Consider the following 144,179-nt stretch of genomic DNA (forward strand, 5'->3'; position numbering starts at 1 on the left):
AACTCAACTCTGTTACTGTGTTTACCTCATAAGTTGTACAGACAAGTTACGCTAAATAAAAGCTAGCCTAGGTCTGGTATGATAAAGGCATGTAATAAAGCCTGTTAACATAGTGCTTTTCCCATACCCCATAAAGCAACCATTTAGGCTGATAGACAAGGATTGTGACCACTCACCAGCGTGAATTACCCATCAGGATAAACGCTCCACTTGTAACCAGGATGTTTGTAGTAGTCCGATGGCTGTCACTTTAATAGTCCTAAAAGTCTGAAATGTAAAAACTGCTGTGCCTACAGCCAAGCTCTGGTGTACGGGCAATCCTTTTCTCTAAAGTGGAGCAAGACTTTTTACACAGGCCTGTCTGACAAATTTTGAGGCTTAGCTGTGGACGGCTGTGGGCAAGGCTCCTCCAGACTCTCCCAGACTTCAGAGCCAAAAGCGGAACCCTCTTTGACCACCCCCAATTCCCTCCGCCCAGCCACGCATAGAACATTTGACCACCCCAATATATTCTTTTGTCTTCTTTCAAGCCTTGATGACAATGGTTGTTAAGTCTGTGATACTAATTACAAGGCAAAATGCAATTTCATCATGGATTTACTTTGATGATGTCTGCTTCAAAGGACTCAAATACCAGTTCCACTCCAACAAAAATAATTACAACTTGTACCTTGGTGTCACCACAGTAATGTTCTCCTCTAATGGCATTTTTTAAAAACAGAGTGGAATATTTATAAAAGTATTGCGACAGTGACACGATTTTTGTTGTTTTGGCTCTGTACTCCAGCACATTGGATTTGAAATTAAACAATAAATATAATGTTAAAAAGCCTTTTTATACATAGTTTCAGATGGCAGAAAGAAATGGGACGATTGACTGTTAGTAGTTTCCTGGCCAGCTGTGGAAAGTCAATACCTGAAAACGCAGAATAAATAAATCCGAAACATAGCCAAAACAGCGAGGTGGGTGTGTCAAAATCAATTGCTATTGTTAATTATTATTACGAAGCAAGAATGCACTGGTGAGCTCACCACTGGCAAATAACAAAGATATTTTACAGGATACTCCCAGCACTGTCGTCGACATATCTTCATTTACTGTTTATTATGTCAAGGTGATAACTTTATATAAAAAAAAAACTATACTAGCAAAGGTTTTATTACAAATTCAACAAGAAAAATAATTGTTTTGTGTGAACTGTATATTGTAGCTTATTCAGGGTCGATGTTTTGGCAATATTCCAGTAAAGGAAACAAAACAGACAGAAAAAGAACTGCGTCTTTGAATTTATATTGCTTTTTATCCAGCAGCAATTGTAATGCCTTTGTTCTGGAATGTTTTTTCTGTTTTCCTCCACTCTTTTATCAATAAAAGCTCTTCTTCTTGTTTCCTCTCTTTCTAAATGACTGCAGTGGTGCAGTGTTGGGCTACACGGGTTGGTGAGACATCAAATCAAGGACGCACCATGGAACGTGTACAATGCCAGCCGAGCAAACGGTACATTTACAGTACGTACCGTTCCAGCAATCCGCAAGCATACCAGTCCTGTTATCTGTGCCTCAGAAGGGTTGATTGTCATTCTGATTCATTGCAGTGGATGATGGAGAGGGTAAGGCCAAACAATGACAGTATATATCGGCTTTAAACTGTTCAGGTTGGTGTTTTTATTATTGTGTAAGCCGGTATCTCTCTGCGAAACAATCTCTTTTATTTCCCATGCAGTTAAATGGTTGGCATTTATATAGCGCCTTTATCCAAAGCGCTGTATATTTGATGCTTCTCATTCACCCATTCATACACACACTCACACACCGACGGCGATTGGCTGCCATGCAAGGCGCCAACCAGTTCGTCAGGAGCATTTGGGGGTTAGGTGTCTTTCTCAGGGACACTTTCACACAGCCTGGGCGGGGGATCGAACCGGCAACCCTCTGACTGCCAGGCGACTGCTCTTACTGCCTGAGCCATGTCGCCCCTAAGGCAACAGTTCAGTTCAATATCGTAGCATTCCATTTGGCAACTTTTAAAATTCCCTTTTCCATTAAAAAGAGATTTCACAGCAAAGATTTTTTTTCACTGTACCCTTTATAATTTAATCTCAATGTGACTTTTTAGTCAAATAAAGGTGTATATATATTCACTGAATTATTCCTGATACAAGATTGTGCCCTGTTACCTTTGCCTTAGATATTAATGCTAAAGTTGACTGTGACCGCGATGACAGCAATACAGAAGCAAATCGAAGCCAAATACATGACCAAGCTCTGTTTGTGCAAATATCTCTCAGAGCTCATCCTATTGTGCGAAGGGTCTTATAATGTGATCGCATCGACTTTTGGAGGGAAAGCTATTACAGGGATGACTTATCTCAAAATGATAATGGAAGCAACCGGAACCCCTGTGCTTGTAATTTCCTGTCGCAAATATGAACGCATTGCGAAACGGCATATCATTCTCCAATTTCCTTCTCGGCTTTATGCGGAGAAACTGATAGGTTTAATAAATCGCTCGCAGATCTGAGAGGAGTTCAGTGAAAGGAAGTACACTTTAAGTCTCACAGCACCTGCTGGTCTCCCACAATTTTGGAATAATTCTCACACTGCTGCCACACTGTGAAGTCACACCAAGCCGCACTGTGAAGCCCCAAGGATTTGACACCAATCACATCACAAACCAGGCATTTGTTTTAGCCCCAAATGTAAACTTTGAAGAATAGTTGAGTCAGAATAGGGGCAATATACACTCACCGAGCACTTTATTAGGAATTTTATTCATTCAATCTTCTAATCAGCCAATTGTATGGCAGCAGTGCAATGCATACAATCATGTAGATACGGGTCAGGAGCTTCAGTTAATGTTCACATCAATCATCAGAATGGGTAAAAAATGTGATATAAGTGACTTTGACCATGGAATGATTGCTAGTGCCAGACAGGGTGGTTTGAGTATCTCAGAAACGGCTGAGCTCCTGGGATATTCACACACACTAGTCTCTAGAGTTTGTAAGGAATGGTGCAAAACAAAATAAAAAATCCTGTGAGCAGCAGTTCCGCAGACAGAAGCGCCTTGTTAATGAGAGATGTCAGGGGAAAAGGGCCTGACTGGTTAAAGCTGATAGGAAGGTGACAGTAACACAAATAACCACACCATTACAACATTGGTATACTGAAGAGCATCTCTGAACACACAACACGTCCAACCTCTAAGTGGACAGGCTACAGCAGCAGAAGACCAATAAGTCTAAAAAAGAAGTCTATAATAAATACCTAAATAAATGCTCACTGAGTGTATATACCCACCCAACTCTTCTTCCAAACCAAGATGTTATTTTATTTTTGGGGCTCAATCATGGGTGAAAAGAAACTTCCGGAACAGCATCTGCTGAGCGTGAGGAATCATTTATTTTGGGTGACAACAGTTCTAACACTGCCGCACATCATGTTGATGTGAAGAGCTGCTTCAGGGGCCTGCGCTGTGAGACCCTGGGAGACCCTGGGTTGCTCATAGTCTTTCACTGTTTCCAGGTGCCTGGTAGGAGATAGCACCTGTGATCCATAAGCAAACCGAGCCACCCATTAACGCACTGTGCCACAGCTAGCACGCCCCAACAGGATTATATCAGCACACCCAGCCGATGCTAGGGACCTTTTCTCCACAGTGCCACCGGTAATAGGTCTTTTAACCAACACACTCTCCCCCAAGTGATTGCACCGCGATGCTGTGCAGCGCAGCGCTATACCTGAACGTTAATGCAGGCATGACAAAATAATAAGGCATTTTGAAGCTAGCTAAAAAAAATGTTATGGTTTGAATATATGTTATTCAAAGCATTGTACAATTGATACTTTTCATTCACCCATTAATACAGACACTCACGGCAATTGGCTGCCATGCAAGGCACCAACCAGCTCGTCAGGAGCGTTTGGGGGTGTCTTGCTCGACACAACAAAATGCTCCTGACGAGCTGGTTGGTGCCTTGTCTAAACGTGAAGTGACTGCCAGACAACTGCTCTTACCGCCTGAGCCAATGTCGCCTCGTTAGCTATGGTAGCTGCAAAGCATACAGATGGAATGATGAGGACAAACTTGAGCCAGCAGAAACTTTATATATGAAGTGCACTCTGAATGCAGAGAACTCACTGTACTGTTGTGAGCTACAGTGCCAAAATCTGTCTGCTGAAAGGTCAGAGCATTCGTGTGACACACAAACTCTGGGCTGTCTATGCTAAACTCTAACGCTGCAGAAAAACATTTCTGTGTGTGTGTGTGAGAGATAGTTATGTATTTGAGGTTATGTATGTGGGTGGCTTTTGGTGAATGTGGTTGTCTGGATCTGAACTTGCACAAATGGTCAGAGAGGAGTAGCTCTCAAGTTCGACACTTATGGTTATTAAATTTTTTTATCATTTTGTTAAATTAATAAAACCCAACATAATCATATACAGTATATCTTTAAGGTTTGGGCAAGAGCTCACTGGACCCTTGACCATGACCACCTCCAATGGTACTTTCGCTTTATACAGAAGAAACACGCCAGAGAGCTTGTCACTAACAGTGTGATTTCGAGCAGACACTCTTATCCAGAGGTACTTAGGCAGATGACATTATTTGTATATTATATTTTTACAGCTAGATACTTTGACTGAAGCTATTCCGGTTAAGCACCTCATTGAATGATGCCAGAGCAGAAACCAGCTGGGACTCAAAGCAAGAGCTTACCCACTACACTGCATTCACGGCCAACACCGATAAATTAGTCAATATGTATTTTAGTACTTATATTGAAACATATAATCTTACTTCTTTTACTTTTTTTCTAAATAAGATAAAAATATTGCCAATGAGGCAAGACACTGACTCATTTCAAGATTTTGTGATCTTGGAATTATAAGGTTTTATCTGCAGTTTCAGTAGTTTTGAGATACTGAGCTTCAAAGCTGCCACATCCCAACACAGAAAAACTGTTGAGTGAAATGAGTTCTTCATCAGTTGAAATGAGACACCCAAAAAGTACTCAATGTACAATGTCAAAATCCTATGAAATTGCCCTATGAACAACATATTTATGAGTAATTCTTGTCAAAAATGTCAGTAAGAACCTCAGAATTCCAAGATCTCAATCTGCGAATGGGATAAGAACATTTTACTTGTCAAAGCAGTAACTTAAAACAAGCAGATATTTTTTACTTGAGAGAGAGGAAAAAAAAACTTTTTTACAAGACAGACATTACTGCAGCATTGCCTGCCTGTATGTTCTGCCATGGCTCAGAAAAGTGTATGGTTATCACTGTCAGCCCGGCTCATTGCCCCCTGGTCGTGTGTCAGACTCTGACTCGTTGCCTCCTGGTCGTGTGTCAGACTCTGACTCGTTGCCTCCTGGTCGTGTGTCAGACTCTGACTCGTTGCCCCCTGGTCGTGTGTCAGACTCAGACTCGTTGCCTCCTGGTCGTGTGTCAGACTCAGACTCGTTGCCTCCTGGTCGTGTGTCAGACTCTGACTCGTTGCCTCCTGGTCGTGTGTCAGACTCAGACTCATTGCCTCCTGGTCGTGTGTCAGACTCTGACTCATTGCCTCCTGGTCGTGTGTCAGACTGTGACTCGTTAATGGGACACTTGCTTGCAGCGATTCCCTCACTTCTTTCACCATGATGCAGGGAGAGGTACTGACTCACCCAGCCCTCTGTAATGTGATGCTGTGATGTTTTTTTAACATGCGTTGCTGTTTGCACCCCACACTTCTGACAGGATTTGGGTGTCCCTCATTTAACATTGGGATGATGGAGTAGAAGAACCCTGGAACACACAAGATAGAGAAACAGCTATATGCCATCATCTATATTTCATCAGACTGGTGAATTTATATGTACTTTCTGGTTATATGTTTTTATAAACTGGGTCAATCAGGTCTTATAGAATCCAACTCTGACTCTATTTAAAGAACATACTGACTAATTTTAGCATTTTTAAGAACAACAGGGTAAATCAGGTGTACAAGAACTTGCCGGTTTCAAACAAAACATCCCTATTAAAGACACATCAATTTCCCCATATGAACCTGCACAATTTATTATAATTATTGTAATTAGTTTTCATCCACACTTCAGTTACATGTTGACACTGTGAAATTTCTGTAAGCGTGTTCTGGGCCCCCCTCCCCACAGAGGCTTCACACAGAGAGCCTGGGATCAGGCATTACCCACAGCCACATGGAGAAGGGCCTGGAAGCACACACACTCCCACTGCCGTCCCTGCAGATAATGGCCCCTCTAATATAATGGTAGAGAATGCCATCCAAATATTCCCATTTCCTCCAATTATTAAAACAAATCACCCATAGTGTGCCAAAACTGCCAGTTCCGATTTCAAAATCATGCACAGGATCTTCTTTTCGCTCCATCAATAATGACAAGTTGCTCACTAAAGCTCCATTGTTGTAAAACTGTTTAAAATCTGGTGGTGTGCAGTCCTATGCTGTTAAATGTACTCTATTGTAAAATATAATTATATATAATTGCTAATTATAATCAACATAATGACCTGGCAATACTTAACTGACTGCAGGGTGAGGAACACAAATCAGTGGTGTATGAAAGTACAATATGCAAAAAGAGCATTGCTTTGTTTGCTCTAGTCAGCCTCCGATGTGTTTGAGCGTACGCATGTGTGTGTGCCTGTGTGTCTGTGTGTGTGTCATAATGTTGTGACCATACATGACACTGTAAATTTTAAATCATCTGTTGTTGGTAACTCTGTTGCTAAGCCCCACGACACCTTTAAGGTGGAACTTTTCCAGGTACCATCATCTATAACTAAATTTGTCTGTAAATCGGCCCCGGACAGTTTGATGACAGGAGTAGGAAAACAACATTTATTTCCCCTGCTTTAGAGAGACAATAAGCAAGCGTACTGACAATGATGACACAGCAGTGTTCAGCTCAGGAGGAAAGGGTTTGTGCCATCCCTTATGTGAGCAATGCCAGCTAGCAATGTATAATGCTAAGAAAGTCCCTGTGTCTGTGGCATTCTCCATAAGATAAATGCACCAACACACCCCCCTCAACACATGGGCTCATGGGAAATTAGACTGTAGGCCAGCCGGTCTGCAGTCAGCCATGGAAACACCTCAGCCTGGTGTTGTGTACAGGTTACTGTACCTACAGCTCAAGAGATCAGGAGAAACACCTCAGCCTGGCGTTGTGTACAGGTTACCATACTTACAGCTCAAGAGATCAGGAGAAACACCTCGACCCGGCTTGTGTACAGGTGACTGTACCTACAGCTCAAGAGATCTGGAGAAACACCTCGACCTGGCCTTGTGTACAGGTGACTGTACCTACAGCTCAAGAGATCAGGAGAAACACCTCAGCCTGGCGTTGTGTACAGGTTACCATACTTACAGCTCAGAGATCAGGAGAAACACCTCGACCTGGCGTTGTGTACAGGTTACCGTACCTACAGCTGAAGAGATCAGGAGAAACACCTCAGCCTGGCGTTGTGTACAGGTTACCGTACCTACAGCTCAAGAGATCAGGAGAAACGCCACTGGCTCCAACCCAGATGAGCAAACCTCTATCTCACGTGGAGCAGCCCCCGCCTGCTGTGTGGGGATGTGGTGAGTAATCCATCCTCATTAGTTTTAAATCAATGTGGCGGCCATGACACACTGTGATGCCCCAGCAGACAGGAAACAATCTCAGCCTTAAATAAATAAAACATTCCCACCCTTCTGGCAAAAACATCTCAGTTTATATGTAGTCACGATAAAAAATATCATTATTTTTTAAAGGATGCCACTTAACGTGTCAGATAGACATCAATTTTATCCAAAAGTGTGCCTGAAAGCTTTTTGTTTACGGAACTGGAGATTTCGAAAATGGCCATTACTCCACCATCTTTATATTTTCGTGTCAGATGTTAACGACAGCTTTGACAAGGGAACGGCTTGTCATTTGTCACACGTAAGTGTGATGATATTCAATATATTATTCTGTTGTTAATCAAGAACATTCATTTATGAAGATACCACCCCCAGTCTGGTGTTGTAATCATCAGAATCTTAACGAGTAAGCATGTGATTAAGTGTATCCCAAATTCAGAGTATCATTTTATTTAAATGTGTGTGTGTGTGTGGCCATACTTATGTGTCTGGATGATTAAAAACATGATTTGTAAAGTAAAACTCTTCTCTGATTTCTATCCTGTTTTATCTATGAGTAGTTCAGTAGCCTTACGTTGCCCACAGACCAAAGCAAGTGAGTTATAACTTTTTATTTGTATTTATTTTTATTTGACCTTTATTTAACCAGGAAAGACCCTTGAGATAAATAATGTATTTTTGGAGGGGGCACTGGAGCACACTGAAATGTTATCCAGAGGTTATCTGTTTGATTAGAGTGGGACGCTGCCACTTGCATCCTTCAACAAAGTACTTCACCTGAATTACGTCTGTAAAATATCCCACTGTATAAACTGATTGTGTGTACAAATTCAGCTCCGCAACACTGGATAAGAGTGTCCGCTATAAACACAACATTCATGCAATTGGTCAGGCCTTTATTCTGTAAACAGCATCCACTGTTGTTTAAAGTCAAATAAATTATTTATACAGACGACAGGTGATATCTGAATACCAGCATACCCCAAGGAGCCCCGTAACTTTCAAATGGGAAATGCAAGAGAAGAGTAAACACAATATGATTCATGGCCAAATCCTGGCATCATACTGACAAGTACTCAAAAAGAGGAATAAACAGGGAAATGAATAAGACAAATCCCTCATGTTTAGCCGATACCATCTGTTAAAATAAAATAATAATAATAATAATAATAATAATAATAATAATAATAATAATAATAATAATAGTAATAGTAATAGATCTTTAACTAAAGTTATAAACAGTAAAATATAAAGTAAAGTACAGATAGTACTGCATAAAGAGAAGACAAGAGCAATAAAAAATGCCAATTTAAACATGGGATAATTTTTCAATGTAGAACAAACTAAACAGATCCAATAGTTAAAGCAAGGTGGATTCACAGGGTGTGTGCTAGCACCGCAAACGTGTGGTCTCCCTTTCAATGTGCGGTCTCCCTTCCCAATTGTGGTCTCTCTTTCAATGTGAGATCTCCCTTTCAATGTGTGGTCTCCCTTTCAATGTGCGGTCTCCCTTTCCAAGTGTGGTCTCTCTTTCAATGTTTGGTCTCTCTTTCAATGTTTGGTCTCTCTTTCAATGTGTGGTCTCTCTTTCAATGCGTGGTCACTCTTTCAATGTTTGGTCTCTCTTTCAATGTGTGGTCTCTCTTTCAATGTGTGGTCTCTCTTTCAATGTGTGGTCTCTCTTTCAATGTGTGGTCACTCTTTCAATGCGTGGTCTCTTTTCAATGTGTGGTCTCCCTTTCAATGTGGGGTCTCTCTTTCAATTTGTCGTCTCCCTTTCAATGTGTGGTCTCCCTTTTAACGTGTGGTATCCCTTTCAATGTGTGGTCTCTCTTTCTATGTGTGGTCTCTCCTTCAAAGTGTGGATGGTTTTTGTTAGCAGATAGTGGACCAATACACAAGTAAAATTTACTAGTGATTTCACACGAGGTAGGCACAGCAAAACAAGTGTTTAGCAGGTAAGAAGAGACGCATTCAAGGTCAGAACCACAGACAGCCACCCAGGGCTTAAATCTATCCCATTAGGCAGGGTGATCGAATGTTGAACGCTGTGCTTAAGCCCAGCAGCACTAAAGTGGATATTTCAGCAGAATCAGCATGAATGAGTCAGTCATTTCGGACTCTGAGTTGAACTGTTTCAGTGCAGTGCAGCTGGTGGAGGCATGATTGGAATTTATCAAAGGTGCTATTTCCAACTATTACCTCCAGGGGTTACCCAGCGATAACCTTTTCAAGGATGTCAGGTGCAAAAGGCAACGGAGGAATCGCTCTTTAATTTGGCAGGCCGGAGGGATCAAGGATTCTTTAAAAGAGGCTGGATTGTGGCTTGCTTAAAAAATCTGGGATACAAGCATAGGTTGTGACCTTGTATCTAGCAGGTGTTGGATGGTAACAGGAACTGTGTGAGTGCAATGCAACTGGTAATATTGGATCTGATAATATGTGGTAAAAAACCTTCTTTGACCTTGTCTTCTATGTAATGCCCTAGTCGTAACTAGGGCCATAGAATCTGCAGCTGATGGACACTCACTGAGCACTTTATTAGAGACACCAAATTCTTCATGCAATTATCAACCAATCTACCAATCATGTGGCAGCAGTGCAATGCATAAAATATTGCGCATTAATGGGATGGAGCCAGCACATGGAGATCTATATCCAAAAGAATAAGATATCCATCAGAGATAGAGAGGATTCTGCTCACAGCAAAAACTACGTCAAGGGTGTTGTCTCGGTCATGCGTGGGAACCAACACATATTGGCTAAATTCATTTGTTGTCTATGTGGACATTAAAATAAAAAAAAGTATGTTTTTTATTTTAAATATTAGGTTTAGGGCAGAGCTGCCCCACCCTGTTCCTGAAAATCTACTATTCTGTAGGTTTTCACTGTTTTCACTTATTCTGTAGCCCTAACAAAGCACACTTTATCCAACAGCTAGAGATCTTGTTGAGCTGATAATTAGTAGAGTCGGGTGTGGCAAATGAGGGTTATTTTATTCGTCTGAAAACTAGCCTGAAATAAAGGCAGTAATATTATGGTGTGCATGTCATTTCAATATCTAGACTGGAATTATGTGCAATTATAAACAGCCAGGGCAGAATATACAGCATACAACAGTTCATTTTTTCTCTCTTCCCTCCACAAAGGCAATTCAGTCACAGTTTGTGCAGTAATGTACTGTAACAAAATAATGGTACAAAAAATGCTTATCAAAATAAAGCTCAGAAACACAACAGTATGTGAACTTACCCTAATGAATGAAAACAGCAGAGACCTTTTTACTGAAATAATAGACATTCAGTGAATTTGGGAATACTGTCTGTGGATTCAGCAGCAGCAGTGTCAGGCCTGTACAATCTGGAGAAAAATAACCTAAAAGAACTTTGTTGATTAAGGAGGTCTGGCGGAGAAATGTACTCATGCTACCATTGATGGACTTGTGAAAAGCACCAACTGTTTAAGACAGAGGCAGAAGACGGAAAGATTATTTCCCATGTTCATAAAAGGTTCCAGTTCTCTGAATCGTATCAGCTGTTTCAAGTAAGCATTGAAAGAAAGAGGATCACTGGCCTTTTGACATTAGTTCTCATCACGAGCAGCAGCAAACAGTATAATCTTGTCATTCACCCCCATGATGTCATTGTTCTGGGAAGATTAACTTTCAAGCACCACCTCATTGAAAGCAGTCCTGTTGAAACTTGCCTGAATGAAAACAAAAAGACAGGTGAGTGCTTAGATATAAGAACTCACAGAATCATTCGCAAAGTTTAGTCATTTAAACTGATGAATGACATGAGGAAAGTCTCATGAAGTGATAAAATAAATGTGCCAATGGCTCAAATGTGATGATTTGTGAGCTGCTAATCCAAAATTCACCTCTCTAAAAGGAAGCAGTGCTGACTGCCAGTCAATTCCAGACATCCATTAAGAGTCTGCAGCCAAATTGAAACTGACAAAATAAAGGTGGCAGTCATAAGTTCCAGCTGCCTGCATTTTGCAAGTTATCAAAAACTGAGTGAAATAAGTTACACAGGTACACACAGATGAGGGTACAATTTAAAGTTACTAAATGCACAAGGATTGGAAATAACGTTTTCATATTTGTAAACCAGTTTCCTTCAAAAATACCTTCATGATTCAGGTACGGACATTCCAGTGGAATGGAATAATTGCAATGGAGTAATAAAAACAATGGCACAGTCAATGACCCACAGATGAGTCCATTTCAGAGCAATAAGCAAACAGAACGGGCCCAGAACAGACACTGATGACACTGGACTCATATTTTGTACATATGTTGGTGCATATTTACATGATGTAGACTGGGTTTTCATTATCCAAACCTCAATCTGCATCAAACAGACGACTTGACACAAGACGTGGTAATTTAAGAAAGTTTATTGAAGAAAGTCGGTGGTGTGTACTGTCCAGTTTTAGAACGTCTCCTATCTTCAGCCAGCGTTTCCGAAACTAATCATGTCGGGTCAATTGCATTGAGTTTAAACCGCAGGTTCAACGGGAATAGTTAAATCTTAGTCCACAGCTTTGAATATCTGCTCCAGTTGAAATGCAGATCTGTGGTCTAGAGGTTTAAACCACAGGTAAGCATGCTGCAACTTACCCGTCAAGTCTTGTCTCAAGTTGACAGTTTGTTCTGGACTGGTTTTCAAACACAGGGCCACAAAACCTATTATCTTAACCAATCAGGAAGCAGCATGGGGGATTGCCATCTCTTCACTAGAAGAACACCCAGTACTGCTGCAACGGCATTGGGCTCAGTGTCAGACATTACATGATACCAAACAATAAAAATAGAGAATACAACATTAATGTTAGCTAGCTAAACAAAATACACACATTAAGGTCACTAGAAGAAACAAACAGTCAAGCACGATGAGTCGTTGCTATGGAAACATTTGTTTATTTGTTTACTTGGTACTTTGGTGTGGAAAATGTGCCTCATTTCTAATTTGGAGAATTTAATTTGGGCATTCTCTCAGTGTTTGACAGGGCTTAATAGCCATTCCAACAGCTCATTATACTTGGCCTATCTGGATTAGCTGGAGAGTTAACATAAACTGCTGTGGCACATACACATGCAGTAATGGATAGACTAGAGGAAAGCCTCAGCTGAGAATCAACACCTGTGACCATACTGAAAATCTCTGTCCATCTGTGCTCCTGCAGAACAAGAGTTTGTCTTCACTGACTCACGTGGGAGTGGTGCAAATTCCACACCAAACAGGATGAGATAATGAGAACTTGAAGCGCAGACAAAGGAATTCTGCTCAAGGCAGATGACAGCTGATAGAGGCCCCGGCATGGTGAGGACAATGTGGGAATTTTCTTGCATGTGGCCATTTTGATGTGATTTTCCAAAGGTTCCCAAGTTCACGCAAGGCAGGTATGGAAACAAAGGAGGACTGCAGGTGTGAAAACGGATAGGGCGGATTCGGTGCACGTGGGAAATATAAAGTGCGGAATGGAGTGTAAGGTTACTCCCACAGGCACACACACACATGCACAAACAAGCGCACAAATAAATACACATCACCGCCTGGTTACAGTCACAGCTGTCGCATTGTCAAAATAAAAAACTGTACAAAAAGTCATTCAATAAAGGCAGGAGCTCACGTAGAAAAATAAAGCCAGGAAAAGGCTGTGATGGAACAAGGTTAGCTTCTGAGGGACTGCATGTTCTTTTAAGTGGCATGACAAGATTTCTATGCTCAGGGGGTCTTATTCCATTCACTTCAAACGCCCAATACCTTTACAAACCATGGCAACCATGGGAACTCGTCAAGTCTACATTCAAATAAAAGGGAAAGATTTTTATTTTTTTATTTCCCCTGGCGTATTTTATCAGCCCAGTCTCATGGTATAGACTTACCTCTGGGCACATTTACATTCTCACATGTACACTTTGCTGCAGTTTCAAAACAAAATGTCCGCTAGGGGTGGTGAAGAAACTTGTAGAAATGTAACATTACGAGAATTTTTGTAATCCTTACGTATTAGGTAGACTAGCGTCACGTGGTGGCTGTGCGAATATAGCAAAAGAATGTACAATTAATGAAGAACATTTTTTTTTATAGAAACTATGATTGCCTTTTCTCCAACCCACCAGATCATCCTGCTTTATTGGTTTACATTTTTTATATATTTTGTTGCATTTACACCAAGCAGTCTGGCATGTTATTTTACAGTGTAAATGTCGTTTTCGAAACCCAGATAGATAATGGGCGGATATTTGATTTCGAAGCTGTACCTGTGAGATCATGATCAAGTGTAACATTAGCTTGGGAGGTAAGAGCAGTTGTCTGGCAGTCTGAGGGTTGCAGTTTCGATCCCTGAGCCAGGCACCTAACATCTGATTGCTCCTGATTCGTTGTTTGGTGCCTTGCGTTGCAGCCAATTCCCATTTGTGTGTGCATGGGTAAAGGAGAAGAATCAATTGTACAGCGCTATATAAATGCAGACCATTTTCCAAGTGCCCAGTGGTATGTATTGGCCATGAGACTGGGTGGGGTCAACATAAATGATGTGGAAGTGGACAAAATTTTGACCCATTTTGAATTACCTTTGATAGAGAGCTATTAAAAACAATGGTCAACAACACAGGCAGGACATTTATTTGGTCTCGTCATTAGACACAGGATTCAGTACAGGGTTTGAGTGCCATTATTTCAGTAGTGATGACTGGCTTCTTCACAGCAAGGAATACTGCCGTATGCTACAGAGCAGCATTCGAATGGTGTGCGGAAAAGTAGAGTCTGAGCCAAATAAAATGAGTGAGATTTTAATACCGTAATTTATTCAAATGTGCCTGCAGTGTTTTTTGACTGCAATGCACGGATCAAAGGATATTAAAATAGTGGGTCTGTGTCTAATTCGATAATAAGTATCGCACCTCTTTCCCTCTCTTTGTCATTATTAAACTATTTTTTTTCCTGACCCAATTTGGAAAGTTCAATCATTTTTAGGCCTGCCCAATCACAGTAACATCCTCCATCAGTTCTAAAGAGCACTTCTCTGGTGCGGCTGGCAGCTAAGCTGCTCAGCGATTGTGTTGCAGGTTACGCTTCATGAGGAGAGAACACAGGCCCTGACCGAATCGTTTCCCGCCCCGTGCGGTGGAATGGGGACGGCGCTCTTGTGTGAAATGCTCTCTACCGCAGGAAGTGACACGCTCGCGGTTCAATGCCACGCCGAGGAGTGCGTCCCCGGGCTGAGAGGCAGCCGTGCAGCCGGATGTGCCTCTCAGTGGTCCTTGTTACCTTCAAGGACCGTTAAGTCGTGATTTGAAAAAAAAGAAGTGATTTTCGGATGTGTCCGTGAATCTCTATGGTATCAGTGCATCTCAAATCAATTAATGTGTCATTTTAATAATTTTATAAATGTTAATAAAAATGTAATATCTCCTAACTATTCACTCCAAAGTGGGTTGAAAGTGGACCTTCCTCCCTTTTAAAATACTGAATACATATGCTAACTATAAAAAATAACCTATAAATACATTCTCTTGTGTGCCTTTAATTGAATAAAAATATTAATCTTATACTGTGGCCACTAGTAAGCTAAGCTTGTGTGTCATAGGATCTCTCTAGAAATATAAGCTCACATGAGCAAACTATAATAGAATAAGTAATAATTGTAAAAAGATGTTGTTTTCAAGTAGTTTATTTCAGATAATATTTATTTTATTTGACACAATAAAATTGCATTTAAGAAAATATCATATTTTAGGATGTGAACGGAAAAAAACTTATTTAACTTATTAAAACTTAATACATATGCAAGATCCACCCTGAAGGGGAAAAACAGGAAATAAAAATAAAGTCGTCATGAAAATACATTCAAAGTATAAGCAATTATATCAGAGCCTTTAATTATATCAGCTCTGTCTGTGGTTTATCCTTTTAGTAGAAAAATATTTCTTCACCATCTCAAATCTGTCACCTTCCAACTGCTGTACAAGAAGACACTGGTCTCAGAGAATACAAACTAAAACATTCTCTGTAAAAAATTATATCCTGGGAGGGACAATTCTGATACTGCTCAATGGCTAAAGGCTCTTTTCACAGTAATATACTGTAACTGTTTTAGGGATAACTGTAGTGTATGTTTGTTTTTTTTTTTACAGCATGCTGTTAACTTTAGCTTGACGTATCTTTGTAATAGAACACATTAAATAGATGTAGTTTAGTGAGATGATTATGCTTTCATTTGTCTTGCTAATTTGCCAGTTTGAACTGAAGTATGTGATTGGCCAGGAGTGGTGTGCGTGCTGTCTGTACACACATCTTGTGAAGATATCGCCAATTAATTTGCATTGTTTGAAGTCAGGGAATCACCCTGGAGGCAACGCTAACTTCCAGCAGACACAATGTACGATCGGCTCCATCATAATCAGTTGTTGTGACGGCCATTTCAAGACTTCTTGGTCTCCTGCTACTGTAGCCACTTAGAGTTATGATGCGTTGTGTGTTCAGAGATGCTCTTCTGCATGCCACTGTTGTAATGCGTGGTTATTTTCGCAGCATTCTCTGCAAACTCTAGGCTGATGTGCATGAAAATCCCAGGAGATCAGCCGTTTCTGAGATACTCAAACCACCCTGTCTGGCACCAACGGTCAAAGTCAAATTTCTTCCCCATTCCGACATTTCGTCTGAAAAACAGCTGAACCTCTTGACCATGTCTGCATGCTTTTATGCATTTAGTTGCTGCCACATGATTGGCTGATTAAATATTAACAAGCATTAACAAGCTTGGGGACAGGTCTACCTAATAAAGTGCTCACTGAGTGTATGCAGTAGCTAAGCACTGCATTTTAAGGAGTGAGGGGACATTTAGCCATATATATACACATATACTGCACATGTGTATAGTAAAATGACTATAACAGTGTTCAATCAAACAGCTTGGCTATTCCTCTTCCTGTCAGATTTAGCCTAATTAAATAAACATGTTGTCATTAGGGCTCAGCTCATATGCCATGTTGGTGGTGTCGTTCAATGTTGGGGGAGGGACTTAGAGGTAAACATTTCTAGGTGGTTAAGAGGCTCTTCCTCCTTTTTGCTTATTGTATGACCCAATTACTCATATTTTTCCTGTAGGGTACTTGAGTCTTAATGTTGATAACCATACATTCCACCATGCTGAACCATAAACTACAAATACATCCACTAAAAACAAAAATATCTTAAAAAATATTTTCACTGCAAAATGATTTCTGTGACACAAGACTAAATCTAAAAAACATCTTCAAATTCATCTGATTGCAGCAGATGTCTTAGTTTTCACTGAATTTTTTAACATTCATTTCCCAAATTATAATATTATTTTCCTGTCCTATTTATGTCTGATTGCCAGTAAACTTTGTTAAAGATTATATTTTACATTCAGTTGTTGTTTACGATCACCTGAGGGGAAAGAGACAATGCCAAAACCTCCACCAAAGTCCATGGGGCAGCTTACATATTAGCTTACTATTTCAGAATTACATAACCTCGGTTAGTACAAAAAATTAAATCGCTTGTTCTTACGTCACTTTGCTGTGAACTGTGTAGGAGGTGATGGTACTATCTGGGTGTACTCTGTACTACCAGATACACATGCTCACACACACACACAGACGCACACACCCACACAGAGAAAAGGGGCTTGGCCAAAGATTCCAAACAGGTTTGCTGCCAGGCTTGGACTGTGAGCAGGTTCAGTCTGCCTGTATTTGCATGTGAAAACTGGTATCCACGCCCTGCACTGAATTCCCAGCCCTACTCATGTAGGGACACCTCCGAGGAAAGTCCTTTGTTAGTGCGTTAGTGAGGCTAAAAGCACTGCTACTTTAACAAACATATGTGAAAATATTTAATTTAATTTTTTTTTTTAACTTAGACATTGAAAAAGCCACTAATCCAAGATGTACTGGGAATTTCCATGAGGATTTGGCTGTTACTGACAAACCTAAAGTAAGTCATTTGAAAAGACGTTATATGAGATATGGCTTCAGTGGAGTATTTCTCTTTTTTTCTTTTTTGGGAGGGGGGAGGGGGTCTAAGTATTTGGGAAGTTTTGGGAATCTTTGAGAGTCTTTCTGTGACGGGCTGTAAATATCCCACTGGAATGTGCAGACGGGTTGTGAAAATCAGAATGAAGCATCGTTGTGTTGAAACGTTACCTACACTGTGGTCCACAGTTTATTTAATGCAGCAGAATGCTTTCGTAAAGTAGAGTAGAATTTACAAGAAAGACAAAAAAAGGCAAGTCTTCTAAAGAAAGCTTGGAAAGTTATGTCTTTTTACAAGTTTTCTGCATATAAGATGTCTTGGGAATACATTTGAATGAATACAATTGCTCTACAGCCTGAAAATGTAAAATGTTAAGAAAAAGAAAACCTTTTTAAAAGGTTGACACGTTACACTATGTAGGCAGTTTGGTTGAATATACGAAGGAGAGAAATAGATTTCTTGCCAACACTAAACTATCTTTTGAATGGGGAAAAACAACTTCGTTCTTGCTGGGTTGACCTTTAAAATTGTACTGAAAAAGAAAATTCAACAGAATAGCAAAATGACTGGCAATAAGTGGGAGGTTTTGTTATATTTTACACTTCTGTTAAATTAACTAGCTTCTAAATGGTGACATTAGAGTAGGGAGATAAATTAATATTTTATATATTTCTGAAGTCAGCCGGCAGCAGGCATTTGTGTAAGCAGTCATGAAAATCACCAGCTTATATTTGTTTTCTTTTTAGCTATTGATTTTGCGAGTGCAGAGTTCACGTTTACAATGATGATGAGACGTATTTCAGCTTCTAAAGAACTGATACTGGACTGATAAGCGGAGATTCTTGGCAATACTCAGTCCTCTTGAGGAAGACAGTTGTCTTAATTCTGGCTCATTTCTGCTTGTTCTTCTCAGACTCTCTGCCGCTGAAACTGGCCACTCTCACTCTGTCCTGCAGTGAACATTATGTTACATTGAGCAGGAGGGTAACACGCAAGTCCCCTTTCCTGGTATCAGAGTCTACAATGTCCTAATTCACACTCTACCGCGTGGCAGATGTTGTTATCACGGCGTGTTCGAGATCACAAAACAACGTCGGTGTGAAAATGACAAAATGACAATGACACTCAGAAACAATTAGCGCTTCGAATGCTCTGAACAGATTTTAGGATTTTAAATGCGCGTCAGTCACCATCCTTTAAATCTGGCAGGTCTTTCCCAAGGCCCCGTGACATTTCAATACCGCACTTTCCGGAACCTCTCCACCCTGCACCTGAGGCGCGGGGTGTGTTTACAAGGTCGCCATGACCGAAACGAGTCTGGCGTCAATATAAGTCCGGACATGCCGTCTGACACCCAGGGAGGAGGATGACAGTTTCTGTGCGGGTTAGCAGCCGTTAAGGCGGCGTGCGTCTGCGAAGGAAATGACACTGCCACACCCTCTGCTTACAGTATGAAGCACGGTGCGTGTGACGAGGTAGAACTCACCTCAGGAGCTGTGGTCGGCCATGGGGAGCTACAGGTGTAATCCTGTCACTGATGACCGACTGTGGAACCTGTCTCTGCTCATTCAAACTCGAAATGAAACTCTGTGTGTGAAATGTACCTTTCATACACAGGGCAGCTCAAAGTGTTCCACTAGCTTCGCTAGGCAAAACAGTAAAACCATAAATCAACCATAAGTCAAATACAAAAAACAGCAATAAAATACTATAGGAATAAAAGACCATTGTAAGCCCTTACTCTACTGTACTGTATGTACACTGTATGCATGTTTGATGATCACTGTGGATAAGAGCGCCTGGCTAAATGCAAATGTATGAGCTTTCTATGGATCGACACTAACTCCAGTGTGGATTGACGCTAACCTTCCAGCACAGTTTCGCTCAGAGTGCACTGTCTAGCCACCCCTGAAGGCGTGTGTTGATTGACATGGGTGTTCCACAACAAAGCATTCTCTGCTGTATAGATTAAGTTGAAGAACAACTTAGGCTATAGCCTATTATACTCAACTTGACTGACTACTTGGTCGATTGGTGGCTGACTGTAAAGGCGACAATAGTTTTGCACTGCAAGTTTTACAATTTTACTGTTCCACTTATACCACTTACTGGACCTAATTTTGGACATGTACAAATCCCACAAGACACCATGCTCAAATCTCAGTGTGATATTGACACATTTTGTTAAAGATTTTGCCGTGTTTGAGCCCATGCATGCTGCTGACACACAACCAGAGGGTGACTTCCTGTCAAACTTCATGCAACTTTCCAAGGCTATACCAGACAAATGCTGCGTAAACAGTGTGGATGAACCACCAAAAAACAACAACAAAACACATGTTCTGTGCTCCTTCTCACCCAAAAGACACAGCACAGGAGAGCTCTGTGTGCAGGCGTATATGGAGCCCACTTCATAAAACATGTTATTCCTGTTGCTTCCATTTTGCTTTGTGTCCACCACCTCATGAAAGAGTCTGATCGACACCATTTGTCACACAGGTTCTATACTCTATCGCTGCAATGCCTGCTGGGAAATTTTCGAGGCATTGATGGAAGAGCATGTAGAGGAATCCACAAATAAAAAGCTGTGCTCTGTAAACAGTGCTGGAGAAAACTTCAAATTTAACACTTCCCGTTCTCTGTCGTCCCTCTGAGAAAGCACAAAGCCATTATTCATATTTTTAAAAATAAACGTGTTGTTCTTTGTCTTCCCAAAAGATTTAAATATGCTTGTTACTGCAAGTTACTGCTTGTTGGATTTGAGCAGCTCAATATAGAATTAATGGTCAGCTCAAGAATTCATCAATTTGAAATGGTTATTCATGAAGATTGTATGGATACAATGTAATTCAAACATTTTATTACTAAACTATTTGATTGTCTCAAGGTTATTGAGTATGAAATTGTGAGATTTCCATAAAAATGTGAACTGGATGACATCCCTTACAAGAAAGTTAGGTATTCTTTCTAGAATACCTTGATGACAGTGCAATGAAATATTATTCACTCACTGTTCCCATAGAATACTTCCAACAACAACAGCAGAAACAACTTCAAAATACAATCTGAAAAAAACAAAAGCTGAAAATATTAAAATTCTCATTACTGTATACATTACATTATACATACTTTTTTACATTTCTGGGGTCCTTTAAGGAAAACACAGTCGCAGTTTGTGATCAGAGTGATGAATCTAAATAAGGAAACAACTCTCCTGGACAGCCCCAGTTCAGCACTCTCCTGTGTTAATTAGATGGTTCCCAGCAGGCAGTAATAGCTGCAATATTTAAAAGTTATATATTTTATTTTTAAATGACTTGTTCTCAACTTTTCATGAAAATTCACTCTTAATATTAATCATTCTACTAGACTAGTAAGAGTATAACAGTATATAGTCTACAATACTGCATATACACCCAGAAAACAACAACTGAACCTCTTGACCATGTCTGTACACATTTATCAATTGAGTTGGCATATGATTGGCTGATATTTGATAAATATTTGCATTAACAAGCTGGTGGACAGGTGTACCGCACCTAATAATGTGGTTACTGAGAATATGAGTATTAGTTGTGCAGGTAGCAGTTGAAATTATACTTCCCTCTAGGGTCTTTCAGCGCACTTATCCCTGGGTATGGGTATGCACTTTGCACTTTGTTGTATGTCGCTCTGGATAAGAGCGTCTGCCAAATGCCATTAATGTAATGTCATGTAATATATAATATTTCATCCATGGACCCTATACTTCCATACCATGGGGATTTAGGTCATCTCTAGCATCTGACTTGACACGTATGACTATTTGTTGCCAGGTCGCACAACACAGTCAATGTCAGGACTGAAGTTAATACAATCCTCTTTTTTCTTTCAGTAAAGCCTGTGTTATTCCCTTTTTAACTGAACAGGTCTGAACAAGCAGGAAAAGGTGCTTTGGACAAGCTTAGCTCCTAAACAGTATTCTTTCAACAGGCATATTTGTAATCCAATTTGGTTTTGTGGTCAGGGCCCATACCCAATGGGGTTGGCCTTATAGGGCATACAATTAAACTGCCAAGCAGTCATATCGCTATACATGATGGTCAACAATTCATGCAGCAAAAGTGACACATTCTAATTACTGTATACAAGCTAATGTAAGGGTGACATTGAGTAAACGGAGAGTAGGGATTGCGTTCGTACTGCAGGCGACGTGATGACATCCAGGGGCAAGCCGCTGATGTTTCACTGCTGGTGTTTCCGCAGGTGGGGTGCAGGACATCAGCGCACCGATGGAGTCCCAGCTCTCCCAGCTCTCCTCCCTGAACGGAAATCCCCAGCAGGAGGACTTTATACAGCCCCACTATAAGGAGTCCTACCGGATAGCCATCGACACCCTGGTCAGCAAAGGGCAGGAAAAGTACAAGGAGGTCCTCAAGGCGGAGCAGATCGGCGACTTCCTGTCCGAGCAGGAAGTCCTCTACATCCAGGAGAACACCAGGTTTCCGGTCGCCCCCAGCAGTACCAGCGAGGAGGTCAATGGCTGCCTCGATAACACCTCTTCTTCCGGGACATACTGGCCCATGCACTCTGATGTGGAGACACCTGATCTGGATCTGGGTTGGCCTGAGTGCCTGAAAAGGAGTGCGGGCACCAACATCGATCTACTCTTCCACCCGCCCCGGACCAACAGCCCCACCATCAAAGAGGTCATCCGGAAACAGATCCAGGAGGCTCGACAGGTAACGTGCCCATGCTGGGTGTGTCAGGCAGCCTTGAGATCCTGTCAGATGGTGTGCATCGTGTTGCTTATCTAGCTTGCCTCATGTCTCCAGCATGCTGTGAAACTCCCATATCACCACGTCCTAAAGGTGTTCTTTCGGGTTGAGATCTGGCGCTGCAGGACTTTGGAGTAAATTGAAGTCACTGTCGTGTTCATGGAACCAGCTTGAAATTATGCATACTTTATAAAGTATATACCTTATATATAGAATATATAGTATATACATAAACTCAGTGGCTGCCTAATGCAAAAGCCTGCTCCTCCACACATTGAATTAGCCTAATGATGAACAAGAAGTATGATCTCAGCACTTTGACTGTGTATGATTGTTGGTAGATCAAATTGTTTTTACACATGTTGCTGCAGGAAAAGACTGGGGGCTTGCTACTAAAACACCTGTCCGACAGATCAGAAACACTCTTCAGGAGGCAGGTGTGCCTGTGTCAGTGACTAATGTACTATTACTTCACCAACAGAGCCTCAGGGGCTACACTGAAAGATGCAATTCATCAGTTAACCACAAAAACAAGATGATCATTTTACAGTTTGTACCTAAAAGAGCCTGTAGAGTCCTGGTAGAAGATCTTGTGGACAGATCAGACCAAGACTGACTTGTGGCTCACTTGTCACTGTGACTGATGACAAGAGCCTCCACTCTGATAAAAGTGAGCAAGTGTGGAGGCCAAAAGGAACTGCCCAAGATCCAAAGTGGTCACTGAGTGTGTATGGGTCACATACTTGCATGCATATGCTATGCAACAACAAAATACTAAACAGGACTGCTTTCATTTGCATAACATATTGTTGAAAACATTATGGTACCCTGATGGGGACTATGTACAAAAAGTGCTGTCATTTGTAATGGCTGTAATGGTGAGACCAAAGTGTATAAAATACCCTTAAATAAAGGTAAGAATGTGCACTTTAACCACATGTGAATGTCCCAAATGCTCTTGAGCTCACTGTGTGTTCAGTAGCTCAATAATATGAACCATATTATTGGATCTACAGTAGCAAGACCCTACCCTTTTGCTGCAACAACACCATTGTGTAAAAGTCATGAGTCAGGTTCTTGGAATGAACAAATATTACCCCGTTAGCTTTTTTATTTAAAGGGCACAATTCAGCTATTACTTGTCTTTTAGCTTTTGTTAACCTAAGTATTATTAAATTTATGAACTACTTACTTTAAATGGCATATATATCTAATGACTTACAACATTTTCAACATTTTCACCCAGATGCAAATGATAAAAACCGGACTGTCCAAATTAAAGTTGGTGGTAGTAAAACACAGGTACTCATACTCAAACTACAAAATTATATTTTTGATATGAATCATGCAGTGGAGAAAGCTTTCATCGTGGATATCCAAATTAAACAATTAAAAGGTTCATTCTGTGCATATGTACTGTATTCTTTTTCTCAGTTTAGTGATGTGGCCTATGGCCAGGTATTGATTGGTGTAGGTATTATAAAATCCCATTTGTATGTGTAACAAAGCAGTTTCAATGATATACCGAAATCTATTAACATTAACATTCTCCCTCACTTATTTCCACCACAAATGAAAACTTTGCTGTCTTTGTTATGGAAATGTGTGCTTTCCCTAAAATACATAGATAGGGCCCCTATCATAGGGGAAGTGTGTGAAGTCGTTATTTTTAGTTTTGAGAATGACTCATTGACGGTGCACTGCACCAACTAACCCCCAGTGATTATCCAGAGCAGGTTGCGTTCACAATACATGGAACATCTTCTCCGTTTCCTTTTCAAAATCCTCCTCGCAAGCGTGTTGGTTTCTGAATATTTTAATGATCCATAACTGTAAATATTGTTGCAGTAATAACTCACAGATTAATATCACTCATGCAATTATCCCTATTGTGTAGGCTAGTGTGTCCATTAAATATACAGTATAATGTACAGAAAAAAATGTTGCAGTGGCAACCACAGCAAATATTGAGCAGCGGAATGAGGAACCGCATGGATATTTTAAACAAGCATATTACTCAGCTGTATTACGACCTCAGCTGAACCTCCTCTGCTGTTTAAAAATCTATTACAGGCTTTCGACAAGATAACTACAACGAAAACGCACACACCCCCGCACACATACAGTGAGGTCCGTGAGTATTTGGACAGCGGGGTGATTTCTCTTCTTTCGGCTCTGTGCTCCAGCACATTGTATGCCGAATTAAACAATGCATACGAGGTGGTAGGCAGTCCCGCAGGGGTGGCTCTCACTTGGCTTTGCCTCACCCTGGAGCTATATGGGGGGGATTGAGTCAGCAGTGTTCATTGGTCAAGCACCCCCTGCAGGCCTTCCGGGTGTCCGTGGCTTTCTCTCTGTGTAGGCGTATGATTGGGTTTCCTTCGCCCCTGCACACTTGCACATAATGAATTCATTGGATATGAAACATTTGGGGTGAGATTGATGTGGAAGTGGCGAGTCCGTACCCCCTGGATCGGAAAAACAAAATGCTATGCTGCTATTATTCTCAACTAGCTATGTTGTACCCCTTGTACGAGTATCAGTGTCAGCACTTCCCTTGCGTACCGCCATACGTCCGTAGACACAGATTTGACATTCTGCCAACACACACACAAACATGCATGCAACAGGTTTAGCCGTGCCAAACCAGGTCACTTTTCTTTGACATCAACACAATCATTTACAAGCAATAGCTGTAGCTGTGTTACCTGTGCAGCTGTTATCTGGTTTTATTATCCCTTTCCTCAGGTCCCTGTTTAAGGTCAGCACTGATGGTAATTCGCCCATCAATTTATTTGTTCTTTTTTTTTAACAAAACATACAACAGGGAGAACTAATGTACCTAATTGTTTTTATAATTCCAGACATTCATAAATCTACAAACAGAATGCTCAACTACCACATGAACAATATCATTAGGCAGGTCTCTAGAATTTTGCTGACAAAACCTCAACTGATCAGCAAAACATGCATTTTCAGCTGCCTTTCCTTCCAGTTTTCAGATAGAAAGCACTACAATACGCGGAAATGACTGATATTTCATCATTAAATATTTTGCCTGCAAAGACATGAGAGTTTAAACTTTCTGTGAATAAATGTTACACAATTTAATATTTAATGTTTTTGTTTTTGACCCTGCTGTGGGGACAATCTGCCGTTCTCCTATGAAGCATGCCAGCCTGCTGCTTCTTCTCCCTCTGAAGCCGCACCACAACATTTGCTTCATTTGTGATGTACAGTTGCTATGTGCTGTCGGAAATAGTCAACACTGACACAGACTTTTAATGTCTTATCTTGAGGCATAAATGCCTGACTCCTTCAACAAAACACTTGCGCTCTCTTTGTGAGCATTCAATGCCAGATGAGCAAAAATGGGTTATGTTTGGAACGCTACATTATTGCCATTGAAATTGGTTAGATACTTTAGAATGTAAAATTAGTGCTTCTGTTTGGGGAAAATTGGCTGATTAACAATGACGACAAGCATTAAACGGCAAGCTTTCATTCTTTAGCTATGCAATTCCATATTCAGTCTGAAAACATGGAGAGGAATGCCACTACATATGTTTTTAGTATCGCTGCGGACTTTCCTCTAGACGCGGTGATTTTTAAATTGCTCATTTGAACAGCATGGGTTAGGGCTTGAGCCAGTTTGTTTGTCTATTACCTGTTAATCACTTCTACTGGTTGCATACCTGTAGAGTGATTGAACATTTGTCTTAAATTCCACAGCTATTTAAGCTATTTATCAGTAGATTAGCTTTGATTTGATATTGCTTGTGAGCAATTGTAGGCCATTTAAATAGGCGTGTCAGAGCGTCGCTCCTTCCCAGTTTGTGATGTTATGTTTCACCCCATCCCAGTCTGCTCTCTCCCTCGAAGACCCCCCCTGCGACGTGGGCCTCCACGGCGTCGGAACCCCTCGAACCTCAGCTACCCCCCGCTGACCCCCTGTGAGGACTTTGCTGTCACAGGGGGACTATGGAACTGCCAGTCTGCCACTCGGAAGGCTGACTTCATCCCTGCGTATGCCTCCCTCCAGTCCCTACAATTCCTTGCCCTCACAGAGACCTGGATCACACCTGACAACACCGCCACTCCCGCTGCCCTCTCATCCTCCTTCTCATTCTTGCACACTCCCCGGCCTTCCGGCCGTGGCAGTGGTACTGGTCTTTTAATTTCCCCCTCGTGGAAATTCTCTGTTCTCCCCCTCTCTGACCTGTCCATATCCACTTTTGAATTCCATTCTGTTGCAGTATCCTACCCTACTAACCTTTTCATTGCAGTTATCTACCGTCCTCCAGGGCCCCTGGGAAACTTCCTTGATGAGCTAGACACCCTTCTCAGGTCCTTCCCTGAGGATGGCACCCCACTAATTCTCCTTGGAGACTTCAAAATCCACCTAGAAGCCTCCCAGGCTGCTGCCTTCCTACCGCTAATCCACTCCTTCGGCCTCTCCCTGCAACACTCTCCTCCAACCCACAAGGCGGGCAATGTCCTAGACCTTGTCTTTGTGAGGAATTGCTCATGCTCCGATTTCACGGTTACCCCTCTGCATACATTTGATCACCACTTCATCTCATTCTCCCTCCCTCTTCCTCCCCATCCTCCTCCCCCTCCTCCTACCCACACTTCCTCAGCCCGCTGTAACCTCCACTCCCTCTCACCCTCTTCCTTTGCCAGCACCGTCATCGCCTCACTCCCCCCTCTTGAATCCTTCTTCAAACTCCCCACTAACTCTGCATCTGCCACCCTCCTTTCATCTCTCTCCTCCGCCTTTGACTCTCTCTGTCCGCCTGTCTCAAAGCCACCTCGCACATCCCCTCCCAGTCCTTGGATATCTGACACCCTCCGTACCTCCAGGGCCAGCCTCTGCGCAGTGGAGAGGAAGTGGGGGAAATCCAGAGATGCTTCAGACCTCACGACTTACCAGTCTCTCCTGGCGGCATTCTCTTCCGCTGTCACTGCCGCCAAAGCAAAATACTTTCAAACACAAATTCAGAACTCCGGTTCTAACCCCCGGAAACTTTTCTCTATTTTCTCCTCTCTCCTCAATGCACCGCCTCCTCCTCAGTCCTCCTTTGCTGCTGATGACTTTGCTGATTTCTTCGATGAGAAGGTCACAGTCATCCATAGATCCTTTACAACCACCGCCCCCCTCACTGTGCCCTTCCCCCCCACTAGGCCCGTCCCTTCCTTTTCCACTTTCTCCCCCCTTACAGACTCTGATGTTTCTCAACTCCTGCTCTGCCACCGCCCTACAACCTGTGCCCTTGACCCTATCCCCTCTTCTCTTCTCCAAACTATCACACCTGACATTCTCCCATTTGTCACCTCCCTTGTCAACTCCTCCCTGTCTTCCGGCTGTTTTCCGGCATCCTCCAAGAGGGCCCACATCACTCCGCTGCTAAAAAAAGCCTACTCTGGATCCCTCCATCATCCAGAACTACCGCCCGGTATCTCTTCTTCCTTTCCTTTCTAAAACTATAGAACGAGCCGCTTCTACTCAACTTTCTTCTTTCTTTTCTAACAACAACCTGCTAGACCCCCATCAGTCTGGCTTCAGATCGGGCCATTCGACAGAGACTGCGCTCCTCTCCGTCAGTGAGTCACTCTATGCCGCATGAGCAGCCTCCCTCTCCTCTGTCCTCATTCTTCTAGATCTCTCTGCTGCCTTCGACACTGTGGATCACTCCATCCTCCTGTCTGCCCTGTCAGCAACTGGCATCTGTGGCACAGCCCTGGACTGGATTGAGTCCTACCTGTCTGGTCGCTCCTTCCAGGTTGCCTGGGCTGGTTCGGTATCGACACCTCGGCCCCTCGCCACAGGAGTTCCCCAGGGCTCAGTCCTAGGCCCGCTTCTTTTTTCTCTTTACACTTGCTACCTTGGCCCTGTGATCACTGCACATGGGCTATCCTACCACTGCTACGCGGACGATACCCGACTCTTCGTCTCGTTCCCGCCGTCTGATACGCAGGTTTCAGCCCGTATCTCTGCTTGCCTGAGGGACATCCAGAGCTGGATGGACAACCACCATCTAAAGCTCAACCCAGGCGAGACTGAAATGATATTCATCCCTGCTAAAACCTCTCCCCATCTGGATCTCTCCATTTCCCTCGGGGATACCACACTCACGCCGTCACCCAGTGCAAGGAACCTCGGCGTGGTGATGGACAGCAGACTGTCCCTCTCCGAGAACATTGCGATGGTGACCCGGTCTTGCAGGTTCTTCCTATACAACATACGGAGAATCCGCCCCTTTCTCACCCCCTACTCGACCCAGCTCCCGGTCCAAGCGATGGTTCTGTCCCGCCTGGACTACTGCAATTCCCTCTTGGCTGGCCTCCCAGCGTCCGCCATCAGACCCCTCCAACTCATCCAGAATGCAGCAGCTCGTCTGGTCTTCAACCTTCCCAAATACTCACACGTCACCCCCCTGCTTACTTCCCTCCACTGGCTGCCTGTCATGGCTCGCATCAAATTCAAAACATTGGTGCTAGCCTTCCAAGCAGTTAAAGGGTCTTCCCCAGCTTATCTACAAAAAATCATCAGACCCTACACCCCTGTCAGACCTCTTCGTTCAGCCTCCACATGCCGCTTGGCACCTCCCCCTCTCCGAACCTCCACCTCACGCTCACGATTACTGTCTGTTCTGGCTCCACGGTGGTGGAACGAACTCCCCGTTGAGGTCAGAACTGTAGAACCTCTCCCCACCTTCAAGCGCAAGCTGAAGACACACCTCTTCAAGCAGCACCTCTCCCCATCCCTCCCTACCTCCCTGTGAACCTTAATTGTTGTCTCTGTGACTTGCTTTGTGTATCGGTATTTTTAGTTGGCTAGGTAAGCAGTGTTTGGATAGTTAACTTTGGTGACTTTTGCTCTGTTTGTTTCTTTCTTTGTTCTCAAAAAAAAAAAAAAAAAAGGCCCTCGTCCTTAACTTTGTTGTACAGATAGCAGTTGAAATTGTACTTCCCTCTAGGGTCTTTCAGCGAACTTATCCCTGGTTATGGGTATGCACTTTGTTGTACGTCGCTCTGGATAAGAGCGTCTGCCAAATGCCAATAATGTAATGTAATGTCCATAAGGTATGAAGGAAATTCAAGGGATCTCTTAAACTTTTCAATTTAGTCTACTTTAACACTGAACAGAGGCGGCACGGATGATGCAGTGGGTAGCACTGCCGCCTCACAGCAAGGAGGTCCTGGGTTCGAATCCCTGTCGGCCGGGCCTCGTGGAGTTTGTATGTTCTCCCCGTGTCTGAGTGGGTTTCGTCCCACAGATCAAAGACATGCAGGTTAGGCTGATTGGATTGTCTAAATTCCCTGTGTGTGTGAGTGAATGGTGTGTGTGCCCAGCGATGGACTGGTGACCTGTCCAGGGTGTATTCCTGTCTTTCGCCCAATGTATGCTGGGATAAGCTCCAGCCCCCCTGCGACCCTGTTCAGGATAAGCGGGTTAGGATAATGAATAAATTAATTAATTAACACTGAACAATTACACCATTGAACTTGCACAGCAAAGTATTTTCAGCGTGAACCTGTAGTACCATAGTGTTTTCACCGTGCACCTGTAGTGCCTGTAGTACCATAGTGCTCTTCGAGCAGGAGTGTCGCTCTCCAGTCCTTGTGCTTCAATACATTCCATTCCATTGCATTTTATTTGCAGATACTCCTGTTCAAGATGAATGACAACAAACAAACAGAATGCCAGTGTTATTTTCAGCTCCAGTGACTCATATACTCATACACTGATGAGCTAAAGAGTCCACACACTGTGTTTACAAGCCCTGCATTAACTTCTGATTGGAAAAGAAACCACATAGACCCAGGGATGCTGCAGCCCTCCAGGGCTGGAGCCTGGCACCAGTGCCTCTGAGTGGCCTCATCATTTGACTTGCTCTTCTTCTGTTGTTTCCTCACAGGTGATCGCTGTTGTAATGGACATTTTTACAGATGTGGATATACTCAAAGAGCTTGTCGACGCCTCTGGCAGGGGAGTTGCGGTCTATATTCTTCTGGATGATTCTGGCCTCCAAAGCTTTCTCACCATGGCCGAGAAGCAGGATATTCATATACAGAGACTGAGGGTAAGATAGAATTCATTCAATCATTCATGCTTTTCTGCATCGAGAATAAATACAAGACCCAGGACACTCCTTTCTTTTATTGTTTTATTGGACAAGCACATGATTTAGATAAGCCTTCTGATGGATTCTGGTCTGTTGTGAGATGACTTGAGGCGGCATGTGGTCTGTCCTTGCTATAAGATACACATTACTATGTAAATTCAGTTCCACTGTCTGAGTCACTAAGGTTCATGTTCAACACTGTGTCATTCAAGTGAAACGGCTGCCTTAAAATTGCTTAAGACCTTATTGCACAATATGTCACTACAACTTTCACCCATTGTGGATTACTTCTCTGTGTGGTTCAAGTACGGTGATGATGAGTCAGAAAATGAATGTTTCTGAACCAAAGTTTTTTTTATTCCTTGGAATGTGAGAAATATTTGAGCAGAAATATTTGATTCAAACACATAGATCTCAATTTCAATATCAGGTCCCCAATTTTTACATTAATGGCATTTTGGCAGATGCTCTTATCCAGAGCGACATACAGTTGATTAAGCAGGAGACAATCCTCCCCTGGAACAATGCAGGGTTAAAGGCCTTGCTCAAGGGGGTGCGGATCTTATTGTGACTACAATGGGATCGAACCACCGACCTTGCGGGTCCCAGTCATGTACCTTAACCCAGTCAAAGGTAAAGGTAATCCAAAATGTCTAACCTCTAATGAGGGAAGTATTGTTTGCCAATGACTTTAGGACTGTGATGTTACCCCCCCCCACTCCTCTTCTCATGATATAAACTGTTTAAGACAAACATGAACAGAGATTCATGTTTTGATGGAAATGACTCAGGACATAGGGCTTTGCATGTCCTTTAGTTCAAAGTACACACAGCCCTCTTTCACATTTGCCTGGAACAAAAAACAAAGCACAGATCACGCCACATAAAAATCCACCCTATCTCTCTCTATCTCTTTCTCTCTCTTCTTTTAATAGATGCCAAATGTAGTTTTCAGAAGTATTTTTACCTTAATTAGACTCAGACATTGGCTGTCTTTTTTCATCCTACTTGTCCAACTGCAATCCCGGTGCAGATGATACAGCTAATCTTGTAGGCGTGCAGACGTTTCAAGTGAGGGAGTAGTAATTATTGGTTATCTGAAGGTGAAAAAGTCTGCACCACACCCAGGAAGAGCTTTCAAAATACAGCTAAGAGTATAAGCTATTTTGACGGGTATAAAATGCAAATTTCAGAATTACCTGATTTGCCAGGAGTGATTTAGCACGCTTGAAATTGTTGTTGAACAGCTTTTCTATTCAAAGTGGAAATGTAATGCATTTTATGAACGTACTATGGTTGATTTATTGCATATGCACGTACACTCAGTGGCCACTTTATTGAGTGCACCTATCTTGTACTGAGTAGAGCCAAACTTTTGCCATCAAAACAGCCTGAATTCTGTATAGCATGGATTCAACAAGGTGTTGGAAACTTAGCCCTTTGGTCCACGCTGGCTTGATAGCATCACACTGATTTCTCAGCCACACATTCACACTGTGAACTTAGTGTCCCAAAGGTGCTCTGTGGGACTGAGATCTGGACTATGCAGACTATTGGAGTAAACTCAAACCACTGTCACAGTCACAACCAGCTTGAGATGATGCGCACTGTGGCATGGCACATTATACTGCTGGAAATTATTTTATTATCCATTCAAAAAGTATCCATTCAAAAAGTATCCATTCAAAAATTATCTATTCAAAAAGCATCCATTCAAAAAGTATCCATTCAAAAATTATCCATTCAAAAAACTGTGGCCATAAACAAATACGCATGGTTAACTACAATGGTTAGGTATACTGTGGCATTCAAATTATGCTCAATTAAGGGGCCTAATACTGTATGAGCCAAGAAATCATTCCCCACACCATCATACCACCAACCCCAGCTTGCACCATTAGACACCGCCAGGATGGGGTGATGGATTCATGATGCACATCTGGTCATGCACTGGCAGTAGTAGTAGTAGTAGGTACTTTATTGTCCCCGTGGGGAAATTGGTTTTCGGTAGAAAATCATTGTTGGCGGCGTTACATAAAAACAGGCACAGCACATAGAGACAGACATATAACATCAACAGATCAGACTTCTGCAATAGAAAGACAGGCTTTTACACGTTACGCTAACTACACCCAATGCAGTTACCAGCTCCACCTGTAAGGTGCAGTTGCCAACTGAGCAGTGGCAGAACTGCTAATTACTTTTAAAAATAAGTCCCAAACTGTGAGAATACTGAAGTGAAAATATATTCCATCAAAATGTAATGGCATTATGTGCAAGGTTATATGCCAAAATAAACACCACCATCCTCAGGGTTCCTGTATAACAAATGTCAAACTTCATCTCATGTTTTAAATTGATCTGCCATCTCAGTATTTAAATATCTTGCAGTGTATATTGGTATCCTGTGTTCAGCAGTGTTTTTTTCTTCAAGTTTTTCCAAAATATCTTCAAAAATCTTCCATCTGTCTACTTTTTCCCAGACACAATGTAACTTCTGGAGGGTGTGCCGTTCTCATTTAAACCATACTCTGCTTAAGGGTTAGAAGGTAAATGACAGAGTGGTAATCAGTCTTATAATTGTAGTAATTATATGGGGGAGGGATTAGTACTCAGGGATGGCCATTCAGATGCCTGAATGAAAATCAATAGAATGCATCATGAGAAACAAAATTGAGAAAAACTCAAATCTGGAGTGGGACTGAAAATTCTAGATATGTAATACAAACTACAAATTGCAAAAATAATGTTGAATATGAAAGCCTCACTACTTCTTTATGTATGTCATTTATGCATTTTTTTTTAGACTATACAATCCATCTGTGCAAAATGTTTACCAAAATGTTGGTTTCGCAATAGCCTCTTCTGACTGCCTTATTGGAGACGCAGCATAACTGGGGACACTGGTTTAGTAACCTTTAAAATTTATACTGATGATTTCAGGAACACAAGGCAGTGAAAATGCAAGAGAGTATGTAACCAATCAACTCTGCGTAAGCTTGGTTTTAAGGCCTGGGATTAGCAGGTTATTTATTATGTGGCTGCATTTCCATTTTATTTTAGGAATTTATTGTAATATTAGGTCACTAAAGGATACCAGGCTTCTCTGTCGTCTAAATTTATTAATAAAGCTGGCTTTCATGCAATTGCTTCTGATAAAAACAAAAAATCTAATTTCAAAAAGATAGAAAATAAAATTTCAGGTGTGGATTCCTATAAAAAACATTTGCTTGCTGTAAATGATTATGTGGAATATTATGTGTGACATAATGCATGGCTATATAGCACTCTCATTTAAAATGAAAATGAAAAAACTACTACATGCTAATACTACTACTACATACTAATGACCCATTGGCAGTTTACATCTGTGTTTTTGTGTTGTGTTTAGAGTAATTTTTTTATTTGGTTCCTACAGTATCTTTTGAATTCCAGTCGAAATGTTGACCATCACAACCCCGACTTCAGTATGAATCTGATCTTTAACTCCTTAAGTATCACCCCATTTCTTAACACAAGCTTGCAAATAGCATACCCAACAGTCTCTGAAAGGTAGCCCTTTAGGGCAGAATTACTCTAAGTATTACTAAATAAAAGTAACAGAAGCTCAAACACAGTGGAAGAGGAAGATTTTTTTCTCAATAAAATTTTCAGTTTTTGTGTGAATACAGATTATTGTGACGGTGCCTGGCACAATTGGAAACACAATAGAGCCACAGCCAAAACAATTGACAAATCCCCTTTTAAATTTGATGACAATATCACAAAAAAGGGCATTCTTTATCATTTTTTTAAAAGTTATGCCTAGACAGTTTTCCAAAAAGGACATTTGGAGACTCCGAAAGGACATATGGAAACTAAATGATATTATGTGTCTTATGATGTCTAAAATCCTGTATTTCGCACAACCCTGGCCGATGAGACTGACTGGAAGGGGTTAACCATTTGTTTAAAATGTTAAAATATGTGCTTTAAATGGAATACTCATGCATGCAATGTTTATGATGAGATCTGCTGACAAATACAGACTAAAACCTAGCTATATTTTCTGTTGAAGAAATTGCATAGAACATCTTCTGAAACCTGCAATGCAAGCACCTAATACCTACATCCAGAGGGTAATTTTACAAAACAGTAATTAACTGGGCGGTTCAGGTCAAAAGCTGTGGTTTTGAGCATTCATCATGCAGTGGTTCTTCTAAAGTGTTTTTTTTTCTTCTTATATTCAATATTTAGGATAGTCTATATAGACATTATTAGGTATTTATTTGACTAATTTTTTTTGACATATTGGTCTTCTGCTGCTGCAGCCTATACACTTAGAGGTATGACGCGTTGTGTGTTCAGAGATGCTCTTCTGCATATCACTGTTGTAGCACATAGTTATTTGCTTTACTGTCACCTTCCTGTGAGCTTTGACCAGTCTGGCCCTTCTCCTCTGACCTCTCTCATTAACAACACGTTTCTGCCCACAGAACTGCTACTCACTGGATGTTTTTTGTTTTTTGCACCATTCTCTGCAAACTCTTGAGACTGTCGTGCATGAAAATACCAGGAGATCAGCAGTTTCTGAGATACTCCAACCACCCTGTGTGGCACCAACAATCATTCCACAGGCAAAGTCACTGAGATCATATCTCTTCCCCATTCTGACATTTGGTCTGAAAAACAGCTGAGCCTCTTGACCATGTCCGCATGTTTTATGCATTTAGTTGCTGCCACATGATTGGCTGATTAAATATTTGCATTAACAAGTTAGTGTACAGGCCTACCAAATAAAGAACTACTACAGGTGTATAACTACAGGTGATTTTGAACATACTGTAATCAGAATAACATGAAGGAACCGGACTGTATGGCAGTAGGAGCAAGTGTGGCTTCACTGACGGGTGTACACATTGAGATAAAGGTTTTAGTAGCAGATTTCGGTAAGCGTATTACCCATATCTATTTTTCATTATCAGCAGGGAAAGCATGGGCACTAGTAGATCCAGGGGACCCCTAGAGGTGGTGTGTGTGGGTGTATGTGTGTACTGTCTGTGTGCTCGAGGACCCTTTATCACATTTCTTCCCCTGCAGAAATCATTTCTTGATCCGTCTCTGTCAACCAGCACTGCCAGAGCCTGCTGCTCTAAAGAAGCATAGCTATGGTCACAGCACAGGGATTTAGAAATAATTGCCCCTGCTTTCATATGTTCCTCACACGTGTATGCGGTTTTAATCATACATGAATATGCATTTCTAAAGAGACCAATATTAACTGTTAGAAGACTGGAGACACATTAGAGCCTAACTGATCATAGCAGGGGAGTGTACTGTTCTATATGAAAGGCAGGTGAAACCCATTAAAATGTTATTTGCGTGTGGGAAATTGCCTTGGGATACAAACCATGTGAAAGTTCGCCAGAGATGATAAAAAGATGCCGAAAAAGACTATCTATAATGAGTAAAACCTCTAATGACAATAACATGTTATAGTCATAGGGCAGAGTAGGTATTATGAAAATTTCACAGGGAGAATATGGCTGTACTATGTCCCTGTATGATGTCTTCTTAACCAAATTAGCCATTGCCAAGGTTACTGCATTACATTACAGTCATTGGCATGAATTTGAGGCAGGACTATGCATTGCTCCCTGTGCTTCACTTATTACGGGAAAAGAGGACATGGCAATCACAAAGAAAAATCATTTAAGGTTAGGAAACCATGGCAGGCTACATTACCTGGCAGCAACTTCTGAAAACATAACCGCTTATCTGGAAGCCAAAATTGCAGGGTAACATGTCATCCTCTGACAGCCTACAATGCAAAAACATTGCTTGTCCTCAGCAACACCTGTAAGACCTGAGAAGTATATATGTGGAGTTAGGACTACTAACTAGTAGTAGACTTATTTTGAAGAAAGTAATTAGCATTAAAATGGAAAGACAGACAGACCTCCATAGAAGTATAGTATAAGAATAATGAGTTTGTTTCTGACCTAAACATAAATGTAACTACTGTCAAATATGCACCTGGCAGGCCTGACTCCACAAACAGGTTCCACATTGCAGGTGTTATGCTTTAGATAAAACGCTCAATAGCCTGAGAACTCAAAGGCTTACTCACTCATTATCTTACACAATAGTTTAATGACTACTCGAGAACTATCCTGAAACTCCATGGGTGTGAAAACACTCAACAAAAAGGAGACTTCAGACAATGCTTTATCCGATTAGTGGTGCCAAACAGGGGCCAAGCAGCTTGTTTGCTTACATGTTTAACACTACTTTGGTTTGGTCCTGCCGTGTGGGTATATCCCCTGGTGTAAAATCCAGCTATGACCAGCCTGAAATACTAGCTAACAGCTGTTTCAAAACATAGTTTGAGCTGGTCAAACTATGTTGAGTATAGAGCTGGTCTACCTGGTCAACCAGCTACCAGCTCAAAACCTAGCTTGAGATGTTTTTTTTTTCAGCAGGGTCTCAAGATGTTTTTTCACATGGAACCTTAACAAGAAATGTCAACTTAAAGAGTCATGTGTGAATGAGAGCAGGAGTTGGTATTCTGGAAGAGATGCTCTGCCAGTTTAAGGCTGAATAACATTAATATTGGCTAATGTGTGAAAATGTGATTGTGAATATAATTACACTGCATTAAGTTGATAAAATGATACAAAATATAATTGCAAGACATCAAATTAAAAGCACTTTAAATTTAAATATGAATAGATAAAATTAATTGCATTTTTATTTCATGTGTGTGTGTTTTGAAATATAATTAAAAAGTGTATGACACATCAATGATACATGATAATAATCATAATATAATCATAATAATAAGCATAATAATAATAATAATAATGACAATATTACTACTACTACTACTACTACTACTACTACTAATACTACTACTAATAATAATAATAATAATAATAATAATAATAATAATAATAATAAGCCAAAGGCTTTAGCATTTATTAATTCAGTGTGCACATTCTGCCAGTTATTTTCTTACCATATCAAAACCCTACCCATGACCAATGTAGATTGTTGATATATTCAAATGAGGGCCAAACCACTTTAGTACATGCATGCTCAAGATATGGCACTTGGATAATTATTTACATAGGCCTCATGAATACGTTTCAGAGGACTTACAATTATAAAAGGCATGACGGAGCTAGCATGTACAGTTGTTTGCATTTCCTTACATAATAAGTATTATTAACACAAATCATAAAGAGGATTGTTGAACAGGCCCCAAAGTTTCAATTCTGTTTCTTAGTCTCCTATACTGTACACCCTAGCCTCAATCTCAATATTTTAACTGACAGGTGTGACAGATACTTCTCCTGCTTCCAAAGACTGTGCCAAACTGAAAGCGTATTAATCTAATGCTTTGCCAATTTTAGGTAGCAAACTGTAAAATAAGGCCTTGCTTGGTAATTGAAAACCATTTGGCAATTTTTACAGTTGTCCTCTTTTGTGAGGACCATGGAAAATCGTTGCTGCATGGACGCCAAGTGGGAAAAGAAGCAGTGATTACCGAGTGTTCTAGCTGCTTGCCCATGCAAATGCTTTACAAAATGTAGCTTTCCTACATTTCTGAATAAATTTAACCAGATTGTACGCCATGGAGTGGGCTTTCTCTCTGGCAGTAAAAGTAATACACCCTTGACTGGAGAGTCTCCTGGGCACTCCCTGTGCTCTCACACTCTTATCAAAGACCATAGCCAACGTGGCCTTACTCCATTAGCCTCCCCGTCTTTGTGTGCCTGCCTTCCACTGTAGCACAGAGTGCGGCAGGTGAATTCCTCAATAATAAAATGATGAAAGGAATGATGTGCGTCTCACACTGAAACCAGGGAAGAACCTCAACCAAACAAGGAATATGTTGGTAACAACAAATACGTGTTGATAAACACTATAGCGGTAAATGGCAGGTATCTTCTCGTTATACTCTGTTAAAGTAATCCTGGAAGCAGTCAGAAAGAAATATGTCCCCTGAGCACCGACTTACTCCGCGATTGGTACAGTTGTTTTGGTCTCTGTCATAGAGGTGACAAGAAAGCAGCTCCTATCTTTGTTTTACTGGTCGTGTACTCTTGTCCGCTGTAAAGGTCCTAAGCACATTGCCCTTGTTTTTGGTTGCAGAGCATGAGAGTCCGTACAGTCAAGGGACATGAATATCTCTGCCGATCGGGAGCCCGGTTTCATGGGGCGATGGAACAGAGGTTTCTGCTGGTGGACTGCCAGACAGTTCTGTTTGGCTCATACAGGTATTTACACGACCCTTCTTAAACACTGTCAATCTCGCTTGAATATAAAATTGAGCCTCAAAATCTTAATTTTTCAACTGCCAAGAAGTCTAAGTCTTGTTCCTTGAGTTGCCAAATTCTAATGAAAAATGTGACTTTGCTGTTTATGCTGTTTTGTTGACAATCTATCATTACGAATTGACGAATGCCCTTTTGAAAAATGTAAAATGTCAACTTGTGCTTGATGTGTTCAAGCAAACAAACATTTGAAATATTACTTCCCTTTGAATGTTTGCTGGTGTGTATGTGCGTGTCTGTGTGGTGTGTGTGTGTGTGTGTGTGTGTGTGTGTGAGAGAGAGTGTGTGTGTGAGAGAGAGAGTGTGTGTGTGTGTGTGTGAGTGTGTGTATGCGAGTGTGTGAATGTGTATAAGAGCGTATAAGTAATAGTGAGTGAGTGAGCCAAAGAGGAGTTTTAAAAAGTAGGAAATTCATATTCATCATGTCAGAAACATATCTTACAGTACATTTTCTTTTGTGTTATCTTTTTACCCCACATGCTCTTGGACATTCTATTGAAAATCACCTGTCAAATCCTCCTTAGACACATTACTCTGTACAATGCAAAAATCACAGTACAATGCCCTCTTGACAAAATATCACTAAATGGGAATAATGAATTAATGACACTTTAACAAAAGGATTACTGAAATTCTCATTTTCAATAAATGGATGAAATTAAGGCTCCATTAGACTCCACTGGAGTGAGATTAATCTCTCTCTTAATCACCCTCTCTGCCTCACTCTTTCTTTCTTTCTTTCTCTCCAAGCTTCTCGTGGTCGTTTGAGAAGATCCACCTCAGTATGGTGCAGGTGATCACAGGTCAGCTGGTGCAGCTGTACGACGAGGAGTTCCGGACCCTTTTCGCGCGCTCCACCGTTCCCACCGTGCTCACCGCCACGGAGGGCCGGGCTAACGGGTACGTCCCGGCGCCGGGGTTCAAGGCCCAGTGTGGGCAGGCCTTCGAGAGGGCCGACCTCCTGAGACACACCCTGGACACGGTCTACCTGAGGGCCTGCGGGAAAGGGGGCGGCCAGACGAACGCTGCGGGAGACCGGGAGGAGGAACCTCCGGACAGGTCGCTTCACGAGCCGAGGCCCGCCTACGACCCCGCCGCCAACGCCCGAGTCCGCCCCCAACACCTCCCGCAGCCTGATACGCTGGGCTTCCTGAAGAGGCACAGCTACGCGGGCGAGAGGCAGGAGGCCTCCTTCATCCCCACCAACCCAAAGTACGGTGCCAGCAACTGGAACGTGTCCGGAGAGGGGGCTCACAGGCACGGGTCTCCTGGAAGAAACGAGCTCCTTTCCAGGGGTACGGGGGACCCCCTGCGGCAGACCAAGCTGGGACAGGTGTACGGGAGAGGCAACGGCAACCTGCGGCAGTCCTTCCACGGCAACGATAAGCACGTCCTCTCTGCCCAGCAGAACCTGCCGAGCCTGGAGCGCACGACCAAGTCCTTCCTCCGCACCTGGCGCATCGAGTCGTACCTCAACAGCAATGAGGCGCCCTTGGGGGAGTCCACCGACTACCTGGACCAGTACGAGGCCCTGGACAGCAAGCCCGGCTCCTACATGACCTCCCGGCTGAGGTCGTCTATCATCTTCACTCCCACCATCCCGGAGCAGCCTGAGACCAACAGCAACTCGCACAACTCCTCTTCCGCAGCGCCCTTCAGCTCCCCGGCACCCACGCCCTTCTACTCCTCCATGCAGTGGCCGCCCCCGCCGCAGATGGATGGCAGGATGAGGCAGGACGAGTACATGTTGAAGAGACGGAGCCTCCAGATTCTGGACGACCCCCGAAATACTCTCGGCATCCCGTACCATAACGCTTACACCAGCCTGGGACGGTCCAAGGGGGGCCTGTCGCCGAAGACCATGGATGCCCTCCAAGAGGACTTGTATAAACGGCACAGCGTGGCCGATCCCAGGATGAACCTCCACTACGGCGGTGCTGAAGAACATCCGCCCAGGCATGGGTACGGCCTGGCAGGGCGGGGCGTGGGGGACAGACGGATGCTGGAGGAGCGGGGGGGTGGAGGGCAGCATCCATCCAGCAAGCTCAAAGAAGACAAGAGGTCCATATCTCACAACAATGTCAAGGAGGCAGGGGGTAAGAGCTTCCTGCCCCCAATGTGGCAGGAGCCACCCTCCAGGACCGTGTCGGTTTCAGCCCTCGGCATGGGCGAAAAGGAGCCCGCGCAAAAGTCCCCCGATCTGGGCTCCCAGCGCTTCTTCAAAAAGAGCACCAAGAAAATAAAATCACTGCTCAACATACCGGAGAAAAAGGGCAGTTCATCACACAACAAGTCTGGGTCCAACCTAATGGTGGACTCCAGCTCAGACAACCTGCTCTCCGAGGACCTGACCCCGGCAGGGGGGAAGGAGAGGGCTGTTTACCTCCCCGTGAAGGAAAACCACTTCTCCAACAATGCGGGAAAGTTGTCCACTCCGCGGTTTACCACGGAGGACCTGGAACAAAACGGTGCCGGCCCTTGGCGGGAGGCGCACTTGACCAGAGTCCGGAAAGATCAGTCTAGCCTGGGTGTGGAAGCCAGACCCAGAGGTCAGAGAGAGGATCAGGCATACAGCCGCTTCGAGCCCTTCTGTGTCCTGGACAAAAAGCAGCCTCCTCCGGATGATTTAAGAAAGCTCCCCGCCAACACACAAGCTCCAGAGAGGTCAAGGCCTGTGCTCAACCACACTAGAGAGAGCCCTCCCCGGGATCAATACAGTACCCCAGGGTCTCCCAATGACAATAAGCTGGGCCGGTTCATACAGCGTGTGGGGCACTTGCTTCATAAAAATAAGTAAGGAGCCAAATAACCCAGGACAAGCGTTACAGTGGTGCTAAACAGTCTTGCACCCTGTTTAGGGAAAGCATCAGGAGTTTATCTCCATAAAAGCCATATAAATATATTTATTTTCAGAACTATTAATGTTTACATTGAGAAAAATAACTATACACCACCCTGCTCCCAGTTTATTGAAAAAGAAAGTGTAAAAAGAGTCCATAGATTAAATCTAGTCTATAGTTGGCAGTGTTTCTAGGTTAATAATGGAATAATTTCCTTTGGAACACTGCCAAATAAGAAGGTAGGAGGGCTGAAATTAGTTTTATCAGTTTTAACAGGATCTGCCATGGTATCTGTACAGTAAAGCTCCCTTCAGTAATCTCTGTTGGGAGTCTGTGGGATGAATGAATGAATATATATACTTTTAATTCAACCTGTGGCGTGAATTATGCGTGTAAATCCAGGTGCTCTGTACAGCAGTACCATGGCTTCATCTCTGTAGAACTAATATTATGCTGGATATATATGGAGATATAATTGTATGAATCTTTTCATATACTGTGGATTTAATGGCTGATTTGATTGAAAGGCAAAAAATATGTACAGTAAAAGGCTCCATTCTTTTGAATGCATGCAGCATGGCACAAATTATGGAAAAACTGCATTCATAAAGTGATTATGGCGAATAAATACTCCTCTTATGATCGAAAATCTTATTATTAGCCCGAACATGTATATCTTTGTCCAGTAGTTTTCTTTTGGTGGGATTGTGTATTATTATGATTCAAAACTACTGATGGTGACATAATGGCGTTACCACTCGTGGTCAAGAAGATAGCAGTTTTGAATGCACGACTCTGAGAAACAACAACAGAAGAAGAAGGGGCACAGATACGAGTTTTAAGAGAACTAAACATCTTTAAGCGCAGTGTTTCCATAATTTGAGCCAGTGCTGCACATGTTGAATCTCAGCTCTCACACTGTAGGAAGCCTGCACGCACCATGCACCCTTTACCCTGCTGTATCTCTACTGCCACTGTACAGTGTGTATGTGTCATGTCTTCTGGGGTAACGATTAATGTTTGCTCAGTGCGTATGTCACGGAAGATATACTTTCAGCAACACACTGTAGTTAGACACGTAAGGATCTAAAGCAGTGGCAACCAACCAACCCTTCCCGGAGATCTACAAAACAAAACACACCTCATTCAACAGCTACAGATCTTGTTGAGCAGGTAATTAGTCGAGTCTGCTGTGCCGAATTAGGCTTGAAATGAGGACATAGAACGCTAGATCTCCAGGAACAGGGTTGGTAACTAATGATCTAAGGCATAGAATGATTGGATGTCAGTTGCAGCATACTACTCTACCTCTGTTAGTTTTGTTCACAAGGTTTTAAGGTATTCGTGCTTCAAAATCCTCCAGAGAAAGGAATGGCCAGTCAAGAATATTAAAATAAATATCACATAAATATATTAATAAATGTTCATCACAGTGAAAAACCATCAGTAAGGCCAAACACAGTAATTACACAACAATTACAAATGCATGAACATAATAAACTGTTTGCCAAATCTAATTTGGACAAATGTAATTATCCAGTTAATTTGCCTGATAGCAAGGAGACGCTCAATTAGAAAAGGACAATTAGTCATGTTTGCCATTGGCTAGCAAAGTCTGACAAATTATGTCCAAATCCTTTGATCTTTAATTTAGTGTCATATTGGAATAGCAGCCACACTTCAAATATATGAAAGGGCAAATATATAGAGGGACTGCTGTGCAGATGAATCGAAGGTGATCTCCATTTGTAACTGTCTTTATAAAGAGGGAGTGCTGTACTGATGTTAATATGATTTCACAGACATAAACCTAATGGGTAACTTACATTGTAAATTTTTACTCTACCATTCTTATGGTATGCTCAAAAATTGCAATTGTCAGGAAAGCTTACATTTGACAAGTTCCATTTATTCAAACAATTTATTTGCTCAATCAAATTAATTAATTTAAGTAATGACTGTTCAAGTCTTAAAACTAAGTGAGTAGTACTTTTTTGACTAGGGTGAGGCTTGCTTGAATCGTTTGAATCTTGACTTGAATTTCAATTAAATAGAATTGAATTACACTGAAAAAAAATTTCATTGGATAAACCTAGAATTTTATTCAATTTTTACACCTATATTTTTTTTAGGTTTTCTGAATTAAAATTATTTAGGTTCATATGAATTAAGTAATTTAAGCATTTTTCATAGGAATCAAAGGAATTCCAAGTTAATAGAGGTGAAAGCAATTGTGCCATTAACATTAAAGTAACACAATCTAGGCACGTCTGATTTGTGTTGGATTAACTTAACTATAAAATTAAATATTTTAGTTGTTTTACTCCAATTGTTTGAGCTGAGATTATTGGGTTTAGCAGTGTAATAGACCCATAGTTGGAATGTTTAAATAAGTCTATGCTCTTCTGTTCTCGAGTGTGTTTAACTTGTGATTCCAGAAGCATGAACAGGTTACTGCATATTTATAATGTGTATTGTATTCACAGCCCCAGACATCTGATGTTTTTTTATTTTTTTTATTTCTTTGCACATTCTTTTATTTCAGGTTTCTTTGGGGGAGAATTTGAAGCTTTTTTATTTTGTGTGATGTATTTTGAAGGTACAAGGAAAAGAGAAAACACTGAAAAACTTTGTTTGCACTTTCTGAAACACTGGGATATGTGGATTGCCAAAATTACTCTTGTTAAAAAAAAGGAAGGCCATGTTTTTAATCGTGGTAATCTTGTATTGTATTTGAAAGCTGATAAATGATTGCTTAAACATTGCAGCTTTGGGATTTGGGCGAGTTATTTTTCAGATAAATGTGAACATTCTTCTGAAAATAAAGAAGGTAGTTCTTGTGCTGCTCTACAGCCAGTATGCTTATTATTTAAGCATCATAACAAGAAATACCAGGACGGGGAGTGAGTCGTCATTTTTCAGATCTGACATGATAATTACAGTTCAACAACCCGGCACGGCTTTGAACGAACACATGTCAAGACTTTCATTTTATGCAATAAAATTGCCTCAAAAAGAACAGTTTATTTCTGACTCACATCAGTTTCTCGGTGTGCGTGGCTCTCACCTGCACAAAGGTCGGTACCACAGTTCGCCAGACTGCACTTGATGAATATGAATTGTTCGGCAGAGGTGTTACCCCAGTTGGGCCATCTTCATTTCATCATGCTTTCAAACAGAATCTAACTATCTGCTTGACAGAGCGATTGTATAAGTGCCTTTGAAGGGACACTGCGGTTTCAACAACCCTGCAACGGGCAGGGCGACGGTGAGTCACCAATGTCTTTGAACCAATCAAAGGATTTTTCTTACGGACATCAAAGCGCAATCGATGGTCAGCCCAGAGTTGAAGTGTCATTTGTAGCTCCAGCCCCCCTCAATGACCTCGGTAAGCACTCGCTCAAGTCCGTAGATCAAACTAGGGCAGGGCTGATTAAGCAACCTGAAAGGTCAGCTTCTGGCAAGTGAAAACTGGACGGGGTCCTGATCAGTACTACCGAAGGTTTATTCATTTATTTATTGTCGACCAAAAATGAAAAAAAAAAAAATGATATGCAAAACCATAAGAATAATTACAGAAAGGAGAAGATGCCCGGTGCTTTTAGGAATGCCATACAACAGTAGCTTCCGACTAAGAACCTGGGACCTGGAAGGTTGATAGTTCAAGCCCCCTCATAAAATCTGCACCGCTGTTGGGCCCTTGAGCAAGCCCCTTAACCCCACATTGCTCCAGGTGAGATTGTGCCCTGCTTAGTCTAATCAACCGTAAGTCGCTTTGGATAAAAGTATCAGCTAAATAACAATTATTCGTATTGCTCTGGTTAAGAGCATCTGCCAAATGTCATTCCACAGTTCCAGTCCATGGTCCAAGCGCTGTATCAGATCCTGATGTGTTGGCCATGGTGTGAAAAGAAGCAGTTGTATCATCACATCCTTTAGAGAAGAGCATATGCCTTTCTGCATTCTCTGAAATTGACAACAGAGACAGCAATGAGCATGATTGCATTCTGAAATTAATCTTATTGAACAAATGGGGGAAAGGTATGAAAAAGAATGCTATGCAAAAATATGGTGATGCAATGCAAGCATTGTTCAAAATTGGATGGAATATTTCCCTCAGAGAGAAATAAATACTATCTGGACTTTTAATGAGCAGATATTGGACTTACAGACATACAGTACCACACATGCCAGTACAGACATACAGTACCACTCATGCCAGTACAGACATACAGTACCACACATGCCAGTACAGACATACAGTACCACACATGCCAGTACAGACATACAGTGCCAGACATATGCTCCATCATATCAAACTTAGTAATTATACAGATGAAAATAGCTATGAATCCAACAACGGTACTGTAGCACTGTAGGTATAGCAGCTCAGCATAGCCTCAAAATAGCCTCCAGAAAACATTAATGAAACTCCCTACATGTCAAAACACGTGATTCCAAGAAGCTAAGAAAACCTGTTTTCATTGATGAAAACGTAAATCTTAATACATATTATTTAACTATTAAGCATCACAAAGATAACAACTTCCTTTTCTTCTAACAGGTTTTCTCATACTGCCTAGAGGTTATAGTCATACAGTATTTAAAAAGAAAGGTATAATAAATAATCACTGCGAGTACAATAAGGCTTTACTGCTTGGACCCCTTCCCCAAAAAAACACTGTGAGAAAGAGCAGTGCTCTTGAATTTAAAGGCATAATTATACATTCATAAATGTATAATGAATAAATAGTTTAATAAAATGTTTTATCCATATATGTGATAGACTAATGCAAACTGTCCCTTCATGCACTGAACACCTTATATGACCATAATAAGAATTGACTATCTATTATATCTGGATTCACTTACCACTCTGCTCAACATCAAAGGTTGCAACAGTGCCCAGAGGGATGTACTTAAGTGTCATTTTATTGAAGTACAAGGATTTTCTGACACACTCAAGTATAATCAACAGGAAGCTTAGTTCCTGTGTGTTATGTTTCATTTTAATTGGTCACAGCAGTCCAATTTCACAATGCACAATGCTAAATAGGATTAAAAATGCAAAAAAAGATGAAAAAAATAAGTCCAAACTGCTGTAATGTCCTGCCTGGTCGACCCCTCAAATTTCCTGAAGACAGCCGCATGTCTAAAGCTCTCTCCACCCTGGTCCTTTTCTGCGACATTCACTGTCTTTGTTTTTACTCCCTGTACACACACTTCAATCACCTGTATCCTCATCGCACCCTAAGTGTCATGAAGAGCCATCTCTATGCCAAATACCCCTTTTTGTACCAGAATCATTAAACAATGTTCATAATTATATATAATCTACCTTGAGTCATTTGCAGTTTCAAGAAAACATACGTCAAACCTTTTCTGTCTTTTATCATCAACTACAAAGGCAATTACTCTGAATGCAACCCAGATAACCCTGGTATTTATTCATTCATCATTAATCTTGAATGGACTGATGAAAGAGAGGCTATGTTTGCAGTTTCAATCCATGAGGCTACATGAAAGGCTTTGCATTCTCCCCTGTTTTCAGGTCTTGGCTGAAGCCTCAGTTGTCGCACTACTGAACTGCCAATAGCGGATGACTCATATTTTTCATCCACGTGTTATACTGACTCTTACACTGCGCACAAGTGTCCATACAGTCAAACTTTAATTTTACCCATGAGGCATGCCATACGCAACATTGATTTTACAAGTGCCATAGGTTAAAAAATGTTTGAAATGTTTTTATGTGACAGAAACAAAAAAGTACAATGGAATGAAGGTGATTCTCCTGTCTACAAGACTGCAATGCTGGTCCAGGCAGTATAAGTCAGTCTCCTTCTGTGAAGTTACAAAAGGTTATAAACATTTCTACCAGTTACAGAATATATTGCAGCTTTTTCTTCTGCTTCCTGGCAGGTAAAATTGCAGTCACGTCCTGCATTTTCTTCACGGTGCATTGCGAATGGTTTCTCCACAGTCATTTTCAGACACCCACTTTCCACAGAACACCTTTATGAATGAATAGAGCAAGCCTTGTTTCAAACCTCATTCATCAAGGGCAGCGATGAGTTCACTGTTATACAATATTATAACAGAGGACTCTCCACTGGTTCTGAAATATCCTGAGGTTTAAAGTACTGTATAATCTCACTTTCTTTTGTAGTCACAGGGCTTTGAGTGAGAGAAACAGTACATTATCAGCTTTCTGATGTTATTTACTGGTGTTCACCTGGGGCCACTACAAACAACAAAACATCAGGGGCCTGGTCCACAAAACAGGATTACTGAGCAAACCAAATAGCTACAGAGTACAACCTGAACTACTTCTACTGTCCATGTTCCAGATTTGGACAGGATCTGGGTTTTAGTGCAGTAATCCTGCTTTGTGGAACAGGTCACTGGTGTTTTGCTGCTTGCTATGACCAACAGATTGCATCCATTTGAGTGAAAAGTGTTTATTCTGCAGTTGTTCTGATCCTGTATTAAAGAAAGGGTTCCACACCCTTGTGGAACCCTCTCTAGCTTACATTTTCACACATGCCATACAGGGGTTCATAACACCTAACAAGGGTCCCCCTATGGAGACAAGTCAAATAACCTTCTGAGAGTGTAATGGGGCATATATCAACGACTGAATATATCAACTACACCCCCCCCCCCCCACAAAATATGTGATTGAATTTGATGGAAGAGGTTAGGAGGGGGACATGGAGATTGATGGAATGGCAGATGCTTTACTGAGGAAGAGAGTGCCCTTCAAGGGTACCATTTGTCTGCATTGGTTGCAAAGAAATTGAATGAATCAGAACTCACCCAGGTAGAACAGTGACTAAACCCCATATAACAATGAAGAATGAGGCCAATAATAAACGTTTGCCTGTATGATTTTCTATTATTAGCTCTTTCCCTTTCCGGTTTGACTTTAAAGGATATAAGAATGAGTCATTTGATCAACATCATAAGTTATGTATAATAGTAATAATAATAATAATTATATATATATATTATAGCTCTTTTCAAGGACTCAAAGATGCTTACAATGCATACATAAAAACATAAATACAAATGAACGCAGCGATACATAAAGAGATGCACAGAAGAGCCATGGATGACAGAGGGGGGGAGAGAGTGGTAGGCAGCAGAGGGAGGGGTGAGCTCACAAGGTAGATGTAGAGATTTAATTTAAGGGAGAGGTGAATTGTATGCCTGAGGGAATAGGTAGGTTTTAAGATGGGTTTTGAAGATGGAGAGTGAGGGAGAATCTCAAACAGATTGAGGAAGGGAGTTCTAGAGGCAGGGCGCAGTACGTGAGGCTCGGTCAACAAAACTACATAGGTTGGTTGGAGGGATGTTTAGTAGGCCGGTGGAAAAGGATCTGAGGGTACGGGCGGGGGTATAGGGGAGGAGGTGAGACCGGAGCAAGGCTGTGGAGGACTTGGACTGGGTGTTGGTGAGCAGACGGGCAGCTGAGTTTTGGACCATCTGAAGTTTATGGAGGGAGCGAGAACTGACGCTTGTGAGGAGTTACAGTAGTCGAGGCGGGTGGAGATGAAAGCATGTATATTCAGCAGCAGGAGGGCAGAGACCATGTCTGAGTTTGGCGATATCGAGAAGGTGGAAAAAGGAAATCTTGACTATGGAGCTAACAGGGGCATTGAATGAGAGGGAAGGGTCAGGAATGAGTCCAAGATTACAAACCGTGGGGGTGGGGGAGATAGCTGTATCGTCGATGTTGGGTATGATAGGTCCGGTTTTATTGAGGGTTGATTTGGAGCCAATAAGGATGAGTTCTATTTTGTTGCAGTTCAGTTTGAGAAAGTTATGATTCATCCAGGATTTGGGATTTCTGATATGCAGGTTTCAATGTGGGCCAGGGGTGGATTTCGACTGGATTTTGTGCTGAGGTAAATCTGGGTGTCATCAGTGTAACAGTGGAAGTCCAAGTCATAGTGCTGTATGATATGCCCATGGGGGAGTACGTAGGAGATTAATAGCAGGGGGCCAAGGGCTGAGCCTTGAGGGACCCCCTGTGTAACAGTGGAAGTGGTGTAGGTATGGTCAGAGAGTGTGATGAAGTATTTCGTGTCGAGAGAGCAGAGCCCTTGACACCCAGTCAACGCTGCCTTTGGAGGAGGATGGAGTGGCTCACTGTGTCGAAGGCTGCGCTCAGGTCTAATCGGAGAAGGATGTTCAGGGCCCCCGAGTCCGCAGAAGTAAGTAGATCGTTAATGACTTTGACCAGGGTGGAGAGTGCTGTGGAGAGGGCAGAAAAGGTTGAAATACAGTAGATTATTGGACTGAAGGTGGGAATGAAGTAGAGTAGCGTCGACACGTTCAAGGGCCTTGGAGAGGAAGGGGCGAGTGCAAATGGGGCAGTAATTATTGAGGTTGGTTGGATCTACATGGGTTTTTTTGGGGGGATTTTTTGGAGTAACGGCTGCAGGGAGACAGGCCTTGGATAGTGTAATAGGGGATTGAGGGAGGGTTATTTTGGAAGCAGTCGTAACGTCAGTGATGAGCAAGGGGTCTACAGGGGTGAAAGCTGAGAGGCGGCAAGGGGGGATGGTGGGGGGGGGGGGAGTGAAGGAGCTGGTCATGGTGAGAGCAGTAAGTGAGCTATTGATTTGAGAATTTTTTTTAACGGAGAAAGGACTTGCAGAGAGGTAAGGGGATGCATCTGCTTTGGTTTCTCGGGGTTTAAGCAGTTTGTTTACTGTTGAAGGGTGTGAGAATTCCTGTTGGTGTTATTTATGAGATGGATTTGGCAGGGTGTATGTTATTTAGTTATACATTTATTACATATTAATAATAAGTGTGCCCTCCTGCCAGTTTGAAAGTAATGATTCTATTAGTTTGGACAAATTGCCTATAATAAGTCCTTTGACTGAGTGTAACCTTACTTTCTTCTGATGTGATCAAGAAGAATGAAGGAAAACGAGCAAGGAAAAGAAATGTAAATGTTAAAGAACTGAATGCACCTATTTTTCAATAGTGCTTGTGCTTACATTGTACAGATTCATACAACTCCTTTTGTTAGAAAACCACTTTGATGGCCTTGCCTCAGCACAAAGACTAGTTCCTGGCATTGAGCACATATCTTGAACAGTTTATTAGGTAAAAGCTTGTGCCTCAGTGCAATACTAGCCTTAAAATATACACTCATTGAACACTTTGTTAGGTATTTATTAGACTTATTTTTTAGACTTATTGTTCATCTGCTGCTGTAGCCTATCCACTTAGAGGTTTGATGTGTTGTGTGTTCAGAGATGCTCTTCTGCATACCACTGTTGTAATGTGTGGTTATTTGTGTTACTGTCACCTTCCTCTCAGCTTTGGTCAGTTGGGCCCTTCTCCTCCGACCTCTCTCATTAACAACACGTTTCTGCCCATGGAACTGCTGCTCACTGGATTGTTTAGTTTGTCGTTGTTGTTGTTGTTGTTGTTTTTCACACCATTCTCTGCAAACTCTAGAGACTGTTTTGTGTGAAAATCCCAGGAGATCAGCAGTTTCTGAAATATACAAACCACCCTGTCTGGCATCGACAGTCCACAGTCAAAGTCCCTTAGATCACATTTCTTCTGAAAAACAGCTGAACCTCTGTCTGAATGCTTTTATGCATTTAGTTGCTGCCACATGATTGGCTGATTACATATTTTAATTAACAAGCTGGTGTACAGGTCTATCTCATAAAGAGAATGTCTTAATATTTGATTGTGTTACAATTATCTGACAATGTCTGTATTTAATTAGATGATGGAAAAAGCTTCAGTATTACAATTAAGTATAAGCATTAAGTACGACTATTTTATACATTTTATGGAATATATGTTTTAAGACCTGTTCATGATTTGACTAAATTGAGGAAAAGGTGAATCGTGATTTCAGCATGTTTTTTAATGCAGGGGGGCCACCATTCATAAACTGCTTGTATCTAAAGCTGACTCATGAAACACAGGGCCCGGTTTAGGAAGAAAACAACCCCAGACCCCTGGACAATGGAAAAAAAGTAATATTGTCTGATGAGTCATTCTTTTTCCGGCATCTATACAGGGTTATATCTGGAGAAATCCAAAGGAAGCCTTCAACCCACAATGTCTGTTGTCGAACACTTTACCCTGATAATATGCCCATGTTGCTTCATTCATTATCCCCACTACACAGAACTGGTGGGACAGCATTCTAAGAAGAACTGAAGCTGAAAGGTGAAGGTGGCTCTAATTATTAGTTACTTGATATTCATTCATTGTTCAGTGTTTTTATTGTATTTCTTCAACTCCTATGGATTTTTCATGAGGCCTCTGCATGGTGAGATACAGTATGTGCAGAATCTCCAGTTGGAAAACGAAAGCGTCGTTCATTGTTTTTAGCGGAGCCAGTAAGATGACTTTTATTGTATCACTTTTAGTAAAATGTCTCTGATAACTTCTGGGACACTGTGTGCAGTTTTAAGCTGCCACTACAGCCAAGCGTAATTAAATTGTATTGACAACTGGCAGCTACTGTTAGGAACCAACGTAGCTAGCTAGCTAACATGCAAACATTTGGGCACCCCCGGTCAAATTGCATGTTTTGCTGATTCACTGTGAAGGCATTCCAAAATGGTAGTAGTAGTTCACAGAAGCATTGTTTTCATCATTGAATCTTAGTTTTATTGAAATGTCCAAACTATTACCGGCTTCAATTTCTTCACTGACTCTGGGATATTAGCTTTTGGGATTTGTTGATATTTATTTGAATCCAATCTTCAAATATATTCTTCTTATTTCCCATGACACTGGCTGTCATAAAAGCCCCAAAGCATAATATATCCAGTCCCATGCATATCAGTTGGCAAGGTGTGGTGTTATTTTCTGCTCCTGTTTTTCTCCAAATGTATCTTCAGAGGTTGGGGTCACAGAGCTAAATGTTTTTATATATCAATCCACAGCTTACTGAAGTATTCCAATCCTCATGTTGACTTTTGTGAGATAACTTTTTTCATTCCTTTATCTTTGTCTTCCAGATCTTGACTTAGCTTCCACAGTTCCCCTTAACTTCCATTTCCTAATGTTTCTGACAGTGGAAATTGCACGCTGGAAGCCTTTAGATATCATCATTTGGCCTCCTGCTGCTTTGTAATGTAATGTGAATTAGCTTTACTTTCAAGTTCTCAGACAGCTGCTTAGATGGACCCAGGGTTGTTGAAAGACAGCACAAGAGCCTGACAGGTTAGAGGAGTCACTATATTTATTAAGCTCTGTACTTTTCATCACCTGGCTTAATTTAAAGCCGAATGGGTAAAGTTTTGAAACCTTTAAAAATGCCACATTTCCCGTTTTAAAATTGAAAAATGAAATACTAATTTGCAGAAAAATGCCATGTTTAAATTAAGGTTGTATTAGCTTATTTTTATTTTGAAATTCAACAAAACAGGGGTGCCAAAACGCTTATGTGCGTAAGCACTATGCAGTATAGCATCGCTCTCTGAATCCAGGCATTTGGCCCTCTGACCAGTTTCACTGCCATGCAGGAGAGCAGCCCCGAGTGTTTCATCACACACATCACTCAACGATTGCTGCGATTATCCAATCACTGAAAACAAGCCCTCAGCAATCATCAGTTTCCACTGCAGGCAATCTGGAAGACATCAGCTTGCCTACAGAAGGGCTTCTTCCCTTCAGCAGAAGAGTTTGCAAAAACTGCGATGCCTGGTTAACTTTTTTTCTTTTCATTTTTTCAGACATGGGAATTGTGGGAAACCGCCCGCGGTGTGCATGAACCCCGGGATCTCTGCCTGCTGTTCCTCTCGTATTCCCGCTGGGTAAGCCCTCCTCGCCACTGTGACAGAATTTGAGCTTTTCCCCAGTTCTCCCTGCAAGGGTTGATTTGTTTAATAATCTATTAAGTACATTCTTCATCGCTGTCACAGACATCACAGACAGACTTTGCAGTGAACCGTGGGAGCTTCAGGCAAGGAGAAGACAGAAATAGCTGCAAACTACCTCCCAAGGTAAAGTTCAAGAGGCCAGCGCCATATTGATTTACAAATTGTTTGATTGACAGGGATAAAGCGCCTACTGTTACTAAAAAACAAAATAAATAAATAAAATAAACAAAGTAAATGAACAAAGTAAAAAAAACTGCAGACCGATGAGTAACTCCAGTCCCTCAACTCCAGTCTGTGAAGCCAAAACGAAACCAAAACCAAAAAGTAAACCTGGTTGGTCTTCAAAGGCTCAGCTGGTGCTGCAGTAGTCAAGGCAGCTGCGGGCCACAACCAAGAGTAGCACGCCCCCAACGGAGATTCGATTTCCGGCCAGAGTGACCTTCAAAAATAATGAAGCAAAAATAACTAAATGGAGACCCGATGGAAGGTGTGTAATCCAGCTGGAAACACTCTAACCTTAGTCACTATGTGGCGAGCAGAAGGGCAAAACGAAAGTCGAAGTCGGGCTGAGCGAGCAGGATCAAGGAGAAATGCACTGGGGCAAACAAGCGCAATGCTAATGCAAGAATCACAGTGGAATAGGTCAAGGCATACGCAAAATCCAATCAGCAAAAAAATCTGAAGGGGCTTGGTGAGCATCGAAGGTCAACACGGTCAATCAGGCAAAGTCAACAAAGTAATCACAAACCCACAATCCACAAGCAAAGGTTTGAGCTAGTCTCCACTGGTGAATGCAAATGCAGTCTTTTTTACAGAAGAACTGGCAACTGTAAACACAAAAGCTTGCGACAGAGGTCATAACACTATGGGGAGCAAATGCGACATTAAATATTTTATTTTTTCTGCACATTTTTTATCACAAAATATCCTTTTTTTTCTCACATTTAACAAGAAAAATAATTATTTCTTACATTTACAATCTTTGAAATGACAGGTGTGAATGTTAAATATGCTATCCCAAAATTATAAATGTATGTATAAGTATTTAACTAAATATGTATCTTATTGTATAAAAGATTTTGCTAAAAGTATAAAACATATATGAATAGAACATTTAGATACATGTATGAAACAATTAGCTAAGTGTTTTATAAATTTAGATAAATACTTTTACATATTTATGCATTCATACATTTTTAACAAAATGTTTCATGAATGTAAATATGATTATGAAATCGTAAAGATTTCAGCTACACAAGTAGGTAGGTGCATGAAGGCTTATACGTACAAACCCTTGTAGTACTGAACTGATCATCGTGTCATCTGTGTCATTGATTCATTTAATTACATTTTTTATGTTTTTTTTTCCTAATCTGGAATACCCAGCCATGTTGTACATGTACACCTGTTGCATTCTTCACTGTAACCTCCATTGTCAATTTCACAGAGAGGAATGTGTGCACTCGCATCTGAAACATGACATCAGGGAGCTGCTTCTCGTGCCACAGTCCACTGTGCTGAGATCCGGCTGACTGAACACTCTTAATCTCACGAGCCCATATTCATTCTAATAGGAACACTCTGAACCATAGTCTCTCTCATATGAAATATCTCCCGTGGACTCCACACACTCTTTAAATTGACCTATTTACATGTATCATTTAAATAAATGTCTTGCCATTTGCATTTACCCTGTGCTGGAAGAGTATCTTGATGGTTCACGGCTGACTGTACAGTACACGTGGGGTTCATGTAGAGTGCCATTCAGGAGCCCCAGAGGAACTGGTCCAGGAATCAGATCCAATCGGCTGAGATTATTACGACCAGCGATGGAGGGCAGCGCCCATGATCTCATTTCATAATGTCACTAGTCTGCGTTCTATTCGTGCAGTTCACAATCATAAACACCATTTCCAATGCACTATCCCACTGACAAGAATGGGCCCCTTGTGCCTAGTGCACACATTACCGAATTTCAAGGGAGCCTGAAAGTTTGCCACACATCAAATTGGCACATTTCGGGCCAGGTTCAAAGATGCTGATTAAGCCTAGTCCTAGATTAAATTTTAATTTGAATGGAGATTCCCCAAACTGAATTTATGTTGGTCCAGGACTAAGCTCAGTCTGTGCCTGTGATAAAACAGGGAAAGGAAACCAGAGGAGGATGTCAGCTCTGATGTTCTTATGCATTAACAGGCACGGTTTGCTTTTCTTCATTTGTATATATTCAGTATTGGAGGACAAAGGACACATCTGAAATGAACTCTGTGCACACGATGTTCAGTATAGTGCACACACTGATATCTGCCATAAAAACACTCTTGAAACCCTGAATCTGCACAAATTTGTCAAGGACAGCGCTGAGAGGTTGATGATTGTGAATGGTTATGCCTTTTAAGCCTTGAAAAACATTAGGCTAAAACACCCAGTCTGTCTAGTCCCCATTCATCAGCATTTCCATTTCTTCAAAACTTGTAACACCGAAACTTAATGAGACTCTGATCCATGTTTGCAGGAAAGCTGGATAAAAAGGTGTATGGTGGAAAAAGTCCAGTGCAGTCCACCGCCAGCATAATTCAAAGATTCCTGAATGCTATATTAACCAAGGGACTTCAACAGACCAAGTATATATCTCTGAATTATTCTTTTCTTTCTTTACTGAAGTCCAGGTGTAAAATGCATTGTTTCAGGTTGGTGTGGGTGGCGTGAATACTGCAGTGACAGAGATGGCTTCAGAATGCATTCTGAATCACTGTTCTGCTGTGACACTTGATAAATCACGACATTATATGGATATCATTTTGTGGGATATGCCACATTTGAGCAAGGCATTTCTACAAAAAGCAATTACTGAATGACAAACTGATTTCCCACCAATGGGCTGTTACATAATTTATGGAGGTACAGATCATTGCTTTTAATCGGGGAGGTAGAAAAGGGTTTCATCTTAAAATGTGTATTTTTCTCACACTGTGCTGAATACAACAGATCATAACATTATGCACTCTACCATACATTCCTCTTTACTTTAGGTTGTTCATGATATCAACATGTGTGCATAACCAATAAACTCAAATGTATTAGTTATCAAATATACTTGAAATAGTTGGAGATGGGCGGCACGGATGATGCAGTGGGTAGCACTGCCGCCTCCCAGCAAGGAGGTCCTGGGTTCAAATCCCGGCCGGGGCCTCTCTGTGCGGAGTTTGCATGTTCTCCCTGTGTCTGCGTGGGTTTCCTCCGGGTACTCCGGTTTCCTCCCACAGTCCAAAGACATGCACGTTAGGCTGATTGGAGAGTCTAAATTGCCCGTAGGTATGAGTGTGTGAGTGAATGGTGTGTGTGCCCTGAGATAGACTGGCGACCTGTCCAGGGTGTATTCCTGCCTTTCGCCCAATGTATGCTGGGATAGGCTTCAGCCCCCCTGCGACCCTGATCAGGATAAGCGGGTTCAGAAAATGGATGGATGGATAGTTGGAGATGGGCTGCCCTATCCCAACCACATACTGCAGTTCAGCTGCATTATGCTTGCTGGATAAACACACTGGCTGCTTTGTTTCCAATCAAACTGTATGTTGAATGTGTGTTCTGCAGCAGGATGGTAACATGTGGATGTACTAATACTGAGACATGCTGTTCATCTTTATTTACAACACAACCAAGCTTTCCCCCTTTAGTTAACCAATATGCTACATACACTGAAAGCTAAGGCTACTAAAATGCTGAGAATTAGAGGCACTGCCTCATGAAAAGGTTTTGTCTCAGAAACGTCAGAAACTGTGCATAATACTGTTTAAATCACTGCTAAGATTAAATCACAAATAAGATTGTTCAAATCAAGTGCATTGTGTCAATCTATAATTGTCCTGAAATGTATTTGCATATGAATCTGGTAATGTTAATGACTGCTGACAAATTGTGTCTAACATTTCCCAGTTAAGCGTGTTACTACATAGTTGCGGAATCATTCACAGTCCCAGCCCAAATATGCTTTGATTAAAACCTGGAAAATTGAAATGACCCTCCCTTCCCCTCCCATCGCTTACTCTAGTTCCACAGTGGCTGATTACCAAGCAGACTGGCAGCATACCGTGTGTACAGATCATTCCTTCAGATTAATAATTCCAATTAAGATATGGAAATACAATGTGAAATATTTTACTGTTTAACAGAATTTCATTTAATTCTAAGTCAGAGTTGAGGACAAATATTAACTGAAAAGCAGACATGCTATGCTATTTTATATCTTCTTGTTTATTTTGGCAAAATTGAACCCCTGAAGGCAAAAACTGTTAAGCAAAACTGAAAGTCGCCCAGAATGCTGATGCATTAATTTAGAAATGCATAAAATATGACTTGATTGGCCAATATGTTTCGTTTGTCCAACATTATAATTTACATCACACATATAAAAAGCCTCATGAATGCAGTTCTGTCAAGATTCAAGAGTCCACCATAATTCCAGTGGCAAGTTCTGACTAAAATCAATTAAAAAAATAGAAATACATGTTGCATAATTCGTTTTCGCCTGCATAAAAAAACAGTAGCATTTTCAATATGTAAGTGGAGTCTGTTGAGCTTCGGCAAAAACTAATTTCATGCCAAAAAAGTTGACGTTTTACAATAAAAAAATTATTTTGTGATGCCTTACGTCTAAATAGAGAACTTCCTTTGGAGGAGTTCCAAGGAATCTCTTGTCTGAGTGAATATTTCTCAGGAAGACAATGAAAATACCATTGACAACACAATTGAGGCCATTTTGAGTGACGTGATCCCATTTTATATTGGCGAATATCTAAATACATTCTTAAAATATTGTATTATTTTTCAGTATGCTTATAAACAAGCCTGCTTTTGAATAATAAATTGCATGTGAAATTATGGAATGTGTTTGACTTGTTGATGGGAGTTATAGTATACACAATTAATGCATTATTATTGTGAATATTGGGTATGTCATTTTTAAGCTTGTGTCAAGAAAAGGAGCGATACTCAAGAGGTTCGTTTAACATAACTAATTATTGAGGAAGCAGTATCAAAAGAGAATTGCCACAAGTTTTTGACTGACGTGCTTGAAATTGCAGCCACAGCTGGTGTACTGTGATTAAGATAATGGTTTTCTGTGTCAAATTAGTGGTAAAGATACCAATTTATATGAGAAATTATTGTTGCTCAGACAAATTTTAGTATTAGTAAAAGAGAAGATTTTCCTAATTTCTAAATGATTATTTGGCTGTGAGATAGGATGAAAGATCTGTCTGAGGAATTAACATTTGTTCATCACCAAGACAGAGACAGCAATCCGACATCATTGATTTTGTGCTGCCACTTTAAGATTAGCTAATGTTTATTGATTCCTAATTCCTATTCCTTATATAAACTGCTTAAGTAGATAGATAGATAGATAGATAGATATCCAGATAGGGGCTCCATAGCACACATGGTAAGAGCTAAAGTTCACATGAACGTTAATTACATATTTATGAGACCGTTAGGCCTGCTGCATGAAACTTTAATATCTTTGACAGTCATATTCCAGACCCTAACCATGAGGTCAGAGATGAATTTTGAGATGACAATTGTGTCTGTGCTGGTGACTGTTCCATATGATTATGCATACAAATTGTTCTTCCTGTACATTTTAGCATTGTACTATACAATTTGTACTTTGCACATTATCACTGTACAGCATACAAGATAAGGTAAAGAACATAAGCAACAGTTGTTATTTAGACAAGACAAATAACACATAACTTTATATACATTCTCTACATTATCTGCAAACCTACAGCCCTAATTGAGAAAATAATTGTAAAACTAATTCTATAATCAAGAGGCTGGAGTAAAACCCAGCATACACACACACCTCCATGGCACTGAGTGTGCGGTCTCTGAACTATATGCAGTACAGTGGTGACGCCTTTAGTTAGCATGCAGCGTTTTAGCTACCGCCCCAGGTTCAGCATGTGCCTTTGAGAGGTAGGAAGAAGCTGGGTGAAACTAGGTGAGTACAATTCTTTACATTCTGCTCCCACTGAGTAGCCTGAGCGATGTTGTGCAACACCCAGCTCCCAGCCACAGAGAAGAAAACATTGCAGCTGTGAACCTGTTTGAGTGGATTCTACCGGAGGCGACGCAACACACCAGCACGGTTTCATGAACTACAGCGCAAGTTGAGGTGCGCCCATTTCCAAAAAGGTCCCTGATACGGGTGTGTTTCTGGCCATTCGAGTATTCAAGATGACTCTGGCTTACACGCTCGCCTGGAGGCGGGCGGTGAGCTGTTGGCCCAGCTGGACGTGTTGACTTGGTGAGCCTAAGGCATCCATATCATTTACCTTAACTGTGGATGGCGTCCACCATGTTCCTCAAATCAATGTGAGTGGGGACAGGTGGGGAAGAGAGAGCAGTATATGCTTACTGTCAAATCCACCATTATAGACACCACCTGTCTATCTATAATGGAGACTCCACACACAAGGGTCAAGAGCATACAATAAATCGCTTGTGAGAGAACAAAGTTATAATAATATAAATTCTGCATTGACCTGAAGATGACAAAGCCGTCTGATGCCCGGTTTAACATTCATATTATGTTTGGGGTCTATTTGACATTCAGTTTCTCTTAAAAACCAATTAATCACCGTGATACTGTATGATTTTTATAATTTTATAATTTTCTGGGATTAAACATAATGCTATGTTTTCAGAAGTCCGTTACCAACTTTACGGAATAAAGCAAAGCAAAGCAGATTCAGGGCACAGGTACTGGGAAGCTAGAACCGAGGTCAGGAACAGAAAGACAAACTGGCCATGAGAAACTGAAAAAGGACAGGTTTAAACACACTAAGTGACTGACAGACAAACAGGTGAACTGAATGACAAGAGACAGGAAAGAAGTACATATAAGGAGTGGGGAAGCGGAGGCACAAAATGAAAAACAGGTGGAACAAATGAATGAGGGAATGAAACAGAAAACAGCCTATGGTGGTCACAGAGGGAAACAAGAGGCGAAAACACTAGGGACTTAGAAAATCATGAAACAGAAAACACTTGCTCACAGTAAGAAGATATGCAACTATTTTTTATCTAATTTGTGGATAATTCTGGTGGCACTTTCCCATAGCCTACAGGTACCAAACTTTCACTTACTGTACCTTAGGAGTGGATTAAAATGGAATAAATCCACTAATAATTAGGATTAAAATGAGATGTTTCTTGCAGATTTAGAATATTTATGGATACATGGGCTAGTGATTTGGAAGACAATAAGAAGGTTACACACAACATGTCAATGTTTTATTATGTTGGGGTCAATTTGGGGGTTTGGGGGAAAAAGGTAGGGTGGGGACTACAACTGAAATTTTACCCAGGGCACCATTTGGCTCGGATCATTGTTCCCTATATCTCATGGTTTTGGCACTCCACGGGTTAGCAGCGCTTTCTATAGTGAAATTCCTGTCCCTGATGCCAGTTGGAGAAAAGAAAACTCCAAGTCTAACCTCACAATAGGACATACAGTGTCCTCCATAATCTTTGGGACAAAGACCCATCATTTATTTATTTGCCTCTGAACTCAGGGAATTTGAGATTTGTAACAAAAAGTCATGTGTAGCTAAAGTGCACAATGTCAGATTTGAATAAGGGCATTTTTATACATTTTGGTTTCACCATGTAAAAATGACAGCAGTGTTTATACATAGTCCCCCCATTTCAGGGCACCATAATTGAGCCTCAAACCACCATGCTGCTGCCAGATGTGCATATACAAAAATAATCAACAATTATGTTCATATCTACTGCACATCTGGCAGCTGCATGATGATGTTTTTATAACAAATCTCAAATTATGGAGCACAGAGGCAAATAATGAAATGATGTGTCTTTGTCCCAAACATTACGGAGGGCACTGTATCATCAGACCCAGGGCTCCCCTTAAACGGACCATCATGTAGAAGAGGAAAACGAAACTAAGTTGCGAAAGCTGAAGTGCTAAATTATTGGTTATATTTGAACAACAGGTACTGGTATTTTCATAATTATAACATTTCTGTAGACTGGTTTAATACATTTTGTTTTTTGCCAATTAATGGGTGGCTGTGGCTCACCTGAGGAGAATAAATATGAATAACACCCTGGTTATATATATATATATATATATATATATATATATATATATATATATATATATATTAGGCATGCAGCCAGCTTCAGAGTGTACCATCAACATAATGTTCCCGTTAGCCTGTTGCGCCCCTTTCGCATGCATCTTTCTCAAACACATAATATTTCAGCTAGCATTTTTCCATTAACAGAAGGCTCTACATCAGTCCACACATTTTCCACCACTGATGTTTCCCTTCAAATGCAATGTTGCTGACTCTGATCACCCTGCTTTACCACCACTGTACCATTTTCATCGCAGCTACTTAAAAAATGATTCATGTTTGTGAATTAGCATTTAGTGGAAGTAAGAAAGCAAGAAATCTTAATATTCCAGAGCTAATGAAGTTCCATGGACCTTGCATCTTCTTTTGATCCATGTGTAATCTGCAATGTTGCATAACCCACATCTCTCTCTCTCTCTCTCTCTCTCTCTCTCTCTCTCTCTCTCTCTCTCTCTCTCTCTCTCTCTCTCTCTCTCTCTCTCTCTCTCTCTCTCTCTCTCTCTCTCTCTCTCTCTCTCTCTCTCTCTCTCTCTCTCTCTCTCTCTCTCTCTTCTTGTGACTTCTACCACATCCACTGCGTCTTGTAATACGTCCTCAGGACCGCATGAGGACGGCGCGCACGCTCCCACCTCGCATTTGTGCGGCGCACCTTCACCAACGCGCAATAACCGCCCTGGCTCCGCATGTCAGCAGGTGCCGGACTCGGGACACTGGATGAAGATCTCAATGCCTCTGAACACATTTTGAACATTTCTAATGATGTCCGGAATCACCGTAAATTATGCTTGTGGGGATTGCTCACCTCTTCCTGAACGGAACTCCACCACGGAATCTCACCAATACCCACCGATAGACGAGGATGATGAACTTCTGAAGTACATCTGGAGGGAATACCTCCACCCAAAGCAGTACGAATGGGTTCTGATAGCAGGGTACATCATTGTGTTCTTCGTTTCTCTGATAGGAAATACACTTGGTAAGTTTCAAACAGTGACACCAAATCAATAAAACAAATCGTTATGTGCGTATAAGTAATTTATGATCTCTTGGAGACTTAATGCTGAATTAATTAATGCTGAAACTGTAGACTATCTTCCTCGGTTGCCCATTTTCAAGTATTTGTAACCAGCACGTACAAACTCACCGCTGGCGCCACTTCAAGAATAGCTGATTTTTGAAAGTTGTTCTTGTTTCATATATCTTCCGAGACCAATTCGTTTGTTCAGCGGACTGGGCGCATTGTATTAGCATCGTACGGTGTATGACGGTCAGTATAAGGCATTCAGTTGATGGTGTGTTATAACAGGTTGCATCTTCGTAAATGCATCTTTTCGTTGTACGTTTAAAAAAAAAAAAAATGTATGGCATAGATACTGTCGTATCTGGCGTGTGTCTAGTTTTTGGAGAAGACAAACTACCAAAGCAACGATTTGAGAAGATTGGCCAGCTGAAATTAATGTAAAGCATTACTTTTCTGAAAAATCCAAAAATTTTGGAACAATGTAGCTGACAGAGGAATCAACAGATAGCTAGCCTTACGCGTTGCTTTCTCAGCTCTGGTCAGTTACGTGTTGCGGCGAATAGAAACATTTTAAAATCTATTATCTTACCTACGTGATGCAGAGGTGTTACTAGGATCTCATCTTTCGGTGGGCATTTGTATCATTTGGGTGGGCAACAACAAAAATGTTGCTTTTCCTGTGTAAACAAGGGTTTAATTTTGGTTAAAAATTTATAAATTAGCAGATGCAACGAAATTAAAAAAAAAATTATTATTATTTTTTCAATATATATTTTTTACTTTTTGTGTGTACAGGAACGTAGAAGTCCTAGAACACAATTGATAGATGGCTAGGTTAAACATCAATAAAGGCATAAGAAGACAGAGGTGAGCAAGCTCAAATGGGGAAATGTCAGAATGGGGACGAAATGTGATCTAAGTCACTTTGACCGTGGAATGATTGTTGGTGCCAGACAGGGTGGCTTGAGTATATCAGAAACTGCTGATCTCCTGGGATTGTCACTCACAACAGTCTCTAAAGTGAAAATAAAAACATCCAGTGAGTGACAATTCTGCAGGCAAAAACGTGTTGTTAATGAGAGCGGAGAGAAGAAGGGGCAGACTGGTCAGTAACTCAAGGTGACAGTAACGCAAATAACCACACATTACAACAGTGGTATGCAGAACAGCATCTCTGAACACACAACGCGTCAAACCTCTAAATGGATAGGCTACAGCAGCAGAAGACCAATATGTCAAAAAAAAAGAGTCTAATAAATACCTAATGAAGTGCTCAGTGAGTGTACATTTCTAATTCAGATCGATAGTTTGGATAAGTGCCAACTTTAACATGAGTGCTGTGCATCATGGTAGCACTCTTGGTGCAAGCTACGGGCAGGCTGCTTCCCTAGGCTGTGTTTGTCTATGATCGCTGGGAAAACAATAGTATAATGGGAACAGCACGTTTCGTTGAATACATTATTTATTTATTTATTTTGCATATTCGCATTTTGAAATTGTGTCAGGTGTCAGGTTTATTTACATTTCGACCACATCACCCGAGTCCGCCTCTTCTCTGGTACCATCGGGGTCGGTTCCGTGGAGACATCAACTGTCAGTAAATGTCTGATCCTTTCACTGATTTCGAATAAAAAAAGATGTTTCTATCCCAGCTCTGTAGAGAAGCATATTGAATAACTTTCAAAAACATGCATTTCAATGCAACAACTGATGACACTAGTTGGAGCCCAGCGTTATCTATTCCAGTGGTAGAGCATTTTGGGTTTTAATTCCACTCCTTTACAACCTCGAAAAATAAACAGGTGAGTAACATAAAAAAAGTCAATACAACTATAACCTTACAAACACTGAGTTCAAGTAGCCCGTAGCACTCATGCAATACAAGTCCCAGGCATAACTCACTCAGCAACATAGCGCCTGTTGAACCTGAAGCAGATCGAAGCCCTTGAACAGAAGCATTTTATAGCTGTTAATGTTCTCCGGCTTACGTATTTAATTGTGAGAGCAATAATGTGAAATCTAATGGCTCGTAAATTCCTGAGAGATTTACCCTGCCCTGATTGACATTAATTGAGGTTGGCTGACATCCAGCGAGCACAGCCTTTGCTCAGATTGATTTCCTGTTGTTTAAATCTCTACCGTACTGTCACAGAGTTTTCCTACGAGTTGTTTTCCCAGCTGAAATCCGAATGGCAATTACTTAGAACGCTGCGTCGTTCCGTCTGGCAACAGCTGGCCACAGCAGGGCTTCCTATGGCGCGCCTTCCATTCCTCCTCCTTAACCTAACAGCAGAATTGTTCTACACCAGGCTGTGCTGGAGTTGGCTTATCAAGTGTGTGTCTCAATTAATCCCATCAAACAGACTCTGTCCCTCGTAAACAATACTGGATTATCTGATCTTCATTTCTATGTTAACATCAATTGGCAATTAAAATCAGCAGCCTGGGAATGTGCAAGCAGTGGGCCTATATTAATGATGAGGTCCATACTTGCATTCTTGGTGCAGGCTACTGTAGGTCTACCTCCCCCACCTTATATGTTTGATTGTCTGTGTTCACCACACCATGAAAACAAGTATATAATGAGACCGAAAGCTTTGTTGAAGCAGTCTATTTTTGTATTTTCATATTTTTAAATAGTATGAGCTGAGCTGCCATGCTCATTTGCTTTTTTACAAGATTATCCAACCTTTCATGTATCTGTCTACTCTGGCCCCTTTCGAGGCAGTTATGTGGGAGTTGTAATCGAGAGATGGCCCCTGAAATCCACTGAAGGTCACTTTCTGCTCCGAAATTATTTAATATTTTTTGGTCTCCAGAAAAAAACTGTTTCGTGTGAGTCATATGCCAATGGTTGCAACCCAGTCTGCAATACAGAGATGGTTTAAGTGCTAGCGCAGCAGTGGGAAGGTTTACTGTCCAACGGCTAAACTTGCTCCATGCGGTTTCCAGAGAGAGCCCGATAATCTTTGTTCTGGCTCTCCTGTGTGCGGGACCAGGAAGGCAGCAGCGTGAGTCACGGGGCCTTTGAGTGAGTTTCTCCGAGATTGAGCCGTGATTGAGGTTGAGACGCAGGCAGGGATCCGTGGAGGTTTCCCACCCCGGTGACCGTGTCTACACCACGCCTCACACAGAGCCCTGCATATTTACCCAGTGCTCTCCACCTGCTGCACTTCCCTCGCTGTCTGTGCGTGCACTTTAATCGTATTTCATATCTTTCTGGAAGGAGTCAGGGAGTCCACAGCCCCGCTGGCTCACTCTGGCCGTATGTAGTCTGCCTTCTCCTCCAGACATACTGGCTTTGTCTTTTTCAAACGCCTTAGGCGATTTAATAACCGAATCTGCACTTGAATTTCTCCATAGATTAGAAGGTTCTGGAAGGGCAAATGAGCAACCCTGGTGTAAAATCCTGCTATGACCAGCTTGAAATACCAGCTTCCAGCTGTTTCAAAACATAGCTTGAGCTGGCTACATCACGTTGAGTATGGATCTGGTCTAACTGCTCAACCAGCTACCAGCTTTTTCAAAAACCTAGCTTGAGCTGTTTTTTTCCGCAGGGAAGCAAGCAAAACTTTATTTGTATAGCACAATGTGCTGCACATGGAGATAAAAGCAGAAAAGAAACACAGAAGATAAGAAAAATTTAAAAGACAATAATAGTTCAATGAAAATACAAAAGATTACTGCGACAAAGGATTACTGTGCAAAAAGCAATGGATTACTGTGATTGTGGATAACTATTAAATTAGATTACAGGCTTTTGTTTTGAATTGCAGACAAGAGACTGCAGCAATCACTGGACACACTTTGTGGTGCAATAGTGATTTTGCAGGAACATTTCGAGCAATCTTCATTTGTTAAGGGTAAGGAAAAGATATACTGCATTGCTTGTCTATGAAGTCAATGAAGTCAGTATGGCAGCCTGGGCTGTTGTGGGTCGATGATGTCATGTGCTTTATCGGGTGTTATATAACAGTCATTGATACTGCACCTCATTACCAGTCAGCACTGTAATGCTTACCTGAGAAGAGCATTAAGCAAGAAGATGTCCATGTAATAGAGAGGCTGGGTCTTTCTGAAAGAAAAAAAAAACTTTTGAATTGCCGTCTTTCAACTATTAGGATTGTGAATAGAGCAAACCGTCTAATACCCATTTGTTTCACTGTTTCAGTTAAGAGGAATAACCAAAGTATACACTGGAAGGTTTTGTTCAACAAACATTTATACTGCAAAGCTTTACTCTGAAAGTGTCAGAATGGCAATACGTTTTGCACTGGGAAGTTTGATACCGGAAGGCTACAAGGATCTAACCTGCAAGGATTTAAGCTGGAAAATTCTATAAGATAAGAATCTACACGAAAGGCTCTAAACTGGAAGATTCTATAATAGCAAGAAACTGCATTGTGCTTGTTGGCAGTCCCCTGGGAGGAGATGGGGCAGACAGGACTGTGATTGAAGTGTTGATTGAGGAAACACAGAGATGGAGAGTTACAGAGAGACATCGCTATGGCCATGGCAATTACAAGGAGGAGCCCCACCACTAAGATGCCACGCACATAATAATACCCAACCCTGCTGAAAAAAAAAAAAAACAGCTCAAGCTAGGTTTGACCAACTACCAGCTCAGACAAGTTACCAGCACTAGTTGGTTGACCAGCTCATCGACCGGCTATATGACCGGCTTGGCCATGCTGATTAACCAGCTCATACCCATCTAGGCCAGCTTATTTCCAATTTCCATGCTGGTCAAGCTGGCATATCTTGATGGTACAGCAGGGTACCTGCAGCTATTGAAACACAGGTGGGGGTGGCAGAAGCTCCAGTGCTCTGGAGCCTCCATAGCAGGCCCTGTCATACTACAGAGCCAGTGGGACGGGGAAGGTGCCGGCCAAACATCCAGGCAGAGTCTCTGCGTCCACACATTTCCTTTCTTCCTCTTCAGTTCAGCATTGCTGCTTTTGTTCACATGCCAGTACTCTGCAGACACACAGCTGAAGACAACAACCAGTCTCCCCCAAAAAGGCAATCGCCAGCTGTCTGGCACATAGTACTCTAGAAGTGGACTAGAGAAACCAATGGTGAGTACTATCCAGCCATCTGGATTCTACTTCAGAAGTGAGCGTCTCATGACTGAGAGAATCCTAATATACATTTCAGCAGATGCTTTGCCTCATCTGGAGCCAGAGAGGAAGCTGCAATGCATGTATCTTCAGCGACTACTTGCAGGATCTTGGCAATGGAATAAAATGTTCAGATAGCATAGTTGCAATTGGCGTAAACAAGTACAATCTCCATTTCTTCATCTTGCCGTAATGTGTTGAAGTTCAGGGCTGGCCAATAACATGCCAGCTTTGGGATGGAGACACCAAGCATGGCCAGAGATTAGCAACAGCCAGTTACAGTCCTGTGAGACGTTGAGGCACACTTTCATTTTGATAGAGCAGCTAACACACATATTCTTGCTAGTATGTGAATGTCAGTGTAAGGTGATTTTCCCTGTTATGACAGCTGTCATAATTTGTAACCTCTTGGTTAATGCTGTAGCGCACGGCTTTGTGAACAGCTATTATGTTACTTAATCGATTTCGCATTGAGACGCAATGCATGCAAAACTATGCAGATATATTCCACTTTATATTGTTATGGCACTTGGCATTCAATGTTGCACAGTCGTCAGAAGCCGGAAAACATTTTCACACAGAATTTTTCGCTTCACTTAGTGAATTTTAATTCTGGAGAATTTCACTTCGAACCAGAGTGCTAATTCTGAGCTCAGCTGGTAGCCTGCCAAAATAATTTGTTTTGCCATTGCAAATTGACACGCTAGAATAATAATGTATTTATTGAAAGAAATAAAAAAAATAAAACACTCATAGCTCAATCCATAATCATGCACCCAAAATAAGTACTCTTAGCAAGATATCAACATCTATGAACACCCCCGCCCCTTAAGAAAGAACACAAATAACGTGACTTCATATGCAATAACTTACCCCGCACTTTTATCAGTAATAAGATACCACATCTAAGACTTCAGGACAGGGCAGTGCGCTGTTTTGTGAGCTGGAATTACAATCAGAAATGTTTGAACCGCAGATGTGCCCTGGTATTGAGCCCACGCACCTATGCATGCGGGTCAAAATGAGCATGTAATGAGATGTGCCTCCTTCAGTATTGACCCGCTCGCATTTACATACCACTTTTAGTGTTTGCGTTTCACTGAGTCCTCGCGCACCTCTGCCTCGGATTGGCACGTTCCCGAGCCCTCCACTGGGCGCATTAATTAGGCACAAACTAATTATCTCTTTCTGCGGTGGCCATTTCGTAATGCGATTGAAGCAGTATAGGGATCTCTTATTAGGAAGTCGTCGCTGCGTACATTGGGGTGTTTAGATGCATGAACATATTCCCAGATGTTTGTCCTTCTGGTGATGACCTGTTTATTGAAAAGGATGGTTCTACAATGAGATGTCAATCTTTGTTTGAATCGATTAAATCCATTTTCTCTTCCTGACTAAATGCAATGATTGGCCCGCATTAGTAATGCGATCAATTATGGTTCATTCATTAGTAACCATATGATGGCTCTTTCACACTCTCCAACTCTCACTTGTGCCTTTCCTCGTTGAGCATTTTCATTCGGTGAACTTTAATTCTTAATTAAACCGCTCATACTCTCCTCTCATGTATTTTGCATTTTAAATCCCCCCCTTTGCTTGCGGTTATAATGTACTGTTATCCAAGAAAGTTACCATATTTAAGACAAATTTTCCATTTTCAACTGTTCCCGTCAATTTCTTTGGACAGAACTATTGTTTTTAACCAAATAGAAGCCTTCAAGGTCACACCATAAAACAAAGGGAATAAATGCAATATGTTCAAAGCATACAAATGATTTTACATGTGCCATTAGCCGTTAATAGAAACTGACATTTCTAGTATTCCTCGTTGCAGAAAGCCCTCAGTGTCATTTCAATCAGAATATTAACAATGGCTTTGATAGCAGCTTTGTTCTCTAATCACATTCTGTCTGTGGCTTGGTAATGACACTTTGCTCTCATACTCTTTTCCTCCTTCTTCCTGCATATTGGCGGAATTATGTGATAGTGCTAAGTGCAGTGTGAACCTTAATTGGCTTTCTGATTTCTAGCTGCTTTTCTGGAGGTTGGGAAGGCATGGAACAATTGCTAGGGGAATCGCTCTGGAGGCTTGCTGTTTGGAAGCGGTAATTTACATTTAGGTTTCCAGAGAAAGATAAAAATGGCGTCTTGCCATTTTGTATACAGAGCCCCATTGAGGAAGATTTCTCCCCATAATCAGTTTGCTGTTGAAATGAAAGACTGAAGATCAAATGTTGACTGCTGAAAGCTGGATAGTTTTTGAGAGGCCATGCATCAGTAAGGACCAAAGCTGTTCTTGGGTGAATCATGACTTAGATAATTTATTCATCATAGATATGTGGGTTCAGAAAAAGAATATCCATCATTCATTAATTTGCAGTGGGCCACACGAGCAAGACAAAAATAATATTGGTGAAAAAGAAAGATCAGCACTTTCCACCCCACTGCAACATTGCAATTTCTATTCATAATATTAAAAGGAATCAGGATGAATCTATTGAAAGAAGGATTAAAAAGCCTTTAGACCTTCTAAATAATAAAAAAACGTTTGCTGCAAATGTTCAGTCAAAAGTCTTTCGGTGCTGGCTAAAACTTTTTGTCAGCACTAATGAAAGTCTTTTAACCAAAACCTTTCTGTCAGCGCTGATTATGATCTTTTGGCCAAAAGGTTAGATTTTTTTGTTATGCACCTTGCACTTTTTAAATTTGCATTGTACTTCAAGGAAAGAATATACTTTTTTTGCTCACTCTGCTTTTTCTAATGGACCCATCCTAATTTTCAGTGGTTTGCAGGTTTTCTACTTGATGCTCTGCTATGTCTTTCCCTGCCATGACCTCTACTGAATCACTATGCAGATACTGAGGCTGAATCACTGTACAGGTCTTGAGGCTGAATCACTGTGCAGATACTGAGACTGAATCACTATGCTGATACAGAGGCTGAATCACTGTACAGATACTGAGGCTGAATCACTGTACTGATACTGAGGCTGAATCACTGTGCAGATACTGAGGCTGAATCACTGTACAGATACTGAGGCTGAATCACTGTTCAGATAAAGAGGCTGAATCACTGTGCAGATACCGAGGCTGAATCACTGTGCAGATACTGAGGCTTAATCATTGTGCAGATACTGAGGCTGAATCACTGTACAGATACTGAGGCTGAATCACTGTTCAGATACAGAGGCTGAATCGCTGTGCAGATACTGAGGCTGAATCACTGTATAGATACTGAGGCTGAATCACTGTTCAGATACTGAGGCTGAATCACTGTACAGATACTGAGGCTGAATCACTGTTCAGATACAGAGGCTGCATCGCTGTGAAGATACTGAGGCTGAATCACTGTACAGATACTGAGGCTGAATCACTGTATAGATACTGAGGCTGAATCACTGTACAGGTACTGAGGGGTGTTTTACGGCTCTCTGGTTTCAGTTTGCTTTGCCGTGTGGAAGAACCATCACATGAGGACAGTGACAAACTACTTCATCGTGAACCTGTCTCTCGCCGACATTCTGGTGACCATCACCTGCCTGCCTGCCAGCCTGGTCGTGGACATTACGGAGACCTGGTTCTTTGGAAACACACTGTGCAAAGTGCTACCATATCTGCAGGTGAGTGCTTTTCTCCATTATCCCGCTTCCCCAGTTCGCAAGTCAGGAACTGCATACCAAACGCTTCCTCATTTGGAACTGCGTTTGAATGCTGGAGACTGGACATCTGCTGGTGACATGTCCAATTACACATTCACCTCTGGTTATTAGGCCGTTTCTGCATGAATTCTATGCATCAAAACACAATGGAGCTGTATTATTGGTGACTATATTTGTAACTGCTGCATAGATAAGTCCCATGGTGGCAGGAACATAAGTGTTACTGTATGCAGTGTTACTGTGTTACTGTCTCTCTCCAACACTTGGACCCTCACTTCCAGCAGATCGTTAGATCAATAATTTTTTTTCAAATTAGTCCGGGCCATTTAGTCAAATCATAAACAATTTATATTTTCAAATAATTCATTATTTAATCAACTCAGTCTCATTTGTCCTTATTTGTAAATTAAAGTGCCTAACCATACGTGTTGGCTCACCCCTGCACCCCTGTGTCAGGCAAAATGCCCAAGCTAGCAGGCACTATTAGATAATATAACCGCTTTAGGTAAGGGTTCAGCAGCTTGGCCCCTTTGATCCAGGTAAACCAGTCGGTATTGATCTTCACCAAATTTGTCTGAACTACGGGGTATATGGAAGCACCACTGACGGGGGCCCCTTGCAGGCTGGAGGCCTGAGGCCAAAGCAATCTCTCACCCCCTCATCCCAACAAAAAACCCCTGACCCCTCTAAGCTCGAACACACCAGAGCATTGCCCAAAACACCACTCTTTATTTTGCAAGGGTTCCTACTGAGACCACAGTACAGTGTGTCTGTAATGGCGAACAAGTGGTGTCTCTTTCCCGACTGTGAAATCATAAGTAAGGAAGATCAGTAGTAACTCAATTTGGTGGCCAATTGGCCATATGAAAGATCACTGCTGACCCCCTACCTGTGCAGCTGACATTAGTATGCCCATTAGACGGTATTTACAACAGAGGATTTTTTCCAGTTACCTCCCAAGGCCACCTTCTGATCTCAGTAGGGGGTCACCCAGGGAAAGCTCTTTCACAGATCTTTGCTCCTGCCTACCAACCCTGGAGCCTTTTCAGCAATTATCTGGAGCTGTGTGATGCTGGCCACCCCGGATTATAGGCTCTATGAGAGAGGAGACTGATACACAGCTCCTGATGGGAGCTCAGACCAAGGATGGAACAGTGCTGGATGCCCACCTGTGTTATGTACGTGCTCACCTGTGCTATGTACGTGCTCACCTGTGCTAGGTACGTGCTCACCTGTGCTAGGTACATACCCACCTGTGCTATGTACGTGCTCTCCTGTGCTAGGTACATACCCACCTGTGCTATGTACGTGCTCACAGATTATGTTAATTTAGCATTTCTTGGTTAATTGCCTCATGGCTGGTAATTCAGTTCCCAATGAATTTGGACCCTTGGACCTATTTTCCCTAAATCCTCCTGTATACTGTGACCTCAGCCTGTAGAGGTGAAATAAGCTGCCCACATTGGTCAGGTAGTGTTATTCTTCTATCCACCTATTCCTGAGTGTTCTTATGTATATTACTGTATGTATTAATGCAGGTTAGTATTGTATTTCCATGGTTTTATTTAGGCTTGTTGAGTTGTAACATTCTATCCAGTTCCTCAGCTTTGAGTTTTGAACAGTAGTGCTTGTTCCTCACTGCAATGGCTGGCCAAGTCAGCTGAAATTCCTGCTGTAAAGTTGGCAAATTGCGGCTTTGCAGCCATCTGATCAAAATATTACACCATTCACATTCTCACTTTATATAACCTCCGCCTCATAAAAATATGCACCAGAAGAGAAGGCATCTGTTACTGTATAGTATGTATTGAGAAGGATTTGGCTGTCCATAGCGGCATAGGGAGAAATTTACCGTATATTTAGTCATTTAGCAGATGGTGTTAAACAGAAAGAGCGGCCTACAATGTGCATAGAACCCTTCCATACAGAGTCGTGGCACACACCAGTTTTATAATAATAATAATAATAATAATAATAATAATAATAAGAATAATTTGTTTTAGCTGTCCCTTCATCCAAAGGGATGTACAGTTGATTAGACTAAGCTAGGGACAATCCCCCCAGGAGCAATGTGGTTAAGGGCCTTGCTCAAGGGCCCAACGGCTTCTTCTGGCTACACCAGGGTTTTGAAACCTCCAGGTCCCAGTCATGTCCAGGAACCTGACCCCGTTGCGTACTGCGGCTCTTTCCCCAGACCATCTCCGTGTCGGTGTCGGTGCTGACGCTCAGCTGCATCGCGCAGGACCGCTGGTACGCCATCTGCCACCCGCTGATGTTCAAAAGCACCGCCAAGCGCGCCCGCAAGAGCATCGTGCTGATCTGGGCGGTGTCGTGCATCATCATGATCCCGCAGGCCGTGGTGATGGAGTGCACCAGCCTGATGCCTGAGCTGACCAACAAGACCAGCCTGTTCACCGTGTGTGACGAGCACTGGGGAGGTGAGGCCCACCGCCAACGTGATAATAATCGTAATTCCCCGTGTTTATACGGCGCTGTTCTCACCAGCCGCCAACTTTACAGTAACGAGGGGGAAGCTCGCCTCAACCACCAGCCAGGCAACGCTACAGGCGTTGTATTAGCCAAACGGATATTCAACTGAGCGTGCAGAACACTTCTGAAAAAAAAATAATAGACTGTGCTTCCAAGTAACCTTCTGATGAGCTGTGCAGAAAGTTTTTGATGTGGTGTTTGATGTTTTTTACTGTAAGGACCCGGTGTGACTTCAGTGCCTTTCCTTCTGATGAAACAGATGGTTCCCTGGAATGCCATTCTGATTAGATATGAATAAACCCCCATCATCAATTATTACTTGCCCTCATTTATTACTTTGCTGGAATAAATTTTTAAACTTGTGAAAGTCTTGTGTAACTGTGCCAAACATGACCTATTCCAAACGAACCTGCCAATGAGACACTTTCATGAGTCACACTCAAAGTCACACTCTGAGGATGATGATGAAAATGTAGCTCTAGATCTTCATATCAAGTATGATTGTAGCAATACGATAATGATGCAGATGAGAAGGTGATGATTGTGAAGATGATGATGGTGTTATAATGATGATGATGATGGTACGATGAAGATAATGATGGTGATGGTGGTGGCACGATGAAGATAATGATGGTGATGGTGGTGGTATTACAGTGATGATGATGAAGATAATGATGTATCACATCATTATCTTGTGTGGTATCACAGTGATGATGATGATGATGATGATGATGATGAAGATAATGATGGTGATGATGATGAAGATAAAGGTGATGATGATGATGGTGAAGATAACGGTGATGATGATGGTGGTATCACAGTGATGATGATGATGATGATGGAGATAATGATGGTGATGATGATGAAGATAACGGTGATGATTGTAGTTATCTGATGGAGGTTACAGGCCCCTTCTCAGCAGCCATTTCAGCTGAATCCGCAAGTAATTCTATCCAGAGACGAACTTCATCTCACACAGTCAAGCTGTCGCAAATATCGTCTCAACCGTCTGATCAAACCGCCACCACATTACCGCTCCATGAATAATGGAGGGAAAGCACCAGTTCGGCCTCCGCAGGAAATTCAGCGGTTTCCTCTGGCGTAAAGCTGCCTGCTGAGACTAAATCAATATTTCATTAATTGTAAAAGACTTTACACGGTGTTTTATGTGTAAGGACAAAGGGGCGTGCAGGTGGTCCCATACGTCTTCTGCAGGCAGTAACTGGGGATCCCACCGGGCTGGGGGACTGATAGCATTATTTAGCCAAACAATTTAACTGCTTGAGCCTTGCATGAAAGCACTGTTTTGCCAGACAGAGCATTCTGCTGGAGCAATGCCTTCGCTGGTTTATCCTGTGTGTGTGGGTCTATGCCTTCAAAGCACTTATTGATGTATGTGTGGGCTTGTGCGTGGGTGTTAAGAAGAAGACCTTTATTAAAAGTGTATTATACGCCTCAATGCAAATTGCATCGCGAGGATACAAGGAAATGAAAAATAAAACGAGACATCTGACAGTAATCCTCGTACTTTATGTTGCAGCTGAAATCTACCCCAAAGTCTACCACACCTGCTTTTTCATTGCGACATACTTTGCCCCCTTGTGTCTGATGGTGTTGGCCTACATCCAGATATTTCACAAGCTGTGGTGTCAGCAGGTAAGTGTGCTCGTCACTAATAACACAAACGCTATCATCTGCAGGCATTCAAAACTTTCAAAAAGTCTTAATGGTGAATGAGTTGCCCTGCAGGGAAATTGCGCTGATTAATTGCCTCTTGTTCGAACACAAAGGCCAGTGTGGCTGAGATGCAAAATAAGAAGGATTACAATCTTTAAATATGGAAGTCATTCATTATGTAAGCAGTGCACACCCAATTATCACCACCCCCCTTCCAGACGTACACAGACCTCACTGTAGAGAACATACCAGAGCTCACTCTCTCTCTCTTTCTCTCTCGCTGTCTGTCACTCTCTCTCTCCCATCTCCATCTCTCTCTCTCCTATCTCCATCGGTCTCTCTCTCTCCCCCTCTCTGTCTCTCTCCCATCTCTCTGTCTCTTTCTCCCCCAGAGCGGGTATAAAGCTTTAGCGCTAGCTCTATGCTAAAATAAATCTGATTCAATTACTCAGCCAATCAAGGTCTTCAATCAAGCCTTTACGGGGTCATACAGGGACAGGAGAAAAGGCAGCATCCACATTGCTTTTCCACACGGGTAGGATGTGACTCTCCGGTTTCCGGTGTGTCAGATGCGCTGTCTTCCGCGGCAGATCCCGGGGACGTCCACCGTCCTGCAGAGGAAGTGGAAGTCCCTGCAGTGTTCGGCACAGGCCCCGGGGCCAGGCGAGCCGGTGAAGGTGCGGACCAGCACGGTGTCGGCGGAGATCAAGCAGGTGCGGGCGCGCCGTAAGACCGCGCGCATGCTGATGGTCGTCCTCCTGGTCTTCGCCCTCTGCTACCTGCCCATCAGCGTGCTCAACATCATGAAGAGGTACCGACGCACAGTTATAGTTTAGGAAAGAGGGCGTTTGGGCAGTACCGCAAAAGCCACAGGATGTACGTGATAATGTATGTCAGATGTTTGTATAAATCAGTATTTTTGTAAAAAGTTGTCCCCCAAAGTGGGGGGGTGGTGGAGGGATAAATAAATAAAAAAGCCACAGTCTACTGTTCAGGATCAGAATAAAATACCCTCACATAAAATCAACCATTAGTTGTAGATGTTTCTTCAGGTGTACACAGGCTATCAGTTCAGAGAGCGGCATCCTTATTCTTGCGTTGGCACTAGCTCCTCTGGAGTAATGCATGACCAGTGGTGTGCAAAACTGTCCACTACCTCCGGTTTGAGCATGCCATCACTAAAACTGTGTTTACTTACGAAATCACCGCGAGCAAACTGCCACAAAGCAAATGGTGCCGAAGGAACCTCCGGTCACATTTCAGAAAAACAAAGAATAATCATGGCAAACAATGACATTTTAGTTGTCAAAATAAGGAGCGACCAGGGACATTTTTCTGCGAATGGATTAATGGAATATTGAAATTACCCCTGGGAATGTGTGGGCAGAGTTACTCGGGTATGTCAGTGAAGCGCTGTCTGTCAGTGGAAACACTTGCCTTTGAAAGCGGAACCTCTTGCAGTAAGTCGATTGTTGCAAATGATAAATAAATTGTGTCAGTTTGTCAGCTTTAACAAGTATCAACTAAGCATCTAAGCATGCACCGAACTAAGGATGCAGCTCAGCTGCATATGCAATGGGGTCATTACCATTCTGGGACTTTTAAAGAAAAAATTAGGAGAGATAATTCTAAACTCATGCTATTAGACCAACCCACTAAACTGTTTTTTTTGTACCGGCATGTGGTGACGGTGGTGTCAGCTCCTCGACTTCAAGCTCAAAGTTTTTTCCAATGAATAATTTGTTGTTGGACCTGGAATGGAATCATGAACACACCTGGCACCTGGCAATTAGAATGGGTGCCTTCCTTTGTTTTTTTTGTTTGTTTTGTTTTTCCTGTTAAAGCAACAACAAAAAAAAAGTTACTACGAAAAGGCAACTTTGATAAGCCGCAGTGGCGCACAGCTAAAGTAACGGACCATGATGCAGGCATCAGTTGATTAGATTCCCGGTCCTGCCAAAGCTGAGTTTGGCCGGCTCACATGGAGTGGCATAATGGGCTTGCCGCTCGGAGGGCGGGGGCGGACTCAGCAGGGGGGGTTAGTGAGATCGGCGCATACAACAGCGCCTAGGAATCACGGTCACGGGCGGGGCGATGCGGCATGGAGAAGGCGGTGTAGGCGGTGTATCCCCAGCTAACACACGGGCAATTGGAATAGATAGGGTACATTTGGCTACTAAATTGGGAGAGAAGGGGCAAAAATCTGAAACAGCCAACATGGGATTATGAAACATGCGTAGACCTTTTTGTGTAGATTTTGTGCATTTCCCAGATGTATCAGAGGATGAATGGTAGTTGTTTATAAACTGAATGCATGTGCCTATTTATGCTGATTCGGAAACACCCAGTAAATCCCATGAAAGGCATGTCTGTAACTACTTCGAATGGCATGAATAATAAAAAGCATTCTAAATAGAAGCATCTTCTGCGTATGCCTTTATGCGTGTTTACAAGATTTTGATCTTACCAAAAAACTAATTCAGTTAGAAATAATGATTAAATGTTTTGAACACTTTCATAAGTACAGTTAAGGATCCAATCTGACCCTTAACTCTACCCATGCTTAGTGAGTGAGGTCTATTGCTCATCGTTCTAATTTCTCAAACAACGTTTTTCATTTATATGGTAAATTTGTAATCTTATTTTTACCAGACAAAAACATCAGCAGTGAGAAAAATTATATTTGATAAACTGCTGTGTGACTGTTAATAAAGACCATCATTAGGCGGAAAAAGAGATTGACATATTTGTATATAAAGTCTTATCTGTATTGGGGGTGACAATAAATCACTCACTGTGGGTGTCCTTGAATCCTGGAGTAACACACTGATCAGTCCAGAAAAAGGCACTTAATCTGTATTGCTCCTGTCGAGTAAATGAATGTAATATGTAATTTCCTCCCTGTGAATGCAGAGTGCTTATTGAGTAACGCGTCAGTAGAAGCTTTCTGTGCATGAAACTGCATGTAAATGACCTCGGAGATCCGAGAACATGCAATTATAGGCTCTGCGCATGTTATTAACGGCATGGGAATCGCACTGAATACTGAATGTTACATTTTATTTTCTAGCTTTGATGGTTTTTTCATCATGTTTGCACTTTTCCTTCCAGGGTCTTCGGAACATTCAAGAACACCAACAACAGAGAGACCGTCTACGCCTGGTTCACCTTCTCTCATTGGCTAATATACGCCAACAGCGCAGCCAATCCCATCATTTATAACTTCCTCAGCGGTGGGTAATTCGCTTGTCCGTCACCTTTCTCTGCATTCAGCTTGAGGCAGTGTGCACCTCCATCTACTGGATACAGTGCCGTATAGCAAGAGGGAACTTCTGTGCTCTGTCAGTGCATAGGTGCTTCACCCAGCAGCTTCCCGGCACTTATTCAGATGAAGTGTATCCAAAGTAGTTGATAGTTGATTGGCTCTCATACACATTCACCGAACACTTTATTAGGTATTTATTACTTATTTTTAGACTTCTACTGCTGTAGCCTATCCACTTGAAGTTATGATGCGTTGTGTGTTCAGAGATGCTCTTCTGCATACCACTGTTGTGTGGTTATTTGCATTACTGTCACCTTCCTGTCAGCTTTGACCCTTTCTCCACTGACCTCTCTCATTAACAATGCGTATTTGCCTGAAGAACTTTGTTTGTGACGCCATTGTCTGCAAACTCTGGAGACTGTTGTGCCTGGAAATCTCAGGAGATAAGCAGTTTCTGAGCTATTCAAACCACCCTGTTTGACAACAACAATCATTCCATGGTCAAAGTCTCTTAGATAACATTTCTTCCCCACTCTGATATTTGGGCTGAACCTCTTGACCATGTCTGCATGCTTTTATGCATTTAGTTGCTGCCACATGATTGGCTGATCAAATATTTGCATTAACAACCTGGTGTTCAGGTCTACCTAATAAAGTGCTCGGTGAGCGCATGCATGTCCTTATTGGTATGAGTTGTGAATCTGCTACTCAGTTTGATCCCGTTGGCCATGACTTTGCTAGCCTATGGCACAGCATCATAATGACAATTTACACTTGGGATGCTGAGCCTGTGCACATTCTGATCAAGGTCTGGGGTAGGTCATGTCTCTTCTCTCTGCCTGTCGACAGGAAAGTTCCGGGAGGAGTTCAAGGCGGCTTTTTCCTGCCGGTATTTGGGGGCGAGCCCTAGCAAGGAGGAGCGGGTCCGCGGGAGGACCAGTACGGACAGCCGGAAATCCCTCTCCACCCAAGTCAGTCACTTCGACAACGTCTCCCGGATTTCCGACCAGGTGGTCTAGTCCAGTCTAGTGAAGGACCACCGTGAGGATTCCAACTCAGACGTTGTTGGACAGGGCAGGAGGCTTATTCTGGAAGAGGCTGTGTATGGGAACACAGGTGGGCAGGAGTGCAGAACACTGTCTGGTGGCTACTGTCAGTCTGTCTGGCCTTTCCGAGGGATTCTTTGGTGGAACGACTCAATTGGATACCTCTTGGGCTGTCGTTGATGGCATCCTTCAAGGATTGATCTGTCCTTTCCAGCAGCTGACGATGTGAGCCACGTGGAACTGAGCGGACTTTAAACATGGATGTTTACCGGAGCATTTGAACAGAATGTAACGAAAACCGACCGCCCACTGTTCATTCTGTGCATGAGCTAGAGAATTGTATTTATTGAGTGAGTTAGCTTGAGTATGAGTGGATGACTGACTCTATGGTGCAGCTAGTGAGTGAGTGAACTTAACTAAGAGTGGATAACTGAGTCCATGGCACAGCGAGCGAGTGAGTGAATGAGAGAATATTTATTTTGTGAGCTTGATTGTGAGTGGATGACTGACTTCATGACGCAGCTTGCGAGTGAGTGAGAGATAATATTTATTGAGTGAGCTTCAATGTGAGCGGATGACTGACTTCATGACACAGCTAGCGAGTGAGTGAGCAAGATAATTATATTTATTGAGCGAGTGGAACTTGATTGTGAGTGGATGACTGACTTCATGACACAGCTAGCAAGTGAGTGAGAGAGAATATTTATTGAGTGAGCTTGAGTGTGAGTGGATGACTGACTTCATGACGCAGCTAGCCAGTGGGTGAGCTGGAGAGCGTGTGAATGAGTCTGTGAGTAAAATAGGAATCAGTGGTTGAAGGACTGCTTCCTTCAGCCTCAGGCAAATAAATAAATAAAAACAATAATTATGTGACATGCATTGCGCCAAAAACAATCCTTATACAGGGTACGGAAAACAACAGATTCGCAAGGAGACAAAAGCAGTGATGGAGGGTCATTTCTGACTCATCCAGTGCACAGTAGAGCTTGTTCCTCTCAACATTTTCTTTTCCCTAGGCACCACAAAAGAAGATGCTGCATTAGGTGTGCTGTTCAGATTTCTCGTTGTTTCCTTTTGTAATTCCAGTTCTGTGCCTGTGATATCCTGTTGGCTGACAATCTAGAAATTAATTATTTTTGTGATGCCAAACATTTTCCTTTTCGGGATGATGAACATTAACTCACCAGGTGTTATTTGGCAGGGAGAAGATGAAGAGTAGTGGGTTATATCCTGCTTAGGATGTCAGATTTGTTTTTGCAAATATATCTCAAAAGTAAAAGCCCTGTCCACATACTCCGGTTCCTTCCCACCATCCAAGGACATTCAGGCTAGGTTAATTGGAGAGTCTAAATTGTCCCTATGAACGAGTGTGTGAGTGATGTCCTGTGTATGTCCTGCGATGGACTGGTGGCCTGTCTGGGTTGATATTTCTGCCTCTTTCCCACTGCATGCTGGGATAGGCTCCAGTATCCCCCAAGGAATGAGCAGGTTAGATAATGGATGGATGGAGGGATGGATGGATAAACAGGTGTGGCGCGGTTGGGTGGCAATAGGTGGCACTGCACCTCACAGCAAGAACATACTAGCCGGGCCTTTCTGTTTGGAGTTTGCATGTTCTCCATGTGTAGGTAACCACCGGGTGCTCCAGTTTCCTCCCACAGTCCAAAGATATGCAGATTATGCTAACTGGACAGTGTAAATCATCCCTTGGTGAGTGAATGAAGTATGCTCTGCGATGGCTTGGTAACCTGTCCAGGGTGTATTCCTGACTCAAGCCCAGCACAACCCCACAACCCTGGCCAGGAGTAAGCCGGTTAGATAATGGATGGATAAACTTAAATTTTCAAACCTCAAGCACCTTCTCATAACTTTGCCGTAACTGCTGTAGTAGTTTTCAAAGACACATCATGCTTTGCTCTGCAAGTTGATTCTGATATTGCAAACAGCATTGAAAATTATATATGTGTATACTTACTCTTCATCCTTGGTTTGTTTTTCAAAAATGAGTTTGCTATATCTTGTTTGCTGGGTTTGTAAATTATTAATGTATTACGTATTATTTATTGTATTCAGTGAGCCGTCAGAAAAGGCTGTGAAATCTCAAAGCATTTCAGCTTAATTCAATAAAGTGTTTTCCTTTTTTTGTGGACAGATTTAATATAATTTGCATGACTGTTTTATGGCAGTGTAACCAATTGAAAGTGGTACAATTTCCAAATTAGCACTGTTTCTTATTTAGATTGATGCTACATTTGTTTTGTACATTCATTCACAACGTATGAAACCACTGTATGTACAAAAATATGAGGGTAGAGCTGGGCTATATGCAGCGTAGCGTATACTATAGATGTAATTTGAGGAAATGCTTCAGGTCAGGTGCTTGACTTGGGCAGTCAAGTATATTCCACTTTTTGCCCTTAAAAAACTCCATGACCGGTTCAGCGGTATGTTTTGGGTCCTGCTTCAAGGTGAAGCACTGTCCAATGAATTTTGCGGCATTCGGTTGGATCTGAACAATGTTTTTGTACGCTTCAGAATGAATCCTGCTGCTGCCATCAGCAGGGACACCATCAATAAATACACAGAGCCAGCTCCAATGACAGCCATAAATGGCCAAGCCATGCCTTTGGATCATGAGCAGTTCATTTCTTTCTCCAAATTTTCCATCTCTTTGAAACAGGTTAATACTTACCTCTGCCCATAAGACTTTGCTCCTTAACTTTCAAAACTTTCATTCTGTATTTGTGATTTTTAGCAAACTAACCTGACCTTACTGGTAAATAATGGTAAATGGTTGGCATTTATATAGCACCTTTATCCAAAGCGCTCTACAATTGATGCTTCTCATTCACCCATTCATACACACACTCACACACCAACGGCGATTGGCAGCCATGCAAGGCACCGACCAGCTCGTGAGGAGCATTTAGGGGTTAGGTGTCTTGCTCAGGGACACTTTGACACAGCCCAGGCGGGGGATCGAACCGGCAACCCTCCAACTGCCAGACGACTGCTCTTACTGCTTGAGCCATGTCGCCCCATGCAAGATGGTCTTCACCTTGCAGTGAACTCTCAAAAGCTGTGCTGGTGCAGTTTTCTGTATTTTCGTTGTTGGTATTTGACACATCTTCGCATACATCCTGGAGAGCAGTAGATCTGTTTGACAGTTGAAAAGGCGCTTTCTTCACAATCAAATGTACTCTTCGCTCGTTATTTGCTACTCCTGAGCTCACCAGTGTGCTCTTGCTTCTTAACAATGTACCAAACAGTTTTTGACATTTCCAATGTTTTGGCTATGTCTCTTATTTATTCCTTTTCTGCCACCCCATGATGATCTGCTTTACTGGCTTTGACAATACTTCGGGGTCCGCATGCTGAGACAGTAAGAAACTCTGAATGCAAATGTCAAGCCTAGAATCATGTTTCGTGGTACGGCTAGCTCGTGCAGTAACTAATGAAGTGACAACACACAGCTGGCGAAGAAACTACTTCTGCGGGAACAGTGCATAAAAAGCTGCAGTTTATGGATCGATATGGACGTGACTAATGGCAAATTAAAGCTGTTACCACATATTAGTACCGGAGTGTTTTTGCTTGGCTTTGAGACTGCAGGTAGTCTACCACACACCAATGCAGAGTTTGTGTTAGGCATTGGGTCTCCTGTTTCCAAAAGGAGCTCTATCATTTAGGCCACTTGGCTATCGATACCACTGTCATTGAGAGTCTCAAATAAGGACATAGCCACTCCGAAGAGTACCACAGCTTTAGTTTCATACAGGCACTTCAGTCAAGGGATCAGAGGGCTAGGCATATTCAGTGTTTTACATGCTGGAACACGGCCCTCTAGAACCATAGCATGGCTTCTGTGGGCCAGGCCAGAGATGCTCACTAGAAATTCCCGTGGCATCTGGCATTTGCTCCAGCTCAATCGGAACTTCGTGGAGCTGCACGTGCGTCTTCTTTGTAGTCAAAGCGAAGACAGATTCCAAGCCAAACTGGCAAAGAAGTCACCTTTTAGAACACGGCAATGTAATGATTTTGTAGCAATTAATTCTCAGGGAAATCGACAAAAGGAATAGTAGTAATAAATAAATAGTAGTAGTAATAAAAGTAGTTTGTGTAAATATTCCAGAACACCAAAATCTGTCACTGTCTTATCAGAAAATTGATCAACTTGAGTGACTTGCTTTTTTGTATTTTTTCTCTCATCATAATTCACAGCCTGATGTAAGATTGTGTAAGTCATCCAACACTTCCAGTTTTTCGCGTTGACAATAAATTTGATGTGTGAAATGTTTTTATACCCTTCCTCCATATCCTCTTTATTATTCCTGTAGTTAGAAGTCCTGCGGCCCTTAATTAATTTTCTTTCTAACTGAATTTGGAATATTGAATAAGGACCAATGTTCTTTCAGAATAATTCTATTAAAGTGTACTTCCATAATGAATAAGTGGGCAGAAGCATTGACAGTTTAGCTCATTGTGAATTATTCATAACATGAGCGCATTTACGACACTATGAGAATTAAAAAATTTCAAAATACACTGACAGTTGTACAGACGTAGCATTGGTAGGCTACCTGGAGGGGCAGGACTGAAAGTGGACACCTCAAGCCGTCCTTGTACAGAAAAACATCCCTTAGAATCGCCTTCAACATATAAGCCACCTGTGACTCTTAGCAAGAGACTTTTATGACAAGCCTGCTACCTCAACAAAAGAATAAAATTATAATAATGGATTTAATGGATAATTAAAATTAATAACAAAAATTATACTAATTGACTTCATTTATTTATGAAACTGTGGGAAATATTTAGCAAAATAATAGCTAAAGTGTCGTTCAATGGTAGCAAATGGCAGAGGGTGATTTCCACGGGAGCAGTCCGATCTCATTATGACAGAATTGTTGCCATGACGTTTCACCCGCTGCCAGCACCCTGTATAAAAATGGATGCAATTCCTACACAGTTCGCCCGATATGCAGGCAAACACCATCAAATTAAAGGGGACAGTCTTCAGCCTCATATTTATGCCTTTCATTTCAAATCCAATGTGCTGGAGTACAGATCCAAAAGTACTTATGGACTGCACTGTACATCAACACAGATTAAAAAACTATCCCATGTATTCCGTGCATTAAGGTGTAGCATAGCTTGCCACTTGTCCCAACCATTTTGGAGGAATTTTAGATCAGTGAAACATTACATCACATGAATGAGACACTCTCTTGCTTTAGTTTAGAATAAGTACACTAGGCTGAAGCCCGGCTGGAGTCTTTGAATGAAAAGGTCTGATGAATACTGATCATTTTAGCGCTTGGAATGGCTATTTAAGATGCCGTATCAGAGTACTTCCTGTTTCTAATAGAGAAAATCGATCATCATAAAAACCTGAGTTTATGAGTTTAAAACACTGTCAGCATTAAAATAATAGTTATATAATAGTTTATAAAAGTGTTTTTAAAGAGAACTATTTTACATGCTGGAACACGGCCCTCTAGAACCATAGCATAGCTTCTGTGGGCCAGGCCAGAGATGCTCACTAGAAATTCCCGTGGCATCTGGCATTTGCTCCAGCTCAATCGGAACTTTGTGGAGCTGCGCATCTTCTTTGTAGTCAAAGCGAAGACAGATTCCAAGCCAAACTGGCAAAGAAGTCACCTTTTAGAACACGGCAATTAAATTATTTTGTACCAATTAATTCTCAGGGAAATCGACAAAAGGAATACAACAGTAGTTTGTGTAAATATTCAGAACACCAAAATCTGTCACTGTCTTATCAGAAAACTGATCAACTTGAGTGACTTGCTTTTTTGTATTTTTTCTCTCATCATAATTCACAGCCTGATGTGAATTAAAATACAAATGTGCAAAGTTGTCGTTGTTTGCGCAATATATATTCAAGAGCTATAGTATACTGAGCAGAGCATAAACTAGTAAAAATGTTTCTCCATCATGGGTGTATACCCATAATCTGAAAACTACAGACAGGGAAATGTTTGTTTTTGTAAAGTGGAATACACTAAACTAATTTCTGTTGTGCAAAAGCACACTGAAATTTCCTGTGTGTATCAGAGCAATGAGGTTCAATTTGGATTCCACAATATAATAAACATTATTAAGTTATAGGACAATTTAATTTCCTCCAGAATAACTATCAAGACATTACAAGTGATTATCATGCAGGTCACAATGTATGCAGTTTATTTAGCTAACCTTTAAAATGTGGCGTCTGATACCTTAGCCTTGGGTATAAGCACAAAATAAAAAGTTAGAAAAGGATTTTGTGCTGCATTTCCTGGGGGAAAGAGCTCTGCATGGTTAGTCTGATTTTCAACACAAGGTTCATGTTAAACCTTTAACAAAATGCCCTAAGCTAATATTCTGCGGCATGAACATCGGCAGATTTTTCTGCTTTGGAAAGAGATTTTGTGATTATTTCACTTCATTAACTTAAAAGTACAATAGGTATGATTTTTGTTTGAAAACATTGTTACACGACCAGTGTAAATCCGTTCCTATCATTGAAAAAGGCTCACTGACATGTCAACTCACCCTCTGCCTGTGTATATAGTCCTTAAGTTCGGGTTTCAAAGTTGACGCACTAACACTCAGTATCAAAACATTGTACAGCTGTACAATAATTCAAGTTCATTGGCTGAAAATTGGTTCTAATTGCCACAGCCATTAGAGCCAATTAGTTTCAACGCCGCAGAGAAGGGTGGGATAAACAATGTTGTGGTTTGAGGGTGTTTTATTGCTGCAATTCCTCTCGACTGTTAGGAGCCCGAAATGACCTATCGTACCTTTATGTATAATGTTTCTCCTTTTATGGTTCTCACCTGAATAAAGAAGTCGTGTTTCTCCCAAGAGGCACGATGTACGTGTCACACAACTGAGAGCGGGTTCTGTGGTGATCACATGACAAGCAACACCTTTTTTCATTACTGAAACATGTACTCATATATTATGTAGATAGCAGCAGCTACATAATAAGTTGGCAACAGGAGTAGCAATATTTAAAATGAAATATTAATATTTATACCTAGTGCTGAGAAATGAAGACTTTACAAGTCATTCAAATTTGCACTGTGTATTGACATTTGAGCACAATACAAAGTGAAAGACAAACTAACTTTCCCTTTTTTTTCCACCAGATCATTATTTGCTCTCGTGTGTGTTACTAATACCAATACTAATGGTTGTCATCATCATTTTGAGAATCTCAGGCTATGTTGGATGTTTTAAGAATAAAAAATAGATTCGCAATTCTCTTTCCATGAGTTCATGAATACCAATACAGTGAGTCCTAAAAATTAACAAGATGTTTAAAAAGTAAAATGGAATTAAGAATGCATAACTATTCTTATTATTATGAAACATACCATTCTAATATTTAGGGGATGAGTCAGTAGGGAAACATTGGACCATCTGTTCTACTGACCAAACATCAATCCACCTTTTACAGACACCATTTCAAATGAAGAGCACATTTATTTAACATTTCCAGCAGATCAAAACCAGCATTAAAGCCTTTATTTTAAGTCGAAGAGCCAAGGCAAGTCACACTCATACCCCATGATACTAACCCCCGGGTGAATGATCCCAGCAAACAAGTTCCACTGAACGTTGCCCTGTGTATTGCACAAATATGTCATCATACAAAATTCATCTTTACAAGTTTAAACATTATGCTTAAATTTTCAACTTTGTTTTTCATAAACAGTAGCTGTGACAGTAACACAAATATCTTGCATTGCAAGTCCTTATCCTTATTAACAAACGTATTAATTCATCAGTGTAGTTGGAACACAATCAAAACAGTAAATTCATTACTCCACTTTAGAAAACGCTCACCTCTCCGTTTATAAAAATGAGTAAAAGGGAAAGGACAATCCTATACGAAGTTTAAAAAGAGTACGAAGGGGGAGCGACACTAAGAAAGTTGTCCTAAAATGGTGGACAGCCGCAGTTGGCAAGGCACAGCTGGCGAAAGGAGCTTTAAATATTCACATTTTTTTAGTCTGCGTGCAGGAGTGTGCGAGTACATGCATGCACGTTGTGTACATGTTTGCACGTCCATATGCACGTATGCCTGTGTACGCATGTTCATAATAGACCTTTATTTAACCAGGAGAGATTCTCATTTGCAGTCATGACCTGTGCAGCCCCTAAGCAGCATATCTTAACCGGAGTACTCTGAGGAAACCCACAAGAACATGGAGAGCATGCAAACTCCACAGAGTGAGGATCCAGGCCCGGCTGGGACCCAGAACCTGCTTCCCGCAAGGCAACTGTGCCTGTGTGCGTCATATGTCACTCTGTCTGGACAGCGAGACCTGACACAGGCGTTGTCACGGCGATGCGCAGGCGTTGTCACGGCGATACTCAGCTCTCACTGCCTTCCACGTGGAGCGCCAGCTGATCGAGCAGCTCCAGACACAGCGCCACCCGGTGGAGGAGAGGGGCGGACTTGTCAGCACGCAGCAGCTTGGAGTACACCTGCTTGTACAGCTTCACCGAGTCTTCCTCCTTCACACTGTCACAACACAAACACAAAGGGCCATTTTACTCACACTGTCACAACACAAACACAGAGGGCCATTTTACTCACACGGCCACAACACAAACACAGAGGGCCATTTTACTCACACTGTCACAACACAAACACAGAGGGCCATTTTACACTGTTCCAACACAAACACAGAGGGCCATTTTACACTGTTCCAACACAAACACAGAGGGCCATTTTACACTGTTACAACACAAACACAGAGGGCCATTTTACACTGTTCCAACACAAACACAGAGGGCCATTTTACACTGTTACAACACAAACACAGAGGGCCATTTTACTCACACAGTCACGACACAAACACAGAGGGCCATTTTACCTAAACTGTCACAACACAAACACAGTGGGCCATTTTACACTGTTAGACACACATATACATGCACACACTGATTTTACCCACACTGTTACAACACAAACACAGAAGACCATTTGATACGGTTACAACAAGGACAAGTTTATAGTGTTACACAACATAAACACAGAGGACCATGTTACTCACACCGTTACACATTTTACTGATTTTGACAATACGATATTGTGAAATTTATTTTACATCCCGCTGATTAAGAATGCCCTCCAAGAATGCCGGATAAACAATGTTGAGTCCTGCTGAGTCATATTAGGTCTTATATATGCCTGAAGATGACTATCCCAGCTTTCCTGTCACATTAACTCCAAATTTTTGGCGAGGTATGCTCATTTCTAAATCATAACTGTCACCGAACTGTGTTTTTGGAGTTTAACTGTCCGTTTGACAAAAATGACACTTCTGCACAAACAAGGCACTGTCACCTCAAAATAACAGAGCCTGTCTGGGAATAAGGATTAAAATATGAAAATATTATTGGCTCATAGGCATCACGCAGGTGACAGTGCCACCATGTTTCCCGCTCCCTCTCGCCCCGCTTTCACTCCATTATTAGAGGACTGCACTGGGCCGCCAACTAAATAATGTTCTAACTGCAGTTGAATAATTTATTTTCCTCTTTTCTGCATTGGCTCTGGCTAAATTAGCTTAGCCGCACGCCAACGATTTCTCCAAGTCCTAGGAGAAACCCTGCTGTTATAATTACATTCTGCCACTCAGCAGACACTCATATTCAGAGCTCCTCACATAAGATTTTCACACAGGTAGGCGTTTACTGCGGCACTTCACGCTGCCTTCACGCTGCCTGGCTCCAGAGTACAATAGAATAGCAATGTCTGACCTGAGAATAAGTCCAACCCCATAACCTCCGACAGCACTTGTGCTTTCTACAGTCTCTGCCTCATTCTAAAACAAGGATGAAGCAAGACAATATGATACACCTTACCCGGATAACTTCACAAGGACACACACTCACACTCCATTTAATGGACAGGGGAGACTGGAGTATCCCAGAGTGCATTTCTCGGAGCTCTTGATCACCGTCTCTTATTTCAAGCTAGTTCCTGTGAAGTTGTCCGGGTCAGGAGTCTCATACACTATTTGTTCTAGCTGTAGAGCGCCCAGTTGATCCGCTTTTTTTAGCTGGCTTGTAGCTAGTTGGGTGTTTTTCTTTATGCTGCAAGACTACCCTGTCCTCATTCCACAGAACTGACACATGATGAATATATTTCATAATGCACTGTAGAACAAATTCTGTTCTAGGCAGAACATCGGCAAATTGCATCCTAAACCACCAGTTACGTCGCAGCTTAAACCTTTCAAAAATCACATCCTAAACTGCCAGTAACGTCGCAGCATAAACCTTTCATCTCCCAGCGTGCATTTCACTCATTTGCATACTCTGTCTGACAGTCGTTTTCTCCGCAGAAACTAACGCGCCTACACGGAAAATGCCGGAACCTGCCATTGAATCGCGGCTCTTGAGGGTACGAAGACGCGACTGCAATCACAGCTAGTCTGTCACATCACGAGCGGCTGCGAAGCCCAAAGCCCTCTGGGTAAAATTACCAGGATGATAAAGAGGATTGAGTAATGGGCCCTCTTCAACACGGGCGTCTCACTGCGATTACCACTTCCCTTACTGTTAGACTGGAGTGAGAACAAGAGCAAACAGACTCCCACAGACCAGAAATAACACAGGAACGCAGGAATACAAGTCAAGAACAGCGTATTTAAGCAGAGTACCCAGCGCTGCATCAAGTCTGGAATCCAATCACAGCTTTCTTGTACTGCGGTGCCCAGATCTGCACACAGCGCTCTTCAGTGTGGTCTGATACGAACAATGTATGCTATTAAAAAAAAGCTTTCTTTCATTTGTATGCCGTGTTTTTCCTATTCACCACAGCATCCTTTGATCACATGATAGAATGAGAATGGGAAAATGGGTTGCCACTCAAAGAAGTGAGGTCATGTGTTCCTATGCATAAGAGCATTGGCTTCAGAAATGGAAGGAGTGTAGGAAGGTATGACAGGGTAACACAGGCAGGATGGAGATGTGACCAGCTGAGGACCACACAGGAGCACACAGGAGCGCACAGGAGCGCACAGGAGCGCACAGGAGCGCACAGGAGCGCACCTGGGCTTGCGTTTCCCGGCGGACAGCAGCTTGACCAGGTGGAGCAACAGGAAGGAGATGCTGGGCTCGAACACGCCCACCAGCTTCAGCACTTCCTGCGTGTTCACGCCCGAGGAGGCGGAGCCGTCCGAGGCGGTCACGGTCTCCGTGGCGCCGGGGGCGTCGGCCTGCTGAGGCCAGAGGAAACGACGAACACTTCAGTTACATTTCACTTCCTGTTCATTCAGGACATTCCATTTCAGATTTTAAATATACACAACAAAAAGAGAGTTGCTGTCCACTACAAAAATAAGCCTCTGAAGTAAATAATCCGTCAAACATAATTTATTTATAAAGTCAGATGAATACAATGCTCAATTATTCACTGAATGAAATGAAAGAAATTTCTAGAACTGGCTAAAGTGAAACGCAACTGACCCCCCTCCCAGTGGTGAGGCTCTGGCCTGTTTCTTGGGGTGACCACCGGGGGGCGCTGATGCGTACCTCGCTCTGCTCCTGCAGCAGCTCTTGGTGGATGAGCTGGAAGGCGTGCCGGGTCTGCACCATGATCTCCAGGGCCCCGGACAGGGTCTTCAGCTTGGCCGTGTTGCTGTTCTGGCCTGCAGACATTACACACAGTTTACATCTTCAGCAGACACACTCACCGCAAGCCACTCACACAGCTTCCATTCATCCAGCTGCGTATTCACTGAAGCAATTACGCATGAGAGCCTCTGCTCAAGAACACACTGGCAATTTATCAGCCGTTTCAAGTGGCTTTTACTTTTATTTAAAATAGAACCCACAACGTCCCAGTTCCCCAACTAATACACCACTTAGAGGCAGCACCAGGCCTGATACATATGCACAGAAAGACAGATAGATGGATACATGGTGGCAGACAGAGAGATTGACAGACAGACAGACAGACAGACAGAGAGAGAGAGAGGGCACGGACAGACAGACAGACAGAGGGAGAAACAGACAGACACACGAGAGGGCACAGACAGATGGACAGAGGCACAGACAGACAGACAGATGGACAGACAGACAGACGGACAGACGGACAGAGAGAGGGCACAGACAGACGGACAGACGGAGAGACGGAGAGACGGAGAGAGACGGAGAGAGACGGCACAGACCTGACATCTGGAACTCGGCGAAGGCCACCCTCTCCAGCTGAGTGCGGAGCAGCTCACAGGGCGCGTCGGTCAGGCTGAGGAAGAGCCGCACAGCCTTACAGTAATGCAGCTCCGCCAGGCTGCGGTGCTGCTTCCTCTGGTGCTCGTCTCCCACCTGAGAGAGAGAGGGTCATATACCTACTGTACCACACCACTCATATACCTACTGTACCACACCACTCATATACCTACTGTACTACACCACTCATATACCTACTGTACCACACTACTCATATACCTACTGTACCACACCACTCATATACCTACTGTACCACACCACTCATTTACACACTGTACCACACCACTCATATACACACTATACCACACCACTCATATACACACCATACCACACCACTCATATACACACCATACCACACCACTCATATACCTACCATACCACACCAATCATATACCTACCATACCACACCAATCATACGCCTACTATAACACACTACTCATATACATACAATACCACATTTCCCTATATATCTACTATACCACACTGCTCATATACATACTATACCATACTGCTCATACACTATACACCCCTTCTCATATACCTGCTATACCACACTGCTCCCTCAGCGTTGTTTAATGGCGGTAGGAGCTTGCATGCGTGCCGGGGCGTACCTGGTTACGGAAGCAGCTGTGGTACATGGAGGCCAGGCGGTGGTGTATGGTGGCTGCTCTATACTGGTATAGGGGTTGTCGGGCCGATTCAGTCTGCAGGTCGCAGTACTTGAGCGATTTCATCATGGCCTCTGTCACCTCCCGTTCAATCTGCCAACACAGACAAGGCATCCGTTACCATATCGCCCACAGCATATGGTATCAGCAGCTCCTATTTAAACATTTCACATGTGTATGCTTATATGGAAATTTCGAATGCATTATATCTTGTGAAATGTGTTTGTACTTTGCTTTTAAAAGACAGAAGCAGAAGCAATGAGAGTGAGATTTTTCTTGAACCCCATAACGGGTATAGTCAATCAGTGATCTTTATTTTGCACTCAGAAAAACACAACGATTGGTCAAAAATCTGTCCTATGGTACGGTAGCTCTGCCCACTCCATGTTTCATAAAGCCGCGCTCTCCCATCGCCAGGGACGACAGTGACAGTGCAAACAGGAAGTGGCCTCCCACCTGCTCCTGGGCCTTCCTGGAGAGCGGGGCGTAGTCCTGCTGCAGGGTTGCCAGGGTGAAGTAGGTGGTGGAGAGCTCCCAGTTCACAGAGTCCCACACCACTGGGTGGCTCTCTCTGCTGCTCAACGACTTCATCGCCCGCAGGTAGTAATCTATCGCCTGGAGGACAAACAAAACACAGCAAATCGGAAAAGAAACAAGTCACATCGGCCAGAGGTAATAATCTATTGCCGGGGTAACAATAAACACCCAAAATCTGATTTCAGCTCAAGAAAAGAACTAGAAGTCAATTAATACATTTTTGGAAAAATCCTTAACTAATAATTCAAAAGCACATTCTGTTTTTGTAATGTTTATATCATAAGCAGGGACGACATACACACAGGTGCTGACAAACAGAGAGCAATCATAAAAATAAAAAGATAATCGATACACTCTACTACACTCCCAAGTAATTTAATGGAAAAAGTGTTTCAACACACAGGGTGTCTGCATACACCCTGAAAAAAACATAACAGAGTGACACTATCGTTTTCCTTTCCAGTAATACTCATTAACAGCTCTGCGGTGCTGTATCTCGGGTACCTTGTTGTAGTACAGCGCCTCCTCTGGAGAGAACTCTCCCCGGCTGAGGTGGGCGGAGACGGCGCAGTGGCCCTGCGCACAGATGCGCATGAGCCGGCCCGTGTTGCAGAGGAGCAGGGCCGTGTTGGCCCCGTCGGCGATGGCCTCGAAGTCCTTCACCCCCTTCTCGAAACACGAGAAGCTCTTCTTCCACATCTCCTGCTCCGCCACCGACACAGACCGCTTCTCTGTGGGAGAGGGCCGTCGATCAGACTCTCCGAGATATCATTCGCGTATGTATGTGTTTGTCAGCGGTTAGATTAAGTTGTTTCTCCCGACCGCAGGACGAAGACGTCTCGCTCAGGTCTGAGTCAGCGGGGAGGAGAATGCGTATGTGACTGAATCGATCCAGAATGTGGTAAGTATACAGGTTGAGGTAAACACTCGCATGAACGCCGGTTTCATCACCAGAAAGCTTTTTCTTCACAGAAGCACTAAACTGATGTATATCTCTGCATGCTACGTGTAATGGAGTGCCTTACCATGCGATCCTCCAAAACACAGTGCCGTTTATTTCCACAACAATGCTTAGGGCAATTCCACGATGACTGACGTTACAACTGCTGGATATTTGTGTGGTAAAGCCCAATACAACTACATAATAGAGACTGGTAAGAGTTATTGACACCTGAGGGTTATAAAAGCATACGTCAGTCTCTTATGTAGCTGTATTGGGCTTTACCACTGAAATATCCTGGAGTTGTAACGTCAGTCACTGTGGAATTGCCCCTTACTTTTTAATGCCGGGACCCAAATTAGAAATATTGTACCTTTCAGGAAGCCTGCCAACACACATACTAGCATAAGCTAGTGGGCCACAGACTGTGGGATTCTGGAATATCCATAGTTACAGAAACACTGGCATACTGAACTACAAATCCCATAATCCCCTAGGCCCACCTTCCTTCTCCGTCTGCAGGGCGGCGGCCTGGTTCATGTAGAAGACGCCCATCTCGTTCCGGATGTTTCCAAGCCTCTTCAGCAGCTGGCCCAGCTGCTCGGGGCTGTGCTCCTTCAGGTCCCCCGAGGTCAGCAGCTCGTACGCCGCCTCGTAGCACTTGCAGCTCACGAACAGCTGGTACTCCGCGTCCATGGACAGATCCGTCACCAGGTTAAAGGCTGGAGCGTCGGGCACAGCACGATCAACTTACTCACCCGCATCCAGGCAACGCACACTCGACCATGACAACTACATTTAGTGTTTGCTAAAGTCAAAAATTATACAAAGCTTGTGTTTGATTTGCACTTTGTTGCACGTCGCTCTGGATAAGAGCGTCTGCTAAATGCCACGTAATGTAATGTAATGTAATGTAAAAACTCGAAACCTAAATGTAATGCAAAAAAACTCTCTTACTTAATTTGGTGAAAGAAATTAAACTATGAACCAGACTAACTGTCAACTATGAAGCAACTCTAAACCAGGCAGGCACAAGAATTGTGAGAGAGAACCATAAACAGTAAGACAAAACGCTGAAGCAGACAGAACTCTGAACCGAGCAGTCGGCGTTGACAGAGCTGATACACAGTAAGGGCTCTTTCGTGTGGAAACAGCGCCTCACCCTGGCAGCTGCACTCGCGGTGCAGGCTGTGTAGGATCTCCTGGTCCTCCTTGGTCTGGTAGCTGTACTCCTCCAGGTAGGCGGCGCGGTTGCTGGCGTTCTGGGCCAGCATGAGCTGGATGTCCCCACAGAGGGACAGGCACTGGCTGTGGAAGAGCAGCACCTCAGGCCTCAGACTGGTGCCCACGGAGCAGTACGCGTCTGCGGGGGAGAGGAGACGACCGCACGCTGTGACTCAACCGCTAAAACCGCACGCTGTGACTCAACCGCTAAAACCGCACACTGCAACTCAACCGCTAAAACCGCAAGATGCGACTCAACCGCTAAAACCGCAGTGTTTAACTGTCAGTTATCGGTTAAAGTGTGCCAGGAAAACTGCTGAAGACTAAAGGGTCAAAAGGGTATTTCAAACCATTTCAAAAAAGCCTAATGGCAAAACCTCAAGCTAGATATGAGATCAGTGTTTAGAGTTTGAGATGTGTTTATTTTGAGCACAAAATATCTTGTTTCCCATTCTCAGAAATTAACTTATGATCTTTATGTCTTTAACTAAAAGACTAGAAGAGACACAGGGTGATAGGGAGGGGAGAGGCAGGTCTTCAGCACCACCACCCTAACCCCAGCTCCGGGGGGAACTGACCGTGGCACTGCAGGGCCAGTTTGATGTAGCGCAGGGCCCGGCCGTACTTCAGCAGGTTGGTGGCGGCGTCCGACAGCACGTAGTAGGCCTTGGAGGCCTTGAGGACCAGCTGCAGCTTCATCCTGTACTGCCAGGAGCCAGGGATCATTCCGGAGCGCGTCGGGTGCTTCAGGTCCTCCTGGCAGGGACCCACTGCGGCCCCGGGGAGGGAGAACGGGGGAAATGTCACAACAAATGGGGTTCTGCCTGCTTACCTTATGCCATACATCTATAATCCTTTCAGGGTCGTCAACTCCAGACAGTTCATCAAATTAATTTAAATTAAATTAATGTCCAGAAAAATTCTCACAATGTTCAAAGGATTTTCATTCTATTTCTACTTTTTTTCTTTTCTTTTTCTTTTTTTCAGAAGAATGGCAGCATGTTTCAGTTATTTTTACATGGTTCTGGGAACAAAGAGTGTCAGGTCAAAGTGAACACCTTACACCCACACACATTTCTGAAAACTTCTGCTTTTATTAAGCTGACATTTCAGTTGACATATCATTGAGCTCTATATTTTCAGTGCATTAATATTAAACCTGAAATGTAATGGAACTGGAATTAACCCCAAGTCAAGGTCCCACGGATTCCTGCATGAACTGTAACTTGGCTAAATGAACTGGGTTAAAAGGGGCTTTTAACAAACTTACTAGTCTTTAACTGATTTTATTTATTTATTTATGCATGTATTTTTAAAGTAGGGACCTTCAGGGGTTGCCAAAGCAACCCTCCAAGCAACGAGAGCAAAACACCAGCCTGACTGGCAGCGGAGACTGGGAGTGTCGCTCGGCTCACCTCTGTCCAGGAGAGGGGCGATCTCCTCCTCCACGGCGCCGGGCCCGGTGCTGGGGTCCCCCTCCTCGTACTTCAGGGGGATGGGGGTGTTTGGATCTGCTGCCGGCAGGTCACTCTCCTTCTTAATGCTGCTGTCCACCGCTTTCAGGCCCTGAGAACACCACCGGTCAGGGCACAGCGTACAGCCACGGACACGCGCTCGTCAACATACGCTACTGACAGGCTCGCTAATGACAATACACTACTGACAGGCTCGCCAATGACAATACACTACTGACAGACCCACTAATGACAATACACTACTGACAGACACACTACTCAACATACATCACCGACTGACAGACACGCTAATGACAATACACTACTGAGAGACACACTAATGACAATACACTACTGACAGACACACTAATGACAATACACTACTGACAGACACACTAATGACAATACACTACTGAGAGACACACTAATGTCAATACACTACTGAGAGACACACTAATGACAATACACTACTGACAGACCCACTACTCAACATACATCACCGACTGACAAACTCGCTAATGAAAATACACTACTGACAGACACACTAATGAAAATACACTACTGACAGACACACTAATGAAAGTACACTACTGACAGACGCACTAATGAAAGTACACTACAGTCAGACACACTAATGAAAATACACTACAGACAGACACACTAATGAAAATACACTACAGACAGACACACTAATGAAAATACACTACAGACAGACACACTAATGAAAGTACACTACAGACAGACACACTAATGAAAGTACACTACTGACAGACACACTAATGAAAGTACACTACAGACAGACACACTAATGAAAGTACACCACTGACAGACAGGCTAATGAAAGTACACCACTGACAGACAGGCTAATGAAAGTACACCACTGACAGACATGCTAATGAAAGTACAACACTGACAGACACGCTAATGAAAGTACAACACTGACAGGCTGGTACTTCACGTTGGGGGTTAGGACTCCATGTGTAATTACACAACCCACCAAAACTCAAAGCCACTTAAAACAAAGATGCAAATGTTAATGTCTCTTTATTACGTGGGTCACACCATCAAATTAATCTCTCGCTCCTCACTTCAGAAGATTACACATTAATGAAGTTCTCCAGGTCATATGAAAAGGAGGCAGGTGAAGGGCTGTCCCAGTGAGCCACAAGTGGCGGCCATTTTCTTCGACACGGAGCCCAGCCTGGTGGATTTTGGGTCCGCACTGTTCCCCTTAAACCCTCGAACTCACCTTTAACACGTAGCTCAGGACATGCCGACAGCGCTCCTCTTTATCGTGGGAAACTGGAAAAGTGTAGTTTGGCTGTAGAGGGAAACGGAAAAGCGGTTTAACAGCCAAATCTCCACACAACAAAACACAGTGATTATTCTTGTCTCATGTGGCGGTCTAGTTAAAGTAATGGCCTGAGAATCCTATGATGGGAAATTGATTTTGTATCCATGAGCGAGCGCTGTACCCTGAACACCAACATTCAGCCAAGGCAAGGTTGCAGGAAATGGTCACCGGTGTAAATCTTTAAGCAATGTCGGTTTCCACAGATAAGCCCACTAAGCAATTCATTACTGCCATTTAGTTTAAAATATAGCCTCTCTCAAGGGAGATCAATGTGTTTTGGGCACTTTATGTCCTGGGTCAGCATTGACATTCTGTGGTTTGCATTCAAAGAGTTCATTTTGTGGGACAATTAGATTTACTGTTGCTATGCAACACCTGTGATATAAGTGACTGCATGTCATGGAGAGTATGTAATGTCCAAAATGGAGACCTTGAGTTGGAGCCAAATCTATTACAATTAAAGCCTAGGACAGACATAGCTCCACACCCTACGAACAGTATGCAGGACGTTTGCAGTACAATGCAGCGTACCTGGGCCAAATACGTCATTGTTTGGGATTAAAATACTTTACTGTGCTCGACTGATCTTGCCTAGGCAGTTGAGTCAACCAAGATGACCAGAAAGCAGGGTTTGCAATTTTTGAGAGTATATTCTATATATTTATTGTGATCAAGATATGAACAAGCAACATAAACACATCGTAAAAACTTATTGAACTGCGACAAATAGTATTAATTTAAATTGATGTTGTTAAATTAATTAGCTGTTAATATGCAATTTGTTCAATAAAAGCATGTTGGCTATTCAGTGTCTGGGGTCTATGATAGGAGTGAACCTAAAACAGAAAGACATTACAACCCCGCACACTTTGCACATATTTGTTATATTTTTATCGCAAGTCATATCATCACAAACAACGCTATCGCCTAACGCGCATATTCCCCATATCACGCGCCTCTAGTTCCAGAACACCAGACAAGCTCGGTAAAGCGTAGAAGCGCGTTCGAATCGGAAGCGGTGACGTATCTGAGGCAGGCGTGCGGCGCACTCACTCTGATCTGGTGCGTGGCCGTGTACTTCTCCGGGACGGACAGCTCTCCCACGGACTTGATGACGGCCACGGCCTTGCTGTCGCGGGGCGGCGTGGCGCCGTTGTCGTCGCTGTCCTCGGGCAGCTCTTCGTCCTCGTCCTCCTCCTCGCTGTAGCTGTCCTCGGAGCCCCCGGCGCGCAGCGAGTCCCCCCCCTCCTCCTCCGCCCGCGCGTCCAGCTGGAACAGCTCCGACAGCATGTAGTTTGCCGAGGCGATGATCTGCAGGGCGGCGGCCGATCCCGTCAGAGCGGCGCTAATTAGGAGGAGCTGACCTCGCTTACAAACTAATCGGAGGAGCAGGCATCACTAATTAGCCAATCGGTGACGCAGACCTCGTTAATTAGCCGAACAGGGGAGCAGACCTCGGTACCAAGCTAATCAGAGGCGCAGTCTTCGCTAATTAGCCGAACAGAGGCGCAGACCTCACTAACAGCCAATCAGAGGAACAGTCCTGACTAACAAACAAGCCGATCAGAAGTGTCTTCCTCACTAATCAGCCAATCAGAAGGGTATTCCTCACTAATCAGACATTCAGAGATACAAACCAATCAAGCCAATGAGCAGAGTGATAATCAGCTCATAATCATAAGTGTGAGAATGGGTGCAGTGACATGGTCTACCTGAGGCTGCAGTGACATGGTCTACCTGAGAATGCAGGGACATGGTCTACCTGTGGGTGCAGTGGCAGGGCCTACCTGAGGATGCAGTGACATGGTCTACCCGTGGGTGCAGTGACATGGTCTACCTGAGAATGCAGTGACATGGTCTACCTGAGAATGCAGGGACATGGTCTACCTGAGGGTGCAGTGACATGGTCTACCTGTGGGTGCAGTGGCAGGGCCTACCTGAGGATGCAGTGACATGGTCTACCCGTGGGTGCAGTGACATGGTCTACCTGAGAATGCAGGGACATGGTCTACCTGAGGGTGCAGTGACGTGGTCTACCTGACAGTGCAGTGACAGGGCCTACCTGAGGATGCAGAGACATGGTCTACCTGAGGCTGCAGTGACATGGTCTACCTGAGAATGCAGGGACATGGTCTACCTGAGGGTGCAGTGACATGGTCTACCTGTGGGTGCAGTGACGTGGTCTACCTGACAGTGCAGTGACAGGGCCTACCTGAGGATGCAGAGACATGGTCTACCTGAGGCTGCAGTGACATGGTCTACCTGAGAATGCAGGGACATGGTCTACCTGAGGGTGCAGTAACATGGTCTACCTGAGGATGCAGGGACATGGTCTACCTGAGGATGCAGGGACATGGTCTACCTGAGGATGCAGGCACATGGTCTACCTGAGGATGCAGGGACATAGTCTACCTGAGGATGCAGGGACATGGTCTACCTGAGGATGCAGGCACATGGTCTACCTGAGGATGCAGTGACATGGTCTACCTGATGGTGCAGTGACATGGTCTACCTGAGGATGCAGGGACATGGTCAACCTGAGGATGCAGTGACATGGTCTACCTGATGGTGCAGTGACATGGTCTACCTGTGGGTGCCTCTCCTGATCCAGCAGCTTCACACAGTTGAGCAGCAGGGTCCGGATGGTTCCGTAGTGCTTTCGGTTCTGGCTTTTCTTCATCATCATGTTGCTGGCCACTCTGCAAAAGCACATTCACCTTCACTCCACCACGGCCTCAGAGAGGAGCTCGACATTCACATCACCTTATATCAGTGTTACGGCTCACCCTGTCACCCTGATCTCTAGCTGCTGAATAAAGCATGTTTTGTTAGGGTTGGAGTGAAAGCCTGCAGGACAGTCGGTCTCCTTCTGTTGGAATGTGTTAAATAGCTAACCAATTGTTGACAGAAATATATCTGACAAGGTTGTGGGCTCATAAATATTCATGAATGTGTCCAAACACTCAGGAAAGAGCATAGACAGCAGCCTAATTAATATTAGCCGGTCAGAATCCCATCCAAATCTGCAACAACTGATTTAGACCCGTGTGGTTTAGTGGCACCCAGTGGACAGACTGTGTCATTACAGCATGTGGCCAGAGCAGATTCCCTGCATTTGCACGGCACGTGTGAGGGACAGGCCTTGTGAACGCACTTGTAGAGCAGCACAGCGACGGGGAGGGTGAAGGGGTTCTGGCACTTCTCCTCTGTGGCCTCCTCACACAGAGTGGTGAGGTCGTACAGCTTCACGATGTCACTTCCACTGGCTGGGGAACAGTCAAAGGAACGCAAGGTTTAAAACAAGAAGAACTGTGGACCTGTCCTTACAACCATAAACACATGCTTCATTTGAACATTTACAATGTCTTTATGGTCAAACTATTTTGCACACAAGATTATTGTTACACATTTTTCCGTATGATTTATATCAGTTTTCTTTACTAAAAACACTAACATCCATTTCCATTATGACCACAAGGAATATAGGCATGTCATAAATGTATGCATTCGGCACGATTCGGGTAAACCAATTAAAGTTATAGATATAAAACAATACAAAAATGAATATATAATACATACTTTATGAAATAAAATGTAAAAAATATAATAAAGAATATTTACAGACACAGTACATCGAACTGGTTTATCTTCTAGCAGATTTGCCCTTTATGAAGCACAGCTGTGGCACAGCTGGTGAGCTTGTCTCCTGCAGTACCTTTGAACAGCCAGTAGGTGTGCCCTTCCCTGGTGCAGTTGGACTTGAGGAAGGACAGAATGTTCTGAGCGATGTCCTTCACTACCTTGGTGGAGAATGTGGAGTTCTCCAGGTCCGGGATGTCCTCCGTCTTAATCATCTCGTATTTCTGCAGAGGGACATGAGTGAGAAGACAATCAGACATGAAGATCGCGCTTCGAGAGAGACACCGTTGTCATGACAGCGTAAAGAAATATGAAGGCTAGTTTAAAGCAGTACTTCATTACCTGCACAATGCCGTTGACGTGAAAACACATGACAAGTTCAGGCACGTTGCACATCAGATTGTCTAGCCAGTAGTCAATACCAGTAAGAATGTTGATGGGCTTATTGTTATCCCTGGGAGAGAAGAGAGGCTGGTTTAGATATCCACAGGGCAGAAAAATATAAAATATCTTGAAAAGCAGCCCTTTGCAGAGATACGTTTCAAAATAATGCGTTTAAAGTGAAATACATGTAGTTAAATCTCATAATACATAGAAACTTATGGTTATTGGGATTCCAGATATGATTTCTAGGGACCAGTGTTATACACTATAATGCAATACATATGATGATTGTTTGCTCAATTTGTCAATGTCTTTGCAACCGTGCCTACTCAAATAAATCATAACAACGAGGATATTAAACCTCAGGTGTAACGTCAGATAGCTATCTTATACAACCATTACACACTGCGGAACTCGCTGCAAGTCAATTCACCTCTATGAAAGAAAGAAAAAGAAAAAAAAAAATAGCTAGCAACACAGCTCTGAAACAGAGCCTCATCTTAGTCATGGCAGACGCTGGTTTTTGGTAGGTCCCCGTCACATGGAGGGTTAGGTGCGGAGGGCACTGACCTGAGGCGGAGGCTAACGGCGGGGTAACGCCCCCCTCCAAAGATGGGCATGTTGGACCCCACCAGCATGTGAATGTCCTCAAACGTCCACAGGATGTTTCTCACAAAGTCATTCCTCAGACCCTGCCATTTTAAAAATGCCACAAAGTCAGAGTCATTTTCACCAGCCTGTCGGGGGATTAAATCTAATTATATTCAAGTAACATGTTCTCATTTTTGTTGAAATAAAGCATAGGAGTAGTGATTAGATGTGCCAAACATTCTTAACATTGAATAAACTGTACAAAAGTTCAGACAGATCTAAAAATTTTATAGTATGTTGTAAAAAATTCAAATCCAAAAAGGCATTTCCAAAAATATTGCCACTATCCCCCCCACTAGATCCATGTAGGAAAGAAATGGCTGAAAACAAGCGATACCTGACTGTTTTCTCCTTCATTAAAAAGCGTGGGGAGGTTCTGTTCTTTGGGAACGGAGGCTACGTGGCCCAAGGCGAACTTGTTTTCCATGGAGACATCATCCTGAAAGACAATGAACGATTAGCGGCACCAACACGCAAAAGGATTTCAATTCATTTTGGTTCCACAAGGAAGCTTCACCAAGGCAGATGGGAAAGGCTGGGGTCGGAATGGGGGCTTTCTGAAACGCTTATCCTGGTGAAGCCGGGCCGTACCTCTTTTGGAGTGTCCGATTCGGGCGGCGAGCTGGTGAAGGTGGCGGGCCACGAGGGGCCGAACTCTTCGTCCCGGCACTCCTCCTCTCCCTCGTCGGGGTTCCCCGAGTCCGACGGGACGGGTTCCACCGACCCGTCGCCGTTAATACTGAAGCGACAACAATCGCCATAGCAACGCAGTCCATCAGGCTCGAGAGGCAGAAGGCATACTAAAGACTGCACAGTATGTAACAGAAATGGCATTGCGGGTCTCGTTGCATAATGAGAACAGTCTTTCAAAAAGAGAACCCCAGGATTACTCAAACGCTTTAACTGCTTTTAACCATTAGAGTGCAACTTAATCTGTATCAAAGCATTCACCTGCCGTTCACTTTTAAGTTAAACGCTGATCTGTAAAAGACAAACTCACCTGTAATACAGGAACTTTGATAGGATGGCCTTTTGGTACCAGTGCTCCTTGCTCTTCTTCTTTCTCTGCCATTTCTGGTCCACCAGCCTCTGGTAAAACTCTTTTAGCCACGTCCAGTCTCCAGTCTGTAGTTCACAACCAGAGGATTGAGACTGCATATGCAATGGTGCGCAGGTTAGCAGTGGTTAGGGAACTGGCCTTGTAACACCAAGAGTTCACATTCTCAGGTGGGGTCCTGCCATTGAACCCTTGAGCAAAACACTTCTCCTGATTGGCTTCAGCAATACATCAGGTGTATACAGTATACAGAGTTGCGAAGCAGCTCTTCCTCAGTTAAATGCAATTTCCCCATCAAATGTTTAGACAACATCATTACTCTCCATATTTCTAAAAACATGTGCAGTACTGTACATGTCTTATATAATTTTCAAAGGTATTCATGTCTTCACGGCCCTTCCGTACCTGGGATGACCTCATGAAGAGCTCCTGGATGTCCAGATCATCTAATAGAAGGGTCCGCCCCACACGATGAACAGCCATGCTGACATGGGACTTGCTATATGGGATCTTTAAAAGCTTCTTTATGTTCTGAAATTAAACAAATTTGTTAACAAAGTAAAAAAATATATATAATTAAACAAGATTCACAAGCAACTGAGCAGAATATCCAGAATGTTCTCTATGACACCTACCTCTGAGTCAGACACAACATCCACATCATTGCCTATGGAGTCAATGAAATCATATGCCATTCCAAAACTGCAAGAGAACATTTATAGAAAAGAATAAATCAGCAGAAAAACAAATCAGCAAAATCATTAGACACAGAGGGCCTGATTAGCTAAGATTGCGGTCACGTAAAAAAAACCTTTTAGCACACACAAAACTAATAACACGACCAAAGATTGGTGCGAAACAAATACCATGACATGATATTGGTTCTGTGTGTGCTTCAAGGTTATGCACGTGCTAAAGATCAGAGAAAATCAGGCCAAAAATCAGCAAATTTGGCCATTTCCAAACCTAAAAATTGACTATTTTAAAGGAAAGAAATGGCGCACACTTCTATGGCGCCGCTAGATCAATTCTGAACATCTGAGGAAGACAGGAAGATAAGAAGGCATTGCACACCACTGACCTGAGTGCCAACATTTAGGGCCGGTTTCATGGACACAGAGATCAGTCCTAATCTAAATTGAGTTTTGTATGGATAATTACAATTTAAAATGGAAATTAGTTTAGGATTAGGCTTAATCTGTCTGCTAAACTGGTGCAGTAGGCTTACCTGGAGAAGGGCTTGTTCTTGCTACTGGAGCCCAGGACGGTCGTTCCAGCCGCTCCCAGCTGGGCACTCTCTCGAAGCCAGTTGGCAGGTGGCAGTTTCAGGTCCGTCTTCTCCTGCAGAAGGGCGTAGGTAGCGGGCGGTGGGGCGGCCGAGTATTTCACGACCGCCCGACTCTTGATCTCGTTGCCCAAACATATCAGAGCGTCCTGCTGACACAGTGGGGTCCATTCAATCACACAGGCATGAATGCAGAACTTCCCGTTGCGTATGACCGTTTACGATTTTTTATATAAGATATACGTAAGCAGTAAACCAGCTGTCAACTCCGAAAGAACCTCAATAGATTTGCTTAGCTAGTATGAGACTGCAGAACAACTAACGTTAGCTAACAAGACATCGGGTGTTAGAACAGCTTGTCAAAAAAGCTGACACTAAAATTAACATAATATAACTTAACTAACTAACTATAGTGAAACAACTAACGTTAGCTAGTAATAGCTACAGCAGCAGATAGTTAGGAAAGTTGGACAGCTAGCAAGCTATGCTATATGTAGCCACTCATGGGGGGAATGTTGTTAGATAGCCACCCACACAGCTATCGCTTTAGCTCGCTGTAAAATAGCTACGATGTAATAATTACTGTGACATACAATTAGGCACCGAGTGTAACGTTACCTGTCTGTTGTCATCTCCGCATTCAACTACATCTTCGTTTCCATGAACTGTAGAGACGGGACAATGAGTCCCATCTTCTTCTGTGCTCATTTTTCCTAAAGAGCAGTTGTAAGTTAGCTTGCTAGCTCCCTAGCGGATGGCTAGCCTAACTAATATGTAGCGTAGCCACGGTAGCTGACAGTCAGAAGTCCTGAATCCGTGTGGTAGGCAGTGAGTTAAGTCGTAACTACATGTACGTTAGCTGTCACCTCCATTTGTATTGAGCTAACTAGCTAAAACCTGTTGTGCTAGCTTAGCTAAATCACGTTTACTAGTTCGTAGCTTGCTAAACATCAAGCTGGTTGCACCCAGTCTAGTTATGAGAATATTAAGTAATACTATAAAGCTACTCAACTATTTTATTTTTCAGTTATTTAACACAAATGGAATTTCATATGTAGCTAACAGTTTCACACTGCAATGTCCACTGGTAGACACAACACAACACAACACAACGCAACGCAAAAAAGCACACGTTTAGATAAGACCCGGAAATGCATGAGCTCACTTGGTTTTTTTCACATCCTGTCTCCCCATGTGTTTTCCAGAAAAATGTAGAAGGGTATAATTTACACTCTATGGTATGTTACGGTCGCTGACTCCAAATCAGCCTCAGATTTTTCTCTCAATAGTCGAGAGTCGAGGCGATTGCGCAGGGACAACTGATCCTGGATCAGTTTACTGGGGGAGAATCGAATAATATCCAGAGTGTTCCTTACAGAAACAATCTCAGTTGAAAAAAGAACTGTAATGGTTGAAATTTTCCTTTTAAATAAACTTCGTTAACTTACGAGAGTATTGAATAATTGTAATTATTATACTATATATTATACTTATGTATACATTTTTGGAATTAGAATTAACATAAACATAATTCTTCTTATTCTTCTTATTATTGTTGTTATATTATTCTTGTTATTATTATGATGTCATTAATAATGTACTGAAGCGACACATATGCACGTAATTATGATAATTAAACTTGTCTTAATAAAGTAAGTTTTGATATTTCGAATATAAGAACAATTAATGAATTCTAAAACAGGAAAAATGTATAAAGATATACCAGTTCGCATATTTTTATTTTATTTTATTTTTTTAGTTTCCTACATATCACTGTATTTCCTATTTCCATTACATAATATTTACGCTTAAGCATTCGTTTGTTTAGCAACAGCATGGTTGTATTGTGTTTCTATGGTTACAGACTGCTCTCGGTAGCCGTGCTTGTGATTTGTTTTTGCAGAACTTTTATCGACTGCAACGAAGGGCACTTCATCTTATGCAGATTGTGGCCTACTTAATAATGCAAAGTTATGTAAATAGATTTGATCAGCTCACAAATGCAACAAACGGACTCTCATCAATGGAAAAAGATAGCTGGGTAAGGCAATATTTTCAGATTCAATGTGACAGAATATCACATCATTACAGTGTGCTATGATTATTATTATTATGAGTATTATGACTATTATGATCATTATTATTAGTAGTAGTAGTCTACTAGTTAAAGGTTGATTTCCTGGGATATTTGTAGGTACCCCCCCTGTAAAACTGACTCAATTTCTACCTGTTTTCTACATTTACTCATAGTATGGAGGCAAACCACATTATAGTCACCATGTCATGCAGGGTTCTGTGGTGGTGCATAACCATTCATTAACCATTTTTAATGTGCTCGATCTTTAAAAGCAACAGTTACATTTCTGATTTATTTAGATACCCTACTGAGATATCATCTTCCTGGCATCTGCACAAATCAGTACAGACCATGTCAACATACAGAAATAAGTGGACTAAGCTATAAGTCACATACATTTAAGAAAATTCTGAATTCATAGGAGACTTAAAGAGGTAATACGTAGCAAAATTCTGTTCAGTTGCAATGTAATTTCCAAATTTGTACACATATTAATCCTGCTCATTTGCTTTGTTTTTTGTAATATGCACAGACTATACTGTATGTGAACTATTTGACTGTGTATTTGACAGTATGGTTATTGTCTCCACCTGCTTGACATATAGACCTACACAATGTTCCTGATGACCTTATATTGACTAAGTTTGGGGGAGAATGGAACAATCTTGTTACATTAGCTAACACCCACTCAATCTTTACAAGTTTTCATAAACTCTTTCACTCAAGGCAAAGTTGTAGTACTTGTAGTATTCATTTTATGTCTGCACTCTTGACAGCATTCCATAAAACACTGCCAACAATTGTGTGCGAAAAAGAAAAAATTAACACCAGTCCAAACGCACACAAGCATGCATGCACGCACACACACATTATAAGCACATACATACAGTGTCATTACAAATTCATGTTTCAAAATTGTCAAGTGGTTTGTAATAGTCTATAAGGAAGTAAAACAATGACATTTTACAAATAATGATACGTTTCACAAATGTGTTATTTGGTGCATGCACATAATCAAGCTATCTGTGACAAACCTTTTTACATATTGCAGTTGCTGAATGATTACATTTTTAATCATTTAGTAATTATGTTTTTTCTTCCTCAGAAAGCAGAGGGCAGGGACTATCCTTATTCAACCCATGATAACAAGGCTATGTTACAAAGCAGCATCGAATCATATGATAATGTGAGTATGTACAGTATATTATAATATACACATCTTACAGTAAAGTGCTTGGTAGAGTATGCCCAACAAAACACTTTACCGAGAGCCAATTTCTCAATAACTTTTACTGCCATTTTCCAGAAATATTAATATGAAATTCATAGTTAAATATATGCTTTAGATGCACAGTGTACATGTTTGTGGACAACTGTAAGGCTGTTTCTGGGTGGGTGTTTGAAGAAAGAAGAGTTTCACTCGACTCTAAGTCTTTAGTACCGGCTGGTCTGTGCCTATTTACAGGGGTTGGGCCGGCAGAAATATCTGGGTGAGAAGAGACAGCACAACTCCCACTTCTGCTTAAGCCACGAAGGCAAACCGAGGCACGATTGGACCGAGGGCTTCTCAGCCTATCAGACAGACTACCAGGGTTGCCAGGAGACAGAAGGCACGCACAGCAGGCGATTTCCCAGAAACCACTTGGAGAGGTCCCGTGGAGCAGCAGCCCGGGCAGACGCGAGTTTCATGTGGTTTGGACGGCACGACTCGAAACACTGCACACCCCTCGGAGTGCTGGCCGGTGCCAACTTATCCTGTCTACAACACCCAGGGGGTACTCCCACCAGGGCTGGTAACGCTGCCAACAAGCCTTGAGGTAGTTAGGAAGTAGTTATTTCATTTGTATTGTATTCACTAAGCATTTGTTGTATTTTGCATTCACTAAATAGAGCAAACCTGTAAAGTTTTAATATGTACAGTAAAATGTTAGCCATCTTGAAAAGTTGATATAGAAATGAAGGAGAAATAAAGGACTAAAATTGTTCTCTCCTTGTGAACCCAGAATTGAATCAAACAAAATAATAGTACAGGGGGCATGTTGAGACAGGGGTAATGCAGTTGCATCACATTAATTCATTGGGAATGATGGCTGTGGGGAGAATCATTTAGTAGTCGGTACTGTGGGAGACTGCTCAGGGTTCTCATCGAATCTATGAGACTGGCCACCCCACAGGTCTCAAATTACCCGGCAGAAGCCCATCACAGACTTTATTAGCAAATTGAATCACCAGTCAATCACAGTCATAATCATCTGGTGGAGGGATAAGTGGAGCAAAATAATGGATTGTATTGAGTCCACTAATACAGGCTCCTGCCCTGACATCTTCCTGTGTAGAACCCCCCCCCCCCCCCCCCCCACCCCCCCACCCCCCCAAATCAGCCCAAATAATTCTGTTCTGTTTTTTTTTGTCCTGAGAATAGCCTCTCTGCATTGCAGTGGTAATGTCTCTGGAATTTAAAAGGCAAGAGCATGGTTGGAGGTTTGATATTGAGGCTCATGATGTTGGTGGGAAGGTGAGAGTTGGGGTTGAATCCAGACCCTCGCAGTGCCTGTGAGCCCCTCCCGGCTGGTGTCACCCAGCCTAGATTACAGACCCCCCCGCAAGTCCGCCTACTCAGCCGCACTTCTTCAGACTCGAGTCTGCTCGAGCCCAACTTGTGAACTGCGGTGTGATGAGAGGCAGCGCTGGGAATTCTGGGCTCCCTCAAATCGGTAGCGGTGGTTTCGCTCAACGTGCACTGACAAATGTTCGAAATTGGGGAGGAATAAATGGGGCTAGGAGGGGGGCATTCTGGGGGAGGCATGGGCCGCCCGCTCTGGGGGAGACACGGTCGTCCACCCTGGGAGGTGAATCAGTCACCTCCAGCGCCACCTGAGAGCGAGCGTTCCCGGTCAGAGCCCTGGCCCCTGCCTTCAGCCCACACAGGGGCTATGAGGGGAAGGGAGGTCTAGAAGCTTCTAGAAGCTCTCCAGTCTGCTCTTCCTCCAGGCTGTCCGTGGCAGGGCCTGGTTTAGAGGGTCAGACGGTCTGTTCAGATATTTGTACGTTGCCAATGTGCAGCCACGGGTATAATGAGTCTCAGCAAGTATCAGGGAAATGGCTGGTGGATTCAATATTTACTATAAATTTTATAGCTTATGTGTACTACACATACTATTAATAAAATATTTACAAGATGATTATTGTAATTCTTTTTCCCCCTGAGCAGTTTTCGGTATGCTCACACCGCAACAATGTTGTTATTTTCTGAACATGTTTGGCTTTTCCACTCCTTTACTTGCTGCTGGCATTATAATTTGCGAAATATAATTAAAATGCTTTTTGTATTAGAGTTATAGGCCTCTGTCCAAAACCTCTTCCAGTTACATTATTTTCCATTTTGGATTTTTAAAAGCATGAATAATTCAGCACTCGGCAATAAGAAAAATGCCCTCACCCTGGACACCATGGCCAGTAGTTGAATCCTGACTCTTCAGTCAATCTCAGTCCACTATTAACATTTTACAGTGTGTTCTCTCCCCATGCTGGTAGTTGTGAATGAAAGCAGTAGCAGCTGGATATAGGTTACTAAGCTTGTTTATGCTCTGGGCTGTAGTCAATATGACAGTGTTTACACTGGGGCTGTGTCCGGAATGGCTCACTATTCACAAATTGCTAATCCCTATCTAGTGAATGTCCATTTAGTGCTCTATATAGTTGACTAAATCAACAGTGAATTTGGACAGCAGACGTCGTCTGCTGAAATCGATCAACATCATTATGCAGCCCGTGCTCTGCTGCATATAGCCACAAAACCATTAACAAACATACCATATAGCCAGTTCTTAAAACATTAAACAAGACTCTAGAGATATTAGACCTTATTTTTTCTCTTGCAATGCCCAGCCAAGATGCAGCTCACTTAACCCTGTGGTGTTCAATTTTGAATGAACATTTTTATTTTACGAAAAATTATATATTTTTAAATGAAACTACATGGCCTTGGCTTATTTATTATAAAAAGAACACATTTTAACTGAGTAAACATATACAACACAACCCCCCTACACATTTATATCCGAAAATTTAACAGAACACGGGTTTAGACATTATAGCATTTTGAATAATTAATACAGTATATGAGGTTATATTTAGTTGTACTTTATTATGAAGTACGTTATTCTTTTCACATCAGTGCTGAGTTTACTCCCTCATCTGAATTAGCTGGAGTAAACTTCTTGCTTTGCAGAAATGTAAACTGTGATATTAATAAATCAGAATTTAATTGAGTATTAATTAATCGTAATACAGTTTTCCTGCATTATCCCTTTCGGGTTCTGAAACTGAACTACAAACCTGTTACTTTATCATAAACACGATGACCAGTTTAGGCTCCAAAGCAGTCCTTTTATTTGGTGGTCTTGTTGTGCTTTGGATTGGGATTTTGTGCATGATCTGCCTTCAGAGTCAGAACCTGGCATGTAGGATCAGTAAAGCAGCATTTTCATAGGCAATCTAAGATCATATTCCTTTGGTCACCGCTCTCAGTTTCTGAGGCTCTCTGAAATGAAGATCCCTTTGAAATGGTGTCCTGTTGGGAAAACCACTTCACTTCAAGAGATCCAAGTATGATTTGTGCAATATAACATGCTGAGATGAAAAGACACTTCGGGAAAATATGCCACATAATTTATGATACACAGTTTAATCAAGCAAATAACATTATTATTTTTTTTTTCCCACCCGTTCCTTTTTGAAGCAAACAGCACGTGAAGAATTCCTGCATCGCCAACTGATCAAAGCAACGCTAACATGCAATGTCGGTTCCCACCAGCAGAGGGCGTACACAACACACGCAGGAGCAGCCGTGTTGTTAAAATCGATTCAGAGATGCGGCGGCTCCTGGAGTAAATTACCGAAGAGAGAGAGAGAGCGGAGGTGAAGGAGAGCACACAGGGCCACTGGCCATGATGCCATTTCACATCCATTACTTCTGCAAATGCCAGTCCCATTAATTAGAGATTATGTGATGCATGTCGAATAGGAGGCACAGTATCCCCATGTGTGTTGCCCTTCTTTATTTATTCTGCACATGTAATGCATTAAAAAAACAATCCCCCCCTACCCCCTGCCTCGTCAAGAACTCTCAGCACAGCACCTAACAAAATAGGCTTTCCGCTCTCTTCTTTCAACTCAAATTCCTTAGGACATTCATGCTCAAAAGTATATTCACGTAGGAGTAGTCTATGTATAGTGAAACATTCTGCATTTTGTATAAACCTGTATCAGTGTCAATGCGTGGCCATTGAGTGTTTACAGTGCGTTGCCTTTCATTGCCTCCTCTCTATTCGCCTCCCAAAAGGACCGGAGCTCATAAATGAATTTTCTTCTTTTTCCATTTTCTAAAGTTGTGGAAAAGAAATAGCTCTTACCGTGTCCTGTATATAGCGCTGTCATACGTGGATAACAGCACATTTCTGCTGCTCCAGAATCCTTTACAACCATCCCTGGGAACCTAAATAGTGCTAGAGGTTTTCTTTTTCTTTTTTCTTTTAATTTTAAGTGAGTGTGCAAGAACTCCATTGCTTTGAACTACTAGTAGCAACAGTTACATTAGCATTAAATGTTCAGTTAAGAGCATTCTAATCACATACTGTATGTGTGTTCTTACACCAGAGGGTTAATACTAGCTATGTCTTTCATTGATTTAAAATGGCTCTCTCCCTCCTGTGCTGCTCCCTGTTTATGCTGGCCGGTTGTCTCGCTGAGTACATTTTAGGCATTTAGTAGAAGCTTTTATCCAGAGCTACTTACATAGCTTGCATTCTCCTACACACAGTCAATTTATCCTGCTGCATATTAGCAATTCAGGTTAAGTACCTTGGTTAATGGGACAACAGCAGTGCTCCACCGGGGAAACAAGTCTAGGCCTACAACCTTGGAGTCTCAAGCCCATAAATTTCATCTGGTGTCCACTGAAGTTACTTTTTTTCAGAGAAGGGTTTGAGCTCCAGTATATACACAACCACAGACATACAGACATATAATCACACAATCTCTAATATACACTCAGTGAGCACTTTATTAGGTAGGCATGTACACCAGCTTGTTAATGGAAATATTTAATCAGCCAATCACGTGGCAGCAACTAAATGCATAAAAGCATGCATACGTGGATAGGCTACAGCAGCAGAAGATTTAATAAGTCAAAAAAATAAGTCTAATGAATACCTAATAAAGTGCTCACTGAGTGCACATACATACATCCATACATACATACATACATACAGATAGACAGACAGACAGAGAGGTAGATAGATAAAGATAATCCAAATACATGTTTATCATTTTATATATGAAATAGTGTCATGCAGGTAAGTGTATAACATTCTTTTAAGTCAGAACATTGGGCTGCTGACTCTGTCTATTGCTACAGCACTTACAGTTATTGTATGTAAGTGTAGTCAGCATCGAACAATAGGCCTACTGTATATTGTGGGGTGCAAGGCTAAACATTTTTTTAAATGGATACTGTAGAGGCCAATGAAGACTGAGCGTCACGCATTTCAACTCAGACTAAGTGGTTTGGTTGTACATTTTCTCAAACGCACTGTATCGCCGAGCATGCAGATCAGCACTTTATCCGCCATAATCAGAGAGGAATCCCGCTCCACTCGAAAGACAGTTTTTGAGCCGAACGGCGGTTTTCAGAGCTCTGCTAAGCACCAGCGCTTGGGTTTGTTTACCATGGTTTAAGTCAGCCTCATTTCCTCTGTACCCCGATAAAGAGTTTTGGATTATGATTGAGCAACTGCTGCAGACAGCCTTTCAGATACACATCCAAGTAAATATTCAGCAAACATTTACCCAGAACATCAGCGTGGCATTGCTTTGCTGTTGCAGAGGGAAACTTGAATGAAAGGCTTTTGTACTTGGATAATATAACTTGTTCAGAAACACTATACAGTATACATAAAATCATTTTATGTAATATTTGTCTGGTTGTTCAGCAAGCCTGGTTGGGCAAGCATTGTTCTTTATTGAAAGAATAATTATTGTTCTTTCAATAAAGAACAATGCTTGCCTAGCAAAGCTTGCTGAACAACCAGAAAAATATTACAATCTGGCTAGATCATTTGTCTTTCTTCTTTCATAATTTAGTCTACATTTTGATAAGCCATAGATATTACAGAAATGTAATTACTCCCCTGTTCACATAGAGATGCTTTTCATCCATTAAATACAGCCATTTGCAACCGCATTTTGTTGAATTAAATGATCTAGCGTGCTGAATAGTATTTGTTGCAATTTGTGCCTCCATTTAGCACCAAAGCCACAGATTCAGATTGTCTCCTGTGTTGTGTAACATAACATTAAAAACAAGTGGAAATCCTTTCTCTGTAGACACAAACACACACGCACACACATACACACACGCACACAGACACACGAGCAGGCACACATACACACACTGCATACCTTCACAGATCTTCATTAGTGCTAGACTCTCTTCTGTTTGTACCATAATGACTGACAGAAGAGTCACTCCAGAGAAGGGTGATTTCTGACCCCTGACACTGGGGGCAACGGGAGGTCAATGAGACAAAACTGCTTATGAACACCCATCTGCGTTAGCGTGATTGACATCTGCATTCCAAATTGAAGAGGAGCATTTTTTTTTATTTCAACATCAGACCATGTGATACATCACCTTGCCAGAGCCCAGTGTCATAGCACATAGCATAGAGAGCCCCAACAGCCCCACAAACAGTTTTTCTTTTTTTTTTACATTTTATTTTCTTATTATTAATATATCAAAAACAGAGCACTGTTCCTCCCTGGACTCGTGGGACTGCACGTGGACTCTTATTCACAAACTCCTGAGTGCCCTCTGTAACAACAACTACAGAACAGAACAGAGTGCTGCACCCAGTCACCCGACTGAGATCACATGACCGCTAAGTGAGTCTGTCCTATTGGTTTGAGAAGGGCTCACAGAGCCTCCAATCACCACTGCAGCACAGCTCGCTGAGTCATTCGCAGTGGATGGATTCAGCTCTGTGAATAACTACACCAGGGCAGGTGAGAATATTCCACTTAGGCCCGATCCCAGTCGAAGGGTACTGAAGACAGGGCTGTCAATCACAAGCACACCGGCACAAGGTCTACAGCATGCGCTTCTGCTCCAGGCAGTGTTACGTACTTATTGATCTGCCACTTTAACAGCCATGATTCATATTCACAATCACTGCATATTCATTTCTCCTCACCGGGTTATGAGTTCTATACATTTTAGTTTAATGAGAGGCTGTAAATGTATCAACAAAAACGCATGAATTGATTTTCCTTTTTCTCCACTCTTGTTTGCGAGAAAATGACATTCTGGAGGCTTTCTGCTCAGAGTAGTTGTTGGAACAACTTACAGGTAAAGGTGGGGTACAGCAGGGGTACAACCTTGGTCCTGGAGGGCCGGAGTGTCTGCTGGGATTTAGTTTTTAGTTTTAGAATCAGCAACCAATAACAACTGAGAGTTGTTGCTCCTGGTTGCAACATATTATCTTGTTATTACCATGTTATTATTCTTATATACAATCATATTACCCTGTTACTAATCTTTGTTTCACAAATTCCACACGATCCTTGCAAATAAAGCACTTCGAATTTGAGAGAGAGAGAGAAAGAGAGAGATAGATAGAACAAAGGAAACTGTACTCATTTGCTTTAGATCAATTAGCCGAAGAGGCAAGTATTGTGGAGGGACTCCCACATCTTTTGGCTGTGAAGCCCCACAGTTGGGGAGCCCTGGTTTAAATGAGCTGTATTAAATGGTGACGAGGAGTAGCCCTGAATGTCTCATGAGGACAGAGCAGTGCTGGTCTGCAGGACACCCCATTAACCTCCTCGCTGCTGTCGTTTCACGTCTCTCTCCCACTCATTGTTCTCTCTCTCTGCCCTTTCTCAGACCCCCGATCCTCTCTTTCCTGCATCTTCATGCCCCGTGTCTAAGAGCATGACAGAGCTGTAATCACGTGATCGGATCCTTCAGATAACCAATGAAAGGGCAGATGGATTACTGAGACAGACCTGTGTGACATCATTGGTCAATCACTGGAGTAGGCTGTAGTCTGTTGATCTTTCATTTGGGTGATGCAGAATAACATGGCTCTTTTATTATTATGTATGTGGATGTATGTATTATAATATTGTTTGTATATATTTTATTATTATTATTAATCCTTTTTTAAATGGCAAGGGAGATTTTTCCTGTTGAAACAAGCTGGCATTTATACATATTTACATGCAGCGTCATTACAGAATTAATCTGTGACACTGGCATGTTTTTCTATGAACCAACAATGTGAACACGAAACAGATGAATTGTTTCCCTGGGGGGAGAAACGCACAGTAGCTGGCAATAGCCTTTACGCCCTGCGGATATTTCTAGAAAACGGAGCGGGAGAAGGGGGGGGGGAATCCATTATCCAAGAACACACACCGTATGCACTGGGCTATCGCAGCGATTGAGCTCAGCCATGCGGAAAAGCTGTGTGTTTACCTCTGCATTGTGTGAGGGGCTCACCTCCCGACGGCCCAGCGGTCCGTCTCTCTCTCCTCCTCCACCCGTCAGACAGAAGAGCAGCATTATCAATGAGCTGCATCAACACTGCATTATCAATGAGCTGCATCAACACTGCATTATCAATGAGCTGCATCGACACTGCATTATCGATGAGCTGCATCAACACTGCATTATCAATGAGCTGCATCAACACTGCATTATCAATGAGCTGCATTGACACTGCATTATCAATGAGCTGCATCAACACTGCATTATCAATGAGCTGCATCAACACTGCATTATCAATGAGCTGCATCAACACTGCATTATCAATGAGCTGCATCGACACTGCATTATCGATGAGCTGCATCGACACTGCATTATCGATGAGCTGCATTGACACTGCATTATCAATGAGCTGCATCAATACTGCATTATCAATGAGCTGCATCTATACTGCATTATCAATGAGCTACATCGACACTGCATTATCAATGAGCTGCATCAACACTGCATTATCAATGAGCTGCATTAACACTGCATTATCAATGAGCTGCATCAACACTGCATTATCAATGAGCTGCATCTATACTGCATTATCAATGAGCTGCATCAATACTGCATTATCAATGAGCTGCATCGACACTGCATTATCAATGAGCTACATCGACACTGCATTATCAATGAGCTGCATTAACACTGCATTATCAATGAGCTGCATCGACACTGCATTATCAATGAGCTGCATCGACACTGCATTATCAATGAGCTGCATCAACACTGCATTATCAATGTGCTGCATTAACACTGCAATGAGCTGCACAGGCTGGGACAGAGAGACATTTCTACAGTTGCTGCTGCATTGTACAGGACAGTCTGTGTGAAAGACAGTAATATGCCCCTGCATTTATAATACTGTATTTACATAATGAAAATAAACTGCCTGTATATTGTTACCACGTGTGAAATTATTCAATAACAAACCAGCTCTGCACCATTTCAAGCACCCCAGTACTTAGTGAGTCCAACAGATCCCAGACTCAGTGTTTTTTAACTAAGATTGAGGCCCAACATTATGCCGTCTAAATTGGCTCTGAATGTGAGGATGATCACAAAATAACACGAACAGAATAAACAACAGAATAAACAACAATTTACTGAGTCGGTTGAGGTCCTAATTACATTACATTGTTTATTTATGTAGGAAACCTTCCTACCCGGTGTGACTTACAAACTCTATAGGGACAGATAAAATGCATGCTATTCATTCACTTACTTTTACTTCCCTTGAGAAATAGAATTTTCTGGAACAATGACAGCTCTCCTCAGCATTTTCCTCCAGAGTAGTCCATCCAAAAGGCGCAACAAAGCCCCAAGTGAATACGGTCTTATGGACCAGGAAGATACAGCGAATGGTTCTGCTTTTAAAAAACATTTCTTAAGGTCACCGACAGTTCAGGAGAGGCTTTTACAAGCCTTTAAGAGGCTTTATGAAACTGCCAAAGTTGACAGAATTCAAAATGATTCTCCTCAAAATTCAAAACATTTTTCCCTTCCATTGTTCCAGCCAAGTCCCTCCATGTCGAAATGGGGCAGATGCCAGACCAGCACACGATGAGATTAAACCATTCCCAAGGACAAATCAAGTGTTTAATGCACAGCAGGGAGGAGGAGCTGGCACTCTGCATTATAAATCTAATCATTATTGTATAGTGTTCACCTCGAAGGCCTGGATTTGAAAACAACCTTGTTAAATGAATTTGGAGCACGCTTGCTTCAAGCAAATGTTCTTTCAAGCAAATTGGGTTCGAAGGAACATTCATTTTTTTTAACATTATTTGTATTTACTGTTTAGTAGGATGGAATATTGCTTCTATTAAAGTCAAAACTTATACTGTCTATAATACCTGCCAGAGCTTGTTTTACTGAATGCGGTGCTGAATTGATTGGCACGCATATCCATGCGAGCGAAGTGAGATTTCGCATTAGCTGTAAAGTGCGGTTTGATGTGGGGAATTTGGTGAAACAAGAGTGTGACAGTGAAGTGAGTAATTTGCTGTCATACTGGCAGAACATCCCACTTAAATAGCAGGAAATAGTTGTGTCTTTATGTCTCTGTGTACAGCTGTATGCTGTTTCTGTCACATCCATTTATTTTCATTTTCCCTAAAGGTGTACTCTTTTCACTTCTGGTGATTCACCAAATTTAAAGAATCTGTTTTCACACGAGGCTCTGGGTGTTGCTAAAGGTCAGGGTTTGGAGACATGTAGCAGAAAACTGTTCTGGCATATGTACTACTAACAAGTTCACAGTACACCGTTAAACAAAACAGTGGGCAGCCGGATGATCTACCAGGATTTTATCTCCACAAAGTACAGTATATTTACAGTGATAGCCCTGCATTACAATTATTCAGTTTCTTTAGCAAGATTCTGTTTCTATACATAGTATATGAAGATCCGCCAGGAGTGACCATAGTTCCATTGTCTCAAAGAAAATTAACCATGATTGCGTTCCTAATATTTACCATAATCTATCTATTCATTATCATAGCTTCAACATTGGCCAGAAAGAAAATTATGAACACCCCTCACGCACACGGACGCACACACACATAGCAAGAATAGCCTACATATATGTTTATATGTTATAATAAACTATATATTCTATGAATCTACTTGATAGAGAAAATGAAATCTTTTTGAAGCTAAATGGCAACTGCTCCTAATCAAACACAAATCAGACCGTTTTTGTTTTTTTTCTAACGAATTGAACTAATGACAGTCATTAGTCAACAGATGGCTATAATAATGTACTTCAATGAAAAGCTCCAAAAAGAAACATATTGTGTATCAAACTTCCAATCATGTGCAAATAAATATACATCAGGAATTTAATTATGCCCTCTGTTCGGAGTAATAGAGGCCGATCTCCGATGTGCTCGTTGTGCAAGAGAATTTGGCAGTCTGTGCACTGTCCCAATATGCAACGGATTCTTTCTGAAGGGCATTATTCAGGAGACTATTGAACAGCAAACCGCAGCATGTTAACAGAGTGCAGTACTTCCCTATCAGAGACAACAGAAACATGCAATGAAAGTAATCAACCAATTAATCAACCTGTTGTCTCTGCTGATACATTGTTCTTACACTTTATATAAGCATATTAAGGTTTATTCTCCATCACATTTTGAGGTCATGTAGTGCGGAACATTACAGCGCAGCGATGCACAGCAGCTCTCCAGCAGCAAATCTTTTCATTTGCTCAGGAATTCAAGATCGATATTTGGCCAGGTTTTCTCAGGGCTTTCAGAAAGTATAGGCTCCTTCAAATAAAGTTCCTGTTCCTCTTGTGCAGGGTCCTCACTAGAGGGGTGAGAGGGGGGTGGAGATTCCAGGGGCCCTTAGACTGAGGGGCCCCACAACTACATGGGACCCACAAAAACTCTATTTGTTTTATTAGAAAAGGGGGGCCCTGAGTAATATTCTTACTTGGGGCCCAGATGTAAATGTAAGTATTGTGTTCTTTGTGATGCTTGGCACTTGACACTTGGTGTATGTGAAATGAGGTGAAAGGCTATCATAAAATGCGTCCATTCTCCAGCGGTTAGCGTGGCATCGGTGCGTGGGCAAAAAGACCAGGTTGTGAGCAAACATAGGACAGTTTAGAAGCGATATCACTGAAAACTATAGGCTATAAGCTACTGTGAAAACCAGTGAGCTATGCATCCTGTAATAATTGGCATTCTAGTTACATGGCCAGCGTCAGAACAGCTTGTATTCCAGCTTCTTGTCTGAGCTCTCCGAGCCTTCAGACTTATACACGGCGTTAATGGCAGATGCAAACGCTTCTCGCACTCCTCAAACGTACAGACAGAAGTGCGAGGAGAGCGTCTTAGTGCCCTCGACGCTAATTAAGCTGTGGATTGCGTCGCTGGCTGCGTTCGCTGAAAGGGACTAAATAATTGTCTTGCGGTGATTCTTTGTCTAAGAGAGGGAAGCCAGGTGTTGGGTTCAGAACACCGGCCTCCATGTCGCTTTCCATCTGGCTGGCGAACAAATCTGGGGCTGATTTCAAATCGGAGGCAGACAAACTGGATAGCAGGCGTTGACGGTAGCTTATTGCCAACACATGATTGTGCTACTTGTCCTCTGTTGCTAATTAACTTAATTAAGCATAAGAAGCTACTGAGCTAACTTTTTTTTGTGTGAACACCTTATGAGTATTATTATTATTTGTTGGCTGAAGCTTCTGAGCCTTGTGTAAGAAGCGGTTCTATGGCAGACAGTAGGGTCCCAGCCCTGGCTGTGTGTCATCTCTGTGTGTCGCGAGTACACAAAAGTAACACTCCTCATAATTGCCCCCAGCTAATGAGGAGGAACGTCTGCTTTAGCACAAAGCGCGTCTCGGAAGAGAGCGGCACCGCGTTTGAGCTCCGCCAGGGCATCTCTGTTTACCCCACTCCGCTCACCATGCGCTCCGCTGACGGAAGATTTTAATCTCCACCCCGACAGTGTCGTAATTAAGTTCGCAGAAAAGACGGGGCCCGGCCCCTCCCGCACCGCTATCCAACAATGAGACGCATTCCATCCCAAAGATTATGCTGTTTATTTATTTTTTCTCCACAATCATGTTTGAACTAAAGTGGAAAAAAAACGAAGCTGAGGAGATGCCAAACTACCGCCCAGCACCTCGACTTCAAGAGCCTGGAGTGAGTGAAAGGAAATGGCTCCTCTGAAACGCTCATTTGAAAATGGCGTAACATTGGCTTGCAATTATGTTCCCACCTCTGCGGAGAGGGGAATAATTTTGGAATGGGGCAGCAGGACGGCTTCCTGAGTGAGCGGTCTTCTCCCGATCCCATCTCTAATGATATGATCTCAAGCACGTCTCTCAATTCCTTGTGTGCGTGTTTGCATTTCCATAAGAGAGCCCTGACATTTCTTTCCTTCTGTGTGTGTGTGTGTGTGTGTGTGTGTGTGTGTGTGTCTCTGTGCGTGTCAACGCATGTGCTCCTGTGTTTTTAATACTCTGTGTGTGCGTGTGTGTGTGTGTGTTTGTGTGTCTCTCTGTTCGTGTGTACACATGTGCTTCTTTGTTTTTGAGACTCTGCGTGTGTGTGTCTGTGTGTATGCATGTGCTCCTGCGTTTTTGGGACTGTGTGTGTGTGCATGTGTGTGTCTGTGTCCGTGTGTATGCATGTTCTCCTGTGTTTTTGAGACTGTGTGTGTGTGTGTGTGTGTGTGTGTGTGTGTCTCTCTGTCCGTCTGTACGCATGTTCTCCTGTGTTTTTGAGACTGTGTGTGTGTGTGTGTGTGTGTATCTCTGTCCGTGTGTACGCATGTTCTCCTGTGTTTTTGAGACTGTGTGTGTGTGTGTGTGTGTGTGCGTCTCTGTCCGTGTATACGCATGTTCTCCTGTGTTTTTGAGACTATGTGTGTGTGTGTCTCTGTCCGTGTGTACGCATGTTCTCCTGTGTTTTTGAGACAGTGTGTGTAAAGCATGATGAGGGCAGGCGCTGAGGTTGATCTCAGAAAAAGGCGAGAAAGCTCTTGAAAGCCCAGCGCATCTTCCCGCGCCACGTGTCTTTGTTCATCAGTTCCATTTGCACATGTGTCTGTGCGAGCACGTCTGTGAATCACGTGTACGAGCAAGCCTGTGCGTGTGCATGTGTGTGCGTTCAGCTTGAATGGGGAGTGGACATGAACACGGATAATGTTAATAAAAGAGATAACATGAACGCCTTGAATATGAAACATGAACAAGACGGTAAAATATTATATTTGAATATTCCATTTGAATATATCAGCATAGACACACAAAAGGCATTAAGCAAGCCATACAAAAATCCAGATGTACTTCTATGAAATGAACATGTTTTTAAATACTTTTACTACTAAACGCTTTAATCAATGATACAGTGCTCTTGGCAGAACTGCACCAGTCCTCATGGGAATGGAGTGCATCTGAAAATACACTGACATTAGTATTTCATCAATGTATTGTGACATTGTACAATGTATTGAAATATACGTATACAAAAAGGTTGCCACTCAAAATGTCAACCTCAGCACGTTCACAGAGAAGGGGGAGGAATAAACAGTGTTGTGGTTTGAGGGTGTTTGTTGCTACAATTCCTCTCTTGACTGTTAGAATTCAGAAATGACCTATTGTACCTTTAAATGGGCCTTCAACCAGGAAACCGGCAGTTTCCCCACTGACCTTGAGTGCTTATGCAAAGGTAGGCAACAATCAAGAACGGGCTGACCCCCATTATGAATAAAAAAATCTAAAACAATATCATAATTGCACCCAACCCTACCCCCCACACTTTCACCGTACCCTGGAGGAAGGGGGGGGGGGTAGTTGCGGCTTGTTGGGTGGGTGGGGGGGGGGGGGGGATCTCCCAGAAGCTTCACCGACTCACAGAGGGACTGCTTTTTATGGAAACATGTCCTTTCAGGTGCCTCTGTGGAGTCTGCCTAATTATTCACCGTGGGGAGGGGGCGTCCTCCTGACGAAGGAAGCCAAAAAGCATGTCTGATACTACGCGCTTCCTTGATCTCCGCCGGCCAGATTAAAATCAATTTCATCATTACGGCTCACAAAATGGTCGCCTCTCAAGGTTATTGTCATAATGAGGCCGGCAGCGAGCGCATAAATTACTCGCCGGCGAGACGCCCGTTCACGTTTGACGTGTATTTACTTCCGCGCGGAGGGAACGAGCCGCGTCTCGACCCGTTCAAGGTGGCGCCTCGCAGGACGCCGGTAAAGGTCCAATTAAACGGACGCGCGTCGTGTGTCAAGTCATTATCCTGTCCGCAACGCAGCCCGCTTCAAAGAATAACGTGAATGTACGTGAACATTAGAAATTCTCCACCTGTGATTGCGTATCCTCTTAATCTTGTATGCAAAGGCACTGAAAGGCATGTGAAAACATGGGGTGGAGTAACTATTTTATTTTCTTTATTTTTCAGCCCGACCCCCTTACAAATTTAAAACTCTGGATGAAGACTGCCATATTGAGTGTGTTAGGCATTTATTCTGACATGAACATTTTGTAACAGTCATTTTGTCACAGGTATGGCAGCTGAGAGGGCGACTGAACCAATTACAGCTTTAGTTCTGTGCAATATATTACCCACCACCAGCAGTCTAATGTAGACGTACATTGATAGACAGGGTGTTTCAAAGTAGCATTTTGCTTTTTGAAACAGCCGAGAGGATTTATCTCAAGGTGTTTGCAGACTTGGAACTGATTCTTTGATTCATAAGCAGCCATTGGGCTCGGTCTTCCCTGGCATTTGCCTGGCATGCTTTTGATCATTCCTTAATTGTCCTACACCTGCTGAATGTGTTACCTGCCTGTTCATAGCTCACTCTAAGCACTCTGAAGAAGTACTGTTTCCAAAAATCATCGGCATCTTTTGATTCAGTAAACTTGTTTGGAATGTACAAGACTTGCAGACCAAACAAAAAGATTTATTTTCCAGTATTTATGACATATCATTTATTTGTGATATACTGTGTGCCTCTCCACACTCCTGCCATCTCAACCATTCTCTCTTGAATGACAGTCATTTCCCACTGGAAGAGAGCCAAACATACAAAAGAGCAAAATGTAACATTCTCTTTGCCAATCACAGCCTTTTGATTTAAGCAGCGATTTAACCTCGCTCTCGTTCAGATCGGACCGGACCTTCTTAAAGGACCCTGCCATTTCCCAGAGGGCAAAGCAGATTCTATGATGCAGATTCCATGCAATAAGCAAATTCCCTCAGTTCCATCTCTGATAGAGATGTAGAATACATCATGGAGGAGACGGCTCTCTGGAATTTAAGCACACCGTCACCGTAGCAGCAGAAGCTGATTAATGTTTAGCCCTGTCTTCCTCTGTTTGCATAAACCAAGCTCTCCAACTCTGGCTTATCACCTCCAGAAACAAGCTTGCTTCCCTGTCTAAATATTCAACAAACCTTTTCCGGCAGATGACAGCTCCCATAATTTACTTTTATTGCTGATTTTTGTACCAGTAATGAAGTTGTGAATGTTACTTTTCTTTCATTACCTATTCATTAAAGATAGGACTGGAAAATATAGTTGCCATGGAGATGGCTCTGAGAATTCTCTGAACATTATAAGAATTTCACTGTTTACTCCGGTGCCAAGATAAGTGAAGGTTACATTAAGGGCTTCATCTTGTTTTCTTGTTCCCTCGTTCTTCCACTCTCTTTCTCTCTCTCTCTCTCAAACATGTTCTTACTCTTATTCTTCAGTAGTTCTCTATGTATTTATGCCTAGACTGTTTCATTAGGTTTTAGTTCCCCAAATAATAACTGACACGACTCATTTGAAATGAAAAGGGCATATTCTTATTCAGAGAGCAGCAATTTACTGGCAAGTGGACCGTCTCAAATGGTGTGCGGTTCCATTGTCCGCCTGTCAGTTAATGGCCGCCCGTTGTTGCAGTAGTTCTCCATTAGCCCGCAGCTCATTCTCTCAGTCCAATTTACCCCAAGAAAAGGGAAACAAGTTAGAGATCATACTTTCAAATTATGCCCAGGGAGAGGAGGAAGAAGAGGTGGCCTTCATCTGCTTATATTCAGCAGCATTTTTGCCAAAACCCACATACCGTGTTTATTAAGTGAATGCTCAATAAATCGCTATTTTTACCATCAATTAGGTATTCTTCTTGCAGACCAAAATAACAGTGTGGGGTTCCAGTCTGCTGCGTTGCACTGCAGCCTGTGTGTTCTGCAAGGTTGCCGTTAGAGACAGCGGTGTCCGTCTCTGTACGGCGTGTTCCGGAAAGGAGGGCGATTGAGCTGGCACGGCGCCTCAGAGTGGGGCAGTGTTCCGTCCGGGCGCATCAGACGACCTCCCGACCACCCCCACAGACTCGTTTCGGAGAAACACGAAAACACTGACGGGGAGGACATCCTGTATGAGCCTGTCACTGAGAGCAAACACAAACCTGTCTGCTCAGCGCGCTCACAACGCCGAACACAGGAAACGACTGCACCGCGGGGTACAAAGCTTCCCGATGCAGGCCTTAAACAGGGTCATTCGTCTGCCCTTTCAGCCTGCATGTTTACCCCTGCACTGCAATAAATCCTGTGTGCTAATACCTCGCAACACTCCCCTCTCATCAGTGACATTTTCCAGCTCATTAGCTCCGCCGTCACCTCCTGCGTTCTCCGTGCCTGTCGTCTCCCGTAGCTGTCACCTTTTCAGTATGCCGTCACGCGATTGGTCAACGCCAGGCTCTTGCCACGCTCCCCGTCCAATGAGCCTGGAGTTAATTCCCGTCCCACCACCCCCACACCCATATTTTGTAATTACTGCTTTCACACTTAACAACCCTGCTTGGAAACCGTGGTTAAAGAAGCAGAAGCTGGTGTCGGGAGTCCAGCTTCCCCCTCCCGCCAAACAGACAGGTGGACGCAGGGCGAGAGAGCGAGGGTTGTTTGCCCTGCGATTCTGCATTTCCTGTCTGTGTTTCCATTACATTACATTAATGGCATTTGGCAGACGCTCTTATCCAGAGCAATGTACAGTTGATTAGACTAAGCAGGAAACAATCCTCCCCTGGAGCAATGCAGGGTTAAGGGCCTTTCTCAAGGGCCCCAACGGCTGTGTGGATCTTATTGTGGCTACACCGGGGATTGAACCACCGACCTTGCGGGTCCCAGTCATGTACCTTAGCCACTACACTACAGGCCACCCTATTTCCGTTATACACTCTCAGAAACAAAGGTACAAAAAATGCCCTAAAAGGTACAAATGGTTGTCACTGGGGTGGTACCCTACAGGTACATAAAATCACACCCCTAGCCAGCAATGTGTAATTAACTTTTTTGCTTGGAGAACATCCTCATTTGTACCCAAAGAGAACATGACTGTACTTTCAGGACACATTAGTGAAATTTGATCCTTGAAGAACAGAAATGTTCCTCCACCGTCACTTTATTTCTGAGAGCGTAAAGATCACAAACTCTCCAGCTGACTGGGACTCTTTCTTTATGAGTCATTACCGACAGTCACTTCTAAACTACCCAGCCTTGCTCCACGGGGATCAGCAAATTCATTACCGTATTTAAAAAAAAAGGGGGCCCTTCACATTCACCATCATTTAAATCTGGGTCCGTTTTTCCGCGCTATCAACAAATGTGTTTACTGATAATGTTCTCCCACGGTTCGCCGTGTGTTATCAATCTCCCAAAGCTGGTTAAGTACCCTCTAAATGTCTTCTGCTCCTGATCCCCGCCGTCTATGGGTCATTATACGGGACTATAATTGTTCCGCATGAACACGGAGTCCGCTGGGGGCCCCAGCTCTCTTCGGATCGCTCACGGATGGCTTTCCCGGATAATTCAATATGAAATTATTCCGCAGCCCCTCCATCTTCAGGCTGACTCTTCTTGAAGACGCTGCGGCCCCTTTTCAAGTCAGCCAGCCAAACAAACGGATCCATCTGGAGAGGATGAGCGACAAGAAGGCCGGTGCAAACACCATTTGGTTGGCGTGCCTTTCCTTGATTTGCTTCAACTGTATCTCACTCAAATGTTTCTCGTCGTCAAGCGCCAAACAAGTAGGAATTCTTATGTTTATGTCTGAGCAAAACAGATTACATATTTGACATATGTATTTCAAATGTGTGAAATATCTGTATCTGCTTGTATTGTATACAGGATCTGTATACTGTACAGAATGTACCGACCTGTATTGCAGACACCTGTACCTGTATGTGAAAAGGACAGGGTTGTCTGTTGCAATTGTGATCCTATGTTTGCACTGACACAGCACTAGAATACCTAGAAAGGTGATCCTTGGCTGTGTAGAAAGAAGGGTTTTGATGGGAAAGAATCTTTTTTAAATTTGTGTCACCACATTTTCAAGGCAAAGTACAATACGTACAAAGTACAATACTTACAATACTTACAAAGTACAATACTTGTCTTACAGCGACATCAGGCCAGCAGAGGGGTGGGTGGGATTTTCTTCTTCTTGTCAGTTAAGAGTTTTTCTTCCCTCTGGGTTTTCTAAGCTTATTTATTTCCCAATTTCTTTGAGTTTTCCCATTTTTAGGCAAAACATCTTTGTGGCAGTGTTTTTGTACAAATAACTGGACCTGAATTGAGTTGAATTAAAATCACGCCGGTTGAATTACCTCGTGCAACTCAATTCTGGGCCAGGTCTGTGGGCATGGTCGTGAGACCACTCAATGAATTTCTGGTCATGAAAGATGAAAACCTCCAATCAACAAACACCAACCGACACCAAGCTGATGGACCACCCAAAACACACAATGAGAAATTAAGATTTCATTTCTTTGTAATATGAAATCATTTTCATGTCATATTATCATTGCAATACCTCACCAATCCTCCTACTATATTCTATGGCTTAATCAGGTCCATTTTTTTAATGAAAAAGTCATGACTGGTAAAGGAGAATATAATGTGTAGTAATGACTATTTTTTTATCACTTTAACAATTCTCATGTTTATTAAACAGTTTGCATCCGGCAATGTCAACATCAGTTTTATCTGATTAAACTGGAGTTCATTTACACAGTGTGAATGTTCAGTCTGCCATCTGTTTTGAGTGAACATTTGTTCTTATTTCTTCTTTTTGTAAATGCCTCCATCCCCTCTTCTCTCGAGTGTGGAATGGGCGATTGTGCTGATGCGGCAACTCACCACAACTTCTGTTGCTGATTTCGGAAAGGGCAGACCACAAGCCTCTGAAAGAGGTGACGCCAGGCTTCCACTGCCTCTCATCTCACCGCAGTTGACAGCTCACACAGACATGAGTCACAGGAAGCCAATTCATGTACAACTCGACAAGTGAGCTTGCAGGCACCTGATTGGCCGGTGACAGTGAGACTTGCAATGACATCCCAGTTAACTGAAATCCAATTTCTGGGAGACACCAGGACTTGAACTGACAATTCTGTTTTTTTCCATTTTTCAAAAACCATAAATTGCAACCAGTGACCTCTTGCTTTTAAAATTCCTGCTTTTGTATTTTTTTAACATTGTGTTTTATGACAGGTCTCCTTGATATTGAGGTTTCTTTGAGGGCTTTCTGGTTAAATAATGGATCTTTTTAACCTCATTGGATGGGACTAGACTGTGATTATTTACTAACTTTCTTACATGGAACTAAACTGTGTGCTTCCTGTCACAGTTGTGTTCTTCCATATTTCCTCAATCCAGACTGCAATCTTTCCAATTACTGGCTGCAGAAGATTATATAGATGAGGTAAATAATGAGTAAATAATGGTTGTGTGCTGTATCATTTACAGGAAATGGGAGCACAGTATCTTCATTTTGACCTTATTAGCCAAGACAGCGAAAAAAACATTAAAACCTCTTAGACTGCTTGCAAACCAAGCCAAGGACTCGGCGTGGTTATCGGAACCCAAGTGGTCCATGCAGTTGAGTATTTGGAAAATTGTAGGACCCATTTGGCAAGATCCTGTTTGAGGAATCCTGAAGGCCCATTGGAGATCAGTAAGCCACAGCAGTGAAGCACACATGGATCACCAATGCAGGTTGGAATTTATTGTTTGTCTTTTTTTTGGGGGGGGGGGGGGGGGGGGGGCACTTTAATGGATATAAGAAAACAGAACAAAAGCAGAGGCCTGACTGAGGAAAAACATACATTGGTACTAATAGTGCCGGTATATAATCACACACAACCCATGGCAACACACACAGCACAGCACAGCACACAGAGAAAGAGAGATTTGCATTCGCGAAATCTATGGGATTAGATAAAGATGGACTAATGAAATTCTTCGATATGCTAAATATGTGAAACAACAAAACACAATATGGAATACTGCAAGACCTCTTTGGTTACTGAAGGATTGGATTTGATGTAATCAAATTACCTCTATAAAATTCAATTGAATGACTCATCTAAGGATCTTTAATTCACAGAGTGGTTTGCTGTTGGCTTCAATCAGCCAGTAATTATCAGGCGGATTCAGAAAGCTGCAGTAATTAAAGCATTTAAACGGCATGTGAGAATTTGACAATCTTTATATTTCTTTCTGCTGCCAGGGAGAGCCCACTCTCACAGAGTAGCTTAACATACACTGATTGAGCACTTTATTAGGTATTAATTAGATTAATTTTTCAGACTAATTGGTATTCTGTTGCTGTAGCCTGTCCACTTAGAGGTTTGACACAGTATGTGTTCAGATATACTCTTCTGCATACCACTGTTGTAATGTGTAGTTATTTGCATTACTGTCACCTTCCTTTTTTTGCTCGCAGAACTGCTGCTCACTGGATTCTTATTCTCTAGAGCAGGGGTCTGCAACCCTGGTCCTGAAGAGCCGCAGGGTGTGCTGGTTTTTGTTTTCGCCTTAATCCCAGCAACTGATTCATACCCAAGAAACCAGAGGAGGCCTGGTGAGTAATCGACTGCTTTAATTGATCAATTAAGTGCTGACACCCCGTGGCTCTCCAGGATCAGGGTTGCTGACCCCTGCTCTAGAGACTGTTTTGTGTGAAAATCCCAGGAGATCAGCAGTTTCTAAGATACTGAAACCACCCTGTCCACAGTCAATGTCATTTAGATCACATTTCTTCCTTTCTTCTTTCTGACATTTGGTCACAAATGTGGACTCTCAAAAACAAAAAACTACATCATGTCAAAAGATGATGCTTAGTTTTTATACTTATCAGGTCCCAATAAGCCCAAATAGCAAAGAGAAATTAAAAATGCATACCAAAAAAGAGTGCGGGTCTTAGGAGGTTAAATATTTGCATAAACAAGCTGGTGTACAGGTCTACCTAATAAAGTGCTCAGTGAGTGTACAATCAGAGGGACAGCTAGCAATGCACTCCTGTTCATTTGGATTGGCAATTTAAGTTATTTTGAGCTGAAAAAGGGCACCACAACCTTTAAACTGGACTTAATTTACCTGAAACTGTTTACCTGCTAAATTTACAGCAAAAGCTGTTTTGATTTTTATTCACCTCTTTTTCCCCCAGTGATATTTATGATATGGTATTATGTGCAAACCATGTATGTATCATAGTGACCGACTCAAGATCTGGACATGTAACTGCCAATAATGAGGTTTTAATGTATTATTTTTGTTTGTTTGTTACTGAATGTATGTCTTGGACCCCAGGAAGACTAGCTGATTGTTAAGGCATCAGCTAATGGTGATCCTTATAATAACAAATAACCAAAAAAAAACTGCCAAAGAATCCAAGTTTGAAGGAATTGGGTTTAGGTTAAACACTGTAGCAGAATTCTCTATGTTAAATCATCCATAGACCAATACCAACTAAATGTACTTTGTGGATAAAGAAATAATCATTCAAAGCTGTCTTTAGTTTCCTAACATAACTTGCAGGTGTCATTGTTTGCAATGGCTTTGGAAGCTTTGATTTGCTTAATGTTTGTGCCTCTGCACCATTTAATTCATGTTGCAGATGTAATTTTGATTAGCTTGGTGAAGATTAATTCACCAGTGAGCGTAAAAACAAGCGAAACTATTTTCACTTTCATATCACCCTCTTTGGAATTGAACTGATAAATCATTCGCATTAAGCAAATGCCACTCAGCCTGAGTGAGTATATCATCGAAGGACACAACGTGGCGACATACAAAATAATTTAAAACACAGCCCCGGAGATACGAAACTTTCTGCGTCTGTCGTAGGTATTTCTGCAATAATCTACATTCTGAGGGCATTTCCTTTTGTTACGTGACCTCTTTATCCAATTTTCTTCATGCCCGAATTTCTTCCGCAGCGCTTTTTGTTCTCCCCGTCAACAGCGAGAATTCGCGAACAAGCAACGGAGTAGAGCAATTAAGAATCAGTGGGGAGGCTAAACTAGCAACGGTACGGTAAGAACGGCGAGACGACTGCGTCTGAGGGAACAGATTGCACCCGTACCGGGGCTCCTTCTGCAGAACACAGCCATGTGTCTCCCCACAGGCAATGTCGAAAGAAAATGGGACAGATCCTCAATCTCCTTTTATGGCCAGAATTACCATATTGTGAGGTGATCTCATTACTAAGGTACGACGGCTGCTGTGTGAGGCTGCTACGGCAAGCCACCCCGCAATCTAATCGGGAAATAGGAGCCGACACAGATCACAGAGTGGATGACACGTTGGGTATTTCAGAAAGCATTGTCTATGGGCCGACACCCGACGTGGCTTCCTATATATTCGACGATTGTTGTGTTGCATTTACGCTGTGTTCGTGTAGGTTTCCTGGTTTTCAGAAACCTATGCCACAGGACCGGCTGTGATATTTGGGTGTTTTCACCCACTGTGGATTTCTTTTAACATCCTAGGGCTACACCCTGTCCTCTCCAAACTACAATAGGCCTACTATATATTAAAGATATTTCATTAAGCATACAATGATCTGGCAAGTCTATAAACATTATGACATCTGTCATCTGTGTTTCCTGTGGTTTCATGAACCATGTATACATGGATTTTATAATATTTTTTAAATCATAGAATCTTTTAATAACATATTATAGATCTAGCATAAGTGAGGCTTTGTGTATTGAAGCTTACATTTTTAATGTTAAACACGTAGAGGCCTACATTCACATATTTTAAAGAGACAAAAATGATATTTGATCTTTCTTTACATTTTCAGGCGACCCCATCGTGAAATTGGGTGACCGAACATGGGGTCCCGACCCACAGGTTGGGAATCCCTGAACTTGACCATAGACAGGACCCCAAAGGCTATCAAAGGGGCCATTATTGATTCAGGTTCAGTCTTCTATACAGTTTTGAACAGTTCTGATATGATGACAGTGTGTAACCAGTACACTCACCTGTGCACTCTCACTTTCTGACTGACAGCTACTATGCATCTTCAGTAATCTCTCTCTCTCTCTCTCTCTCTCTCTCTGTCTCTCTCTCTGTCTGTCTGTCTGCTTACTTGTTGACTGACTTTCGTTTTAGCATAATTCTGCACGAAGTTATTTGTTCAGCAAAATCATTTTGTTGATTGTTGCACTTTTCGGTGGGGAAACTGCATTTATAAATACAACCACAGAAACATGATACGCTTCATACACACCCGCTAATCTGTGGATGTTAGCCAGGTCTCCATCACTGTTGCTCCAAAGTAATTTTAGGAGTAATCTAAACATAAATTTAAAAACAGGCAAATGTCGATCATATTCAGGATATGGATGTCACTGTAACAGTGAAATAATCGCCCATAGAGAGCTCAGCCGGGCACTAACGAGAGAGGCTATAGTCAGAGAACTGGGACTGTGTGGACAGACCGCTGCATCATTCATTTCCTTAAATACCAGATCAATAGGAATTTAATTATTATGTGAAAGCTCACCCACCTCCCTGCTGCCCAAACCCTGCAGAGACTGCAACCTGCAGACTGCTCACTGCGGAGCACTCCCGCTCAGCGGAACGGCATTCTGGGAAGGATCCTTTTCAACGCTCAATTCTTCAGGCCGTACGGAGGAGGCCTCTAAATCCGTAACGCCCGCATCCACTTCGTTAAACACTGGGCTCTCTTTCTCGGCAAACTGCTGCCTCGACAATTTAATCCCATTAGCCGAGCAAGTTAAAGCTGTCCAATTTCACAGATTAAGAATAGCGCTCGTCGCACAGCCGGTCCTTCTGCTCGGTTTCTGACGCGCTTTCAGCCTGTCGGAGTTTTTTCAAAGATCCGTTTGAAAGTTTAATTAAACGCAAGCGCCAGTGATGCGCGGTGCGGCTGGCGGCCGCCTGCCGGCGTCTGAGACAAAGCGTACAAACTTCCAGGCGTGTTTACATCTGATTACGTCCAGTCCCGTGTGTGGCAGACATAAAGGAACAGTACATGTAAGAGTAGTTAACTGAAGTGAACGCGAGTTTTGCAATTATGCGTTTAGCAGCAGCTGCTTTTTCCCAGAGCAACTCAGACAGTTTCGTTAGCCTCCCACGAGTAACAGTGACAGAGAAATTGGACTAATTATGTCACCTGTAAATGAGCTACTGACCTGTTAAGGCAACGGCGTCGTACCTGTGGGAATATTTCTACATTATGCTACTCAACTTGTCCTGGTTCAACTGAGCTCCTATTATTCAGACTATGAAAACATACAGGCTTTTTGTCCACCCGTTTTTGTCCCAAGTTTATTCCCTTTTTTTTATTGAACATTTTACTAAACTTGACTTTACATTTAAATACCAAACTACTTGCGCTTTTATTATGCACATCTGAAATTCAGTCTCCGTGGAGTTAGTGCTGGGCACTGGTAGGCTACTGTTCTGTACTACAGGCATGTCCCCTAACAAATATGGTAATGCATTCGTGAGACATTTTTAAAAATCTATAATGGTTAAAAGAAGGTATACCTACCTGAGGTAAAATGCTGATTTTCCCGCTCTGGTGTTTACCTTTAGCATCCGATTGCATTTCAGAAGCCTGAATAATTAGGATAGGGCCTTTAAGAAGGAAACCTACTGACTGTGACCCTTGAAAGATGCTATTTTATGTCAAAGCCAGTACTATCTCTGCTCATAAATCCATCTGCTGCTGACGCTCAGAAACAGCTGGAGCTGCTATGTTCTTTGCATACATCGTCCCTCACCCTTTTAACACACTGGCAAAGGAAATGTAATGGGTTTCTCTCTTTTCTCGAGTGGTGATGCTCGCTTTCTCTCTCTCTAAATATATATACACTCACTGTGCACTTTATTAGGTATTTATTAAACTTGCTGCTGTAGCCTATCCACTTTCTTTACTGATGTTAATCTACATAAAATGTTTTACTTTTTTATGATAATCTTAACTGGATACCAAGTTTGTGCTGAAGAGCACTTTCTATGAAATGTGAAGTCTGTTCAGCTCTTGTTTACCATTGTGAGGGTAACACAACAGTAACTGACCCTGTTCCACCAGTTCTACCATCCTATAGGTGTTTCAATTAAACGTAGTTTTGAGTGATTAGTGCCTTATTAATCTTGGGATGTGAGCTAAATATCCTGCGCTCCTGAAGGTTCAGTTGAGGATAGTGATAAGGACCAATCAGCACGCTTTGTATCAGGGGTGCCCAATCGTGTGCCCTGGAGGACCGAGAACGTGCAGGTTTTCATTCCAACCAATCACTACACCAGCTGCATAACCTCGGTCCTCCACGGCACATGAAGCCAGCCCTGGGCCACTTTCAGTCCCGACAACAGAAACAATGGCGCTTGAACATATTGTTTCAAACCATGGGTGATCTGGCTCCTATGGTGTCTGAGAAGGCCTTCTCCGGGCTTTAAGTCATTGGCCTGCATCATTATTGATTTGGCCTACACCCCGACTCACCCACCAAACGGGATCAAACATACCTCAGATCCTGCTGCAAAATGTTGGTGTGGTGTGGTGCCTGAACCGAATGAGCCACCCAGCACCCCGCACCTAATATGCTTTAACAAAAGTAGTGCCTAAGAAAACACGAGAACAATGAAAAACAAACAATTTAACAACCTATATAATTACATCCATTGTAAATGGACATTGTGAATGAAGGGGTTGGTTCTAAACCTGTGACACCCTGATCACCCTGTGAAAGCACTGGATCTGTGTGAGAGGAACTACCGCCCGTTGGTTTCCTTTCTGCAGTCACAGAAGAGTCCATTCACAGAACGTCGGAACAGCACACGATCGAGACACTGTTTCTGACAGCAGAAAATCATCGATCAAGCTGACAGCAGCAGTGTGTGACAGAGTGCATGGGTGAACTGAATTACTAGCAGCACAGGACAATACATCTTCTTAAAATGTATAAAGTTTATGGTGCAGAATGAAATAAAATAAGACAATGTGTTTACACAGACAAAATCATGGTGTTGCCACTTCCTAAAAATAGACAAACACAATGAATCTGTTTTGAAATACTATATTGAGTGAAAGGCTCACCCCAATGCCAGTCTCTTTCATCTAAATTGAAACATTACACTTTGAACATGTATCTGTGTTAAGATTCTACTGCGTGTTTTCAGGGGCCTTCGGAGAAGACTGGGATATGATGCAGCTCAGCGGGTTGTTTCCGATGACAGGGAAAGATCTAAGGCATACAGTAGCAGTGTCATAAGTAATAATGACTTAACAAGATCACAGAAATAGAGTCTTCAAATACATCACAGCTTCTTCTCCATACAAAATGTCAATGCTTAATTACCTGCTTTTTCTTTTTTGCACCTGATGAAGATGCTGTCAGATTCAATATCCATTCTTTGCACAGATAACTTTTCTGGAATAACTTTGGTCTACGAATATGTCGAACATTGACACGAGATGGCTTCCAGCAGTGGTAATGGCCGTCTATGCAGTCTGTGTTTGCCTTGAGCGGTGAAAACACCAGCATCATCTCCAGGTTGCTGGACTGTGTTGTTTGCGCTTGGATAAGAGTGTCTGCCAAATGCCAATAATGTAATGTAATGACTGTAATGTGCCATGTCGCTGGTTGTAAAGTATTGTGTTGCCGGCTGGAATTTACCTTCCTGTGAGCCTGCGTCCTCAAACAAGGACATTGAATTTCCCTGAAGTCTACAGTATTTCTCTTAACATAAGGGACATTGAATTAAAATTAAATATTAAATATTTAAATATATTCACTGCAACATGTTTTTGTCACCCTAGACACCTGGACATGTATTATGTCAAAAAAGTAATATACATAAGCTTTTGTTCTCCTGGGTCTCAGGAGGTTAACATGTTCCTGGGCTGTAATGTACAAGGTGGCTGGTTATAATGTGCTGTATTGTCGGCTGTAATATACTATGTTGCTGGGCTGTAATGTACTACGTTGCTGGGCTGTTATGTACTATGTTACTGGCAGTAAAATATCATGTTACTTCTTGCAATGAACCTCGTCTCTAGTTGTAAAGAACCATTTTGTCGAGCGTAAGACTTCAAACCCCTTTGATCAAGCTATACGTCGTCTTATGTTCTTTCTGAGTGAAGTGCGAGGTAAGTCGCGTCTGCTACGAGCGGCGGTGTTTCGCCTGGCTCCCCAGCCCGCGGGAGAGCAGTGATTAAAAGGCTTAATCAGAGAGAATATCAGCGCGCCGTCAGGGGATTCATTTAGGCTGGTCCGGGAACGGGGAGCGGAGCCCTTCCCCCGAAAGATATTAGCACCATGCTAAGCCCGGTGTAAGTCCTGTAATCTTTCAACCTAAAATATCAATCAGAAGCCCCACCCTGTCTGCACCCCCAGCTTCGGCGGCTGAGATGAGGCGGGGGGGCGGGAGGGTAAATTGAGCGGCGTTGGTGAAATGAGTGCCGGGCTCGCAGGTGAACGGGGATTTCCACGCTCCAGTGACAGCAGATGTTATGTGTGCGTATGCCCCTGTTCACTTCATTAGCATCAGCACAGGTCTCTCGCTGTCTCTCTCTCTATCCCCCTCTCTTGCTTTCGCTCTCTCTTTCTCTCTCAGAGGCAGTTCATAAATTGAATTACAGTGGTACATTAACGGATTTCTAACACTATAGTTGTAGAACAGGTACAACAGGTTCATTTTATCCCTGTTCCTTCACCGTGAGCCTGTATGTGCCAAGTACTCTCTCTCTCTTTCTCCCTTTCGCACACACCTGCGTACTCTCTCTCGCTCTCTCTCTCTCTCTGGACACAGACACAAACATTCACGCACAGTCTATGAAGGAAATGATTGAGATGCTGCAAAATCTTTTCTCAGCGAAATAAAGACAGTGTTTGAGTTCAACTCAATCGCGAGTTTGTACATGGGGCCAGCTGTAATGGTGGCATAGCCTACTGTATGAACGGTTCGGAAATTAGATCTTGCCTAATAAATATTTATCCACTGTCTTTCTGGAGAGGGGCAGATAATGATGGAAATCAAAGGAACTAGACGGGCGGAGGCTTTGTTTATTAAAACGAACACCGACGGCCCTTTTAACATGCAGGATGCATGAGTAAATCACCCGGACTCCCCACCCCCACCCCGCGGCTCCGTGTTTCTCACAGCCGCGCTAATATAAACGACGCAATAATAGGAGCCCGGGTCAGGCGCGAGAAATTGCACGGCACATTCATAAACTTTAACGGCCGCCGTAAAGTGAACGCAGAGCGCTTCGTCTTTACCGAAGTTTCAAAAACGGGAGAGGAGCGGGGGAGGGGACGTGCCCGGCCCTCTAATCGACTCGTGTCCATCACCGCTGACATTTGCCGGGCGAAAAGACTGAAAAGGTCACGCGGACATCAGGTGTTACGCCGCGTCTCTCCATTAGCGAGACGGCCGCCCCGATGCGGAGTGGAGCACGGTGCATTAGTGCTCCCTGCTTCCCGCCAGGAAGAGCTCCACATTCTTTCTGTTAGTTAGTGACATTATTTGTCTTAAAAGATGTTCTCTTGTTTTGTTTTTTCGCCATGTCGCTTTCCAACACAATATGACCTGCTATTCGGTAGTGTTTTCTTTTCTATTTTCCTTTCCCTCAACCTGATGAGTGCCAGATTGTAACACTGTGTTGAAGAAATGGAACACAATCTCATAGTTAAATATTCAACTAAATGAAGTACTATTTGCATAATAGAATTGCCGGCCATCTTGGATTAGATACAATCTGGGATGTGCAGTTATTATATATGTCAGGATCCAGAACAATAGACCCAGAAGCAAGACCACAGAAGTAAGTTTTTATGTTCTTGGCAGATTATACAGGTGAAGGTTGATAATCAGCAAACAGAATCAGTGGAGAATAGGCAATTTGTTAACGAGAGTCCAGGTAGAGGGTCAGTACACCAGCAAACAGAGATAACGGCGATAATCCAAAAAGAAGTCGAAGTCACAGGGTCAATAACAATCAGACAGTCCCAACTAAAACAGAATACAGAAGAGTCGATAAGCCAAAATGGTTCAAGAAACTACAGGTCGAAACAAAACAGAAGGAGAAATCAAGAGGCAGAAGTCTAGGACAAAACGGTCAAGGGTTTGTCCATCATATCTGTATGGTTACACTAGGACTCGGAACTGTACTGTCCTCTCAGGTCCTCTTCGCACTTGTACTTGTGTTTGATCTGCACTTCGTTGTACGTTGCTCTGGATAAGAGAGTCTGCTAAATGCCTTGTAATGTAATGTAACAAAACGGGTCATAACAGAAATAAATCAGAAAATAATGTATGGTCAGGACACAGAACAATCTGGCAACGAAAGACAAAAACAAAGGGGTTTAAATACACGTAACTAACTAGAATCAAAGAGACACAGGTGGGAACAATGACAGTAGACAAGAAGGAAGTACATATAAGGAATGGAAAGGCAGCGATACAAAACGATACACAGATGAAATGAATGAATGAATGAATGGAGCAACCAGGAAACAGTCTACTGTAAGTACAGAGGGAATTAATACACAGAAACGCTAACAACTTAGACAAAAACTGATAATGAAAAAACATAGAACCTGACAATATCACTATACAGTAAGTCTTCAAAACCAAGATGAGTCACTTTATGAGGTATTAATGCCACTGGTATTATTATTATTATTATTATTATTATTATTATTATTATTATTTCTTTCCTTTTTTTTGATAATCAGCAGTAACTCCAATTTTGGTGAATCATTTTGCATTTAAAAAATATCAAATTTTATTGGCATTCTCTGCTACAGAACACAAATTCTATTGAAATATGCATATACCCATGCAGACTAATTCAATCCAAAGTGTAAGGATGTAATTCAATTAATAAATATTCCTTAAGTTTTCCTCGCATATTTTGCAGCAATATGTGCCAACCTCAGTGAAACTCGCGGTGTGGAAGGTCAATAAACAGTCCACTTGGAACACAAATGGACATACAATTACACAAGATTCTGCTCTTACACACAGCAATACATACCTTCATGATCCAAAGAAATAAATAAGGCACCCTGCCTTCTTCAATCATTTTTCATTTGTATATGCTGACAACGTACAAAAACGGTGTAAGGACGAATCTGCAGTGGTTAGCGCGGTCACCTCTCACACTGGAGGCCAGAGTTCAAGCCTCAGCTGGTCCTTGGTCTTTACAAAAGAAATATAAAGAGCCATTTACTCCTTGTTAAGTGGCAGAGATAAAGCTTGTTTGTAGTGATTGCTCTTGAGACGGGTAGCTTTCTGCCATTGGTCAGATGGTGGAAGCTGGTATTCTCACTCATTTGGGTGGACTTATTCTGAATGTTCATTATTATTTACACTGTCACATTGCTCATTGTCCTTGGTAAATCTCCCTCCAGGTTAGCAACATTTTAAATGTGTCGCATTTCCAATAAAAAAGTAATGTTCTGTAAACAAAAACTAATATACCCCATGTAGTTATAAAATATATGTATAACCACTACTGGAGTTGCTTAAAAAAAATACAATTTTAATGGTTTTAGTCCTGTGTTGTACCAGAATGGATAGTTATTAATTGCTTGTTGTTTTACATCAATCCCGTCAGTTGAACACATGTTCTCACAGAGGAATTTTGAAGCATTTCTTGTAAAAGGCCAAAACACCTACTCATTTTTCTCTGCCGAATAAAGCTGCAACAACAAATTTCTCAAAGGAAGCTTGTCACCCATGATGCACCAGGAGACTATCCGTGATAACCGGGCCCAGATTCAAACATCCACACAAAAACGGTGCTGTAAAATGCCAACTGCTGTGTGGAATATCTAAACTCCTATCTGCAAAATGTGGTGGATCTGAAGCTGAACACCCTGCAGAACATGAGTCAGATTGAGGCACAACCCTACTGCTCATGAGAGTTGGTGTATACACAACTGTGTCACCACAGAATTTGTCATTACATTCTTCTACCTCCACACTCCATTTCTAAAATCAGAAATCTGGAAATTGCTCAGTCTACAATACTCTGACATGTTGAATGGAAAAAATGAAGTCAAGCCAATTCCTGAATTGAAACAGTTGATCAGTTAGACCAGCTCTATAAGCAAAATGGTTTGATTTTACACCAGGGATGGATTCATTATCCGTGGCTTCGGACAGCAGACGGACAATAAAGTTTTGTAGCGCTGCCTGCAGCCTTGAGTCTTCCGTTCTTATTGACAATGTTCTGAGCTCGACTGCTCTCAAAATGTACTCTCGCAAATCTTCTTCCCCTTGCTCTCATCATAAGACTCCCGTTTGTCAACCTCCTTTGAGACTATGACATTTCACCGACATTTCAACACTTACATAAAGCAACTAATTTGCACACACACAAGTGTCATTGTTTCTAACACAGGCAGAAAAAGAAAATAATCAAACGATGATCTCTCTGACGTTCAAGCACAATTAAGAAACTTGGTTTCTCAGTCCTAATTAGCTTGTAGTGTTGCCCTCCCCTCTTACGTCTTACTTTGTGACAGATGCTTCAGAGGTTCAGAATCCTTCATAATAAGACCTGTCAGTCAGCCTAGAGTGCGTGCGCGGTTTCTATTTTCATAACCTTGCTCATAACCTTGAAGTTGCCGTATATAGGGGAGGCAGGCTGCCCTTTCAGCCTGATCAGGTTGCAGGATGTAGTCAAGGGGATAATTCACTTCATAGGTTTTTCATTTTATTTTGGTTTGAGTGTAGGCAATGTTTTTGATCGATCCAGTTCTGTTTTTTTTTTGCGTGACGAAGGACAAGTTAGATATTAGAAAAGATTCCTGGGAACTGCCAGTGTTACAATGGCAGGAATTGGGACTTGTATAAATAGATTAAATTAAATGGATTAAATGGCAAACATAGTTTTTTTAAGAAAAAACTATAGTTTAAAAAATGTGGGTAATATAGCCTAAGAAGTCCTATGTGGAACCGCTGTGGGTATAATGTCGCTGCCCTCACTGTTTTGGAGCTAGTCTTGAAGTGTACAGTAGGTTACCCCATTTTATATTTTGGATTTAAAAAATATTACCTCCAGCCTCCAGAGAGCGGCAGCCCACTGCTAGCTCGACGCTGTGAACCCCACCACAAGACGAGTGTCACCCTGGAGGAACGTGAGAGATGCGCTGAGAGCTAACAGCATTTATGGAGAGATGTATGGCTTATTTAGGTAGATTCATAAAATGGCAAAAGGGTCGCAATTTGCCTGGCTTTATTTTTGTGTTTGACCACGTGTTTCGGTCGTCTCCTCACCGCACGCTTTGAACGTTTGGCATGTGGTTGCAGGCACCTTTAGTGTGCAGTGCCGAAAGTACAAAGCGTGTGGTTAGAAGACAAAGGTCAAAGGTCAAGAACACAGATATAGCCAAGTGAATTGTCACCCTTTTGCCATTCCATATAGATACCTATGCCTCCTGGGAAATATACGGGCACACATCTCCGCCACCTTCACCGGGCTCACCCACAGGAAGCAAGGCCTTCCCTGCGCTATCCTGACTCGTTAGCTCCGCAGACACACTGGCTGTATCATGGTCTCTGAGGCAGCCTGCAGTCGGGCTGCTGTCCGCGTGTGCAGCCGGGCGCTTCAGGGTAAGTTCTTCACTCCAAGCAACGGCAGTCACACCGCACACATGCGTCACATGCTTATTTTAGCACGCCTCACTCCACACTGTTCGCTATGTCACTAGCAATTACATGCCTACGTCCCTGTCACTCCTGTTATAAGCGTAATGTAGCAGCGGAGTGAATCAATGCTAATAACAATAGCAATAATAATCATATTAAAAATGTCTGTTTTTTCTGTTGCAATGATTCCAATTTACACTATGAATTCAGACATTTTGTGTATGTAAGATGCAGCTCTGTGTCTTTAGTTCTGTCCAGCATAGGTTCTGGCAGAAATTAAACAGTGGGGCATTTCCTCTAAGGAGAGGCACAATGTTGCTTTTGTTCACAGCCAAAGCAGAGTCTCTCTTCCTCCATCAGTGGATTACAGAGCTCTGTGTTGCCGTGTGAACATTTGTCTCACACAGACACCCCTGGTCCGGAGCACAAGGCTGAGAGAGTCTCCGGTTCCCCCTAAACCTCCAGAGGGGACCTAGGACCTTAGAGCGAGCGTGGAGGACAATAGCTCTTTGTGTGTCCGCTGCTGGACTGTGAGGGAGGCCTTGTGGCCCACCAACATGTCTTTATATGGCCACATGAGACTGTGAGTGAGGCTAACTCCGAGTGACAGGACTACTTCCTGACCTGTCTTCTGCTTGTCCCTGCAGCAGTTTTAAAGGGCAGCGTTTCTGGACTATATAAAGCTGCATTTTTGGAAGAATCATGGCAGAGAATCTCAGCAGCCGCCATTTTGTTTCCCACCGATGGTTATGAGTTAGACAGCTTGTGCAGCTGCGAGAAGAGGTTGTTTGTACAACGAGACAAGAAAGCTAAATTTGAATGTATTAAACAAGCATGTACTAGTAGTCAGTCTTACCATAACTGCATGTTTTTTAATGCACTCATTCCTGGAGTCCATTATATCTTGCATGATATCGGGGCCCAGAGTTTGTGTCCGATCCAACATCCTTATCCTGCAACCACAAGAGGAAAACCAGCCGATGTCAACCTCAGCAGCCATCCGAGAGAGAGAAAAATCTACAGAGCGCAGTCATTTTCTCCAAGAGAGTCTGCAACCGCCACAATAAAATCAATGTAATGACCACAAGTGCTTCTGAAGACGAGCAATAAGAACGCGTGCTCTTCTACTTCTGGAGACGGAACGTACAGAAGGTCTGGGGCTTCCTTCTCAGCTCATGGCCAGGTTCATATCTGAGATATAACTCTTCCTGGACATTTACAACCCCGTCTGGCTCCCCAGTTACAATACAGCCCATAATTCACTTATGAATACGATTAATCTAATTTGATAGATAAAATTAAATGCATGTTTTTTTTGTGTACTTGATTTGACATTGTGACTATCTATTCAATCCATGAGTTGAATTTACACCTCTGTACATTTTGATGTCCACCAAATTATCTGCATCTTCTTCAGAGCCTATTCTAATACTCAGAAGTGAGCAGCAATTCAATAATTTTTGATCATTTAGCTCACAGCAGATAACAAGAAACAATTACAGTTAATTAAAATTCTGACTAATTAAAAACAATGTCAATTCATGCTGTGGTTGTATGAGATGTATACTGTAAGATATCTGTTTCTT

At 42.4% G+C, this 144,179-nt stretch overlaps 3 protein-coding genes and 1 long non-coding RNA gene across 10 annotated transcripts; 3 read left to right on the plus strand and 1 right to left on the minus strand.

Annotated features, from left to right (window-relative positions):
- Window positions 1–17,409: 17,409 nt before the first annotated feature.
- Window positions 17,410–44,733, plus strand: fam83b (family with sequence similarity 83 member B). Its single transcript, XM_061227407.1, has 5 exons — window positions 17,410–17,631; window positions 21,916–22,391; window positions 30,350–30,514; window positions 38,693–38,817; window positions 39,625–44,733. The coding sequence occupies exons 2-5, from the start codon at window positions 21,942–21,944 to the stop codon at window positions 41,669–41,671; spliced, it is 2,787 nt and encodes a 928-aa protein (XP_061083391.1). The 5' UTR covers window positions 17,410–17,631; window positions 21,916–21,941; the 3' UTR covers window positions 41,672–44,733.
- A 17,781-nt stretch (window positions 44,734–62,514) lies between these two features.
- On the plus strand, window positions 62,515–80,535 carry hcrtr2 (hypocretin (orexin) receptor 2). The gene is made up of 7 exons (XM_061228660.1): window positions 62,515–62,731; window positions 71,338–71,516; window positions 73,750–73,993; window positions 75,586–75,701; window positions 76,313–76,533; window positions 78,834–78,955; window positions 79,837–80,535. Exons 1-7 carry the CDS (start codon window positions 62,515–62,517, stop codon window positions 80,004–80,006), a joined length of 1,269 nt encoding a protein of 422 aa, XP_061084644.1. The 3' UTR covers window positions 80,007–80,535.
- Window positions 80,536–87,507: 6,972 nt separating this feature from the next.
- Window positions 87,508–106,623, minus strand: edrf1 (erythroid differentiation regulatory factor 1). 7 transcript variants are annotated; one of them, XM_061228502.1, is made up of 25 exons: window positions 106,103–106,623; window positions 105,428–105,633; window positions 104,835–104,901; window positions 104,605–104,730; window positions 104,143–104,294; window positions 103,734–103,881; window positions 103,480–103,581; window positions 103,062–103,183; window positions 102,450–102,561; window positions 102,184–102,331; window positions 101,623–101,734; window positions 101,056–101,167; window positions 99,522–99,779; window positions 98,364–98,435; window positions 97,076–97,226; window positions 96,239–96,430; window positions 95,599–95,799; window positions 94,940–95,158; window positions 94,001–94,227; window positions 93,416–93,574; window positions 92,903–93,052; window positions 92,234–92,387; window positions 91,530–91,711; window positions 91,113–91,282; window positions 87,508–88,572 (listed from the first exon to the last, which is right to left on the minus strand). In XM_061228502.1, exons 1-25 carry the CDS (start codon window positions 106,190–106,192, stop codon window positions 88,422–88,424), a joined length of 3,783 nt encoding a protein of 1,260 aa, XP_061084486.1. In that variant the 5' UTR covers window positions 106,193–106,623; the 3' UTR covers window positions 87,508–88,421. The 7 variants fall into 7 exon arrangements, with proteins under 7 accessions (XP_061084486.1, XP_061084492.1, XP_061084490.1 ...); XM_061228508.1 differs by having other exon boundaries at window positions 91,113–91,279; window positions 91,596–91,711; window positions 104,143–104,267; window positions 105,428–105,636; XM_061228506.1 differs by having other exon boundaries at window positions 91,596–91,711; window positions 104,143–104,267; window positions 105,428–105,636.
- Window positions 106,624–107,385: 762 nt separating this feature from the next.
- LOC133117880 (uncharacterized) lies at window positions 107,386–109,036 on the plus strand. Its single transcript, XR_009706329.1, has 3 exons — window positions 107,386–107,525; window positions 108,667–108,747; window positions 109,027–109,036. It is a non-coding gene; the product is annotated as an uncharacterized LOC133117880 (long non-coding RNA).
- The last annotated feature ends 35,143 nt before the right edge of the window (window positions 109,037–144,179 follow it).

This window comes from Conger conger, chromosome 18 (assembly GCF_963514075.1).
Source record: "Conger conger chromosome 18, fConCon1.1, whole genome shotgun sequence".
Taxonomy (NCBI): Eukaryota; Metazoa; Chordata; class Actinopteri; order Anguilliformes; family Congridae; genus Conger; species Conger conger.

Coding starts and splice junctions, on each gene's coding strand:
- fam83b (XM_061227407.1), top strand. CDS start 21,942: ATGGAGTCCCAGCTCTCCCAGCTCTCCTCCCTGAACGGAAATCCCCAG. Junction 30,515..38,692: donor TTCATATACAGAGACTGAGG/GTAAGATAGAAT, acceptor TTTTGGTTGCAG/AGCATGAGAGTCCGTACAGT. Junction 38,818..39,624: donor GTTCTGTTTGGCTCATACAG/GTATTTACACGA, acceptor TTTCTCTCCAAG/CTTCTCGTGGTCGTTTGAGA.
- hcrtr2 (XM_061228660.1), top strand. CDS start 62,515: ATGTCCGGAATCACCGTAAATTATGCTTGTGGGGATTGCTCACCTCTT. Junction 75,702..76,312: donor ACAAGCTGTGGTGTCAGCAG/GTAAGTGTGCTC, acceptor CTTCCGCGGCAG/ATCCCGGGGACGTCCACCGT. Junction 76,534..78,833: donor GTGCTCAACATCATGAAGAG/GTACCGACGCAC, acceptor TTTTCCTTCCAG/GGTCTTCGGAACATTCAAGA.
- edrf1 (XM_061228501.1), bottom strand. CDS start 106,192: ATGAGCACAGAAGAAGATGGGACTCATTGTCCCGTCTCTACAGTTCAT. Junction 103,582..103,733: donor AATCGGACACTCCAAAAGAG/GTACGGCCCGGC, acceptor ATTGTCTTTCAG/GATGATGTCTCCATGGAAAA. Junction 101,168..101,622: donor GTCGCTGTGCTGCTCTACAA/GTGCGTTCACAA, acceptor GTGCTTTTGCAG/AGTGGCCAGCAACATGATGA.